Below are 105,741 nucleotides of genomic sequence, written 5' to 3'. Positions count from 1 at the left end.
GCAGGGTCTCTGCCCAGAGAGGAAATAGAAAGCAAGAGGCATTGGCAGAAAGTGGTTAAAACCTCTGGAGGTGGTTCTTGCTTTCCCTGTGTCAAAATATTATCAGGCAACACAAGATGGTAAAGCAACTATCCTCAAATTAAAAATAGATTATCAGTAAATCCAGACTAAAAGAAGAATAAGATTGTCAAGGGCAAAATAAAAATAACCTGATTTTTTAGGACTTGAAACTATAACTAAAGCGCAAGTGCCTGGAAGGAGATGAAAATGGCAGAGAAGGACCCTGAGCTCATCTCCCACTAAGAATACATCAAACACCCATCTATAGGTGGAGCAGTCCTCACTGAAAACAAGCTGGAGACTGGCAAAAAAGATTCTTCTATAACCAAAGCCGTAGAATAGATCCACACAGTGTTGGCTAGAAGGGAACAGAAGCAATGGGGTCAGGACCCATACTCCTGGGAGGAGACACAGAAGAGGGAGGAGAGTTACATGGGCTCAGAGGTTCTCTCTGAGGGATGAGCAGTTCAAACCACATATGGGGGCACCCCAACCCTGGGGTCTGATACCAGGAGTCCCTATTGTTGTTCAGTTGCACAGTCGTGTTTGACTCTTTGTGACTCCATGGACTGCAGCATGCCAGGCTTCCCTATCTTTCACCATCTGCTGGAGTTTGCTCAAATGTATGTCCATTGAATTGGTGATGCCATCCAACCATCTCATCCTCTGTTGCCCCCTTCTCCTCCTGCCCTCAACCTTTCCCAGCATCGGGTCTTTTCCAATGAATTGGCTCTTCACATCAGGTGGCCAAAGTATGGGAACTTCAGCTTCAGCATCAGTCCTTCCAATGAGTATTCAGGGTTGATTTCCTTTAGGATTGACTGGGAATCTCTATAGCAGGTTTGAAAACTACTGAGACTAACAGAAAGACTAAGTAGGGGCTTCCCAGGTGGCTCAGTGGTAAAGAATCTGCCTGCAATGCGGGATACCTGGGCTAAATCCCTGAATTGGGAAGATCCCCTCGAGGAAGGCATGGCAACCCACTCCAATACTCTTGCCTGGAGAATCCCATGGACAGAGAAGCCTGGCGGGCTACAGTCCATGGGGCCACAAAGAGTCACACACGACTGAAGTAACTGAGCATACACACGCACGTGAGAACCTAGACCCCACTGGTGAAGAGCACACGCATGCTCGCTTACTCCCAGGAGCAAGGCAAAGGAAGCAGACTGAAACTGCCCAGAGCTCTAGCTGGGTCCCCACAACCATCCTTGTGTGTGCCCCCACCCACGATGAGCCCCTACTCCTGCCCCTCTTGCTTCAACACTCCTCCCCTCTGGGATGAAGGTGTCAATACTGGGATGGGAGAGACGGTACCCTTAGAGGGCACCTGAACTTCAGGGCTTCTGCTCTAGTACCTTGGGACCCTCTCCGACCCCCGAGTAGGGCAGTGTCAGCCACTGAGCAGAGAAGCACTGGCTTAGAGTGGGCTCTGGCTCTGGCCCCTGCATGTCCAGCCTCATCTTCCACCAGGATGACAGCTGACAGCACACCCTGGGGAAAGACAGGCCCTGTGCTCATTTCAAACCCAGCTCTCCCGTCAAAGCCACTGGGCACACAGAGTTTGCATAGGGATGCTCCTACACAAGGACACTCCTTCAAGATCAGAATGAGTAACTGTTTCACCTAATTTCATAGAGACAGAGAAACTTAAGCAAATGAGAGACAGAGGAATTTGTTTCAAGTGAATAAGGGGAAAAAAACTCTGCTGTAATAGCACAATAGCACAGGAAATTCTACTCAATACTCTGTAATAGCCTATCTATATGGGAAAAGAAGCTTTAAAAAAGTGGGTATATGAATATGTATAACTAATTCACTTTACTGTATACCAGAAACTAACACATTGTCAATCAACTATACTCCCATAAAATTAAAAAAAAAAAAAAAAAAACTAATGACACAAGGATAACTTACCACCTAAAGAGTTCAATGCATTTGTTTTTTCAAAGCATTTGTATTAAGAGTGCTATCTGAATCAGGGAAAAGAATATATGAATGCAGAACTGTTAACAAGCAACTAGAAAATATAAAGAACCAGTTAGAGCTGAAGAGTAAAATAACTGAAATGAAAAACACACTAGAAGGAATTAACAGCATGTAGGTGATACAGAGGGACACATACGTGGTCTGGAAGGTATAAAAATGGAAATAACCAGAATAGCAAAAATAAAATTTTTTAAAAGATGAGAATAAGGGACCTCTGGGATAAGATCAAGCATGCTAATATTCACAGGAGGAGAAGAGAAAAAAGGGTTAAAAAAAAAAAAGATGAAATTATGGCTAAAAACTTTCCAAACCTGAAGAAACAGATATCCAGGTTCAGGAATCACAGAGTTCCAACAAGATGAACCCAAAGAGACCAACACCAAGATATGTCACAATTAAAATGGCAAAAGTTAAAGACAGTTCTAAAGGCAGCAAGAGAAAAATAAAGACTCACACACAAAGAAACCCACTCAAAAGGCTACCAGCTAATTTTTCTATAGAAATATTGCAGCTCAAAAGGGAAGTGGCATGACATATCTAAAGAGCTGAAAAGGAAAAAAACCTACAATTTAGGATTCTCTATTGAGCAAGATATCATTCAGAATTGAAATTAGAGTATCTTCTTGCACCATATACAAAAGTAAACTCAAAGAGGACTTATCTGGTATCCCAGTGGTTAAGAATTTGCCTTGCAATGCAGAGGACATGGGTTTGGTTCCTGGTCGGAGAACTAAGGTCCCACATGCCACAAAGAAACTAAGCCCAGGCACTGCAACCACTCAAACTGTCTGCCTGCCTGCCTGCAAGGAGAGATCCTGAATGATACAATGAGGAGCTGCTTGCCACAGCTAAGACCAGACACAGGCAAATAAATATTTTAAACAATAGATAAACTCAAAATAGATTAAAGCCCTAAATGTAAGACTGGGAACCATAAAACTAGAAGAAAACATGTGCAGAACACTCTGACATAAATCATAGCCGTAATTTTTTTTTTTTTTTTGATCTGTCGCCTAAGGCAAAGGAAACAAAAGCAAAACCAAGTAACTGGAACCTAAAGCTTTTGCACAACAAAGGAAACCATCAACAAAATGAAAAAACAACTTACTGAATGGGAGAAAATATTTGCAAATGATATGATCAATAAGGGGTTAATATTTAAAGATATAGAAACAGCTCATACAACTCACTATCAAAAAAAACAACCTGATTTAAAAATGGGAAAGACTAGAGATCTCTTTAAGAAAACTAGAGATGCCAAGGAATCATTTCATGCAAAGATGAGCACAATAAAGGACAGAAATGCTATGAACCTAACAGAAGCAGAAGAGATTAAGAAGAGGTTGCAAGACTACACAGAAGAACTGTACAAAAAAGATCTTAATGACCCAGATAACCACGATGGTGTGATCACTCATCTAGACTAGACATCCTGAAGTGCAAAATCAAGTGGGTCTTAGGAAGCATCACTACTTTGTTAGCATCACTACTAACAAAGCTAACTGAGGTGATGGAATTCCAGCTGAGCTACTCCAAATCCTAAAAGATGATGCTGCGAAAGTGCTGCACTCAATGTGCCAGTAAATATGGAAAACTCAACAGTGGCTACAGGACTGGAAAAGGTCAGTTTTCATTTCAATCTCAAAGAAAGGCAATGCCAAAGAATGCTCAAACTACTGCACAATTGCACTCATCTCACATGCTAGCAAAGTAATGCTTGAAATTCTCCAAGCCAGGTTTCAACAAACAGTACATGAACAGGGAACTTCCAGATGTTCAAGCTGGACTTAGAAAAGGCAGAGGAACCAGAGATCAAATTGCCAACGTCTGCTGGATCATAGAAAAAGCAAGAGAATTCCAGAAAAACATCTGCTTCATTGACTACACTAAAGCTTTTGACTGTGTGGATCACAACAAACTGGAAAATTCTTCAAGAGATGGGAATATCAGGCCACCTGACCTGCCTCCTGAGAAATCTGTATGCAGGTCAGGAAGCAATAATTAGAACCGGACATGTAACAATGGACTGGTTCCAAATTGGGAAAGGAGCACGTCAAGGCTGTATATTGTCACCCTGCTTATTTAACTTCTATGCAGAGTACTTCATGTGAAATGCCAGGCTGGATGAAGCACAAGCTGGACTCAAGAGTGCCGGGAGAAATATCAATAACTTCAAATATGCAGATACCACCACCCTTATGGCAGAAAGTGAAGAGGAACTAAAGAGCCTCTTGATGAAAGTGAAAGAGAGTGAAAAAGCTGGCTTAAAACTCAACATTCAGAAAACAAATCATGGCGTCTTGTCCCATCACTCCATGGCAAATAGATGGAGAAACAATGTAAACAGTGGCAGACTTTATTTTTGGGTGCTCCAAAATCACTGCAGATGATTACTACAGCCATGAAATTAAAAGACGCTTGCTCCTTGGAAGAAAAGCTAGGACCAACTAGACAACATATTAAAAAGCAGAGACATTACTTTGCCAAGAAAGGTCCATCTAGTCAAAGCTATGGTTTTTCCAGTAGTCATGGATGGATGTGAAAGCTGGACCATAAAAAAAAAAAAAACTGAGTGCTAAAGAACTGATGGTTTTGAACTATGGTGTTGGCGAAGACTCTTGAGAGTCTCTTGGACAGCAAGGAGATCAAACCAGTCAATCCTAAACGAAATCAGTCCTGAATATTCTTTGGAAGGACTGATGCTGAAGCTGAAGTTCCAATACTTTGGCCACCTGATGGAAAGAATTGACTCATTGGAAAAGACCCTGATGCTGGGAAAGATTGAAAGCAGGAGGAGAAGGGGACGAGAGAGGATGAGATGATTGGATGGTACCACCGACTCAATGGACATGAGTTTGAGTAAGCTCTAGGAGTTGGTGATAGACAGGGAAGCCTGGCATGCTGCAGTCAATGGGGTCACAAAGAGTTGGACACAACTGTGTGACTCAACTGAAAAGATCTAAATAGACATTTATGTATACACACTCACTCACAGACACACACACACTCATATATATATATACACAATGGAATATTACTCAGCTATAAAAAGAATGAAATTTTGCTATTTGCAACAACGTAATGGATATCAGGGCTTCCTTGGTGGCTCAGACAGTAAAAAATCTGGCTGTAGTGTGGGAGACCTGTGTTTGATCCCTGGGTTGGGAAGATCCCTGGAGGAGGGCATGGCAATCCACTCCAGTATTCTTGCCTGGAGAATCCCACGGACAGAAGAACCTGGCAGGCTACAGTCCATGGGGTTGCAAAGAGACAGCTATCCTTCAATAAAAAAAATTAAAGAAAAAACAAAAGCGTCAGACAGGACTGAGTGAATAAGCACATAGCACAGTGGATATTGTGCTTAGTAAAATAAGTCAGAGAAAGACAAATACTGCATGTTATCACTTATAAGTGTAATTGAAAAAGTAAACAGGACTTCCCTGGTGGTACAGTGGATAAGAATCCACCTGCCAACTCAGGGGACACAGGTTTGATCCCTAGTCCAGGAAGAGTCCCCATGCCGAGGAGCAACTAAGCATGTGTACCACAACTGCTGAAGCCTGCACATTCCAAGGCCTTCAAGCCACAACTAGCCAGCCCTCGCTAGAGCCAGCAAGCGGCTGCTACTAGGTTCATGCCCCTGGAGCCTGTGCTCCGAAACAGGAAAAGCCACCGCGAGAAGCTCGTGCACCTCAACTAGAGCGTACCTCCCGCTGTCTGCAACTAGGGAAAGCCTGCAGAGCAACGAAGACTGAGCACAGCTGAAAGTACAGCAATTAATTAATTTAAAAAATTAAAAAATAAATTTCAAAATGAATGAGTGTAACAAAACAGACTCCCAATAGAGAAAACAATGGTTACCACTGGGGTATGGGACATGGCAAGGGGCAAGATAGAGGTAGGGGATTTAAGCTTATAAAATAAATAAGCTACAAGGATATATTTTACAACAAAAGGGATACGGCCAATATTTTATAATAATTTTAAATGGAGTATAATCTATAAAAAGTCATTTAATACACACACCTGAAACTAATATAATATTGTAAGTCAACTAGACTTCAATAAAAAAAAGAATAAGGAAAAATATAGTGAAAGAAATGGAAACCACAGTTCCCTCAGGAGGTGGAGAATGGAGATAGATTACGAAGGGGCTGGAAGGAGCTTTTCGGAGCATGAGAAAGCTTTATCTTTTAATTGGAGGAACTGGTTACACAGGTGTATACATTTGTCAAAACATCCAACTATATACTCAAGATCTGTGTGTTTCATCATGGGTAAATTTTATCAAAAAGCATAAGCTAGGGACTTCCCTGGTGGTCCTGAGGCTAAGATTCCACACTCCCAATGCAAGGCGTCTGCGTTTGATCCCTGGTCAGGGAACTAGAGCCCACATGCCACAACCAAGACCCAGCTCAGCTAAATAAGTAAATATTATTTTAAAAGCATAAGATAAATACGAATGTGCTCATAATCCAATGGAAAAGGGTGGACCTTCCTAAACTTCTCTGTGTAGTCACTCCTCTCAACCCCTGGCAGTGACTCTAGGAAGCAAGTTTTTCCACACCCAATCAGAGAAGGCGCAATACACTGGCAGCCACTTGTCATGCTGAAAAGAGGACCCCAAGTCAGGGATGTGGTCACCAGAGATTGCAGGAAGATGCCCCTTCAGAGCAGAACCACACCAGGTGTCTGCCAGGAACAGCCTGGGAGTGCGCACATCACCCGTGGAACTAGTAGCAATGTAGATTCTGGAAAATCCTAACGAGTACATTCAGAATAAAAACGGGGACTTCCCTGGGGGGCCAGTGGCTAAGACTTGGAGCTCCCAATGCAGAGAGCTGGGATTCGATCCCTAGTCAGGGAACTAGATTCCATATTCTGCAACTAAGAGTTCGCATGCTGAAACTAAAGATCTTGCATGCCTCAACTAAGATCCAGCGCTGCCAAATATTAAAAAAAAAGAATAAAGATGGATGCTGTGTCCATAAAACAAAAACTGTAATGGGTATGAAAATCTGTTTTTTCCACCAAATATCTCAGTTGATAGAGTATTAATTTTTTGTACATTTTCCAAAGCATGTTAATGTTTATTGAGTATTTATAAAATACACAGAGAAGGGAATGGGTACCCGCTCCTGTATTCCTGCCTGGAGAATTCCATGGACAGAGGAGCCTGGTGGGCTACAGTCCATGGGAATGAAAAGCAACAGACACAACTGAGTGACTAACACTTCCACTTTTCATGCTGCTGCTGCTGCTGCTGCTAAGTCGCTTCAGTCGTGTCCGACTCTGTGCTTCTTCTACCAGGCTTCTCCGTCCATGGGATTCTCCAGGCAAGAACATTGGAGTGGGTTGCCATTTCCTTCTCCAATGCATGAAAGTAGAAAGTGAAAGTGAAGTCACTCAGTCGTGTCTGACTCTTAGCGACCCCATGGACTGTGACCCACCAGGCTCCTCCATCCATGGGATTTTCCGGGCAACAGTACTGGAGTGGGGTGCCATTGCCTTCTCCCTTCACTTTTCATACTCCCCACAAAAAACTTCAGCAATTCCCCTCCTAAGCATATGTTCAACAGAAAATATTTATTTACCAAAAAGGCATTGACTAGCCTAATAACACAATTCATAATAGCCCCAAACAAGAGACTAGCCAAAACACTAGTAACATTAGAGTGAGTAATCTGTGGTCTAGTCACACGATGATTGCCATAAAGCATCAATAGCTGCAAGCAGTAATGATGAATCTCATGAAATGTTGGACAAAAGTTGCCAGATACAAAAAAGTACATACTGCATAATTCTAGTAACATAAAATTCAATAACTTGATGGAATTCAATTTTTAATAAAAAGAGTGTAAAAAGGGCAACAAGCTAACAGTAGTTTTTCTGGGGGGTGGGAGAAACATTTTTAAATTAAACACAAGGGTTGGATACAATGGAAAATCAGTGCTCTGGAAAAATTAAGTCCAGGAATTTCCCAGAAAGTAAAGCAAAAAAGCCAAAGAGATTATTTTTAAGAGAGACAGGGAGGATAGATTCAAGAGGTTCATCAGTCATCTAAAAGAGATACCAGAAGGTGTGAACAGGAAAAAAAAAAGGTGGGGGAGGAGAAAACAAAGAAACAATAGGAAACATTGTTATAGTAATAAAAAAAGCTAGTCTTCTGATGTAAAGGGGCCACCTGGTGGTGAGCAAGTTTACTGGAGAAGGATCCTCACATCACATTTCTTGGTGAAATATGGGAACTCTAAAGATAAAGATGCTGGCCACCTGATGCAAAGAATTAACTATTGGAAAAAACCCTGATGCTAGGAAAGATTGAAGGCAGGAGGAGAGGGGATGACCGAGGATGAGATGGTTGGATGGCATCATCAATTCAATGGACATGAGTTTGAACAAGCTCTGGGAGTTGGTGCTGGACAGGGAAGCCTGGTGTGCTACAGTCCATGGGGTTGCAAAGAGTTGGACATGACTGAGCGACTGAACTGAACTGACTGAAAGATAAAGAAAATCCTTCTAGTTTTGAGCGAGAGAAACAGTAAGTCTCTTGTTACTGACAAGAGGAAAATAGGAAATATCAAAGGTCACCCTGAATATTAGAAAACAATGAAGCAGTAGCTTCAAAATTGGAGGGAATTAGTACTCATGCCTGGAAAACCCCATGGATGGAGGAGCCTGGTAGGCTGCAGTCCATGGGGTCGCTGGGAGTCGGACACGACTGAGCGACTTCACTTTCACTTTCCACTTTCATGCATTGGAGAAGGAAATGGCAACCCACTCCAGTGTTCTTGCCCGGAGAACCCCAGGGACGGGGGAGCCTGGTGGGCTGCCGTCTATGGGGTCGCACAGTGGGGTCACACACTTCAGTCGGACACGACTGAAGTGACTTAGCAGCAGCAGCAGCAGCAATTGAGAAAGCAAATAAAAATCTCCATCCCCTTCACCCCAGGTAATGACTCTAAGATTACCACTGACAAACATTTGCTAAAAAATTAATTAATTAATTAAAACATAGGACTTGCCTGGTGGTCCAGTGGTTGGGAATCCAACTGATACAGGGGACACAGATTCCATCCCTGGTCCAGAAAGAGTCCACATGCTGTGCACATGCTAAGCCCATGCACCACAACTACCGAGCCCATGAGCCTTGGAGCCCATGAGCCTTGAAGCTCACGCTCTGCAACAAGAGAAGCCACCTAATGAGAGGCCTGCGCAACAACCGAAGTGTGGCCCCCAGTCGCTGCAACTAGAGAAAGCCCATGCACAGCGATGAGCAGCCAAAAATAAATAAATTTTTAAAAAATAAAAAGGATAATGCAACAAAAAAGTTTTCTTTAATTCTAAGAGAAATGTCTTTTGTCTAATCCTTTATTTGCTTATTAAAAAAAGCAAAAGAAGAAAATGAAAAAAGAACTGCACCTCAGCCTTAGACATATCAACTTAAAATCTATGGTAAAATACACATAAAATTTACCATTAGTGACATCTAGTATATTCACAGTGTTCTGCAACCATCAACACAGATCTAGTTGCAGAATGATTTCATCACTCCAAAAAGAAGCCCTATACCCATTAAGGCATCATTCCCCATTCTTTCCTCTTCCCAACCCATGGCAACCAGTAACTTCCTTTCTGTTTTTATGGATTTGACTACTTTGGGTATTTCACGTAAATGGAGTCGTACAATATGTGACCTTTTGTGTCTGGCTTCTCTCACTTAGCATGTTTTCAACTTTTGTCAATGCATAGTATGTATCAGTACTGTTTCCTTTTTAAAAAGGAATATTTTAAAATTTTTATTGAGGTTAAGTTTATATCATATAAAATTAACCATTCTAAAGTGAACAATTCAGTGGCATTTGTTACATTCACACACTTGATGTATGAAGAACCGGACAATGTTGCATGAAGGAAAAGGCAATCAACAGATAATAATTCTAAGAATAACACAAATGTTAGGAGGATTAGACGGAGATTTTAGAGAGAACGTAACCGTGCTATAATAATACATGAAATAAATGGAAAGTCTTAGAGAAGAAATAGAAGATTTTTTTAAAAAAGAATCAAGAGGAAATTCTAAAACTTATAACAATAATCAAACTATGTAACTCACTGAATGGGCTTAATAGAAGATTGGAGGAGATGACAGAAGAGTCAGTGAACTTGAAAAAAGTTAGTAGAAATAATTGTGTCTCACAAAAGGGAGTAAAAAAATAAAAAGAAGAGTGTCTCAGGGATTTTAGAGATAATTCCAAAAGGTCTAACATTTGTATAAATAGGAGAAGAGAAAGTGAAGAGCCTCTTGATGAAAGTGAAAGAGGAGAGTGAAAAGGCTGGCTTAAAACCCAACATTCAAAATACCAAGATCATAGCATTCAGTCCCATCATTTCATGACAAACAGACATGAACAGAATTCATGTGACAGACTTTATTTTCTTGGGCTCCAAAATCACTGCAGATGGTGATTGCAGCCATGAAATTAAAAGACGCTTACTCCTTGGAAAAAAAGCTATGATCAACTCAGTTCAGTTCAGTTCAGTTCAGTCGCTCATTTGTGTCCGACTCTTTGCAACCCCATGAATCACAGCACACCAGGCCTCCCTGTCCATCACCAACTCCCAGAGTTCACTCAAACTCATGTCCATCATGTCGGTGATACCATCCAGCCATCTCATCCTCTGTCATCCCCTTCTCCTCCTGCTCCCAATCCCTCCCAGCATCAGGGTCTTTTCCAATGAGTCAACTCTTCGCATGAGGTGGCCAAAGTATTGGAGTTTCAATTTCAGCATCAGTCCTTCCAACTAGACAGCATATTAAAAAGCAGAGACATTACTTTGCCAACAAAGGCCTATGCAGTCAGCTATGGTTTTTCCAGTAGTCATGTATGGATGTGAAAGTTGCACCATAAAGAAAGCTGAGCACCAAAGAATTGATGGTTTTGAACTATGGTGTTGGAGAAGACTCTTGAGAGTCCCTTGGAAAGCAAGGAGATCAAACCAGTCAATCCTAAAGGAAATCAGTCCTGAATATTCATTGGAAGGACTGATGCAGAAGCTTGAAGCTCTGATATTGTGGCCACCTGATGTGAAGAACTGACTCATTGGAAAAGACCAGCAGGAGAAGGGGATGACAGAGGATGAGCTAGTTGGATGGTGTCACCGACTTGATGGACATGAGTTTGAGCAAGTTCCGGTAATTGGTGATAGATAGGGAGGCCTGGTGTGCTGCAGTCCACGGGGTCACAAAGAGTCAGACATGACTGAGTGACTGAACTTAACTAAACTGAAGAGAAAGTGTGGCGGAAAAAATTGAAAAAGTGATGGCTGACAACTTCCCCAGATTGGCAAAAGACATAAATTTACAATTTCATGTTCAATACATTCCAAATAGAATAAAATTTTAAAATCCATGCCCAGATACATCATAACTTTTTTAAAACTAAAAATAAAGAAAAAAAAATCTTGAAAGCAGCCAGAGGGAAATGATGCATTACTTTTAGGAAAACAAGAATTTGAATGATTGAGGATTTCTCATCAAAGACCATGGAACCCAGAAGGAAGTGGAACATTTTTCAAGTGCTGAAAGAAATTAACTGTCAATCCAGAATACTATATCCAGTGAAATTATCTTTCATCAAGGAAGGCAAAATAAAGACATTCTCAAAAAGAGTAAAACTGGACTTTCCCATTGGTGCAGTGGATAAGAATCTGCCTGCCAATGCAGGGGGCACAGGTTCCATCCTTGGTCTGGGAAGACTCCATCTGCTGCAGAGCAACTAAGCCTGTGCACCACAACCACCGAGCCGTCACTTTCAAGGCGTGTGAGCTTCAACTATGTGTATGTATGTATACATATATCCCCTCCCTCTTGGGCTTCCCTCCCACCTTCACCGCCATCCCATCTTGTCTCACCATCCTAGCTCATCCAGCTCCTCACAGAGCACCGAGCTGAGCTCCTTGTGTTGTATAGCAGCTTCACACTAGCTCTGTTTTACACATAGTAGTGTATACACATCAGTGCTACTCTCTCAAGTCGTCCCACCTTTTCCTCCCTCCCTGCCGCTGGTCGTGTCCACAAGTCCATTCTCTGCATCTGTGTCTGTATTCAATATTCAGTCTTTTTAAATACTCATGGAACATTTACAAAAATTGACTATTAGGACACGAATACTAACAAATTCAAAAAACCAGAACATATAGAACTATTCTCTGAATAAAACAAATAAAATTAGAAACTAACCACAAAGTACAGTCCAAAATTTATCTAATTAAAAATACCTTTTAAAAGTTATTCTTGGATTGAAGAAGAACTTGAAATTGAAACAACCAGCTAGCTGGAAATGGATTGAAAACTATAGCAATATACTGGGGATGTATCTGAAGTTATTCTCAGAGAAAAAAAATTATGGCTTTAAATCTCTTCATCAAGCAAAATGAAGGATAACACAAAAAATAAAATGAAACAAAAATTAGAGGTCAATTCTATTTATGAAAAATAGGCCAAAATCCCAAGTAAAGTACTAATAAAGTGAATCCAGCAGCTTATCAAAAGGGCAAAAACACCATGACTAAGAAAGGCACAGATGTAAAGATGGTGAGCATCAGGGAGCCTGCTACTGTCACTCACTACATTTATAGATTCAGGGAGAAAAACAGGTTCTAAAGGAAAAAAATCTGTGTGGCAAAAAAGCCAAGTAAAAGACAATTGACAAACCATGAAAGATACTCATAACTAATATTCAAGATTAATTTCCTGAATATATACACTCTTAGATATCAATTTTTTAAACCAGTAATTAATAGAAAAATATGCAAAGGATGTGAAAAGTTGGTTCTCAGAAAAGGAAATGCAAGTGGCTCTTACAACATGTAAAAAACTCAAGTTTGGTCCACTCATAACTAGAGAAATGCAAATTAAGACTGTCCCGAGAGATCTCGGTTGCTAAACACCATTCTCCACTAAAAATCACTTTTAGCTTCTTAGAAGAACAGTTGACCCTAGGGTTGGGATGGGGAGACTATAAAATGAAACTGAAGCATCTTATAGTGTCAGGAAATAAGAACATGGATGGGACTTCCGAGACAGTCCAGTGCTTAGGACTTCACACTTTCACTGCAGGGGGCACAGGTTAGATCCCTGGCAGGGCAACTAAGATCCACATGCTTCTCAACATGGCCAAAAAAAAAAAAAAGAGGAAGTAGGGGGGAAAATAGTTAGATATAGAGGCTCCCACCTGAAGGAGGTAGGTCCTGATGACCAAGGATGGAACTATGTAACCAACAAAATTAAGCATGATAGTATTTCATTATAACCCGAAGAATAAGTTAAGATAAATAAGGGAACGAGAAAATGTTCCTTACATAAAGAATATAAATGGAAAAGGGCCACCCCACTTCATTCCACAGCTGACATTTCTTAGTGCATCCTGTGTGACGGGTTCTGGGATGGGGCGGGCCGTGAGGACAGGCCCCCCGGGGAGCTCAGAGCCTGCCGGGCGGTGCACAGCGGTCACAGGTCACCTCACGCAGGGGCACCCAGCTGTCTCTGCTTGCCCTCTCCTGGGCCGTCTCAGCCACGCTACTCAGTCCCTATATTTTCTTTTTCCTCAGAACCCCTTCAGTATAAGAGATATAAATTACATGAAATCCTATGTGCCCATTTTAAGTGTACAGTTTGGTGTGTTTTGACAAATGTAAGTTCCTGTAAAACCATCACCCCCGTCAAAATAAAGAACATTTCCAGCACCCCAGAAAGCTTCCTCATGCCCCCAGGTAACCACAGATCTGACTTTTGTCACCATAGGTTCGTTTCACCTGTACTAAAATTTCACCAAAATGGATTCAAAAGTATCATCCCTTCAAGTCTGATTTTCTTAATTCAACACAATATTTGCAAAAGGCATCCATGTTGCGTGTGTCAATCATTTATTTCTTTTTATTGCTGAGAAGTATGCCACTGCATAAACATCCCATGGTTAGTTTATTCCTTTACCTGCTGATGGACCATGGGCGATTTCCAGTGGGAGCTACTAAAAATAGCCCTACTATAAACATCCGTCTACAAGCCTTTGTAGAGACGTGTGCTTTCATTTCTCTTGGGTAAATACCTAGGAATAAAATGGCTGGGTCATATGGTAGCTCTCTGTTTAACTTTTTTTTTTAAGTTTTTTATTTAATTGAAAAAAGTTAATTTACAATGTTTTTCTGCTGTACAGGAAAGTGATTCAGTTATACACACACATATTTTTTTTCCATATTGGTTTCCATTATACTTTATTATTGAATATAATTCTCTGTGCTATACAGTTGGACCTTCTTGTTTATTTATTCTATATATAATAGTTTGCATCTGCTAATCCCAACCTCCCAATCCATCTCTCCTCCATCCCCTTGGCAACCACCAGCTTGTTCTCTATGTCTGAGTCTTTTGTGTTTCATAAATAAGTTCATTTCTGCCATATTTTAGACTCTACATATAAGTGATTATCATATTTGTCTTTCTTACTTTGTTCAGTATGATAATTTATGGGTCCATTCATGTTGCTACAAATGGTATTATTTCATTCTTTTTATGGCTGAGTAGTATTCCACTCTATATATGTACCACATCTTCTGTATCCATTCCTCTGTTTAACTTTTTAAGAAACTGTCAAGCTGTCTTCCAAAGTGGGGGTAGCAATTTCCACCCTTATCTGTGTCTGAGAGTTCCAGTTGGTCCCCATCCTCACCAGCACTTAAATAGCAGCATCCCCTTTTACAAAGCCATTTTGATAGGAGTATAATAAATGTGATCTCATTGTGGCTTTAATTCACATTCCAAGATGTCTAATGATATTGAACATCTTTTCATGTGCTTCTTGGATGTTCATATATCTTTGTTGAATTGTCTGTTCAAATCTTTGGCCCATTCTTTAAATTGGATTGTCTTCTTCTTACTGAGTTAGTGTTGAATAGTGTTTAATTAACACAGATCAGAACCAGGTCATCCTCTATTCTAATCTTCTCCTGACCACCTCCCAGAGAATTTGGAGTAAAATCTAAACCCCAAGGCCTGGTCTTCTACAGTCTGGCTCCTCCTCTTGTCTGATTAGCTCTTAGCTCAGTCCTTTCTTCCACACAGGCTGCTTGGCTGCTCTTTGAACCAGCCACTCACTTATTACCAGGAATCATCTTACTCAGGGTTCTCTGGACACCTTTAGTGTTCACCCACCCACCCTGCCCCCTCAAACAAACCTGGGGTTTCCCTGCCTCTTGGGTTTCTGGCACTGGTGTGGAATGAAGAAATAAATGACTCAATGACTCTTACCTAGCTGGGAAGGTCTGGAAGTCTCCTTTGAGAGAGTGACAATGTGGTTATGATCACAGAAGAATAAAGAGGAGTTAATCAGATAACATATCTCTTCCTTGTTATATGATTCCAGGCAGAGGGGTCAGCATTTACAAAGATCTCTTTGCAAGAAGCAGCATGAAGGAGATAATCAGCTCTACAGGTAGGAGAGACAGAGGAAAGGGTAGCAAGGGGCTGTTTTTACTCTATACCAAGACCCTAAGCAAGATGGGAAGCATTCAAGGTCTTTGCAGGTGAGGAGAATGGAAGCAACTGTGATGGATGACTTAAGCATCCCTCTGTCTGCCAAGAGAGGAAGCAGAGAGGCCCCCTAAAGGCAACCTCACAGGACTTCCCTGGTGGTCCAGTGGTTGAGACTGCTTTCCAGTGCAAGGGGTGCGGGTTTAATCCCTGGGTGTGGAACTAAGATCCCGCATGCCAAAAAAGTCAAAAAGAAAAAGACACCCTCACAACAGTCCAGGAAGGAGAGAGGAGTTGTCTGAAGTCTAGTGGAGGCTGTGGTGGTTAAGACGTGGACGTAGATAGAAGAAAGCTTAAGGAGGTGAAGACGGGCGGGTCACTGGCTCTTAGGGGTAGGACAATTGGCACTGCCCATTGCAGAGGCTCAGGCGTATTAAAAATGTCTTGGGCGGGATCTTGGTCACACTGAACTCCATGGAGACATGTGTGTGTGCTGTGGCGGGGGGTGGGGGGCGCTGCCGAATCCAGGGCTGGGGCAGCCAAAGAAGAAACTCCAGGAGGCTGGGCAGGCCCAAGAGGGGTGGGGTGGCCAGCGGAGAGAGAGAGGGAGTGGGGCAGGGAGCTGACCGCGGGGGTCAAAGCCACAGGAAGACAAGAGAGTTATCTCGCTCTTTGAAGGCCTAAGTTCCTGGGTCCCCAGCACGCATGGGCAGAAGTTAGACGGAAGACAACGAAAGCCAACAATCTTCTGGGCAAGGAGGGGTGGTTTGAGAACTCCGACGGAGTGTTGGGTGGCGGCAATAAGGTCTCCGGCCGCCAGGACAGGGGTGAGGGGAGAAGGCGGGGGTCTGAGGAAGCCCCGGGCCAGCGCGGGCTGCAGGAATGCGGGCAGCCGAGGTTCGAGGGGTAGGAGGGGCGGAGGAGGAGGAAGGCGGGCGGAAGAGGGGAGAGAGGAGAGGAGGGGGCAGGAGTCAGGGAGGAGGGCTGCAGGCGAGGAGGCGAGAAAAGCACAGCAAGGGAGGAGGGGCGGGGCGGGGCGGGGCGGGGGTGGGGGCGGAGCGGCAGGGTTGCGCCCCCGCGCCCTGCGAGTCTAGCCCGGCTCTCCTTCCGCACAGTCGGGGTTTCCGCTTCCCTCCCGGGCGCAGGGTGAGAGGGAGCGAGGCCGAGCCTCAGCATCGGCCGCCGCCGCCGCCATGTGGCCCCCAGACCCGGAGCCCGACCCGGACCCCGAGCCCGCCGGCCGGACCCAGCCCAGCGCGGCCCTTCCCGGGCTCCGTGCCCTCCTGCCGGCGCGCGCCTTCCTCTGCTCGCTCAAAGGCCGCCTCCTGCTGGCGGAGACGGTGAGTGCGGCGCCCACGGCCCGCTCCAGGCGGAGCCCAGCCCCCAGCGGCCGCCCCCGCCTGCAGCCCCCGGGCGTGGGGCTGGGGCGCCGCTGTCTGCACGCCTGGCGCCTCGCCCGCCGGCCTCGCTCGCAGCCCCGCAGAGTTGGGCTGAGTTGGGCAAACTTCCTCCGTTTGGGATGGGCTCGTTGAAGCTGAACCGCGCACGGGTCGCAGGCGATGCGGGGGCCTCAGGGGAGCCCGGGGAGGGGGCTCACAGACGCAGTGGCCGGACCCCGGGGATCGCAGCCCGGCGCTGTGTGACCTCCGGGCCCTCCGCCCTCTCTGGACCCCTGGGACGGGCTGCGTTCCCGCATCTTCAGGCCTCCCTCACGGGCACCCCGCTCCGCAAAACCTCCCGCCACGCCCCTGCCGGACCCGGGAGGCATCGGCCCTTTGCGACCCGGGGTGGGCCCACGGCTCCTTGGCTCGCTTCCTCGGGCGCAGGGAGGACCGACCCGGCCTCGAGCTGCTGGGCGTAAACCAGAGTGGAGTCCCGCCAGCCGTGGGGAGGGCGCGACCCCCCGGGATTGAGTGAGGCCCGGCCCACAAGGTTGGGGGGCGCGCAGGAGCCTACCCCCACCCAGACTGCGGAGGGGCGGCTGGGGGTGATGACTTCATCCCCCTCTTCCCCGCCCTCGCTGGGATCCAGCCCCAGCCGTCCCACCCCCTCTGAGCTCCTTCCTTCCCGCACCCCCACCCACGCCCATCAGCCCTTTGTCTTCGGGACACTGAAAATCCCTCGCACTGTCGGCCTGTGGGGTTGGGGGTTGGAGCTGGGCCTCCGTGGAGGGGAGGGAAGGGAGGGAAGACGCCTAGTGGGGAGGCGGGATGAGACAGAAGCACTTGTTACTTGAATCTCCAGCAATTTGATAACCCCTGTCATTATTCCCACTTTGCAGACGGGAAAGCTGAGGCCCCAGCGTCTAGGGGATTTGACCCGGATCAGTTGCAGGTCAGGTGACAGCATGGTTGAGAACAGCAGGGATCAGAGGGAGGACTCTGTCCCCACCTCTCTTTTGGGCTCCCAGGGGGCAGATTGCAGGCGTTGGTCCTATCACCTCCTCCTGCCTCTGGGGTCAGCTCAGAGGTCACAAGGCCAGCACCTGTCCAACTCCCCACATGAGGCACCCGGATCCCGGACTCAGCTCACACTGCTCGGAGTCACCTCCTGGTTGGCCACTTTGCAGACTGATAGGAGCCACATTTGTGGAGAGAAGCCTTGAGTCCAAGGCCCACTGAGGGGACCCCAAACACACCCAACTCAAGCCCTCCTCATGGGTGGAGGAGGGGTGGGCAGAGCATAGAGGAGGCCCTTGGCAAAACTGGGCACCAAGATCCTAGGTCCAGGTGGATGAAGAGGGGAGGAAGGGTGGATGAGGGATGGGCACTGAAGAGGCAAGGGGAGCCAGTTGAGATCACTCCTGCGTCCTCAGGTCACCTCTGGCTGCCCCCAGGCCCAAGCAAGTGGGAGGCTGACATGGGCAGGAAGAGGGAGGAAGTTGCCACCAGGGATCCGGGGAATGAGGAACAGAATCAAAAGGGGGATCCCCAGGATCAGGCTCTGCGGGTAGGGGAAAGGAAAATGAGGGCCACAGATAACAGCCTTTGGCACAGGAAGTAGAGGATAGGGTTGGGCCAGAGTCCCATGGCCTTGTCTTCTTGGGAGGCTCCAGCAGCCTCTCAGCACATCTCTGTGCCTTAGTTTCCCATCTGTTCAAGCTGGGCTCAGCTACCTCCGTTGTCATGTTCAGAGCAGACACCTGTGCTCTGCAGCTCATTCGTCTGAAGTCACCATGGTGCGCCCTGTGGGGCATCTGGGTGTCATCCCTCCCGAGCCTGGGTGGGTGCACTGGGAAGGGCAGATGGGGTTGATGGGCTGTTCACAGGCCAGGGTCTGACGAGGTTTGTGAGAGCTCCTCACCACCACCCATGCACCCAGTGATGTTCACAGCCCACTTTGCAGATGAGAAGAGTGAGGTTAAGAGAGATGAAGTGGCTTGCTCAGTGTCATACAGCTAATAAAAGGGCATCAGCATTTGAACTCTGGTCTGGCTGACTCCACATGTGTTCTTAAGCAATCCTGCTCCATGGTTGCTGGCCCTTTTCCGTTCTGGTTTCGGTCACTCTGGCTGGGTTTGAGCACGTCCATAGCTGAGTAGCTCAGAGCGGGGCTGGGGGGCTCGGGAGGGATGACACCCAGATGCCCCACGGGGCGCACCATGGTGACTTCAGACGAATGAGCTGCAGAGCACAGGTGTCTGCTCTGAACATGACAACGGAGGTAGCTGAGCCCAGCTTGAACAGATGGGAAACTAAGGCACAGAGATGTGCTGAGAGGCTGCTGGAGCCTCCCAAGAAGACAAGGCCACGGGACTCTGGCACCTATGCAGAACTAACCGGGCGTTGGCATCCTCCCACATCAGTTGCCAAGTTGCAGAAAACATTTCATTCTCAATCAGTTCCTCATGACACCTTGCGCCTCCTTTCACAAAGGCTGGACCAGTGACGCAGCAGGGCATGCAGCGGCAGTGTCACCACGCCCTCTCCCTCTGGATGTTTTTCCCTTATTATGAAAATTTGAAAATATACAGCAAAAACATATGCCCACCAATTATACAGTTGCCTTACTTGCTACTTACTTTCTCTCAAATCTCTTGGCAACCTGGCTGACTCTTTGTGACCCCGTGACTATATATAGTCCATGGCATTCTCTAGGCCAGAATACTGGAGTGGGTAGCCGTTACCTTCTCCAGGGGATCTTCCCAAAGTAGAGATCAAATCCAGATCTCCCACATTGCAGGCAAATTCTTTACCAGCTGAACCACAAGGGAAGCCCAAGAATACTCTAATGGGTAGCCTATCCATCCCTTCTCCAGCAGATCCTCCTGACCCAGGAATCGAACTGGGGTCTCCTGCATTTCAGGTGGATTCTTTACCAACTGAGCTATCAGGGAAGCCCCTCTCACATATCTCTCTGTCCATCAATTCATTTTCTTAACTTTTTTATAATTTATTTTTGGTTGCACTGGGTGGGCTTTCTCTAGTTGTGGCAAGCAGAGGCTACTCTTCATTGCGGTGCATGGGCTTCTTATTGTAGTTTTGCTTGTTGCTGGAGCACAGGCTCTTGGTGTATGAGCACACACAGGCTCAGTTGCTCCTTGACATGTGGAGTGTTCCTGGACCAGGGATCGAACCAGTGTCCCCTGCATTGGCAGGCAGATTCTTATCCACTGTACCACCAGGGGAGTCCAATCCGTTTTATTTTTGGTGCATCCAAAGTAAATTGCAGACATTGGTACATTTCAACTCTTGAATACTTCAGCAGGCATATTATTTACTAAAGTGCCAGATTTGTGTCCTGTTTTTCATGTAAATTCTTCATTCATTGAAAAGCACAGATCTTGGGTTTGGGGTGTAATTTTCTGAAACTGGCTCTTGCTTAGTTGACTGCCTTTGAGAGGGCGTAGGTTTGATTCTCCCTTGTGGAGCACCATCTGGGTTGGATGGATTCTGCCAGAGAGCCTCAGGGGTGGGTGGTGGGGAGGTAGCCTTCTGGGGGACTGGATGCTGTGAGAGGCTGGGGCTTCCTCATTGGGTCCTGGCAGGGAGCTAGCCTGAGCCTGGGTGCAGGGCCATGCCCAGAGGCACTGGGGGCAGCACCGTGTGAGTTCTAATCCTGCGACTGGAGAACTGGGTAGGTCACTCCATGCTGGAGCCACCTCTCTTCCTGCCTGCAGGGTGGGGCTGTGCACAGGCCCTGACCTCTCCCTCCCTCACCTCCCAGGGTCTCTCGTTCATCATCTTCGTCTGCTATGTGGCGTCCTCAGCATCTGCCTTCCTCACGGCGCCCCTGCTGGAGTTCCTGCTGGCCCTCTGCTTCCTCTTTGCTGATGCCATGCAGCTGAATGACAAGTGGCAGGGCCTGTGCTGGCCCATGATGGTGAGGGCTGGGGCCCCAGGAGGAAGAGGTTGGCTGGCCCTCACCCTCCCTTCAAGTCACTGGAGGCTGTTTGCAGCTAGTTGGAACCTGGTGGGAAGGCCTGGCCTCGGGTGATCCAGGCCTCACTCTGCAGCAGCCAGGGGACCCAGAGCAGGTTGCCCACCTCCTGGGCCTCCAGGGTCCCTCTGTGAGGCTGTGAACCCAGATGGCATTCTCACCCTTGGCCATCAGGTGGCGCTGGTGCTCCCAGCTGGGCCTTTTGGAATGAGCCTCAGCCGCAGGAATTCTAGCCATTTCCATATAGGGCAGGGTGGGTTAACTGAGGACTTGAAGGGCTCTCCCAGATCTCAGCCATCTGGCAACTCATTTTATCACCTGGGAAGGCCCAGAAACCCACCCTGGACTTTGCTGTGTGAAATGAGTCAGAAGGGACAGCAAAGGTACACTTGAAACACTTGAACCCTGGTCTCCAGCTTTCTGCCCTGTCCCCATTTTAGGGATCAGTAGGTGCAAACCGTGGTACATAAATGGATCTGCCACAAGCATGTGGCAAAGCAAGACCAGTGACCAGATCTCGCTGTTGGAGAGCCAGAGGGAGCCGGTGACAAGGTTTCCACCAGATGGGCCTGGCCACAGGGTGGGCTGCAGCCTGGTCCGTACCCTGTTGTCCACCTGTCAGAGAATGGCAGGCAGGAGGCACCTGGACAGGGCAGGAGTAGAGATTGGAGGAGGACCAGGGCGTGCAGGTGGGGGGCCTGGAAGGGGGAGTGCGTGGAGGCTGGTCTGGAGGCCCCGCCTATGTCCCGGATCTGACAGTGGGATTCCGGCCCTGTCCTTGGCACACACTGCCCTTCTGAGCCCCTCTCCCCTGCCTCAGCTCCCTGTGGGCACCTTCCCATGTTGTGTGCCCCACACCAGGGAGCTCACAGCCATGTGACTGCACCCCTGTCTCCCCAGGACTTCCTCCGCTGTGTCACAGCAGCCCTCATCTACTTTGCCATCTCCATCACAGCCGTGGCCAAATACCCAGATGGGGCTTCCAAAGCAGCCGGGGTGAGTTGCTCCCCAACCTCTGGGAAGGAGGGGTGCCCCACTCACGTTCACCTCACTCCTAAGTGGGTACCCCTCCTAGCTCCTTGGGCACAGTCTGCTTCTGCTGAGGTACCTTGGCCTTTCATCGTGGATCTCAGCAACGCCACAGTCCTCTGGTTGAAGACTGACTCTGCCCAGAATTTGGAAAGGCTGTTGGCCAAACCAAATGAACAGCTCGATTGCCTATCTGTCATTAATGGGAGAGGGTCTGTGCCTGCCATTCTGAGCTGCTTATCCAAGCAAATGAAGACAAGCTATGGGGACGGGTCGGCAGCTGCCCTGGGTGGCCTTCCCCTTCTCAGGCTCCCTGTTCCTGCTGACATGTGCCATCCGCCCTGCCCCTGTCTCCACAGGTGTTTGGCTTCTTTGCCACCATTGTGTTTGCCATTGACTTCTACCTGATCTTTAACGATGTAGCCAAATTCCTCAAACAAGAGGAGTCCGCACAGGAGACCACAGCTGACAAGGCAGAAGGTGGGTGGCCACCTGTGGGCTCCACCAGAGAACCGGGCCCGTCACCTGGGATGGTCACTGCGGGGACCCTGCCCTCCCTTGCGGGCTCTTGGCTGGTTTAAGGCTGGAGTAAGAGCATTTCCTCTCTCCCCACGGGCAGGAAGTGTGTTCACAGCCTGGTTCTAGTATCTCTTCGTGTGGCACTGATGATAAAACTGCTCCCCTCCGGGGAATACACTGTTCTCTGGGGCTTCAGCCTTTCCAGGAAGGGCACGCTGAGGGCACGCCTGGCACCTCCTCGCCTCACGAGACCACTCCTGGGCGCTGTCCACTGGGCTGCAGAGCAGCCACTGGTCTCAGAGTAGCCCCCCGTCTCCAGTCGTGCCTGCCCCCCAGCTTAAAGACCAGCAAGCCAAGCTCTTATCCACAGTCCCAGGCAAATACAGGGCAGCTCGGGCTTGTTTTATCCAAGGATGGATATTTTTTATATCCAGGGAAAAGTGCCACAGACTTTCTGGCCTCCTCCAGCCATCCTTCAGCTCAGAATGGCTGTTGTGCCATTACCTGACTGAAAAAGAAAGGAAAAGCCTGCAAGCTGGATGGCTGGTTTTTCCATCCATGACAGCAGCCATATCAACATGTCACATCCTTGGGGTGCATATGTGCAGCACAGGGGGGCCCTTGAGGGACATGCCCAGAGGGACCAAGCCAATTTGGAGCTTGTGATCTCTCAGAGCTTCCTCAGCCAAAGCCTGGGGCTTTCCTGCCCAGGGAGGCCATCAGAGGAGACAGAGGTCCCTGCCCAGAGGGGCGGGACCTGGAGGGGCAGTGGAGGCTCCAACACAGAAATGCAGGGAAGCCCAGGAGCTGACCTGGGTTGGAGGGCCCAAGCTGTTTACCTGCCTGTCCCTCTCCAAACCCCCAAGCAGGCTTTAAATGGACAGACAGATGTCAGCTCCCTGCAAGTGAGTAAATCAGATGTTTGGCTCAGCACAACTCCTCCCCCCAAATCCGGTGTCCCCGATCCCTCCCAGGCCTTCTGTCAGCATCTGTTGACCCAAACACCTGCTGAGGCTGCCGTGTGCTGGGCCCTAGGGGTGTGCAGATGGGCAGGCTAACTACCTGCCCTCAGGGAGTTGAGGGGGCAGGAATCAGGCCCAGAGACAGTGGTGGTGTACACGCACGGCATCAACAGGGAGCGGGAGGAACCCGAGTTGACGTCAACTACAACAGCAAAACGAGGGCTCACAGAGGTGGAGATGAAGCAGCTGAGGGGGTGCCCATCCTACAGGCCAGCTCGGAGGCTGTGGAGGCAACCCTAGAGCTGGGTTTTGATAGATTTGTAGGAGTGTGCAGGCAAAATAAACGGGGCAGGGGGAGTGAGGACAACAGATTGTAAAGAGCAGGCGCCCCCGTCCAGGTGAGGTGTTTCTGGAACAGGTGGCCATGCCCTGTGAGGATCAGCAGTGACCCAGGGCTGGATAGACAAGGGGGGCTTTTGCGGGGCTTCTTTACACTGAGGGCCTGCTGTCCCCAGGCAGGTGACATTGAAACTCCTGGGGCAGGGGAGACTGAAATGGCTAAAAACAAGCTCCCTGCTTTTCCAGTATGTTTTAGTTTCTCAGACTACAGCCAGCCCCACTGCAGGCTGGGGGGCGGGGCAGATAGACAAGCCTGCCACCTGCAGGGAGAACAGCCAGGCAGATTTGGGAGGGCCTGGGGCCCCAGAGGAAGGGGCATCTGGGTTCCCCGCTTCCCTTCTGCTGCAGCCGAGAGGGTATCAGGCACTCGTAGTCCCCGCACCAAGCGGACACCACCATCAGCTGTTGTGGCCTGAGCCCGGGGCTGACAGCGCCTCCCCGGAGTCGGCTCTCAGGTACCACTGGCCCCAGAGCTCTTGCCAAGCGTCCTCTCTGCTTTCCTTTCAGAAGAGGATTCCGACTCTGACTCCGACTGAAGACCTGCCCTGCCTTGGCACCTGAGCCACGCAGGCCTCCGCTCCCGCACTTGACCAGGCCGGCCAGAGTGTGGCCAGGGAAGCCTGTGGGGAGGGAGGCTGTGATTTCTCGAGCAGCAGTGGGAGCTGCTGACAGAGCAGGCCTCCTTACAGCCCCAAGCAACATTCCTGAGCCCCCGCATACACAATGGCAGCCCTTGGCTTAGCACTGTCCAGCCTCTCTGCTGTGACGGCATTGTGAATATTCCGCCCCTTCTCATTTCTGCCCCAGGACCTTAAGCCCTTTAACCTCTCTGCCAAAAATAAGCACGGGGACAGAGCAGATGGAGCCTTGTTACCCCATCACGGGGGGCCCTTCATGCCTTGGCGAGTGTCGGGGAAAGAAGCAAGATAAAGACTGCCACAGGGCCAAGCCCTGGGCCCCGGTGGTTTCCTTCTGTGGCTGGGGCCCCTGCTCATGCCAGGCACTTTGTCAATAATGATCCTTCCAAAAATTCTTTTGTTCAAGGAGCACCAGTTCCCTCTTCATTCTTGAAGCAGGGAGAAAACTAGCCTTTACCCTGTGACCTAGGAGAGAGTAGGTCCCATTGCCCACCTCACACTTTTGGAGAGCAGGACCATGACTTCAGGTGACCTGCCTATTCTGGGTGTACGACTGTTTCAAAGCAAAGCTCGTAGACTAGCTTACCAGGTCCAAAAGATTGAGGGCTCCAAGTAACAAGTGGCAGCGACAGCGTGCGGGGCAGCTGGGCAGGCCCAGCCCAACCCTGTCTTTCCTGGGGCCGTCCGCAGGTGAGCGGCTCCCAGGCCCTCAGGACAATACTTCTGGACACCTGACCCACATGAGGGGTGAGACGTGCCTTCTGTGTTCACCTAAGGACCTTATGCTGTGCATATATCTTCAATAGGATTTTGTTACTTTATGTTTTTGTTTTTTTTTTTTTAACACAAAAGCAGCTTTTTCAATGGCATTTCCTGTGACCCAAGAGACCTTGTGAATGAGCCAGAGTTCTGGACCCATGATTTGGGCATTTGTAGTCTTTTCTTCTTCTCTTGCATGTGAATCTCCTATCCTGAAAAAAGCCATCATGGATTAAACCAGACTGACTTCCTGCTTGGAGTGTGTGTGTTTGATAAAAACCTTACACACCAGAGCAACGCTGTCAGGTGAGAGGCATCAGCACGGAGTGGTCCCACGCCCCACGTGGATCCTGCATCTGCAGGTTACAGCAGCGATGCCCGTGCACTTGCTCCCTGCCAGGCATCTTCGTGTGGGCTCTTTACTCCTCACATGATCCTCTTGTAGTCAGGAATCTGACGGAAGGTTCGGTGACTTGCTCAGGTCTCCACGAGAGGCCTGGGGGTCTCAGCTTCTCACATCAAGCTAACAATCCCGCAGTGAGTCAGTGTCTTGGCCCAGGTGATGGGAAAGATCAAGGCACTCTGCCCCAGCTTTTCGCACAGTATGTAACGTGTTCTAAAAACACGTATGAAAGTAGAACCTGCAAGAGCCGATGGGCTGCTGGGAGTGGCTCCACCTTGCCAACCCTGGCCAAGCCACCGGTCAACAGCAATACCGAAGTGTCCTCACCCCCACTATGGCTGTTTGGCCCCCAGCTCACAAGCCTGTTTTAGGATCCGGGCCACAGCCTTTAAGGGGTGGGAGCAAGGCAGAGTGAAGAAAGAGATGATAACTGTTTTTACACGTCCGTTTATTAAACAAGAACTCCTTCATGACAATTCAATATTTATTAGCGATTAGTGTTGAGAAAATTATTTCCCTCTACATACAAAAATACAGATTTGAACACTATGAAAACAATCAGGACAAGTACCGTGAAAAAATTGGTCCTTCAAAAGAAATAAAGGGGGAAAACTGAGGGCAGTGTGAGGCTTTGTAGGCTGTCAGGAATAAACAGGAGCGAAGGCTCTGGGGCCCCCAAACCACTCTGAATGGATGGTCACATCTGGGCTGGTGGGAGCTGAGTGGTGCCCACACCAGCCTCAGAAGCCAGGACGGGAGCTCAGACTGCCCAATAGCATAACAAGTTCGCTGAACACACATCACCCCAGCTCGCCCCACAGCTGCAACTACACTGTTAAAGGAAGTAGACTTTTAAGAAGCAAGTGTAGTAGTTATTAAATTAACATTGCCCCTCCCCCAAGCGCCACTGGGCCAAGTACCAGAGTAGTCACATGGGAATTATCAGCCATCTTACTCGTCTTCCTTTGTTAGAAAATAACTGCCTGACCCTTCAAAGCGGAAAAAAAAAATTTTTTTTTTAATGTTTCAATAAATCCATGCCTTCATTTTAAATGGACTCAGCTAGTTTCCTCAAGATTTCTCTTGACCAGACATAACTCAGTCCTGCAGGGGCGGGAAAGTGAAAGGTCATCTGTGTCTTCACCAAGCTCATCACAGCACAGAATCTAGTATGTTTGGGCCGGAAACCAGAAAGGGCCGTCCAACCTATCCAGGGCATCCATGAACCAGAGATCCGAGTGGAAGATGAACCTGAGACCAGCAGAGTCCCCACTCCCACTCCTGCCGCAGGACGTCTTACACGGGCAGAGGCAAGCTGGTGGCCACAGAGGAGGATGGCCTGAGCGAATCTGGAAGACAGGCAGCAACCGGGAAAGGGCTTGTCACCGTTTCAGACCCAAAGAAGGGAACTCAGAGCACCGAGAATGTTCTGTTCTTATGGAACCACTTTCCTCTTACCATCTGAGGTGAGCAGTGGCTGTTCAGAAGTAGCAAGTGGGTAAAAAAAATGCCAAATACAGTTATACTGATTAATAACTATTTCACAGAAATATACTCTTACTCTCAGACTGTTTAGGTAAGCGGAAACAAGGTGTTGGGGAGAAAGCAGCAGAGAAGAGACAAGGGAAAGCTGAGGGGTTGGATTTCTTTTTTTCTTTTTAAAAATACATAGTGAAGTTTTAAAGGGAAAACGACCAAACCTCAAAACTAGCATTGCTGAAAGCAATATTAAAAGGACACAATCTAAAATCATGCTACAAAAATAGTGTTATCTTGTTGAACCAAATGTGCATCTTTTTCAATTCCATGATTGACGGGAGTGTTTATGTGACTGACACGGAAGGCACCAAGGTGAAGTGATTATTATTTGTCTTAGAATATCCAAAGACACAACTACCTACTTTGGGAAAAGGAAAAAGTATAGTCATACTTGTAATAAATAGCTAACTGTCTTTGCCATGGGTTCCTAAACCCTTACAAATTTCAACATATACAAATAGTTTCGCCCCCTAGCGTTCTCTTATTGCTTAGGAGAAGCATTGGTTTTATCCCCGTACGTCAGTTTCATCATGAGGCAGGGTTTGAAAACTCATTTTTAAACAGGTTACGGAGTGACAGAGCTGGGAGCAGGTGAGGCCTTGGGCCTGGGCCAGTCCTGGGGGGATGAGGGCGGTGCACAGGCGTCCCACCCTTGAGCTCCCCCAGGAGACCAGTCAGTTTTCCCTCCAAGCCCGGAGTAGCTGCCTTCCTCACATCTGCAGAGAGGAGAGCAAAGTCCTGAAACTTGGGAAATCAATTCTGGAAAAGGCAGGAAAGCAAAATGGGCCGCAGAGGGAAGCAGCCAGACGCAGCCCTGCCTGCCTGGGCATGAGGCCCCCACGCTGTCCTCGCTTCCTGACCATTCCTTCGGGTGGCTGTCTTGATACAAGGGGCGCTTCCAACCGGGTTTCAGCAGCATCCTCCCAAGATGACTCAAATTGGATAGTTTCAGATTATTACTGAATCCCATACAAACCCTCCTCAAATCAGTTGTGTCACGCGTTCTCTCTTCTGAGGCGCAGTGGTGAAAAGAAGCTTCGGGCCTCACCCTAATCCTGCCAGCAAAGCTGATTAAGGTCATTTGAGACAAGGTCCTACTCTAAATCAAAGTTCTGATGTAGCTCACTAGAGTCCAGGTTATTAACCCCTTCTTGAAGGCTCTCGGCCCTGTGTAGAATGCATTCCAAAGGAGACACGACACACCAGGGTGTCCAGATAGCAAGTCACCCAGACTGAAGTCTTGGAATAAAAACTAGACAACAAATTAACCCTGTGAAAAAGACACATGATTCAAGGATCCATAAATGAAACTTTAGGCAAATTGCCACTGATTTAGACTCAGCGGGCTGGCGGGTAATTTTTTTTAATGTTTATAGAATAATAAAAACAAGAAAGGAAAAAATAAATCCCTAAGGCTGAGAAATTACATCCAAATGAAATGAGAATATAATCTAAACCAAAGAAGGGAGTTTCAAGCCTATAAGTATATAAATGCCATTTACTGGTATGAAGAAAAGCTAAACAAACATTAAACTTTGAGAAAAAAAATTCTTCTAGATCTAACAGATATTGAGGGCAGAAATGGTTTCTAAATAAATGAAATGTAAAGAGCCACAAAGATTTCCAATTACCTTCTCAACCAGACAGTTAACGATTTCAGCTATATCTGCTGAGGGGAGAAGAAATGAAGATTTTACAAAGAGCCAGGAAGGTTTACACGGCTGGAGGCAGGCGGTGTCGGGTCTGCGTCCTCTCTGAGGGGCCCCCAGATCAGAATCTGAGTCACCTGTCCACACCTGTGAGTTCCCAAACTCACACAAAGAGCCCAGCAGCGCCCAGGCACACTGGTCCCCACATTCGGCTCCCACTCTCAAGTGGGTTCTGGAATACAAGACTTTGCTTTTCCAAAGAGGACAGGAGGTAGTTAACCAAGCACAGCCGGGGTGGGTAACCATGCCCAGTGCTCTCGACAGGCCCTCAGCAGATGGTCTGGGCCTGCTCCCCACTCCTCTCACCTCCCAGACCCGCCCCCGCTCCCTCATCAGCTGTCACTGAGCTGGTCCTGGGAGTGGGTGCTAATGAAGAGAGCCCCTGGGTTCTGCACACTTCACCAGGAGCTAGAAACGTGTCTGGAGACCTCACTCGCTAATGGCAGTCACTAGAGCAGGAAGCCATTTTTTACGTGGTTGGGACAGTCAATTTAGAAGCAGCCCTCAGCTGAGTTGTTTTCGCCTTTTGCTATCTGCTTAGTGTCATGTTTTCCTGTAAAACACATGTGCAGAAAATGACTATCAGGCCTTGGCACAAAGACTTCATGGCTGCTTTGTCTGGAACATGGGTGGCACACCGGGACCCACTTACATCGCCACTGCCTCCCAGAATCCCTAAAGTGGCCACGTGTTGTCTCCACACTCTGTCAGGGCAGATTCTAAGAACAGCCCACTGAAAATCCTGCAGAGCCCGAGATTAGGGACTTGGTCCACCTCTTAAACACATGGAGAAGTGAGGGGTTCCTTCCCAAACAGCACAGGTGAGTCTATGAGAAAAGGTGAGCTTGGGCCACACACACATGACATATGGAGGGGGTATTAAGGGTCATTTGCTGCAAGCAGGAATTCACATACATGTGCAGACCAGAGTTAGTGCTTTATCTCCTCAGAGACCGCCTGTGGCTCAACCCAAGACTGAGTCACTCAGAAAGCCTCAAAGAAAGGCGAATGAAACTGCAAACTTTAAAAGACTAGGAATGTTTTCAACTGAGTCACAAAGCTCTCTCAAGAAGCCTCTGACATGGGGTGGGGTCAGACGCACTCCATGGCTGCCCACAGGAAGGAGCCTTTAGCCAAGGGACAGTGATGGTGCCCAAAGGGTAGGGGGTAACATCCACCTCCCAGAGCCGAGCCCCAGAACCAGACTGGGTCCCCGCTTCCCTGCGGCCAGCCTGGGCTCCGTCCACGTTGGCACTTTGGTTCAAGCTGCCAAGGAAGACATGGATATTGGGACTGGGCAGGCGTCAACATTCTTGCCTTTCTGTGGGCAAAGGTTGTCTCTCTTGAATGACTTGCTGCAGAGTGAGAATCTGTTTCCTTTACTTCAAATAGAACTTCTGCTGTGAGGTTTTAATCTGTAACTGCCTGTGCCTTCCCCGGCTTTATATAGAGCTGACGAGTATCTTTAGGCTCTCGTGACTGGAATCTCTCTGTATGAAAGGGGTAAGGCACCCCACCCCCCTGCCATGTCTTCGGCAACGTGAAGGGAGGGTAAAGGAGAATCAGAGAAAAGAAAAAATACCACATCAACTGGATTGATGCCAGGATAAACTTTCTCTGAAGACGTCAGTGTTTGCATCCATCTAAAACCACCAGAGGTTCCACCAAATGCTTGAGGGTTTCAACCATCCAGTATCCAGGAACAAATTCAAACGTATACAAGTTGGGCATCAACTGTGAATGCCAATATCATCCCACCAGAAAATTAAAAAACACTAAGGTTGCCTCAGTCTTAAAAATTCCCCAAACCAAACTGACACTGGTCCATATTACAACTATTAAATGCAAAAATAAGCTTATTTCAATTTGCAAAAAAAAAAAAGCCCTTTTAAGCCTCCCCAAATCTAGATTGTCTTGTTCGTACACAGAAACAACATAAAGAAAATGCGAGTGTCTTTCCATTCACACTAGACAACCATATTCCTTCCTTCCTTCCTTCTCACCATGTGACAAGACTTATGACTCTACAGTCCACCAGTCAGCATATCTGGTCACTTTCGGCTATACTGGGAGCTAATTAAATATAAAGAAATATATTTACAAAAACCATGGGAGAGCCTCATGGCACAAAGGACATTAAATAGTTACAGGGACATAAATAATTCCAAGATTCTAACACTAAGATGTAAATTAATTCCTAAGTGGCCTATGGCACAAGGTGTCATCACCTTTTATCATGTCAGCGTGTACAACTTCAGTGGGCTTCAGAACCGTTCCTTGCAGCTGACAGCACATCCTCAGGATACCAACAGACTCCTTTCAGCCAGATGATAACCGGTTTTATTGAAGTGACTTGGAAAAACTTGGGCAACAACCCTCGCCTGAAGAGTCTTCTTTTTTCCAATCTCACTTCAAAGGCAGCTTTTTATTGAGGCCCAGTAACATGAATCCCAGAAGGAGATTTCTGATAAAGTTCAGGGTGGTCCTTCCAAGTGGGCCCCATTTGATGCAAGGCTGAGTCTTTGTAACCCTGTTTTTAAATGGAATTCTCAGAGGGCAATAAGCCCCATTTTGACAAAGCATATACACTCTACAAATGCAAAATAAATATATAAAATGAACAGATAAAATCCAGATGTCATAATCTCCTCAAAAGTCACTACACATAATAGGTACGAGGTTTGTGAAGCCTGGTTTGTACTGCCTCACAACATCCATGGGAAGAGGGCTCAGTCAGACCGCCGTGACCAGGCCTGGCTGCCCTAGGTGGGGACAGTGGGAGGTCAGTTACCCCCAGACAAGCTGGGTCTCTGACCAGACCAGGGGCTTGAACAGGTGGCCTGGGTCATGGCCCCAGAAAGGAACTTCAGCAGAACTTGAGTTGTATAGGATGTTCGGTTCAGGGAGCCCTAACCCCGACCCTTCAGAGATGGCCAGTACCATTTCCTGCGGGGTCCCCAGCCAAGCAGTGCTACCTGACGAAGCCACCCGTGCAGGAAACTGCACACCGCTCTGCTCTGCAGAAGGCAATGCCAGCCTGTGCAGGGCTGGACATTTCTCACACAGGCTCTGCTCCCCGAGACCCCCTCTCTCATGACACTGCCCGCTGCTGAAGCTGTAAGCACTCACTAGCACAAGATCTGGGACTCTCCTCATTAATGCAAAATCTTCCCACCAGCAGTGAGCATTCTTTTCCTTGGTGAGGGTGAAACACAAAATATTGGAGCTAGAGTGAGGTTTGTAAACATTAAGGACAGTTCAAAGAGTGAAAACCCGACATGTAAAAACAAATTTTCCGTAAGAGAAACAATTAGTCTCCAACAGAAAAAAACAAAAAACTACAGCATCGCAGGGGCCTGTGTAACTTAGTTACCACAATAATCTTCACTTTACCGAGAATTCATACAAAACCTTACGGAACTAGAATGTTCCCCAACAGCCTCCAAGATCGACGTTCATAGTTATGACCCTGAGGTACAGGGTCGTCACCCTCCGAAACATCAGTGAAAGGGGGTGTCATGGTGCAGATTCAAGTAGTTTTCAAATCCTAGACGGAGCCACTCAGAATTCACTCTAGAACTCTTCTCAGGCGTTTGAAAATCAGCACATACCCTCGAGACAGAGGCGTGTCCCCACCTGTGGTCCGTGAGGCCAGCAAATGGGCAAGGGTCTGGACTGGTGGGACAGACTGTGTTTCTCCTGTGGCTTTTATCTGGGAAGGTAAGATGACAGAAAATCTGCAGTCCAGCCTCGGCGTATTCAGGGAAGGTAGGAAACTGGAAAACAAGATGGTCCTCGTATTCTTGGAGGAGCCTCTGGGATTCAGGAAGATGATTCCAGGGACGTCTCAGCAGGGTAGGAAACAGATGGTGACCTCCTGATGCGCAGCAGTGCCCTGGAGCCCAGCCAAGAGGGTGCCAGCCTCCCCCAGAGCCAGCAAAGCACCCAGTGGGCACACCTGCCGCCGAGACCCTTGGTGTCACAGCTGGCTGTCCATGCTCGTGCTGGGGTCCCGGTGCCCCCAGGCATGGAAAACAATGGGGAGAGGGGCATCCTGGCAGCGAGACTAAAGCGCATTCAGGGCCTCTATGGGGGTTGCCCAGAAAGCACTGCTGACCCATCACTCCAACCATAAAGTTTCACTCCTTGATACTTGTTTTTTCCCCTCCAACAGCCCCCATTTAATCCAGAGTCCTGACTCATCACGAATACATATGAGGGGGTGGCTCAGAGTCAGCCGCGAAGCCTGTGCTCAGGAACAGTGAAGTGGACACGGCGGCCGGCGAGGACAGTGGCTCCCATGGCCACCAAGCCAGAGGATGGGGGAGGCAGGCCCCTCCCACCGCCTCTGTGTGAAAGGCTGGGCACGGGGTCCCCCACCTCCTGCACCCACCATCAGGGCTGCCATGAAAACCCTTGCCCAGAATGAACTGTTACCAAGGAGGACAAAATTCAACTTAGTCACATGATAATCTGATGTGATGAGGGAAAGAAAAACTTGATTGAAAGTACGGGCAGGAGGACCAGAGGGGAGAAGACTCAGCGCGCCCTCACGTGTCCAGGCGCTGGATCTCAGGCCGACTGTCCACATCTCTGGACTCAGTACGGGCGCGGATGTAGTCATTGGCGCTCTGCTGCCGGAGGCTGACCCTCCACTTCTGCACGGCCAGGAATGTGTTCACCGCATAGGCCGCTGTTGCCAAGAAGCCGAATATCTACAAGACACAAGCCGGGTTAGTCCGCAGGGCCCCTGGGCACTTACAGTGAGCGAGGTGCATTAGCCTCTCCTGGCTATAACCCCAACACCCAGACCCCACTACATGTCCAGCTGTCAGACCCTAGCCAAGTTCATAGTCATGTGACCCACAAAAAGGCAGCCTCAGGACTCTTTCGAAGTATTCTGGATCTAAAAGGAAAAAGAGATCACAGAAGGGCCTCTCTTACAGACCTTCATGACACTGGTCCCTGGGAGAAATACCATGTAGACAAAACACCATATAGATGAAAAATCAGGGTCTCAAGTGTGACCCCAAATCAAGCCACAAGGCCCAGCATTCCATATCTTAGCCCCCAGCCCCACTGCCTCTCATGTGGGCAGCTCTGGTGGGCAGCTTGAGAGTGAGAAGTGGTGGTGTTTTAATGATTAGCTAACGACCGATGAACCTATTGAGTGATACCTTGGAGAGCTCATAGTTTAGTATTCTCAATAAACCTTAAATCCTCTCAGTTATAAAAGTGCTGCATATTCTTTGTAAATACCGAACAATAAAGAAACGCAGAGCACAGAGAGAGACAGTCTTACCTTACCTGGTCCCATCCTCTGCCCCCACCCCCCACTGTGCTGACTGCCATGTGGTGTCCAGACTGCATCTTCTTCATGAACACCCCACACTGGCAGGCAAGGCCCTTAAAAGCAATAGCCCTTTCAGACATCCAGGGCTCCGCTGGGCAGAGACTGAAGCAGAGGTGCTCAAGACAGAGTGTGCATCTGAGAGCTAGTTAAAACACACTGCCAAGTTGGCAGCTCTGGGGAAGGCTGAGAACGCCATCTCCAACAAACTCCGGGATGATGCTGCCGTTCCAGGGACCACACTTTAAGAACCACAGCACTGAAGGGACCGGGGCCTCCGCTGGCCCAGTGACTTCATTAGCAAAGGAGAAGCTGAAGGAGAAGCAATAGGACACAAGCCCAGGGGACAGAGCAGCAAGGCACAGAAAGTGTATGAACCAGCCTTGTTTTGACCTTTTGAGTTCACTTACCACGGCAGCAATTTCTGCTCCGGTTTTGTGATTTAAAGCAGCCAGTACGATTGAAGCAATAAAGAAAAAGAAAGTGCTGAGTCCAGTGTTGACCAAATCCTAAAGAATAAGATAAAGTCACTTGAAAAGGATCATTGCAGGTTTTATCTGAAAAAACCACTGAAGAACTTTTGACATAAAAAGCACAATCCCCAGCCTCTCTGATGGCTCCTTGTTTTTGTTTCGGTGGCCCAGGGGTATTGATCACACAGATGAAGGCAAAGCAGATGCTATTAATCCTATTTAATTAAATAGTTAATGATGTTGCTTGATAAACCACCACAGAAAAATCCACATTTTAACCAAACACATCATGTTACCATTTCTTTCTTTCTTCTTTTTTCACCTTGCCTCAAGGCATGTGGGATCATTTTCCCTGACAAGGTATTGAACCCAGGCCCCCTGCAGAGGAAGCTCAGAGCCTTAACCACTGGACCACCAAGGAAGTCACCATGTTAAATGACCATTTCTTAATGACCTATTATAGAAACAAAACCGCTAACCCACAAGGACACACTAATTACCAGGTAGAGTTCTAGTGTCTTCTTTTCAAAACACGTTCAAATCCTCTTATGGACAAGAATAGACTTAAACTAGTGAAACCCCTTCATGCATTTGTGACATATAAAGAATGAGAACACTCTTTATGGAGAACACACTTAGCCAGGCCGCGCACACTTCTCTTCCTCGTGCATGGTCTTTCAAGTCTCCATGATGCTAAAGCCTAGAGGATTTTCCCCTAAGCTCCTTGCAAAGCAAATCAGGTTACAAATACAACGCTTCAAAGATTTAGCTCCTGTCTTACTTGTCTAGGGGAATACAGCACAGTGATTCATATAAACACCCAGACGAGGGTCCTAACCACTCACAACTGTGGACGGGTCCCTTTGCCTCTCGTGTCATATGTGGGCACAGCCCCCCACCCCTCCGGAGTGGTTTCAAGGACTGGGTGGAACAGCGTACATGAAAAGCCACGCGTGTGCCTAGCCCACACGTAGGGTTCCCTGCACGTTTATTGTTACGCTGGTATTTCCACTTGTGCATTAGGCCCCCACAGCCTGGGTCATACCAAAGCACCTCTATGCTCTCTACAGGGAAAGAGAAACCAGGCAAAACCCTACACTGCTTAGGTGCCAGCTCGACTGTATCATCAACACCAGGTGGGTCCTGCCGGCTGGCCTGGCTCTGGGGGCCATCTCCTCCTTAAACATGGCAACATTCACCTCCTAACAGCTGAGCCCTGCAGCAGCTCCGGCCTCACTCCTGGCCAGCGCCTCCGCCCCTGCTCATGGACAGCAGCAAAGTACAACTACAAACTCTACCCAGAGAGGTCTACCAGCAGGGCAGCTTTCAGTGGTGACCAGCGTGAAGCCAGGACAAATGTTTCACAAAGTTAAACCTGGACGTGTTCAGTTACACCCAACTCTGGGTAAGGAGCTGCAGGAATAAAGACAACTATAGTTTCTAAACCAAAGGCTACTCAGAAATAGGAGGAAATATTTTATGATAAAATGCTGAGATTTTGAAGAGGTTCATGTGTCTACAGCTACACCACCCTGAACATGCCCAGTCTCCTCTGAAGACGTGCATGTTATTTGTCTATGAATTCCACATTTGGAAATCCTCTTAAATAGCATACTTTTAAAATCATCTTAAATAGCATACTAGTTGTAAAAAGGCCTAAGCATAAGGATGTTCATCATGTTATTTAAAATAGCAAAAAACTGAAGATAAAATACTTAAGAATCAAAGACTTGTTAAGTAAAATGGTATTTCCAATTGGAACAGTATGCAGTCATTAAAACTAATGATATAGTTATATTTAACATGGAAGACACTCAAGATAGTTCAAATGGGAAAGCTTGACTTTAATGGTTCCATTTTTTGGCGTTCACATATCACAACATACATCTACCTGTGAAAGACAGTCTAGGGAATTCTAGAGTATTACACCCCTGTATTAAGTGGTTACCCCTGCACGGCTGCTATCACATATGATTTTAATAACAGCTTTATTGAGATATAATTCACCACAATTTAATTTTAGAACATTTTTAGCACTTCCAAAACAAACCTCATACTCATTAGCAGTTAATTCTTCATCCCTTCCCTTAATCCTAGACAACTACCAATTAGTTTTCTGTCTTTAAGGATTTGCCTATCCTGGACATTTCATATAAATAAGAAACTTCTTTAAAAGAAAAAAGTCCAGGGACTTCCCTGGTGGTCCAGTGGTTAACAAGCCATCTCCCAATGCAGGGGATTTGGGTTCAATCCTTGGTGTAGGAACTAACATCCCATATGCTATGGGGCAACTAAGCTCCATGCACCACAACTGCTGAGCCTGTACCACAACTAGAGAAAGTCCTCACACTGCCACGAAGACTCAGTGCAACCAAAAATTTAAAAAAAAAAAAAAAAATCCAACTTTCAGCTGCTCCTGAAAAGTTGTTCTTGAAAGTCCCGTGAAGTAACACAACTGGCTGGGACTCAGTAGGAGAGCAACCTCTGGGTCTCACGGACCGCCGGCCCCTCTCCTCACTTGCCCATTTCCATCACGTACCCAGCCCCACAGGGCCCTGAGTCCCAGAGAGTGGGCCACCCTACAATGCGCCCCACCCCTCCATACTCTGCCCAGCAAGCGCCTATTCATCCCTTGAGGCTCAACTGGAATCTGGCATTTCCTCTGAACTTCCCCAATTGACCTGCTCCAGGCCCCCTCCCCTGAGGAATCCACTGTGTTCTCCCAGACCTCACACAAAACTGCATCCCACACAGCACACAGAAGAGCAGCTAGCATCTACCCTGTGCTTGCTTTCAGTTCCCAAAGCCTGGCCCCAGACAGGTGTTCACCACCACTGCTTAATAACCATAGGGCTCTGTGACTGGCTGAAGTCAGATCTACACAGGAATGAGAGAGGAGGTTTACAGCCATTCAGCCCATACTGTGCCTTGACGGCCCCAGTACCATGAGATTGACCATAGTGCTGATGACAGAGTGATAGAGACAGAGGAAAGGGACAGGGTAGGTCATTAAACAGCTGATCCCACTAAGGGATTGTAAGTAAAAAAAAATATGGGAGACCCCTGTAAGTTATGGAAAGGTGACATTTCAAAGTAAAGACCCTCATTGTACTGAGACCTGAAATAACATTTCCACAGTGCCATGACCATCTTGGCTTAATTAGGTAGGGACAAAAAAACTCCCTCACTCAACCTGGAGGAGGAGCTGATGATGGAGGCATGACATCTACTAAAAAAAAAAAAAAATGAGGAAAAAGAAGTGGTCTTTTTCCCCTCTCCTTTTTCTTTGATGATAAAACTGTAGCCCTCTCACTCAGCTGCTTATAAGCCTCACAAGCATCCTGTTCTAATAAATCACTTCTTATCTATCACTTTGGACATAAAGGACGGGAACTCCTCTGTGGAATGGTTTAGTCACTAAGTTGTGTCCAACTCCTGCGATCCCATGGACTGTAGCCCACCAGGCTCCTCTGTCCATGGGATTCTCCAGCCAATAATACTGGAGTGGGTTGCCATTTCCTTCTCCAGGGGATCTTCTCAACCCAGGGATCGAACCCACGTCTCCTGCACTGCAGGCAGATTCTTTACCTTCTGAGCTACCAGTGAACCCCCTTTGGAGCCCCATGAATTATGGTTTCAGGGGCAGCTACCATCTATAGAGAGCCTACTGTGCCAACCATACAACTCCCAGTGTCTCACTGAGTCCTAACCTAATTAGGATCCAAGACACCTCTAATAAAGGGCCTTGAGGAAGTTGAGTTCTAGAAAAGATGAGTTTGCCATAATGAAAAATATATATTTGGTCTTTGTCCCAGATTCCTCAACATTTCCTGAGTGCCCTCAGTTGCCCTTTAACCTGTGCAGTCTGCATGAACTCCAGGAGTTAGTGTCAGAACTAAACTGAATTGCTGAATACCCAAGAGAACCCCCATGGACAGAGGAGCCTGGTGGGCTACTGTCCATGGAGTCGAAAGAGTCAGACACAACTGAGCGACTAAGCACAGCACAGTTGGTCTTACAGAATCACTCAGTGTGGAAAAACTACACAGATTTGGTGTAGGGGGGAAAAAAAACAACTATATATTTGGTGTCAAAAGTGGTGTCCGAAAACACCACACAATGAGTCACAGCAAAGCCTCAGGACTCGGCAGGTGGCTCCTCTGGGTGACTCCAGACTGCTCTCAACTCACCACAGCACCCAGCCTGGGTTCTCAGGTCAGGAAACACCTGTCCTGACCTGAGGACAGCAGAGGCCACAAAGGCCATCGAAGAAGGAACACAAAGAGGAAGAAGAAAAAGAGACCGTGGTATCATCAGAGGCAAGAGGAGAGAGTAGGCCACGAGAGAGACTGAGGGCGTACTCCAGGGCTGAAACCATTGCTGGGGGCGGCGGGACTGGGAAGTAAGCAGAGGATCCAGGAGCACAGTGATCCCCCAGTGATCCCGACCAGAGGATTTTCAAGGATGGAGCGTCGGGGGAGTGGATGGTGGAGGGAAAAAGTAGTCCCCATGTTTGGAAGAGACACGTGGGAGGCTTGTAGGGTGTTGACACTGTCCGAACTCTTGACCCAGGTGGTCTGGCTACGTAGTCTTTATCATTCTTCACTAAACTGTACTTTGACTTCTACAGATTTCTCTGAATATGCTGTATTTGACAATAAAAGCTGAGAAAAGAGAGATCAGGAAGTAGGAAAGTAGAGCAGACATGTGCAGACCTCCCTCCTCTACAAAGTTTGACTGAGCTTCCAGGGCTGGAGGGCTCTGACTGCCAGCTACGGGGAGTGGGAGACCCTGGTGGTCAGTGGTAGGGAGACCCTGGTGGTCAGTGGTAGGAAAAGGATGAAAGGATGGAGGGACAGGGTGGGAGAGGAGGCCAGGGGCACCACCTAGTCATCTGCCCCAGCCAACACCATCCTAAAGAAAAGAGGGATGTTAACTTTCCAGCAAAAAAGATACATTTTGATTCAACCCCAAACACGTGGTCACCAACCAGTGGAAAGACTCACCATTAAAATAGAAAAACTAAGTATTTAAGAAAGCTTGCCAAATAGGTATTTCTGGAGATAAAGGCCTGAACGAATTAATTAGAACCTGAAGTCTTTTTTGTTGTTATGGTGATCTGGGGTCAGGGGTCCTTTTAAAATTAACTGTTTATTTTTTTATTTATTATTTTGGCCACACCACACAGCTTGTGGGATCTTAGTTCCTCAACCAGGGATTGAATCCGGGCCCACAGCAGTGAAAGTGCAGAGTCCTACCCAGTGGACTGCCAGGGAATTCCTGGCGATTCTTTCTTAAAAAAAAAAAAATGGAAGTATGATTGATTTACAATATTAGTTTCAGGTGTACAGCAGAGTGATTCAGTATTTTTGCAGATTCTACTCCCTTAGAAGTTACTGTCGGAGAAGGCAATGGCACCCCACTCCACTACTCTTGCCTGGAAAATCCCATGGACAGAGGAGCCTGGTAGGCTGCAGTCCATGGGGTCGCTAAGAGTCGGACACGACTGAGTGACTTCACTTGCACTTTTCACTTTCATGCATTGGAGAAGGAAATGGCAACCCACTCCAGTGTTCTTGCCTGGAGAATCCCAGGGACGGGGGAGCCTGGTGGGCTGCCGTCTATGGGGTCGCACAGAGTTAGACACAACTGAAGCGACTTAGCAGTAGCAGCAGCAGAAGTTATTGTAAGAAAATGGCTATAACTGCCTATATTATACAATACAGTGAGGTATGAAGTCTTCTAACAAATTTATGGCTGTCAAATAAGTAGGTAAGACAGAATTCAGGGTGTGAAGTCAAAGCTGGTGAAGTCTACAGGGGAATGACGTGGCTGACAGACACCAATGGCCTCTGACTCACAGTAAAGTTACTATTTCTCATACTGGCAGCAGCGCCCACGGGTTTGGAGCCTTTGTACACACTTGTCTCATTTCATTCTTAAAACAACCCTGCAAGAAAAACGCTATCATCTCCACTTGGGGGCTCTAAGTGACTTGCCCAGAGTCATATACAGCTCTTAAGAGCCACCTTGGACTTGAATACAGACAGGGTGGCCTGACTCAAAGCCCCTGGGTCTTAACCATCTTAGTAGCTGCTTCTTTGTCAAACAGGATCTCTGGCGTGGTTTTATTCACAGCCCAGCCCAGCGCCTCCCTCAAAGGTATTTATTTTGGCCTTAGACACTCTAGCGGAGTGTCTAAGAAGGCAATGGCAACCTACTCCAGTACTCTTGCCTGGAAAATGCCATGGGCAGAGGAACCTGGTAGGCTGCAGTCCATGGGGTCGCTAAGAGTCGGACACGACTGAGTGACTTCACTTTCACTTTTCACTTGCACGCATTGGAGAAGGAAATGGCAACCCACTCCAGTGTTCCTTGCCTGGAGAATCCCAGGGACGGGGGAGCCTGGTGGGCTGCTGTCTATGGGGTAGCACAGAGTCAGACATGACTGAAGCGACTTAGCAGCAGCAGCAGCAGTAGACACTCTAGGGGTCTGGGTTTCCAATGTACCTTGCCCCATGACGATGACCTTGCCCCCACGGAGCCTGCATGCTGTTTGGGGGAGGTTTGCGAGGTACTCTTGCACTGCCTGTTCATTACAGTCAATTTAGATCACAACACTGGAAGCATTTTCTTTAACATAGACTTTATCTTAAAAAGAGCTGAGACACTAAAACCTGTCACCACAAACTGTGATGAAATGCCTCCAGTAAATCTTGAGGTTTTAGAGCTTATTTCTTCCTTTTCAATGTCAGGATGAAACCAACTTTTCAATGGACAACTTTTCTAGCCCAGTTCTCCTTTTATTTTTCTTCCTAAAAGGGTCTGAACGACGCAGACGGCACTCTGTCAGGAAGAAGGTCACCTCTTGGCTCCCCACTGGAACACCATGGGAGTGGCCCGACCAGGCAAGGTGGCCAGCCAGGCTGCCGCCTCCTGGTTCCAGCGCTCCAGGCCACGCTCTCCAGTGCTGCGCGCACCAGCGCTGGCCAGCAGCAGAGGAGCCCATGTGAGCGCAAGCGGGCTCAGAGCCCCTCCCCCGAAACCCAAGGCCCTGATAGGGCCTGCCCATGTCTCCCGAACTGGCTCTCTTTGAGTTCCTGCATGTGCTTATTTGCAAAGAAATATCAAGAAAACAAAGTGTTGTTAAGTTCACTCTTTCGCTTGGCAAAGCAGGGACAAGTAACACAAGTCCAGGAAAGGGGGCCTGGGAGTGACCACCCTTGAGCTTCCCGTGCGGATCAGAGAGTAAGGCTGTCAGAGTTAAGAGCCCCAAACCATGGAAAGCAAAGGACACATTTCCTTAAGACTCGCTGATCAACCCAGCAAACCCTCTGGGACCGCCCAGCTGCTTTGAATTTAATAGTAATAATATTCCTAGGTTTCACAAGTTAATGGCAATTTCATTCATATTTTCAGCTCTTCCTGAATCAGTACTTTTGCAAATGGCTTTCAGGTCCAGTGTGAAAATATGCAAATGTATTCATTCCATGCTCTCTTTCCCATTTTCTATAAGTATTAACATTACCAATCGTCTCAAAGGATCCCCAAATTGAAATGACATCTTTAAAGAAGTCAGAATAATCGTTATGTTTCTGTCATTAGTGAAGGTCCCATTAATTCTGCAGTCATGTTATTCAACCCAGGATGGAAATTTAAAATTTCACAGTTGCGTTATAAGGGAATACTTATGTATCAAAATGAACCAGAACCAAACATGCCATGGAATGATTCTGATTTTCCTGGGTGCCGTGGAGCACTCGATCCTTTCCTAGTCAGAGAACATGACTTTTACTCACCGTCAGGTTCCAGTTGATCTGGGGAATTCTCATGTGAAGGTTGAGACTGAACAGAATCAGCAAGACTCCGGTCACCACAAACGCACTGCAGCTCACAAACTCAAAAAAGTAGAGGCCTTCACACGGGGAGCATTCCATGATGGTCTCTATGCAGATGAATGCGATCAGGGCCAAGATCTGGGAAGAAAATTGCAAACACACATGTACGTGTATGGTTAGCACACATCTGTGGACACACGTGCCTGCCGCCTTTTAATAAAACTCACCCGCCACCACCACACAACAACCACGGGGTTTTCCCCTGGGGATGGCAGTATCACGGAGAGGAATGTGACCCGATCCAGTTCTTAAGTAAGAATAGGTACAGGGGCCTTGATGAAAGGATCAAATTCCACATGTGAACAACCACGGCCCCACAGGAGGCCAACACCAGGCTGGTGCGTGCAGCCCCCCGTGAGGAAGCAGAAAGGGGCAGGCTCACAGTGTTTTTAGTCCTGCCTCTGCCACCAGTAAGTGGACACCACCTATGCGCATTTCTCACTTACAGTCTCTATCAGGGTGATGTCAAACATTAACAGGGCAGGATGCTGGTGGTGTCCGTGTTAAGATATTTGCAACTACCCTTCTGGTTCAGCTGATGTCACACAGGCTGACTGAGACTTGTGTGAGGTCTGACTATGAGGCTGACTGAGACAGCTTTAGAAGGACTTGTATAACCCCTCCATGTAGAAGTCCTACCCCAAAATAAGGCCCACCTAATTAAATCATTAGGTATGAAAGGAGAATTCGGCGGCAGAGGATGAGATGGTTGTATAGCATCACCAACTCAATGGACATGAGTTTGAGCAAACTCTGGGAGATAGTGAGGGACAGGGAGGACTGGAATGCTGTAGTCCACGGGGTCACAAAAAGTTGGACATGACCTGGCGCCCGAACAACAACTACAATTAATTTATGGGCCATGCTTTATAAAATGTTTATCATTGGAGGGACTTCCCTGGTGGTCCATCGGTTAAGAATCCACCTTGCAATGCTGGGGACGAGGGTTCAATCCTTGGTTGGGGAACTAAGATGCCATTTGCTGCAGAGCAATTAAGCCTGAGCAGCACAACTAGAGAGTTGAGGTGCCTGAATGAGAATCCACATGATGCAACTAAGACCGTCTGTGCCACAACTAAGACTCACACCACTAAATGAATGAATGATTCTACCTTGCAATGTGGGGGATGCAAGCTCATCCCCTGGTCGGGGAACTAAGATCCCACGTACCTTGCAGCAACTAAGCCCGAGCGCCACAACTTGAGAGCCCAAATGCTGCAACGAAAGATCTTGTATGTTGCCACAAAGATCCTGCATGCCCCAGCTAAGACCTGATGCAGCCAAACAAATAATTTTTTTTTTAAGTTTATCACTGGATTTGATCATGAAGAGACAGCCTGGGAAGCTTATAAAAACATTTAAAATCTACCAACGTTAGAAACACTTTCTTTCTGAAGGACCAAAGTAACACTAGCAATATGTCCTAAGAGATCAGAGATCGTGAAGGCAAATAGGTGTCAATGAAAATCACAGGTCAACTTTTAAAGCAAGATTTTGGGAACAGGAGGGGGCCCAGAGACTGAGTTTAATGGCCCTGTGATCAAGGAAAAGTCAGGTGGTCTTACACCTAAAACCAGACCAGTCTTGGGCTCCTGGCCTGTACCCTACTTCTGTAACCCAGCTCCTCACCACCTAGCACCTGTCAAACCTATGCCAGAGCTTCCAGGCTGACATCCACCTCCGAGGTAGAGGAAGAATGGGCCAGCAGCTCTGTGGTCCCAGGTCTGTCCTCAAGACGAGCAACATCAGCATCACCAGGGAGCTTGTTATAGATGAAAACGCAGAATCTCTGCCTCCCCTCCTTGACCCCCCGAGTCAGAATCTGCTTTTTGACAAGATCCCCAGATGACTGAAGTGTGGGGAGAACACAAGGCCCAGGCTACTCTGGGGGCCTTCTTTTCCTCCAGGGGTCCCACTCATGCTTTGATCAGCTTACCTCCTCCCCCTGCCCTCCCTGATGTCACTTCTTCTCCCCGCCAGACATGACTGATCCCACCCTCCCCAGGAAAGCTTGGTCTGCGGTTGCATCCCATCTTTTATACCTGCCACTACGCATCTCTCTGCCTCCTGAGCTCTCGGATGGCAGGGGCCAGTCCACCTCCCTTCACTCCCAAGGCACCAAGCACATGAATCTGCACAAAGCAGGTAAATGGGGGCTCAGGGAGCCTCTACAAACCCACCCCAACAATTCCTGACAGACTCATCAGTCTCCACAAGAAAGGAAGGGAGACTCTCTTTTTTCCATGCCTTTTTAAAAATACGTAGCCTTTCCATATTTCCACGTCAGTTCAGTTCATTTCAGTTCAAGTCACTCAGTCGTGTCCGACTCCTTGCGACCCCATGAATTGCAGCACACCAGGCCTCCGTACTCCCAGTGTTCACCCAAACTCATGTCCATCAAGTTGGTGATGCCATCCAGCCATCTTATCCTCTGTCGTCCCCTTCTCCTCCTGCCCCTAATCCCTCCCAGCATCAGAGTCTTTTCCAATGAGTCAAATCTTCGCATGAGGTGGCCAAAGTATTGGAGTTTCAGCTTTAGATTCAGTCCTTCCAAAGAACACCCAGGACTGATCTCCTTTAGGATGGACTGGTTGGATCTCCTTGCAGTCCAAGGGACTCTCAAGAGTCTTCTCCAACACCACAGTTCAAAAGCATCAATTCTTTGGCACTCAGCTTTCTTCATAGTCAACACGTTACAATTATGGGCCTTTTAAGCACACACTTTCTGCTTCTCCTAATGGCTCTCCTAACTCTCTACAGAACCAGACACTTTAATTCTCCATCTGAATTACATGGCTGACTTGCAATCAATTCACAAAGAAATAGTTTATATAAGGGAAACTCCAGAAAAAAAAAATTTTTTTAACCCCTGTAATTGGATCTAGTAATCTTAGGCAAGAAATAATACACTCTACTGATGAGTTACAAATGTTTCTGGTATGCTAACTTCAACCATATTTGTGTGGGAAGGTAACACCTACATTCTTACATATTAAAATAAAAATGGTTTCAAGAATATGCAAATCAGATAGGCCATTCAACACAGGAGTGCACAGAACAGACAAAATTCCCTGTTCTTTAGCTCATATGCTAATGAAGTTTTAATTAAATTTTAAAATGTAGCATATTAGACAGTGATAAGTACAAAGGAGAAAAATCAAAGCAGGGAAGGAAGATGAAATGTAACTAGGACAAGGATGTTGGAAATTTTAGGCAGAGTGACCATGGAAGGCCTCTATGAGAAGGTTCTAGATTTACTACAAAGTTCACTTTAGTTTATTATAAAGTTATTAAAGGATACCATTGAAGAGTCAGATAAAGAGATACACAAGGCAAAGTCCAGAAGGGTCTCAATTACAGGAACCTCTGTCTCCCTGGAATTTGAAGTGCACCCACCCCCAGCACTTGGATGTGCTTTGGCTCACCAACGTGGAAGATCAATCCTGTTCAAGAGTTTTTATAGAGTTTAATCTGGAGTTCCCTTCCCTTTCCAGAAGTCGGCAGGTAAGGTTAAAAGTTCCAACTCTCTTATCCCTTGGCAATCAGCCCCCATCCTTAGGAGCTTTCCAAAAATCATCTCATTTAACACAAACCCAGGTGTGGCTGAGATTTGTTGTAAATATAAAAAATATAGATACCAAACACCTCTTATCACTTAGGAAATACCATGAGTTTTAAGCTCTGTGCCAGAAATAGAATGAAGACCAAATACATATTTCATTATTCCAAATCACAGTATCACAAGAGTTAGACATAAATACACACATATACACAACTATAGACATACATTAATACCCACTGATAGGTGTTTAGGTGGTTTGTAATACTCTAACATAAACTGTACACTGTTTTAAAAAATTTGGCTGTGTTGGGTCTCAGTTGCGACTTGTCAATCTTTTCTTGCGGTGCTGGGGCTTAGTTGCTCCTTGGCATGTTGGGGCTTCTCTGGTGGCTCAGATGGTAAAGACTCCGCCTGCAATGCAGAAGACTGGGGTTTGATCCCTGAGTTGGGAAGATGCCCTGGAAGAGGGCATGGCAACCCATTCGAGTACTCTTGCCTGGAGAATCCCCACGGACAAAGGAGCAGGGCGGGCTACAGTCCACAGGGTCGACAGAGCCGGACTGAAGGGACTAAGCAGCGGCAGCAGCAGGCATGTGGGACCTTATCGTTTATCCATTCTATATATAATAGTTTGTATCTGCTAATCCCACACTCCCAATCCATACCTCTCCCATCCCCTCTCCCCCTTGGCAGCCACAAGCCTATTCTCTATGTCTATGAGTCTGTTCCTGTCTTATACATTGATAAGTTCATTTGTGTTATATTTTTAGATCCCACATGTGTCAAAGAGTGTTCTGCCTATGTTTTCTTCTAGGAGTTTTATTGTCTTACACTCAGGTCTTCAATCCAATTTTAAAATTTTTGTATATGGTGTTAGAGAATGTTCTATTTTCATTCTTTTACACAAAGCTGTCCAGTTTTCCCAGCACCACTTATTGAAGAGACTGTCTTTTCTCTATTGTATATTCTTGCCCCCTTTCTCATAAATGAACTGACCATAAATTTTAGTAAGGAGAATACTTTTTTTTTTGCCTGCCTTTTGGTACAACAAATGTCAAATTTCCTCCAGCACAGTCAAATCTAACAACCATTGTTGAAGTAAAACCTATCTAATAGCCAATAAGAAAACAGAGACTCAGGTAGTCCAGTGATTAGGACTCCACACTTCCACTGCAAGAGGCATGGGTTCGATTCCTGGTTGGGGAACTAAGATCCCATATGCTGTGTGGCATGGCTAAAAAGAAAGAAAACAGGGGCTCAAAGTTATACTGGAAGCCAACAACTTCGAAGCACCTACAGAATCAAAAGTAATTCAACTTATAACAATTCTGCAGTAGACAAAGATACATGTAAAACTGTACAGAGATGTTCAGAAAGATGTAAATAAGGAAGAGCCATTGCAGTTGCTCACCGGGAGACCACAGGTGCACCCTTGAAGAGAGTCCGTTCTGTGTAGCACCTACCAACTGCTCAGGAGTAAATATTTGCATGCTTGAAAGGTACTGATATTAAAAGCTTGTCAGTGCTCTGTAACAACCTGAAGGGATGGGATGGGGACGGGGTTCAGGTTCAGGAGGGAGGGGCACATATATGGCAATGGCCAATTCATGTTGATGTATGGCAAAAAACCATCAATATATTGTAAAGTAATTGGCCTCCAATTAAAATAAATTAAAAAACAAAAAAGGCTGTCAAATTTCCTCAACTATGGCTAATTATGACTGGCAACATCAAAAACCATGGATGGGGGGCAAACAGCTGGCTGATCAAGATGACACAAAACTTTTTAAAAATTCATAACCCCCTGTTACTACTGGTGGGAGTGAAAACCATCAGGACCCTTCTGGAGCACTGCGCTAACAACAGTATGGTTCAAGTACAGCCCGTTCTCTGACTTCCGGGCTCACGGAAGGGTTGGAGATTGGGGCTGAGTCTCCCAGGGCGAATTTATCTTCAGGATGATGAACCTTGCGCCTCAACTTCCTATCCATTACAATGCCTTTTGCCAGTGGTGATGGAGTAACAGTGGGCATTCTGGGGAGTCGGTTAATTGGAAGCTGAGTGAAAGAGAGTGAATTTGCGTCTAGCGGTTGCTTCCACGTACAGTCACTGTAGTCTTCCCTCTGTAGGAATGGCCTCCAGATATGCGCTGATCTGACATCATGATGAAGAAACAGGCCTTAAAATTCACAAGATCAACTTCTAGTTTGGCCCTTCCATGCCAAACTAGAAGTGTCTGAGTGGTGAAGGAAGAAAGGGTTTGAATCATAAGGGGCCAGAAGCTAGAATTTTTTAGCAGGAGAATTCTTCAGATCATCAAATGTGTGAAACAGTTGTCAGTGGACAATTCTCTTTTCATTGGTGCCTAAATGGAAGTTATTTCCCAACAGGGATATACCCCATAATACACAGCATCCAATTATAAACACACTGTACCTTTCCTCCCATTTTGGTGGGAATCACATGAAATAGAACTTATGAGAATTCCAGGATTCATAGGGCAGAAACCTGCAGCAGTACTATAAAGGGAAAATAGCTATGTGTGAGAGATTAATATAATTTATGTAGCCAGTGTATCAGATCACATCATAAAGTATCTGACAAATCTTGAATTGACAAAGTCTGACTGCTGCTGCTGCTAAGTCATTTCAGTGGTGTCCGACTGTGTGACCCCATAGACGGCAGCCCACCAGGCTCCTCCGTCCCTGAGATTCTCCAGGCAAGAACACTGGAGTGGGTTGCCATTTCCTTCTCCAATGCATGAAAGTGAAAAGTGAAAGGGAAGTCGCTCAGTCGCATCTGACTCTTCCAGACCCCATGGACTGCAGCCCACCAGGCTCCTCCGTCAATGGGATTTTCCAGGCAAGAGTACTGGAGTGGGGTGCCATCGCCTTCTCCAACAAAGTCTGACAGTCCCAAATAAAATGGCACACAAAGTTGCCTCCAACGCACAGCAACAGCCTGAAGAGACAAATGTTCCGATGACAGCCTCCTACACACACCCATCAATAAGTTGATGTATGCAGGATAAGAGCATATTGATTGTGTAATGACATCACCCGACACAAGGGAGTGGGCAAACTAAAACCTGAACTGGCCGGTATGTGCTATGTCCCTCAGTCGTATCCAACTCTTTGCCACCCCATGGGCTATAACATGCCAGGCTCTCTGTCCACGGGATCCTCCAGGCAAGAATACTGAAGTGGGTTCTCCAGGGGATCTTCCCAACCCAGGGATCGAACCCGTGTCTCTTGCATCTCCTGCATTGGCAGGTGAATTCTTTACCACTAGTGCCACCTGGGAAGCCCCAGGTTGCTCTGATGTCCTCCTAAACTTCAGGTCAGTTTTTGTGTACTTTTTCAAAATTAACTGATCATACTAACATTTAAATACCATCTATCTTAGTGGCTGCTAAGTCGCTTCAGTCGTGTCCGACTCTGTGTGACCCCATAGACGGCAGCCCACCAGGCTCCCCCGTCCCTGGGATTCTCCAGGCAAGAACACTGGAGTGGGTTGCCATTTCCTTCTCCAATGCATGAAAGTGAAAAGTGCAAGTGAAGTCGCTCAGTTGTGCCCGAATCTTAGCGACCCCATGGACTGCAGCCTACCAGGCTCCTCCATCCATGGGATTTCCCAGGCAAGAGTACTGGAGTGGGGTGCCATTGCCTTCTCCATATCTTAGTGGAGGCCAAAATAAAAACAGAAGGAAAATACTTCTAAAATTTGTAAATTTGTGTGCTTCTCATTCTTAAATACAGTTGTACCTAGTTTTATATTGTTAATTCTAAATCTTTTTCCTTAAGAGTGGGTCTCCAAAATCATGAGTCTCAAGCCTCTCAAAACCTGGCTCTGCTTCTGAGTTTGGGCAAAGAAAGGTGGGTGGACGAGATACTTGTCTCTGGCTTCCTTCAGGAACTGAGAGCAACTTCATGGTGCTCCTCCTCCAGCTGGCCCGTAGTGTTTCTGGTGGGGGTGGCCTCTGAGTGAGGCTGATGGGCAGCCAGCTTCCCACTGACCTGAGATGAGCGCATGACTCGGGGGAGAAGGAAACCTCCCTTGTCCTAAGCCATGGAGATTTTAGGTTTGTTTGTTACTATGGCATATTCGAGCTCATACTGACTAAAAAGGGCACCTTGGCATAGAGTTAAATCTGCACAACAGGTCTTGGGTATTTACTACAATGAAAATTTTTGCAGGATAGATATATTACTACACCACTCACTCTTGAAGATACCAGATTCAAATGGTTTTACAGATTTTTTTTTTTTTTTGGCTGTACAGCTTGTAGGATCTTAGTTCCCTGACCAGGGATAGAACCCAGGCCCCTGCACTGGAAGCTCAGAGTCCTAATCCCTGAACCTCCAAGGAATTCCCTACAAATTAATTCATAACAGACTGTTAAGGTAAAGATATTGACTATATTACTTAAATTTTTTCAAAACAAAGAAAAGTATAAAACATTTGGAATTTCAGAGATCCATCTATGTGGCAGGATTGTGGATTTTTTTTTAAATTTAGGCTTCTGTTACTTTCCAAAATTTCTACAATGAGTATGTGTGGTTTTATTTTAAAAATCAAATAATTTTATGTGTAAACACATTGGGGAAACATCCATATTTATTATGAGTTACGTTTTAGTGACTCCTAAGAATGATTTATTTGTTTTGAAACTAGTCATGAATATTTTAAAATGATATTATACACTTGAATGGAAAATGAAAGTCATCCTCCAAAATCCACATCAGTCCCATTTCTTTATCAGAAAAGTTTATCATTTCCAAGGCCTAACATATGCTTATGTATATATATGTGTACATATATGTATATATATGTGTATATATATATACATCTGAATCTTATACTTTGTTGTACACCTGAAACCAACATAATATTGCTCGTTTCATTAAAAAAAAAAAGGAAAAAGGCAGCCTGGGCTACCCAGGTGGCGCTAGTGGTAGAGAACCCGCCTGCCAATGCCGGAGACAAAAGAGATGCAGGTATGATCCCTGGGTCAGGAAGATCCACTGGAGGAGGGCATAGCAACCCACTCCAGTGTTCTTGCCTGGAGAATCTTCATGACAGAGGAGCCTGACGGGCTACCGTCTACAGGGTTGCAAAGAGTCAGACACGACTGAACCAACTTAGCATGCACACACATACGCTCTCACCAATGGGATGGCAAGGACCCTCCCCCCAGCACCTAAGCGAACAGTACCTGTGCATCTATGAAAGCATCTTGGAAGATTAGACAAAATCCTAACCTTCCATGATCACCAGTTTATCAAAGGATTTCATGGAGCTCATTTAAAAATACACCTACAAGCGAAAGTCACAGCTTTTAAAAACAATTTTCAGGAGTCTTAAAAACCACCAGGTGTAAAAATGACTTTCCATTCGAAGATGTCTGGAACAACATTAATCTGCGTGGCTCCTATGCAGTCACACGGCTTCTTCACTGACCCTGATAGCTCAGTGGCACCTGGGGACTTGCTGTGCTCAGAGTCTCTGTTCCAACCCAGCCACCACACCCCAAAATACACAGACAGGTAACTAACCAGGTACCAGGGGCTTGGAGAAGGGTTGGGGGTGTGGGTTGAGATTTGGAAGGCAGAGGATCACTGAGAGTTTGGGGACCAGCAGAAGGCTCTAGAAGGTTTCCTGGAGAGCAGCAGAGTCAGTGAATGCTTGTGTCTGGTGGTGCCTCGCTTCCACACTGGATTCCTTAGCTGGGGGTGAGGTAGAGTGTAGGCACAGAACCTAGCCCCTCACCCAAGTACCTTTGTTTTAGTGGTTCCTAAACTCTTCTGTTCAAAGAACAGAACACCTGTTTTTATTTTTATTTTTTGGCCACGCTGTGTAGTTTGTGGGATCTTAGTTCCAGGGTATCTTAGTTCTTCGACCAGGAATGGAACCCGTGCCCTCAACAGTGGAAATGTGGAGTCCTAACCAGACTGCCAGGGAATTCCCCAGAACACCTGTTAATAGTCTCCTGGCCCAACGCTCCAGGAAGCATAGTTTGCAAATCATCAGTCTGATTTATGCATTGGGAACATATTTCTGTTGTGCTTTAAAAAAAAAAAAAAAAAAAAATTTTAAGTTTGAAAACAATTCCTGCAGGCTGACTCTTCCAGTTACAGAGCAGCAGTCCTGAATTCACACAGGGTGCTTGGCTGTGGCCCCCACAGCCACCCAGCCTTGGGTTTTCTCAGCTAAGCTCCATGCTGTTTCCATCATAATGACATCCCTCCTGGTCTTGGGGTCCTCAGAACACATGGGCATGTTAACCTTTCAAAAAAGCCTCACAGTCAAAAACCTGTTTAACTTCATCTGACACATGGACTGCATGACCTGAACAAAAAATGTTTTTATTTCTCAGGATGCCTATTAACACTACAGAGCAGTGTTTAGAGGGAAATGAATTGGGGAAACACAAAAAGGGAGTGCTGGTCAGTATCCAGCTTTGTCAGGTCACACACAATTTAAATGCACAGAGTAATCTACCTAGAGGGACAGGGTGGTGAGGGTGGTGCGAGGGGGGTTCAGAATGAAGGGGGCACATGCATGCCTGTCACTGATTCACATTGATGTATGGCAAAAATTATCACAATATTGTAAAGTAATTATCCTCCAATTAAATTAATTAAATGCAAAGAGTAAAACACAGAAGCTCATTTACTCATCAGGGTAGCAACAACCAAGGACCTGTTAACTGATACACACACACACACACACACACACACACACACACACACGAGCAGGGTTCAAAGTACCTTCAGAATCAGACCAAGCTCTAATCAACTCTGGCACGTTCGAAATTAAAATATCTCTCTTCCCACCCATGGGGCTACCCAGGTGGCTCAGTGGTAAAGAATCAGCCTGCAGTGCAGATGTGGGTTCAATCCCTGGATTGGGAAGATCCCCTGGAGAAGGGAATGGCAACCCACTCCAGTATTCTTGCCTGGAAAATCCCATGGACAGAGAAGCCTGATGGGTTACAGTCCATGGGGTAGCAAAAGTGTCAGACATAACTTAATGACTAAATAACAACAACAACTTCCCACCAGTACTGAAAAAAATATCTGAAAGATGAGCATGTTTGGCATTTAGTCACAGAGATCCAACAGGTAAGTTGTTAAAATGCCACCGCACTTCAAGAAGCAGTTCCATTCTAACCACTCTCAGCGGATGCTCAGATGGGGTCCCTGAGACCAGAACTGCAGAAAAGGCACAGCAGGTCTTTCCCTTCCATCTTTCTGAGTCTGGAGACCAGGGAATTTAAGCTGCTCCATAGCAAGCCAAACGACAGATCACCCTAAAGCATAAGCAAGCTCTCGGCACGGTATGCAAAGGGTCTCAACAAGCTAGCTGTGCAGTAGCAGTGCTTCAGAAAGCAATGGCTTGCATTTAGGCAGCATCAATAACGTAATGAGGATGTTCTCAGGCCTCATGCTGGGCACGGTCCATTTGTCATCTCTCTCTCTTTTTTAAATATTTATTTGGCTGTGCCAGGCACTGAACCTGCACCCCCTGCGTGGGAGTTCAGAGTCTTAGCCACTGGATCACCAGGGAAGCCCCGTTTGTCATCTCTGATACTCATGCCTCCCCATGAAGCCAGCGATACCCAGAAGCTCTGTCCCAGGGCCCAGAGCTGGTTTCTCCACATACCTCATTCTTCTCCCCTAGATGCCTAATGGTGGACTTATCCAGGGTCCAGAACCTCCCTACACCCTAGGCCACGGGAAAAGGCATTTGTGCATAACTTCTCTTCAAGGAACACAGTAGGAGACACCAAGAGCCAGAGTCATGAGAGTCTCTGACAAAACACACAGCTCGATTACTCAAAGGGATCTAATGACAGCAACATCTCAATTTTTCTAAGAAAAATAATCCCTGAGTTGCTCCACTCAAGGGAGGTCATCCATCCCATGAGTTAAAAGATAACCCTCCTTCCCCTGAGACAATAGAGCCACAAGCAAACACATTTTGGTTCCGAAAGAAAGGAGCTCATTACAGGTGTAGATTATTTAACCTGCAATCAATGCTTTTTCCCCATGATCTCTGGTTCCATTATTTTTCTCCAGCTAAACAATGTCCAAGCTACAGACCTGAGAGATGCAGAAATTAAAAGGAAACTACCTGCTTGGGAAAGGCAGGGACGCCCCCAGGAGCTAAAGGCACCCAGCCTGGCAGGGAACACAAATTGGGCAGTAGTTAAGCAAGGGAGCCAAGGGGGCCAAGGCAAATAAGTTTCTGACTGTTGAGAAGAAAGGGAGAGACAAAGACAAAAGCGGGGAGGCTGCTGAGGGCTCAAGGCAGTCAGAAGAAAAGCAGGGACTGGGAGGCCAGCTCTACCAGGGGCGCTCCAGGCTGTGCTTGCTTCGAACCTCCGAGGGCTTTGTTTTCAGAGGACAGAAGGGTTCAGGCTGCTGCTGCTCCAGAAAGCTGTCTGTTGGTTGGCCTGAGGCTGGCCCATATCACAAGGCCGACTCCAGCCAGTACTCTGACCTGTTGTTCAAGCTGGGTTCTACTGTGTAAATAAGTTTGCTATTTTGGAATCCTAAACCCATATGTAAGTTAAGAGCCAAACTCAGCAGACTGCATTTCCATTTCTTTTTCTGGCAAGGCTCTTACCTTTACCATAAATTATTATACTTAAAACAGTGTGAGCTCTAGGGCACACATACTAAACCCACACGTTATTTGTTGGCAATGGCTGGCCACAGTTTATCAGTTTCAGACCAATTAAAACAGGCTTCTGGGGCTTCCCTGGTGGTCCAGTGGCTAAGACTCCGTGCTCCCAATGCAGGGGGCCCAGGTTCAATCCCTGGTCAGGGAACTAGATCCTACATGCCACAACTAAGACTCCACATGCCAAAACTAAAGATCTCACATGTTGCAACTAAGACCCAGTACAGCCAAATAAACAGATACATTAAAAAAATAAAAATAAAACAGGCTTCTATGGGGACATTCAGTGACTGAGAGCATGCAAACAATATTATCCGATGAAGTGCAAAAACATTTCCTTGATTTAAAAAAAAAAAAAAAGTCTAGAAAACCTTATGTGGTTGATGATATAATTGCACATGATTTCAGAAAACCACAGGACGGTCAGCATCTTTCCTGCCAAAAGAATGCCCACAACATTTTACTGCAAAAGCCACCCTGCCCCCAAAGCTGCGTTTTCAGACCATGTAAGTCAGTAATGGAGCGAAAACGATGTGCATGTAGAGAACACAGGAAACAAGCCCTTCAAACCATACACATCTGAAGATGTTTAGATGCTGCTGGCGTCTGGGCTTTCTCTGCCCCCTTCCTTTCTGGTGTCCTAGCTTCATGGGTGAAGCTGAAATCCCGGGAAGCAGTGTCACATCACCAACGTGATTCAAAAAAGCAAAACCTTCCCCCCCACTTTTCCTTCCTCTCCTTGCTTTAATTCCTGGGCACCTCCTACCCCAACATCTCTGACAAACCACCTCAACAGATGTGAAGAACAGGACAACTTTTCTCAGTGAATGAGAAAGCAGGAGGCTATGAGCAATTTTTTGCTAAAGATTAATTGAGGCCAAACAGAGATGTAAATGGTGTGCCTGAAGAACTATGGACAGAGGTCCGTAATATTGTACATGAGATTTTGAACAAAACCATCCCCCCAAAACAGAAAAGCAAGAAGGCAAAGTGGTTATCTGAGGAGGCTTTACAAATAGCTGAAGAAAGAAGGGAAGCAAAAGGCGAGGGAGAAAGGGAAAGGTCCACCCAACTAAGCGCAGTTCCAAAGAACAGCAAGGAGAGACAAGAAGGCCTTCAACGAACAATGCATAAAAACAGAGGAAAACAACAAAAGGGAAAGACCAGAGATGGCTTCAGGAAAACTGGAAATGTCAAGGAAACACTTCACCCAAAGCTGAGCACAATAAAAGACAGAAACGAAAGAGACCCAGTAGATGTTGAAGAGATCAAGAAAAGATGGAAAGAATACATGCAAGAACTGTACAAAAAAGATCTTAATGAACCAGATAACCATGATGGTGTGGTCAGTCACCCAGAACCAGACCTTCTGGAGTATGAAGTCAAGTGGGCCTTAGGAAGCACTGCTGCCAATAAAGCCAGTGGATGCAGTGAAATTCCAGTAGAGCTGTTCAAAACCCTAAAAGATGATGCTATCAAAGTGTTGCACTCAATATGTCAGCAAATCTGGAAGACCCAGCAGTGGCCACAGGACTGGAAAAGGTCAACCCGCATCCCAGTTCCCAAGAAGGGTAGTATTGAAGAATGTGCTAACCATTGGACATTCACTCATTTCCCATGCTAGTAAGGTCATGCTTAAAATCTTGCATGCTAGGCTTCAGCATGGGCTTCCCTGGTGGCTCAGACAATAAAGAATCTGCCTTCAATGTGGGAGACCTGGGTTCGATTCCTGGGTTGGGAAGATCCCCTGGAGGAAGACATGGCAACCCATTCCAGTATTCTTGTATGGTGAATCCCCATAGACCGCGAAGCCTGCAGACCGAGAACTGCAGGCTGCAGTTCATGGGGATCACAAAGAGTCGGACATAACTGAGCAACTGAACAACAGAGAATTGCATATTCTAAGAGGCCAGGAAGAAGTCCACCTGGAAAAGCCCAGCAGAGTCCTAACAGCCCCCAGCACTGCAGCAGCATCATCCAGCTGAGGAAGGGTCCCAAAGGAGAGAAGCCTCCTTAAGTGGCCACACCCCATGGCCTTGTGCATATATTCAGGGACTTACATTCGGGTACCCCGCCCTGCACCTTAGCACACAAATCCAGGCACTGGATTACAAATTCAGCACTGGTGTCCCCAACACCGGCAGTACCCTCCAGAATGTGTGACCCTGTGGCCCTCCTAAAAATCCAACATTTGCTGGGTCTTCCCTGATGGTCCAGTGGTTAAGAATCTGCCTGCCAGAAACCCACACAAAATTGAAAAGCAATTTTCCACCAATTAAAAAATAAATAAATTTTAAAAAATAAATAAAAAGGTTTAAAAATGAAGAAGAAGAATCTGCCTGCCAATGCAGGAGACACCACCAATTCGATCATTGTCCAGGAAGATCCCACATGCCGCAGGGCGACTAAGTCTGTGTGCCACAACTGCTGAAGCCCACGAACTCTAGAGTCCTCAGTCTGCAACTGCTGAGCCCATGTGCCTATAGCCTGCGCTCTGCAACAAGAGAAACCACTGCAAAAAAAGAAAAAGAGAGAAAGGAGTCACCGCAGTGAGAAGACCAAGCACCGCAACTAAGAGAGTAGCCCCTGCTCGCTGCAACTAGACCAGGAATTCGTGCAGCAACAGGGACTAGCGCAGACAAAAATAAATAAATAATAAACACATAAAATTTTTAAAAGATTCAAGATTTGCTGAGTCTTTCTACCACAGGTCAAATGCTATGCTGGGCGGTGTCACAAGATTCTCTCCCTTTACTTAACCTGCACCTGATCATGGGAGGAACATGGTTGGTTTGTTTGTTTTTAATTGGGATGTAATTCACTCGCATCATAAAAATCATCCACTTCAAGTGTACCTAGAATTCAGTGGTTTTTAGCACATTCAGTGTCATGCACCCATCACCATTATGTAATTGCAGGATGTCTTCATCACGCCAAGAGGAACATCATTTCTAAGCCCCACCCTATTGATAAGGAAACTGCTGCTAAGCTGCTGCTGCTAAGTCGCTTCAGTCGTGTCCGACTCTGTGCGACCCCATAGACGGCAGCCCACCAGGCTCCCCCGCCCCTGGGATTCTCCAGGCAAGAACACTGGAGTGGGTTGCTATTTCCTTCTCCAATGCATGAAAGTGAAAAGTGAAGTAAAGTCGCTCAGTTGTGTCCGACTCCTACCGACCCCATGGACTGCAGCCTTCCAGGCCCCTCCATCCATGGGATTTTCCAGGCAAGAGTACTGGAGTGGGTTGCCATTGCCTTCTCCAAAGGAAAATGAGGGAGCAATATTAAACAACCCAACCAGGATCAGCAAGTCTCTGGCAGAGCTGTGGTAAAACCCAGTCCCTGAACCCTTCACAGCACTTGCCGCCGCTGATCACCCTCCCATCCGCCCTTGGCTTCTGCTCCTTCCTTCCCATCGCTCCCCGGGGCAGTTCCCTCTGCTGCTTTCTCACCAGACGTGTGAACCCAACAGATTTTCCTGACCCTGACTCCCTCTCCCACATCTGCTTCTCTAGTCTGAGCTCCCATCTAAGCCCCGGATGCAGGCTGCACCTAAATGTCCCCAGTCACCCACAAATGTGAACATGAAACTCCCTCCCTGATGCAACTAATGGCATCGCCAGCCGTAGGCAACAGTCACTCAGCATAGTAATTACAGAGTTGGGGCTCTGGGGTCTCATGATCCTGAGTTCTAACTTCAGCTCTGCCACTTACTAAAAATAGCTCTGTGCCCTGGGCATCCTGCTTCTCTTCTCTGGGCCTCTGTGAGGATTAAACACTGTAAGACACTAGCCACACACCCAGCACATAGTGAGCGTAAAGTACAATAAACAGTAGCCCTTGTCACGACTATGCGGAAGGTCCAGCAGAACTCACACGTGATCCAGTCTTCATCAAGCTGACTCCGGTGGGGAAATGTGTCCAGGTTGCAACATTTGTCAGAATTTCCTTGTGAAGGACAAACAATATTCCATCATATGTGTATACCACACTCTGTTTATCCATTCCTCTGTTGATGGACACTTGAGTTGCTTTTATCTTTTGGCTATTGTGAATAACACTGCTATGAATGCGGCTGTAGAAACATCCTGTTTGAGTCCCTGCTTTCAATTCTTTTGAGTTCTACTCAGGAGTAGAACTGCCGGCTGTTGTTCAGTTGCTCAGTCGTGTCCGACTCTTTGCAACCCCATGGACTGCAGCACATCAGGCTTCCCTGTCCTTCGCTACCTCCAGGAGTTTGCTCAAACTCATGTCTATTGAGTTAGCGATGCCATCTGACCATCTCATCTTCGGTTGCCTCCTTCTCCTCCTGCCCTCAAGGCAAGAATACTGAAGTGGTTTGCCATTCCCTTCTCCAGGGGAACTGCTGGATCATATGGTAATTCTACTTGTAATTTTTAGGAGTTAAAAACTTAAGCATAAGAGAAAAAGAAATGAAAGTATAAAAATCAAAGTAGTTAAGTAAACCCCTTAAATCGCAATAGAAAATATTAATATGAAATTATTTCTTTTAAAAAATAGCTGTATCCATTGAAAAGGGCTAGAAACAATAACTCAATAATGATAAGCACCTCAAGTGTCCAGAACGAGGTTCTGAATATTATTTCCCACTAACAGGAATGGAAACTTCTTGGAGAAATGACTGATTCCAGGCCTGCAACAGGACTTACACAAGATGAGCATGTCAGAAAGCAAGGACTAAAGACTACTGGGACTAAGGATACAAGTCAACTTGAAGGGGCTCCCAACGGCCAAGAGGACGATATAAGCATCAAAATATTTATTCATTAATTTATTTATTTCATTAAAATAACACCTAAATCTTGGTTTCTAAATACCATTCTTTTTCACTGAAAGGAACCAGGGTTCCTTGGAGCTGAGGTAGAAGAGTTTGAGATGAGTCTTTAAACCTTGTATAAGAGAGTGAAGTGAACATGTCTAAAGGGCACTAGAGCCAGTTCAGAGGGGCTTTCATTGGCCAAACCCAGGACAATCTGATCAAAATAAATAATGATAGCTAAGTATTAAAACCCACCGATAACATATGAACTCATGAGTCTACACTGATGTAAACAAACAGGGAAGACGGGAAAACTCTTCCTTAAGATTGAAAATCCCGCTAAAAAATACAGAAGGAATGATGGATTCATAAAATTTCCATCACTGGCAATTGTCATAAATAATACTTGGTTCAAGCAAGAATCATCAGTGGACATTAAAAATACTGAGTGAAAGCTGGAGAAGTTATAGGATATTTACAGTCTAAAAGTATCTCCCCTACAAAAATAGTTACTAATGACATAGAAGAAAAACAACTTCACAGCAGAGAAGTGTGGCACACACCACTTTAACAAAGTTAAGATCATTGGGAATGGAACAAATCGGTATCATTTGCCTCTGAGGTGATGCGCTGAAAAGAATGCATCATCATTTCTGTGGTATTTCTGACAATACCACAAAACAACCCAAATCGAAACAGCAGACAACATCAGACAAACCCAAACTGAGGGACCTTCTACAAAACAACTAGCCTGTATTCTGGCAAAATGTCAATGTCATGAAACGCAAAGGCTGATACCCCACACTCAAGGAGATGGAAGAGACGTGATGAGTGAACACAACATCAATCCAGGACATTCTTGTACCATAAAGATCAGTTTTGAGACAATCAGGGAACACAACTCAGGTGTACAGGTTAGCAATTGTATCAGGGTTAACTCCCTGACTTCCATTGTTGTACTGAGGTTACATAAAAAGTGATCTTGTCTTTGAGGATTCTGAAGTATTTAAGGACAAAGAGGCATCAAGTCTGCAACATATCCTCAAAAGATTTAAAATATTATAAAAATACACAGATACACACGTGTATATATATACATATAAACAGAGGGAAATAGAAAGAATAAAGCAAAAATGTGGTAAAAATTTAACATTTGGAGAATCTAGGTGAGAGTATGTATGATTTTATACTCTTGCAATCCTTATGTAATACTGAAATTATTTCAAAATTTATTTCAAAATAAAGTCTTTTTAGATGACCACAAAATATTGAAATATATTAAATACATAAAAATTCACAAGTTCCCTGGTGGCTCAGACAGTAGAGAATCTGCCTGCAATGCAGGAGACCCAGGTTAGATCCCTGGGTGAGGAAGATCCCCTGGAAGAGGGAACAGCAAACCCACTCCAGTATTCTTGCCTGGAGAATACCAAGGACAGAGGAGCCTGGCAGGCTACAGCCCATGGGGCTGCAAAGAGTCAGACATGACTGAAAAACTAACACCATATCACAAGTTTGTATGGACATTACAAGGAGAAAGAACCCACTGTTCAACTGTGGAAGTTGCTAAAGCATCAGCTTGTTATTAGGAATACCGGTAAGTAAAGGGAAAAAAATCAAGCATGTACCCTGCCTTTCCTATATAAACTGTATTTCAGGGTAATCAAATGGATGACGAGGGCAAGTTCCTTACAGAATCCCAGCTAACAAAGGCAGAAGGACTGATGGACTTAGAGAATCACCACTGTGTAATGGACCAAGGCCAGAGTTTCTCACTCCACCTAAAAACGAGATGGTTTTAACTTTGCTGGACTCAACCAAAAACATTCTTTTTCTGTACTTTCACTTATCAAAGTCATTCTTCTAACTCTAATTTGAGTCAGTCTCCACTAAAGCTTTCTCTGGCTCTTTCTTCTGCCAAACCAGTCTTATCTCTCCCTCTGACTTCCTGTAGCTTTTGGTCTCTGCTAGTGGTTCACATCCTTGGTTCATCGTTTCAAAATTCTGACGCCCACACTATGCCTACCCTGCACTCAAGGTTTTCATGAACTCAGCAGTACTGACACTGTGGGCTAGATCGCTTGCTGCAGGGATGGTCCTGTGCACTGCAGACGTCTAGCAGCATTGCAGGCCTCTACCCTCTAGATACCAACACTTACTCCAACTGTCGCAGGAAGGGAGACCCCAGGGGTGACAACCAAAAACTGTCTCCAGATACTGTCAAATGTTCAAATGGTTCTCATGGAACAATGGACTGGTTCAAAATTGGGAAAGGAGTATGAAAAGGCTGTATACTGTCACCCTGCTTATTTAACCTATATGCAGAATGCTGCTAAGTCGCTTCAGTTGTGTCCAACTCTGTGCGACCCCATAGACGGCAGCCTACCAGGCTCCTCCGTCCCTGGGATTCTCCAGGCAAGAATACTGGAGTGGGTTGCCATTTCCTTCTCCAATGCATGAAAGTGAAAAGTGAAAGTGAAGTCGCTCAGTCATGCCCAACTCTTAGCGACCCCATGGACTGCAGCCTACCAGGCTCCTCCATCCATGGGATTTTCCAGGCAAGAGTACTGGAGTGGGTTGCCATTGCCTTCTCCGATATACAGAATACATCATGTGAAATGCCGGGCTGGATGAACCACAAACTGGAATCCAGATTGCAGGGAGAAATAGCATTAACCTCAGATATGCAGGTGACACCACCCTAATGGCAGAAAAGGAAGAGGAACTAAATAGCCTCTTGATGATGGTGAAAGAGGAGAGTGAAAAAGCTGGCTTAAAATTCAACATTCAAAAAACTAAGATCATGGCATCTGGTCCCATCACTTCATGGCAAATAGATGTGGAAACAATGGAAACAGTGACAGACTTTATTTTCTTGGGCTCTAAAATCACTGTGGGCAGTGACTGCAGCCATGAATTAAAAGATACTTGCTCCTTGAAAGAAAAGCTATGACCAACCTAGATAGCATATTAAAAAGCAGAGACATCACTTTGCCGACACAGGTCCGTGTACTCAAAGCTATGGTTTCTCCAGTACTCATGTATGGCTATGAGAGTTGGGCCATAAAGAAAGCTGAGAGCCAAAGAATTGATGCTTTGAAATGTGGTGCTGGAGAAAACTCTTGAAAGTCCCTTAGACAGCAAGGAGATCAAACCAGTCAATCTTAAGGGGAATCAACCCTGAATATTCATTTCATTGGACGGACAGATGCTGAAGCTGAAGCTCCAATACTTCAGCCACCTGATGGGAAGAGCCGACTCACTGGAAAAGACCCTGATGCTGGGAAAGATTGAAGGCAGGAGGAGAAGAGAACGACAGAGGATGAGATGGTTGGATGGCACAACGATTCAATGGGCATGAGTCTGAGCAAACTCCGGGTAACAGTGAAGGACAGGGAATCCTGGCTGCAGCCCATGGGATTGCAAAGAGTTGGACACAAATGAGCAAACTACAACAACAAATTGTCAAATGTCCGCTGGGGGATGGGGGCAAAACCTCTTCCCACCTCCAGTGGGAACCAGTGATGTAGTTCATGATCATTAAAGGCTGTTAAGCCACTAGGTAAGAGGTTGATGAGGAATTTTAAACAGATGGATCAAATTCAGAACACTTATATCTGAAACTGAGTCCTAAAACTGAGTTTCCCTGCAGTTTATGATTAACTTCTGTATCCAAAACTGTATTCCCTTTCTTGTCTCCCTCCTGTTCCCCCTAAGCACTGAGGAGTATCAAAAAAAGAAGGGGACTGAAACCGAGAAGGATCACGAAGGACCTTGCTGGGTACAAAAACCCCTCTCTGCCCCTGGTCCTCGTTTGTAAAAAAGCTTTAGCCTCCCAAGGCTCCTAAACAGCAGACTCAGTAGTTACTAATTAGAGAAGGAACACAGAAACAAAGGAAAAGCAGTTCAGCAAGAAAAGTAATGATGGCTTAAACAATAGTTCAGTGATAAGGCAGAGCCCTGATCCTCCACAAAGCACATACAAAATTATCTGACCCACATTTCTGAGTCAAACTGCAGAAACTGTGACCCATACCCAGGTGGAGGATGGTGACTATCTGCTGCCCACAAGTATGGAGCCCCTAGGCTGGTTAAAGCCAGAAGGCTAATGAATAAGATTACAAAATCATCATCCTGTTACCTCACCATCAACCAATCAGAAGGAAGTCCACGAGCTGATCCCCAACCCTGCTACTCTCACCAGGATGTAAGCAGGAGAAAGAGCATCTTTCTTTACAAAAGAGAAGTCATTTTTTTACCTAAGCTATTCTATTTTTTATCTAAGCCTGGGCACAATGCTTGTCCTTGAATGGAGCTTGGTAATTAGTGATCTTAAGGGAATAAAAGAATTTAGGAATACATAACTGTTATCAAGCAGGAAAAGTAATAGTAGCAAGATAATCTATCAGTTGTAAACACTCCTAGTTAGGTTTCAACAGTAAAGACTAGCCTGAAGTGCTCAAGCACCATATTAACAGGAACCTAAGGGAAGATGAAAAGATCTCTAGTCTTTCCCATTCTGTTGTTTTCCTCTATTTCTTTGCATTGATCCCTGAGGAAGGCTTTCTTATCTCTCCTTGCTATTCTTTGGAACTCTGCATTCAGATGCTTATATCTTTTCTTTTCTCCTTTGCTTTTCGCTTCTCTTCTTTTTACAGCTATTTGTAAGGCCTTCCAGACAGCCATTTTGCTTTTTTGCCTTTCTTTTCCATGGGGATGGGCTTGATCCCTATCTCCTGCACAGTGTCGAGAACCTCCGTCCACAGTTCATCAGGCACTCTATCTATCAGATCTAGGCCCTTAAATCTATTTCTCACTTCCACTGTATAATCATAAGGAATTTGATTTAGGTCATACCTGAATGTGACTGGTGATAGAAGCAAGGTCCGATGCTGTAAAGAGCAATATTGCATAGGAACCTGGAATGTCAGGTCCATGAATCAAGGCAAATTGGAAGTGGTCAAACAGGAGATGGCAAGAGTGAATGTAGACATTCTAGGAATCAGTGAACTAAAATGGACTGGAATGGGTGAATTTAACTCAGATGACCATTATATCTACTACTGCAGGCAGGAATCCCTCAGAAGAAATGGAGTAGCCATCATGGTCAACACAAGAGTCCGAAATGCAGTACTTGGATGCAATTTCAAAAATGACAGAATGATCTCTGTTTGTTTCCAAGGCAAACCATTCAATATCACAGTAATCCAAGTCTATGCCCCAACCAGTAACGCTGAAGAAGCTTAAGTTGAATGGTTCTATGAAGACCTACAAGACCTTTTAGAACGAACACCCAAAAAAGATGCCCTTTTCATTATAGGGGACTGGAATGCAAAAGTAGGAAGTCAAAAAACACCTGGAGTAACAGGCAAATTTGGCCTTGGAATACGGAATGAAGCAGGGCAAAGACTAATAGAGTTTTGCCAAGAAAATGCACTGGTCAGAGCAAACACCCTCTTCCAACAACACAAGAGAAGACTCTACACATGGACATCACCAGATGGTCAACACCGAAATCAGACTGATTATGTTCTTTGAAGCCAAAGATGGAGAAGCTCTATACAGTCAACCAAAACAAGACCAGGAGCTGACTGTGGCTCAGATCATGAACTCCTTATTGCCAAATTCAGACTGAAATTGAAGAAAGTAGGGAAAACCACTAGACCATTCAGGTATGACCTAAATCAAATCCCTTATGATTATACAGTGGAAGTGAGAAATAGATTTAAGGGCCTAGATCTGATAGAGTGCCTGATGAACTATGGATGGAGGTTTGTGACACTGTACAGGAGACAGGGATCAAGACCATCCCCATGGAAAAGAAATGCAAAAAAGCAAAATGGCTGTCTGGGGACGCCTTACAAATAGCTGTGAAAAGAAGAGAAGCGAAAAACAAAGGAGAAAAGAAAAGATATAAGCATCTGAATGCAGAGTTCCAAAGAATAGCAAGGAGAGATAAGAAAGCCTTCCTCAGGGATCAATGCAAAGAAATAGAGGAAAACAACAGAATGGGAAAGACTAGAGATCTCCTCAAGAAAATTAGAGATACCAAGGGGACATTTCATGCAAAGATGGGCTCGATAAAGGACAGAAATGGTATGGACCTAACAGAAGCAGAAGATATTAAGAAGAGGTGGCAAGAATACACAGAACAACTCTACAAAAAAGATCTTCATGACCAAGATAATCACGATGGTGTGATCACTCACCTAGAGCTAGACATCCTGGAATGTGAAGTCAAGTGGGCCTTAGAAAGCATCACTATGAACAAAGCTAGTGGAGGTGATGGAATTCCAGTTGAGCTATTCCAAATCCTGAAAGATGATGCTGTGAAAGTGCTTCACTCAATATGCCAGCAAATCTGGAAAACTCAGCAGTGGCCACAGGACTGGAAAAGCTCAGTTTTCATTCCAACCCCAAAGAAAGGCAATGCCAAAGAATGCTCAAACTACCACACAATTGTACTCATCTCACATGCTAGTAAAGTAATGCTCAAAATTCTCCAAGCCAGGCTTCAGCGATACGTGAACCATGAACTTCCTGATGTTCATGCTGGTTTTCGAAAAGGCAGAAAAACCAGAGATCAAATTGCCAACATCCGCTGGATCATGGAAAAAGCAAGAGAGTTCCAGAAAAACATCTATTTCTGCTATATTGACTATGCCAAAGCCTTTGACTGTGTGGATCACAATAAACTGTGGAAAATTCTGAAAGACATGGGAATACCAGACCACCTGACCTGCCTCTTGAGAAATCTGTATGCAGGTCAGGAAGCAACAGTTAGAACTGGACATGGAACAACAGACTGGTTCCAAATAGGAAAAGGAGTACGTCAAGGCTGTATATTGTCACCCTGCTTATTTAACTTATATGCAGAGTACATCATGAGAAACGCTGGACTGGAAGAAACACAAGCTGGAATCAAGATTGCTGGGAGAAATACCAATAACCTCAGATATGCAGATGACACCACCTTTATGGCAGAAAGTAAAGTGGAACTAAAATGCCTCTTGATGAAAGTGAAAGAGGAGAGAGAAAAAGTTGGCTTAAAGCTCAACATTCAGAAAACGAAGATCATGGCATCTGGTCCCATCACTTCATGGGAAATAGATGGGGAAACAGTGGAAACAGTGTCAGACTTTATTGTTTGGGGCTCCAAAATCACTGCAGATGGTGACTGCAGCCATGAAATTAAAAGACGTTTACTCCTTGGAAGGAAAGTTATGACCAACCTAGATAGCATATTGAAAAGCAGAGACATTACTTTGCCAATAAAGGTCTAGTCAAGGCCGTGGCTTTTCCAGTGGTCATGTATGGATGTGAGAGTTGGACTGTGAAGAAAGCTGAGCGCCGAAGAATTGATGCTTTTGAACTGTGGTGTTGGCGAAGACTCTTGAGAGTCCCTTGGACTGCAAGGAGATTCAACCAGTCCATTCCAAAGGAGATCAGTCCTGGGTGTTCTTTGGAAGGACTATGCTAAAGCTGAAACTCCAGTACTTTGGCCACCTGATGCGAAGAGTTGACTCTTTGGAAAAGACCCTGATGCTGGGAGGGATTGAGGACAGGAGGAGAAGGGGACAACAGAGGATGAGATGGCTGGATGGCATCACCGACTTGATGAACAAGAGTTTGGGTGAACTCCGGGAGTTGGTGATGGACAGGGAGGCCTGGTGTGCTGCAATTCATGGGGTCGCAAAGAGTCGGACATGACTGAGCGACTGAACTGTCCTGAAGGGAAGATGAGGAAATCAAACCAGTCAATTATTAAGGAAATCAGTCCTGAATATTCATTGGAAGGACTGATGCCGAAGCTGAATCTCCAGTTGACCACCTGAAGCAAAGAACTGACTCACTGGAAAAGACCCTAATGCTAGGAAAGACTGAAGGCAGGAGAAGAAGGGGATGACAGAGGATGAGACAGTTGGATGGCATCACTGACTCGATGGACATGAGTATGAGGAAGCTCCAGGAGTTGGTGATAGACAGGGAAGCTTGGCGTGCTGCAGTCCATGGGGTCGCAAAGAATAGGACATGACTGAGTGACTGGACCAAACTGAAGGGGAAGATGGTGTTGATCTTTTCTGACACATGAGATTTCAATCAACTAATGCTTGGACTCTGCCCACCATCCAAGCCCCTTCATGAATTTGCATGAACTCTTAGCTTAAAACTTCCCCAATTATGCTATTGAAGAGAAACACTGCTTTGGAAAGGATCCTTTGCTGCATGTAACAATAAACCCTTCCTTCCTCCAATCTTTGGCTTGGTTGTGTCTTTTGGCTTGACACCCAGCAAGAGGTGAACCCAATTTTCCAGGTAACACTAATGTTGCCTTTTAAAACTCTTCCCTGAAAGCCACTGGGGAGTTCGGATATTTTGAGCACAAACTGCCCATTCTCCTAGCTTGGCATCCTGCAACAAACTCTGTGTGTTCCTTCACCTCAACCTAATGTCAGTAGACTGGCTTTGCTTGGTGTTGGTTCTGGCTGTGAAGCATGTGGGATATTAGCTCCCTGACCAGGGATTGAACCCCCTAAATTGGAAGGGTGGAGTCTTAGCCACTGGACCACCAGGGAAGTCCTTTGGTGTTGGTTCAGATGCCAAGCAGGACCCTGTGAGGCTCCTGGGCATGGAGGCCTTACTGTCCCCCATTTCTACTCCAGCCTCCATGACCTTTCCCCAAAGGGCAGCTGCTAATCAAGGGAGGAACAGCCAAGAAACCACCTGAAGCAAGATTAAAGAGACCAGAGAAGCTCATCAAGATTAGGGGACTTGACCACCTGAGACCCTGCACACACCCTAATCTTGTCAGCACCCCCAACCTTTTGAAGCTCTGCAGAAGAAAGAAGAATGCAAGACTATTTACTGCCTTGATCCTTATCCCATATCTGCCTGCCTGACTATATAACCTCTCCCTATTCTCCAGGGAGGGGAACATAGTTCCTGAGGCACTAGCCTACTCTGTTCCCTCTTTGCCTGGCAAAGAAATAAAGCCACTCCTTCCTTCTCCATAGCTCTGTCTCCATATTTCTGTTCGGCAGAGAGCCAAGATTTTGGCAGCAGTTCTGCAACACACTCACCAATCCATGTCTTATGTCTACAAAGTATGGCAATGAGACTACTACTGCCTTCTGATGTGGATGCAATAAGATTCAACAGCAGCATCTATAAAGCTTCTTTCAGGACCCCTCTCCCAAAAATCAAATCTGTAAATTTAACCAGCTTCCAGGAAATAGAAGAGTTAGAGGAACCTGTTAAAATTACACTACAAGGCGGCCATCAGCCAAATCTAAAATGTGGGAAATTCTACACAACAAATTAGCATATCACATCAACAAATACATGGCATAAAAGGAGAGGGGAGCTGTTACAGAAGAACAGAGACTTAAAAACCACAGCAAACCGAAGCAATGTGTGGATCTTGTTTAGATTCTAATTCATTCAAACCAAAAAGGCATTTTTGAGATCACTGGAGAAAAATGAACACATACTGGATATTAAATGATAGTTGAGGAATTATTAATTATTTAGATGTGATCACTGTGAACGTATCATTTGGGGGAAAATGTCTTTAATTGCTGTTGTTCAGTCGCTAAGCCATGTCTGACTTTGTGTGACCCCATGGACTGCATGCAGCACACCAGGCTTCCCTGTCCTTCACTATCTCCTGGAGTTTGCTCAAACTTCTGTCCACTGAATTGGTGATGCCATCCAACCATCTCATCCTCTACTGCCCTCTTCTTTTGCCTTCGATTTTTTCCAGCGTCAGGGTGTTTTCCAGTGAGTTGGCTCTTCATATCAGGTGGCCAAAGTATTAAAGGTTCAGCATCAGTCCTTCCAGTGAATATTCAGGGTTGACTTCCTTTAGGATTGACTGGTTTGGTCTCCTTTAACTGTTAGGGTTGCATACTAATAAGCATTTATAGTAGAAATGCTATGGTACCTGAGACTTGTTTTAAAATAATGCTAACGTGCTGTGTTCAGTCGTGTCTGACTCTCTGTGACCCCACAGACTGTAGCCCACCAGCTCCTCTGTCCATGAGATTTTTTCCCTGCAAGAATACTGGAATGTGTTGCTATTTCCTCCTCTAGGGAATCTTCACAACCCAGGGATAAAACCCGTCTCCTGCATTGGCAGGCGAATTCTTTACCACTGAGCCACCAGGGAAGCCCTGAAAGGTATACTAGCTAATGGTTAATTTTATGTGTCAACTTGAGTGAGTCACAGGTGCCCAGATTAAACACTGTTTCTAGGCATGTCTGTGAGGATGATTCCAGGTGAGATTAGCATTTGAATTGTAAACTCAGTAAAGCAGACTGCTTCCCCTCAAGTGGCTGAGCTTTGTCCAATCTCTTGAGGGTCTATATAGAATAAAAGGCAAAGGGGGGATCTGTCTCTTTTTCCAGCCTCTCTGTTGAGCTGGCATGTCTCATAACATCTTTTCCTGTCTTTGAATTCGTTATCAGCTCCCCTGGTTCTCAGGCCTTCAGCTTCAGAGTAAATTACACCACTGACTTTCTTGGGCCTTACGCTTGCAGATGATCAAGGGACTTTCTCAGCCTCCATAATCTCATGAACCAACTCCTCAATAATAAATCTTTCATACCCTATTGTTCTGTTTCTCTGGAGAACCCTGATTAACACAATTAGTAAACATTTGAAAGCTTCCATAATAAAAAGCTAAATTTAAAAAGAATATTGAAGGACTATATCCAGAATATACAGATGACTCTCAAATCCTTATAAGAAAACAATCCATGGGAGTTCCCTGGTGGTCTAGTGGTTAGCATTTGGTGCTTTCGTTTCATGGCCCGGGTTCAATCCCTGGTTGGGGAACTGAGATCTCACAAGTCACACAGCATGGCCAAAAAATAAATAAAATTAAAATGGGAGGAAGAAGGGAAGAAAAAAAAACAAACCCAATTAAAAAGTAGGAAGAAGATATGAACAGACACTTCATGAAAGAAGATAACATTATGGCAAAAAAGCACAAGAAAAGATCCTTAACATCATCAGCCATTAAGGAAATACAAATTAAAATCACAATGATATGCCACTTCACACTCACTACCATGGCTATAATTTTTAAGTTTTCAGACACTAAAAAGAGTAATGGCAAGTATGCAAAGCAACTGGAACTCTCATACATTACTGGTGAGAATGCAAAATGGTATGGCCATTCTGAAAACAGCTTGGCAGTTTTTTATAAAGTTAAACATACACTTGTCATATGGCCCAGTAATCCCACTCCTAGGTATTTGCCCTAGAGAAATGGAAATTATAATCCTATACCTCAGTGTAAATGCTTATGTGCTTAGTTGCTCAGTTGGGCCCAACTCTTTGTCACCCCATGGACTGTAGCCTGCCAGGCTCCTCCGTCCATGGGGATTCTCCAGGTAAGAATACTGGAGTAGGTTGCCATGCCACCCTCTATGGGATCTTCCCAACCTAGGGCTCAAACCCAGGTCTCCCGCATTGAAGGCAGATTCTTTAGTGTCTGAGCCACCAGGGATGGCACCTCCATTTATAATTACCCACAAATTGGATACAATCCAAAATGTCCTCCAATGGGCAAATGGATATGCAAACAGTGGTATGTCCATAAAATGGAATACTACTCAGCAGTAAAAAGCATCAAACCACAGATACACATAGCAACATGGAAGAATATCTCAAATACATGGTGCTAAGGGAAAAAAGCCAGGCTCAAAAAGCCACGCACTGGAAAAGGCAAAACTTACATGGATGGAAGCACCATCACTGGTTGCCAAGGGCTAGATGGAAGAAGAGAGGGACTGACAACAAAACTGCAGCATGAGGCAATTCCGAAGGGTGATAAAAGCATTCTGAACTATGCGGTGATGGACACATGACCATATGTTTGTCAGACTCACAGAACTGTACACTATGTGAGTTTATTGTATGTAAACTAAAGATAAAGAAAAACAGAAAAAAGAAAATGCTGTTAAGGCTGTTGGTAAACAGAGGCATGTATAAAATAGTCGTGTTATAAAGCCATTTATAGTTAGTGTGGGTGTGTTTATGCATGCGTGTGTACACACCCATATTTACCCGTTAGTAAATACACAGGCAAAAGTATCACATGTGCAACATAAATAATGCTCATCTCTGATTAGCAAAATTCCAAGAAACTTGCTTTTTTCTTTTAACTTACTGCTGTTTCCTGATTTTTTTCCCCTAAAATAAATTAGTACTATTTGTATGCTTTCTTTTAAAAGTAATTTTAAAATCAACAGATAAAAAGAAAAATGCAAGCTCCTTTGGGAAGCTTTCCCCGGATCCCTCCACAAATTAACCTTTCACCTCTCAGACTTCCCCTCCACCTCCTCCAAGCACTTGACCACAGGCTGCCCTGCAGCCTCAGTTTCTCTGAGAATGAGGAGCCTTAGTCTCCTCTGCTGAACTAAGTGAGGAAGTGCCTCCTCACCCACCTTACTCCTGTCTTCACTCCACTTTACCCCACGAGGCGCCTGCCTCAGGACTCATGTGTATCTGGTTCCCTGCTTTATTCCACAAGTGGCCCTCAACAGGCACTCACTAAAGTGACTCACCAAGCAACTGGGAGTGCATAGGCATCTAATAAACGACCAGTAAAGCACATCTACAGGTAACTGGATACTATCCACAGGATGATGGTAATTAATGTTTCACATCAACTCACAATATGGGCTCAGGTGAAGGGCCTTTGAAATGACCCATGCCCACTTCAGTTTCTAGAAATTATTTGGGAGAGAACGTACAAAGCTGGCTTATCACTTACCATATTTGTGGATAAGACTTGGGCTTGTTAATACTTAAAATTACGTTTCAAAATCATTGCAACAGGTGATAAAGTGGATGCTACCTGGAATACACTGAAAGTTCAAAGAGCCAACTGAGAGAGACTTGATAAAACAACAGCAGAGAGCAGACTTGGTAAAAACAGACCTGGTGATCTGAGGTGACATCAGTCATGCTGAAGCTAAATGTCTGTCAGTAAAGGAGGAAGTTACAAGACAAAATTTTGGTGGTAGGGTTGAGCTGAGTGATCATAATTCTTTCTCATCTAGGACCCTCAATTTTCACATCCACAGGCTGAAGTCTGTGTATTAGTTTGAAAAGACATTAAGTCTGAATCTTATTAAAATGGTCGTTTTAATGATTCCATTCAGGTCAGGAATATTCAGAGTGACGTTTTAAATATTTCCTTACTTCAAAAACAAAAAAACAATACAAACAAACCAAAATATGACAGCATTCTAACTTCTCTCTAGCCTAAGCAGACCAAGGTCCCAGCAGCCTGCAAGCCAATAATCTCTCTGCTGAATAAAAACATAACAGAAAGCTTCCAAATGTCACAACTTCAGAATTTCAGTTCCAGTTAATGGAGTAAGTACACTCTCCCCTGAATGCTGCTACCATGTCTGCACACATTGCATGGAGCAGCTATTTCAGGACTCTGAAAAATAAACAGTAGCAGATAAATGGGAGGAAGAAGACCAGAACGCAAAAGTTCCACTGGGCAAGCCGGCAGTTTCCTATTTTTCCTCCAAGATTCCCCAGCTTAGACTCAAAGTAGCCTCAAATTCAGGAAAGGGAACCAGGTGTGGACGAAGAGCGCTCCAGGACAATCCCTCCTACTCTGCTTGGGGACATGGGCAAGGGGATTCTTAATACTATAAACACTGGGAGAAATCCTGGTTTTCTTTTGTTTTTTATTGAAGGATAATTGCTTAACAATATTGCGTTGGTTTCTGCTGTACGTCAACATGAATCAGCCACAGGTACACATATGTTCTCTCCTTCCTGACCCCCCTCATCATCTCCCTCCCCATCGCACCCCTCTCGGGTGTCAGAGAACACTGGGCTGAGCTCCCTGTGTCACACAGCAAATCCCCGCTTGGTATCTATTTTCATATGATAATGTACACGTCTCCATGCCACTCTCTCAATGCGTCCCAGCCTCTCCTTCCCCCACTGTGTCCACAGTCTGTTCTCTACGTCTGCGTCTCCATGCCGCCCTGCAAATAGATTCATCAGTACCATCTTTCTAGATTCCATACACATGTGCTAATATACAATATTTTGGGTTTACTTCAATTTTTTCCCCTTCATTCTCTCCTATTCCAGATTCGAGGCAGTCCTGAAGTGGCAGAAGCAGCTGCAGCAGCAGGAGCCTGCAGATGCCCGAACCTCTGAGGGAGGGCACTCTTCCTGCATGATCAGAGGAATGAGAATTCCAAGAAAGTAGGTGAACCCCACTGCTTTTTCCTATCCCTGTCCTCCCAGACAAACAGTTTGGCCCCAGACAAACAGTTGTGACGGCAGTTACACTAGTAACTAAAGGGCCAGCTTTCTGGACACAGACCTGAAATGGGAGTTACAGAGAAATGGACAGAGACCACAGAAAGGGACACAAATCCATAAAACTGCTGCTGCTCATACATGCAGGGCTCACTCCAAGCTGTACATGCATATCCTACTTGAAACAGCACAGTAAAGACTAAAACCTATGGGACAGGTCACCACACAGGTAAAAGACTGGCCACTGGGTGGTACACACAAAGGAGAGATCCAAAGAGCACTGCAAAGGCCTTGAAACAATGGACACTGAATCCTTAATCCACAGAAGACTGGCCACAACTTGCCACCTAAACCCAATCAGATTGACTGCCTAATAAAATAAAACAAAACTCAGCATTCTTCCTAGGATTTAAATAAGACCAGAATTTCAAAACACAATAATCAAATGTTTATGATATAATCTAAAATTACTTGAAATACAGAAACTAGGAAAATCCCACCTCACAGAAAAAAACAACTGACAGATGCCAATGGTCAGATGACAGAGTTGTTGGAATTATCAGATTATAAAGCAGCTATAATAAGAATAATCCAAGAAAAAAGGATGGACATTCTTCAAAAGAATGGAAAGATAGAAAGTCTCAGCAAAGAAACTGAGATAAGAACAAAGTGAAAATTTCAAAACTATAAAATCACAATATCCAAAATAAACTCAATGTATGGGCAAAAAAAACGGAGGTGATGAAGGAAAATAATCAGTGAACCTGAAGATAAATCAATATAAATCACCAGATCTAAACAACAAAGAGAGAAAAAAAATGAACAAAGCTCAACATGCTGCTGCTGCTGCTGCTGCTAAGTCACTTCAGTCGTGTCCAACTCTGTGCGACCCCATAGACGGCAGCCCACAGGCTCCCCCGTCCCTGGGATTCTCCAGGCAAGAACACTGGAGTGGGTTGCCGTTTCCTTCTCCAATGCATGAAAGTGAAAAGTGAAAGTAAAGTCACTCAGTCGTGTCTGACTCTTCGTGATCCCATAGACTGCAGCCTACCAGGCTCCTCCATCCATGGGATTTTCCAGGCAAGAGTATTGGAGTTGGGTGCCATTGCCTTCTCCAAAAGCTCAACAGAGCCTTGAGATAATACCAAAATGTCTACCATTGGTGTCACTGAAGTCCCAAAAGTAGAAGAGAATGCGGAATGGAAAAAAAGTGTTTGAGGAAATAATGGCAGACAACCTCCCATATTTGGCAAAAAAACACACATAAATTTAAAGATTCAAGAAGCTCAGCAAACTCTAAATAGGAAAAAAAAAAAAAAAAAAGCAAAACCTCAAAGAAATTTATGACCAGATGCATCACAATCAAACTGTCTAAAACTGAGAAAGACAAAGTCCTAAAAATAGCCAGAGAAAAATGGTGTACTGTACACAGCAAAACAATGATTCAAATGATGCAGATTTATCATCAGAAACCACAGAGGCCAGAAATAAGTGGAATAACATTTTTAAAGTGCTAAGAAACAAACTGACAACCCAGAATTCTACAGCCAGCAAAACCGTCCTACAGGAATAATGGTGAAGAGACTTCCTTGATGGTCCAGTGGTTAAGACTATGCACTTCCAATGCAGGGGGCATGGGTTCGACCCTTGGTTGGGGAGCTAAGATCCCACATGCCTGGTGGCCAAAAAAATTTTTTTTAATAATAAAGGTGAAATAAAGACAGTCTTAAACAAAAGAAAATTGAAAGAATTCATAGCCAGCAGAGAGGCTCTTTTTAAATGAAATGACAAAATTTCATATATTCAGATAGAATGAAAATGATACCAGAAAGAAACCTGGAACATCTGAAAGGAATAACAAAAATGGTAAAAATCTGGGTAAATAAATAGACACTATTTCTCCTTTTGAGTTTTTTAAAATATATATGATGGTTGAGGGCATCAAATAGATAAACAACAAGGATTTACTGCATAGCATGGGGAACTATATTCATTACAAGATATTCAATATCTTGTAATAAACTATAATGGAAAATACTATCTGAAAAAGAATATATGTATTAATATAAGTGAATCACTTTGTTGTACACCCAAAACAAATACAATATTGTAAATCAACTTCAAATGGATAAAAATAAATAAAATATGTAGAGAGAAAATACGTTTTTCAGGTTTTGCATAGTTTATCACAATTTCAAAAATATAAACATATTGAACAATATCATCTACCACCTGAATCTCATGTTTATAAAACACTTCACCTATCTAGAGGAGAGAACACATTCTTCATAAATACATATGGAACATCACCGAAATAGTTTCTTTTATCAGAAAACATACTTGAATAAATTTTAAAGACTCAAAATCACATAAAGTATCTGACCATAATGAAACTAAACTAGAATAATAGAAATAAAATTGGAAAAATCTCCAATCACTTGGCAATTAAACAACATATTCTTAAATAATTGATGTATTAAACAGGAAGTTTCAAGAGAAATTAGAAAATATTTTGAACTGAATGAAAATGAAAACATTATACAACTTATGAAAAGCTTATGATATAGTTAAACTAGTGCTGAGGGAAATGATCACACTGAATGCTCACATTAGAAAAGAGCAAAGATCTCAAATCAACAATCTAACTTTCTATCTTAAGAAACTAGAAAGTAATCTTAATAAGTAGGAGAAAGGAAATAATAAAGAGCTAAAATCAATAAAGTGGAACAAAATTGACAAATGTCAGTGCAACAAAAAATTTACCAGTTATCAGAAATTAAAAAAACACATACCAACAAATCCCCACAAACATTAAAAGGATAATACAGAAATACTACAAACAACTCTACACACATAAATTAATAATGATTGGGACCAATTTCTTGAAAGCCATGAACTACCAAAACCCACCCAAGAAGTAAAAGATGACTATACTCCTCATGAACACAGACACAAAAATCTTCAGCAAAATACGAGGAAATCAAATCCAACAATATTAGGTAAAAAGAATAGTTCCCCCAATCATTGTGATTTATTCCAGGAACTTAAAAAAATTGGTTCAGTTTTCCAAATCAACAGAAGTAATCCAGCATAGAACACTTGATTATTTCAATGGATGGAGACCAAAACAAAAAACAAAAAAAACCATATTTGACAAAGTTCAACATTCATTCACAATAAATGTTGCCAGCAAACTAGGAAGATAAGCGAACTTCCTCAACCCAAGAAGCATCTACCAAAAATCTACAGCTAACATCATACTTTGTCAAGAAAATGAATGTTTTCCCCTTAAGATGGGGAGCAAGGCAATGCAGTCTGTTCTCACCACTGCAATTCGACATCCTACTGAAGTGCTAGCCAGTGCAAGGAAAACAGAAGGCACAGGTTGGAAAGAAAGAACAACTGCCCCTATTCACTGACGGCATGATTGTCTACACAGACAATTCCATGGGAATCTATTTAAAAAAACTCCAAGGACTAATGTGTGAGTTAGCAAGGTTACAAGATATCAGGTTTACACACGTAAATCTATTGTATTTCTATATCCTGAAGGCAATGGCACCCCACTCCAGTACTCTTGCCTGGAAAATCCCATGGACGGAGGAGCCTGGTAGGCTGCAGTCCACGGGGTTGCTAAGAGTCAGACACGACTGAGCGACTTCACTTTCACTTTTCACTTTCATGCACTGGAGAAGGAAATGGCAACCCACTCCAGTGTTCTTGCCTGGAGAATCCCAGGGACGGAGGAGCCTGGTGGGCTGCCGTCTATGGAGTCGCACAGAGTTGGACACGACTGAAGTGACTTAGCAGCAGCAGCAGTAAATCATCAAAAACTGAAATTTTAAAAATATATATTAATTACAGTAGATCTGAAAAGAATAAAACACTTTCATATAAATCTAACAAAACATGTACAGGATCTGCACAATGAAAACTATGAAATATTGAAAGAAGAAATTAAAACAACCTAAATAGGTAGATAGACATACAGTGTTCCTGAATTGGAAAGCTCAATACCATTGTAATATCAGTTCTCTACAAACTGATCTGTAGGTTTAACACAATCCCAAAATCCTAGCAAGATTTTTTTGTAGATAGAAACAAGGTGATTATAAAATTTATATGGAAAATCAAAGGAATGGTCAAAATAATTTTGAAGAAGAACTAAGGTGAAGGATTCACACTACCTGATTTAAGAATTACTATAAAGCTACAGTAATCAAGACAGTATAATAGTAATAAAGGGATGGACACATAGATCAATGGAACAGAGTCCAGAAACACACACACACAGTGTGGCCAGTCGATTCTTGACAAAGGTGGAAAGGCAACAATAAAGAAAGGATGACCTTTTCGACAGTGTTGGAACTAGACATCAGCAAGTATATGAACCTCAAGCTAAATTTTTCACCTGTATAAAAACTTACCAAATCTAGATCTACATAAACGTAAAACATGAAACTATAATTCTTAGAAGAAAACATGGGAAACATTTTTTGTGACCTGAGATTAGTTCTTAGATATGACATAAACAGCAGAATCCATGAGGAAAAAAAAAAATCTGATAAACTGATTTTCGTCAAAACAAAACTCATTCTGCAAGACAGGGTTAAGAGAATGCAAAGAACAGACACAGGATGAGTTTAAAATATTTTCAAGTCATGTATCTGACAAAGTTCTTATATCCAAAGTATATAAAGAATTCTTTTTTTCACATTTAATTTAATTAATTAATCTGCTGGGTCTTCATGCTGTGTGTGGGTTTTCTCTACTTGGGGCAAGCAGGGGCTACTCTTCATTGCAGAGTGCGCAAGCTCCGTAGTTGCGGTCCACAAGCTTAGCTGTCCCGCAGCATGTGGAATCTTCCCAGGCCAGGGCTCGAATCCACGTCTCCTGCACTGGCAGGTGGATTTTCCAACCACTGGACCACCAGGGAAGCCCTACAAAGAATTCTTAAAAGTGTCGGGATTTTCCTGGTGGTCCAATGGTTAAAAATCCGCCTGCAACGCAGGGGACACAGATTCAATCCCTGATCGGAGAACGAAGATCCTACATGCCACGGGGCAACTAAGCCCGAGCACTGTAACTAGAGAAAACCCAAGTACTGCAGTGACAAGCCCATGTGCCACAGTGAAGACCCAGCGCAGCCAAAATAAAAAATTTTTTAAAGCAAACTAATAAGAAAAACAGTCAAAAGACTCAAATTCTTCTCCAAAGAGAATATACAGATAGCAAATAATTGTAAGATGCTTAAATCATTAGCTATTTAGGGAAATGCAAATTAAAACTGCTGTGAGATACCACCTATTACACTGATTTAAGAAAAAAGATGGTAAGACCAAGCGTTAGCCAGGACGCAGGGCAACTGGAACTCTCATACACTGATCATAAAAAGCAACATGGTACAGACTCTCTGGGAAACCACTGAGCAGTTTCTTATACATGTAAGGCTTCCCTGTGGCTCAGATGGTAAAGATTCTGTCTGCAGTGTAGGAGACCTGGGTTCAATCCTTGGGTTAGGAAGACTCCCCTGGAGAAAGGAATGGCTACTCACTCCAGTATTTCTTGCCTGAAGAATTCCAGGGACAAGAGGAGCCTGGTGGGCTACAGTCTAGGGTCACAGAGTCAGACACAACTGAACGACTAACACTTTTACTACATGTGTAAACATACACATACCGTATGATCCAGCAATTTCACTTCTAGATATTAACCCCAGTGAAATAAAACCTATGTTCACACAAAAACTGTATATGAATATTTATAGCAGCTCTATTAATAATCACCAAAACCTGGAACTCAAATGTCCTCCAACAATAAATGATTATAAACAAACTGTAGTACATACCTACAGTGTGAAACTACTTAGCAATAAAAAGGAATGAACTACAGATAAAACACAACATAAATGAATCTCAAATGCATCACACTGAAACACAAAATCAAAAGGTTGTATACTCTATGATGCTCTAGAAAAGATATAGCTATAATGATGGGGAAGAGATGAGTGGTTGTCAAGTGGGAGGGTGTGACCACAAAGGGAAAGAATGAGGAAGTTTTGTGGGTTGATGTAATTGTTCTGTATCTTGATTGTGGTAGTGGTTACATGAATGTATATATATATCTTTGTTGTAACTCACAGACCTGAACATCAAAAAAAAAGTCTATTTTATTGTATTTGAATTTTAAAAAATGAACATGTGGAGATCACCAACATCCTTAGCATGTTTCCAAACCTCTAGAGCTCAAACTTCCATCAGTTTTCTTACAGTCTCAGAAAGAAAATAGTGTGAATTCCCTCACTAAACTTTTTTTCTTGTTTGTTGGTTTATTTCTCAAAACCACAATGTGACAAATTTCAAATTAGCTTTTAAATGCTGTTTTTCCAGAATTCAAGATACAGAATAAAAGCCTTCAATTTTGCCACTCAGTCATGAAACAAAAATAATCTAAAGAAACAGATCCATTTCCAAAATGGTAACCAAAACAAAGCAAGACTGAGTCGACTGGATGGGGCTGACCAGCTAAAGTCTAAAGTATAATGAAGCATAACGTTCAGACATTAGCTATGTACTTAAGATCTGTGCACTTTGGGGGCTTCCCTTGTGGTTCAGTGGTAAAGAATGCGCCTGTCAGTGTAAGAGACACAGGTTTGATTCCTGGTCTGGGAAGACCCCACGTGCCATGGAGCAACTAAGCCTGTGTGCCACAATTATTGAGCCTGTGCTCTAGAGTCTGGGAACTACAACTTTGGAGCCCGTGTGCCGCAACTACGAAAGCCCACATGCCCCAGAAGCTCTGCTCCACAACAAGAAGCCACTGCCACGAGAAGCCCAAGCACTGCAGCAAAGAGGAGCCCCTGCTCGCGCAACTAGAGAAAAGCCTGCACAGCAAGGAAGACCCAGCACAGTCAAAAATAATCTAAAAACAAAATTTGCGGGGTTTTCTGAATATATACAATTCCATAAAAAGTCCTTAAAAGCAGTAACATAAATCTATAGTTGTAACTCAAAAAAAAAAAAAAAGAAAGAAGGAAAGAAAACACTGCTCTCTGCTATACCTGAAAGCAAGTTACTGAATGATATTCCATTTTTACAAATATGCACACAAAGGAATAATAATAGGTACCCGATCATGGAAGTGGGCTTCCCAGGTGGCTCAGTGGTAAAGAATCTGCCTTCCAATGCAGGAGAAATGGGTTCCATCCCTGGGTTGGAAAGATCCCCTGGAGAAGTAAATGACAACCCACTCCAGTACTTTTCCCTGAAGAATCTCATGGACAGAGGAGCCTGGAGGGCCACAGTCGATACTGTTGCAGAGTTGGACACAACTGAGCAACTAAGCAACAATGGAAGTTCTCTCTAGCTAATGAGAATACTACTGATGTTTACTCTTTTCTTCATTGTTCCATAGTGGTTTGGTTTTTTTTTAATAACCACAGACACATATACTTTTATAATCAGAAAAGATGTGGGCTTTTTTTCCCCCCCATTTTGGAAAACAGCATTCAAGTTGAAAATGTGATATTTATACTATGGTTCCATCTATGTATGACTTAGGCTGTGGACTCCTTGACATAATGGAGCCTTGTAAGCCTCACACAATACCAGATTCCCAAAAGACACTTAACCAGATGCATGACTGGAGAAGGGAGAACAGAAATATGGAAAGTTTGTCATGAGAAGTGGTAACTTCTGTAGCGCCTCTGAATAAACAGAGGGGAAGAAATCAGGCAAGCGGCAAAAGTCCCCAGATGGGGGAAGGCCCGAAAGTGATAGCAAAGAGGCAGATTAGGTCCTGACGTGGAACACAGGCAGGGGAGTAGACCAAGGAGGGGCCAGGAAATCGAGAATAGGTGAGAAGGAAGAGACCACTGTGCCCACTAAAGATCAGAGCTAACTAGTCCATCCCTCTTCCCTCCCCTGCCTCCCCACCCTTACGAGAAGGGACCTCAGGCTGTTCCTTGCACAGGGCTGTCATGCTCAGGACCCCAGTGCACAAGAGGCATGCGCCCTTGACCCTAGGACAGCCAACCCGCAGGCCGGCGAGGCTGTCTCATCTGGCCTGGCTGGGAGGGCTCCACGCACACAGAGGCAGTGGTAAGCAGGCCAATCCGATGCTTTCTGGAATTCAACTGCAGTGAGCAAGTGAGCAATGGAAAGGGCAGATAGATAGACCTGGGAGGGGCATTTTAAATAATCTATCAGAATCTGTTTATAATATGTACATCAGAAACCATAACACCTGCAACTTTACCTAACTGTTCTTTTATGATTCTTCTGAATTGCTTTTGGTGTTATGCCATCATTTACAGAAAATACCCAAGGGCACACACTGCAGAGCCTGAAGGCTGTCCTGCACTTTGGTGCCGCTACTCAACAGTGAGATGTGTTTGTTCCATAGGCGATTCCTAACAGCAGGAGATTGTGTTCCCCACAGCTAACAAGTCAGGCAGCAATGTTTTTAACATGCTCCTCCTTGCAGTCTTTCGCTCAGCCAGTTTTCTCTTCTTGGAAGCAAGCAAGCGGACGGTTCACGTTTTATTAAGAAAACTGTCTCCCTGTGCATAGTTTTCAGCCTCCACTCGGATCCCTGAGCAGACTCACTGCTAGGATTCTTTCGGGTTGACAGCATCCAGCCCTTGGTGACCTGAGACAGACCCCCGACCACAGGCTGCACTCCACAGTGGGGCAGGACCCTGTCCGTGCCCCAACCAGCCAGTTCATGCCCCCAACTTCTCAGACCGAGGCAGTCAATGCTCAGAATCCCCTGCTGCCAGACCAGCCCAACAGACAGATGCCCACCCCTAAGCAAGCCCAGCTGTCAGAGCAGGAGGCGCTTGGCTGGCCTCGGGCTAGAATGGGGCCAGCTCGGAGCTGGGCAGAGCCCAGTCCATTTCAGATGTGATGAGGTCACGGGCCAGAACACGGGCCCGGATACAGGCCCTGTGGACATGGGAAGAGAAGGCACGGGCCCTTTGTGGCCCAGGAGCTATGGGCTGCCCTCAACCCAGCAGCTAGAAAGAGAAACGGTCCTGCTAAATGAGGCACTGATTCAAGTAAAACCCCCGAGATTCATGAGGGCCCACTGCTTGGCCCTGCCAGGGCTCCCTCCAAGGTTTATCTGGTCTTGCAGTCCACCCAAAGGAACCCGTGTGTCCCTCTGTTCCAGGCAACTCGGAGCGGACCCACACCGCACGGATGGGCTCAGCCATGCGGGCAGCCCACCCAGTCAGTCCTGGAGGCCCCTCAGTGCCCATATCCAGAGCTCCTGGGGTAGAGGCGTGTCAGGGGATTGGTACAGCCTTGATGACCCAGCACACACCATCAGTTGCTGGACAGATGTTCCAACAATAATTTAGGTTCAGAGTGGGATTGCAAGTTTAATTTCAACAACATGGGAGCTCCCGTTGAAATGAGTCAGAAGGTTACCTTTTGATCTGTATTCACCTATTCAGCACTGAATACATCATCATCTACACACCTCACAGAGGACCACACAAAAGGCTAGAAGGCCCTGCATACGCTTACTAATCTAAATAAATTTATTTACTGAATCTGGAAAATTAAACTCAAGTTCACAGTTTGGTTTTATCTAGTCTTATTTAAAAATGTACTCGCACGACTTCCCTGGTGGTCCAGTTAAGAATCCACCTGCCAGTGCAGGGGACAAGGGTCTGATCCCTGGTCCGGGAAGACTCCACATGCCGCGGGGCACCTAGGCCCATGCACCACAACTACTGAAAGCCATGCACCTTAAACCTGTGCTCCACAACAAGAGAAACCAGTGAGGAGCCCACGCACTGCAAGTAGAGAGTAGCCCCTGCACAGCAATACAGACCAGCGTAGCCAAAAATAAATTTTAAAAGTTTTTAAATAAAAATGCACTCATATCCTTAATATCACCGCTAAGCCATATCTCTAAAATAAGTTTCCCAGTTAAATAATCAAGACATAAGCTGCTTCACATAGCACCTTTGTGCCAGTCAGCGATATTCCAGTCTGGGTGGCAACTTGGCTTGGCAAGAGGATAGCAAATTAAAAATGGCACCTGCTCTGGGCTGATGAATTGGGACGCTGCCCAGTACCAGGGCATGTGCCTTGGCAACAGAGCATGCAGGCTGGATCTCAGCCTCCTTCACCCTCTTGGCTAGACTCACTGCACAGTACACAACTTGCCCAACTGTACAAAGTAGCCACGGACAATATGGATTCAGAGCAGGATCTCGGGGACTTTCTTTGTTCCTCTATGACAATAATAATACTGAACCAATCTTGCTAAATCCTGTATCTGGCAGGTCTTGATGATCTGTTTGTTAAGTATTAAGAAGCTTACTAATAGGTAGAATTTTAAAATATTGTTTTGTTTTCATTTATATGGATCTGGCCTGAGATTCAACGATAGAGGTCACTGTCCATTAAAACAAAAAGACAAAACAAAGGGGCTTTCCTGGTGGCTCAGTAGTAAAGAAACTGCCTGTCAATGCAGGAGACACAGGTTCGAGTCCTGATCTGGGAAGATCCCCCATGCTTCAGAGCCCGTGCATGCAACTGACCCCGTGTGCCACAACTACTGAGGCTGTGCTCTTGAGCCTGGAAGCTGAAACTGCTGAAGCCCACGTGCCCTAGAGCCAGGGCTCTGCAACAAGGGAAGCCACTGCGATGACGAGCTTGTGCTCCAGGACGCCCCCATTCATTGCTAGAAAAATGCCAGAGCAGCAACAAAAACTCAGCGTAGCCAAAAACAAATAAATAAATTAAATGATTAAATAAAAATAAGAACGGCAGGTCTCCTACAGAACTCCACGGAGCTAAACACAGAGGAGAGACCTCATATACTATTGCCCCCGATGAGTTCCCCCAGGTTTCCCTCAACCTAGTAATTTATCATTCTCTGTGGGCTTCCCTTATCTAATAAGCTTGGCAGTCCCAGGTCCAAAAAATCCCAAACTAAGAGCTGAAATTCTTCCAAAGCATCTAGTGAAGGTGAGACACATGCAGCATCTCCCCAGCTACCTCACCAAAACTAACTCTGAACACCCACACCACCAGTAACACCCTCATCACCAGCTCCACACCATCACACATTTTGGGACCATGCACAGAGCCATGTGGATGAGCCCACCTGTGACAAGTGGGGGTCTGTCTCCCTAGTTTCGGCTCTAAAACCAAACTCTAAAGGAACATACATCAATTTTTCAGCAGAAAAACTATCTGGATCTCAACTTTTTAAATAACTGTATTTATTATTTTTGGCTGTGGAATAACTATTTATTATTTTTGGCTGTGGTGGGTCTTTGTTGCTGCATGGGCTTTTCTCTAGTCTTGGAGAGCGGGGTCTACTCTATGCCTTGGTGAGCAGGTTTCTCACTGTGATGGCTTCTCTTGTTACAGAGCACAGACTCTAGGGCACTTGGGCTCAGTAGCTGTGGCTCACGGGCTTAGTTCCTCCATGGCATATGGGATCCTCTTGGACCAGGGGTTGAATCCATGTCTTCTGCACTGGCAGGAGAATTCTTTACCACTGAGCCACCAGAGAAGCCCCCCTGATCTCAATTTTTTAAAAATTATTTTTTGACCTCTGTGCAGCTTGCAGGATCTTAATTCCCTGACCAGGGATCAAACCCAGGTTCCTGGAATGAAAGCACCAAGTCTTAACCACTGGACGGCCAGCAAATTCCCCTTGATGTCAATTTATTAACAAATTAAGGAACTAAAAGGCAAATTCTATCTACCAACATCAGGCTTTACTACAATCCAAGCTTGGGCGTTCCCAAGTCCACTGCCCACCCCAGTGCATTCACTTGAGCCATGTGCCTGGGCTGGGCAAATGCCTGCACTTTAAACTGATATCACAGGCAAAGACTTGATTTGTCATATACAGCTGTTCCTAAAACTACTATCCTAGAATGTGCCTGAGGCTATTAACCATTCATCTGTCTTCCCCATAATCCCATAAGGGATAAGAAAGATGATTAGAATGCAGAGCTATCCCACATCTGGCTTCACAGAAAGGAATCAAACTGTCGCCAAGAGCAGCAGCTAGTTACAGGGGCGAGCACACCAGTCTGAGACCCAGGTTCCAGCACCATCAACAAACTGGGTAGCCGCAGGTTAAGTTACAGCTTCTCTAGGGTCAGATTCCTCACCTAGGAAACAAAGGAGAGGCACACATGGATGGCTTCCAATTCCTTCTGGTCTAAAATTGTAAGTTGCAGTAGGAAACAGCAACCCACTCCAGTATTCTCACCTGGAGAATCCCATGAACAGAGGAACCTGGCAGGCTACAGTCCATAGGGTCGCAAAGAGTCAGACACACCTGAGCACGCATGCAAAATTATATTGTAAGTTGGAGTTGCCAGATGTTTTGAGCCATCTTAAACCTCTATTACTGATGTATACCATGCTCTCACCTTGCTATGGACTGAACTGTATCCCCCTAGCTCCCAAAATCACTCTTCTCACGGCCAGGCTCTATGCTTGGCACTTTCAGTTCAACTTCACATCAACTCTATGGTGGCAGGTAACCTTAGCTGTGCGTGTATGCTAAGTCACTTCAGTAGTGTCTGATTCTTTGCGATCCCATGGACTGTAGCTTGCCAGGCTCCTCTGTCCATGGGATTCTCTAGGCAATAATACTGGAGTGAGTTCCCATGCCCTCCTCCAGGGGATCTTCCTGACCCAGGGATCGAACCTGTGTCTCTTGCGTCTCCTGCCTTGACGGGCAGGTCCTTTATCATTAGCGTCATCTGGGAAGTCCTGGAAGGGCCAGGATGAGGCCTAAAATGTATAGTTCTACAGATGGGTGATCAAGATCTATTTTTGTGAAGAACAGTAACCAGGGAGAAATAAGAAAAACAAAAGAGAAATCTACAGTAAGGTGCAGGAGGCCATAAAGAATGTTCCTCCAGCCACCTGACAATGTGGAAATCAACCATCAGGATGGAGGAACACAGGAAAGAGAGTAAGGAATAAATAAAATCAGGAGGTTCTAACATATACAAGTGAAGTCGCTTAGTCGTGTCCAACTCTTTGCGACCCCATGGACTGTAGCCCACCAAGCTCCTCCCTCCATGGGACGTGTCCAACTCTTTGCGACCCCGTGGACTGTAGCCCACCAGGCTCCTCCATCCATGGGATTCTCCAGGCAAGAATACTGGAGTGGGTTGCCATTTCCTTCTCCAGGGGATCTTCCAGACCCAGGGATCGAACCCAGGACTCCTGCATTGCAGGCAGATGCTTTTAACTCTGAGCTGGATTAAAAACCCTACCCACCTAGACCCCTCCCATTTATTTCCCTTCTCAGGATAAACTGTGGATGATTTTGAAAATAGACCAAAAAGACATACTCAATGGATGAATAGGCCTTGTTAGGACATAACTTTGCAAGTTACTTTATCCTATGGTTTTTATACTTTTCAGTCTTCTGAGATATTTTGCAACTCTGTTAATTGTACATAAGTGATAGCAGTGCAAATAATTCTTGCCTAAAGACAGGTACATGGATTGTTTGGCAGAGAGACAACAGACTCCCCCCTTCAAAGATGCATCTACTGAAATTCATTTCCTGGTATGTGCATGTGTGCCTACTCTGAATTTTCCTTTGAACAGGCTATGACATCTTACTGGCTCCTTCATTATTTACTCCTTCATATTTGTATGTGAGTCATGATTTTATCTTTTAAAAATTATCCTCTAATACCCATAAACATGGTTTCCCAAGTGGCGCTAGTGGTAAAGAACTGGCCTGCCAATTCAGAAAATATAAAGAGACGTGGGTTCAATCCCTGGGTCAGGAAGATCCCCTGGAGGAGGGGATGGCAACCCATTCCAGTTTTCTTGCCTGAAGAATCCCATGGAGAGAGGAGCCTGGCAGGCTACAGTCCAGTGGGTGGCAGAATTGGACATGACTGAAGCGACTTAGCATGCATGCACCCATAAACAAGCTAAGTCCAAAAAGGTGCCCAAGGGTGTATTAGCTGCTCTAGGAGGGGGAAAAAAAGGTTCCAGAAATCAATAATCCTTCCAACCCCACATACTTTGAAGGCCACTGGCTCAAGCAAACAGGACAATAAAGCTTCAATCTTTATCCCTCTACCCTTCCTCTACCAGCAATTCTTAAATTTCACTGATAATCCAAGGAGTTAGAAGAGAAGGACTAAGGGGCCTCACTCTGTAATACCACCCACCCCTCCCAACTATGACAGACGTGATTCATGTATTGTGCAAGAACTGAGAGCCAGGTCTCTTAAAGCTGCCTGGCCCACCAGGAGCAATACCGGCAGACGAGGGAAAACAGAAATGGGCTAAGTCCCTGTACAACAGGACAGACAAGTGATGGTGGAACAAATCTCATAACCCGTCTAATGGTTGTATTATAGACTCACACACATGTAGGGGGTCCAGCTGTGGTCTCCAAAGGCAGACTAGTGAGCTCCCCACTCACTAGCTGTGGGGACTCTGAGGGAGTGAGTGAACTCAGTAAGCCTCTGTTTCCTCAGCAGTAAAGAATCTGCCTCGTAGGACTGCTAAGAGCATTACATGAGATAACACATGTAGAACACTAGCAGTCTGGACGTAGTAGAAGTGCAAGAAATGTTAGCTTCAATATCTCTTTGTTTGAGAAACAATGAAAAGTAAAAACAAGGGTTATAATAAAACATGATTACCACCTCTTCTCTCCCACTTGTCACATCTTTTCCGCCTCTGATCCTCACCTGAGTTGCTCAAAGTCTCTTAGCAGGTCTTGGATCATCTCATCCTTCTCAAAGCCATTCCTCATACTCTCTAACCCAGCGAGGGCCAATAGAAACACACGAGCCACATGAGTAATTTCAAATTTTCCAACAGTCATACTTTAAAAAGTAAAAAGAAATAGGTGGAGTGGACTTCCACAGTGGTACAGTGGATAGGAATCCATCTGCCAATACAGGGGACATGGGTTCGATCCCTTGTCTGGGAAGATTTCACACGCTGCAGAGCAACCAAGCCTGAGTGCCACAACCACTGAGCCTGCGCTCTACAGCCCACAAGCTGCAGCTGCTAAGCCCTGCGCCTAGAGCCTGTGCTCTGCAATGAGACAAGCCACAGCAATGAGAAGCCAGCTCACTGCAACAAGGAGTAGCCCCCTTATCCACAGCTAGAGAAAGCCTTCGCACAGCGACGAAGACCCACCACAACAAAAACATAAACAAATAATTTTAAAAATAAGACTCCAAAATGGAGACCTTTCCTTGATCCATGGTTTCACGTTTTAAAAAAAGAAACAGGTGGAGAAAATTTTAATAGTAAATTTAATTTATCCCAATGTAGCCAAAGTATCACCATTTCGACACATAATTTTACATTCTGGTTCTCTCCTATTACATCTTTCAACTCTAGCATGTATTTTATACTTATGCACACCTCAAGTTCAATATGTCAGCAAATCTGGAAGACTCAGCAGGGGCCACGGGACTGGAAAAGGCCAATCCTCATCCCAATTCCCAAGAAGGGTAGTACTAAAGAATGTGCTAGCCACCAGACAATTGCACTCATCTCCTATGCTAGTAACGTCATGCTTAAAATCTTGCATGCCAGGCTTCAGCATTATGCAAACCAAGAACTTCCAGATGTCCAAGCTGGGTTTAGAAAAGGAAGAGGAACAAGAGATCAAATTGCCAACATTTACTGGATCATAGAGAAACCAAGGGAATTTCAGAAAAATATCTACCTCTGTTTCATCAATTACACCAAAGCCTTTGACTGTGTTCAGTTCAGTTGCTCAGTCATGTCCGACTCTTTGCGACCCCATGCACTGCAGCATGCTAGACTTCCCTGTCCACCACCAACACCCGGAGCTTGCTCAAACTCATGTCCATAGAGTCGGTGATGCCATCCAACCATCTCATCCTCTGTCATCCCCTTCTCCTCCTGCCTTCAATCTTTCCCAGCACCAGGGTCTTTTCCAATGAGCCAGTTCTTCACATCAGGTGGCCAAAGTATTGGAGCTTCAGCATCAGTCCTTTCAATGAATATTTGACTGTGTGGATCATAATGAACTGTGGAAAGCTCTTAAAGAGATGAGAATACCAGACCATCTTACCTGTCTCCCAAGAAACGTGTATGCAGGTCAAGAAGCAACAATTAGAACCCTGTACGGAACAACTGATTGGTTCAGGATTGAAAAAGGAATATGACAGGACTGTCTGCTGTAACCCTGCTTGTTTAACCTATATGCTGAGCACATCATGAGAAATGCCAGGCTGGATGAGTTACAAGCTGGAATTAAGACAGGCAGGAGGAACATTAACAATCTCAGCTATGTGGATGATACCACTCTAACGGCAGAAATCGAAGAGGAACTAAAGAGCTTCATGATGAGGGTGAAGGAGTAGAGTGAAAGAATTGGCTTAAAACGAAACATTAAAAAAACTAAGATCATGGCATCTGGCCCCATTACTGCATGGCAAATAGAAGGGGAAAATGCAGAAGTAGTGACAGAATTCCTCTTCTTGGATTCCAAACTCACTGCAAACAGTGACTGCAGCCATGAAATCAGAAGACTATTGCTTCTTGGCAGGAAAGCTATGACAAACCTAGACAGTGTGTTGAAAAGCAGAGCCATTACTCTGCTGACAAAGATCCATATAGTCAAGGCTATGGTTCCCCCAGGGGTCACATATGGTTGTGAGAGTTGAACCGTAATTACAGAAGGCCAAGTGCTGAAGAACTGACGCCTTCAAACTGCAGTGCTGGAGAAGACTCCTGAGAGTCCCTCAAACAACAAGGAGATCAAAACAGTCAAATCTTGAGGGAAATCAACCCTGAGTACTTGTTGGAAGGCCTGATGCTGAAGCTGAAACTCCAGTACTTTGGTCATCTGATGCGAACAGCCAACTCATTGGAAAAGTCCCTGATGCTGGGAAAGACTGAGGGCAGAAGGAGAAAAGGGCATCAGAGGATGAGTTAGCTGGAGGGCATCACCGATTCAACGGACATGAGCTTGGGCAAACTTTGGGAAACTATGAGGGACAGAGAGGCTGCCTGCTGCAGTCCATGGGGTCGCAAAGAGTCAGACACCACTGGGAGACTGAACTACAACAGCACCTCAAATTCATCCTAGCCACACTGCAAGTGCTCAACAGCCACTGCTCTGCTGCTCATCTCTTTCAGAAGATTCAAATTCATTAGCCTAACAAGTTGGGCCCCATTTCGGTGCCCCCTCCTCCCCTCCCCCATCCCTACCCATCCATACCTTTGCCTGGTGAACCATACCTGTACCTCCTTCTCACCCCTTTCCTGGGCTCACACATGACTCCCAGGAGCTGGTATACTACTTCTCCACAGGACACACCATACCTGGTTCCAGGCTCTAGCCATTCAACGTCCAAATATGTCCATTTCCCACAAGGGCTTCCTAGCAAGCCCACTGTCCTGGGCCACTAGTAGAGCACTTGGCTCCAGTGGTCAGGACGGATGGTGCACCTTTTCTGCCTCACATCAAACCCTCCAAGCCCCTCAGAGGCAGGGCTTTGTGTCCTACTGATGGATGTACATTAGTACCTGGCCCAGCCTAGGTGTTCAACACATATATAAAGCACAGATTTTTTTTTTTTCAAATGGAAAGAATATGTTAGAATTTTTACCAAAATCTAGTCACTGACCTTGATCTAACTCTAAAGTTATTTAGCCAACTCTTAATATGAAATTATACACAATGTGTAGGGCTTGGACCAAAAATGGTTGAAAGTAGACCAGCTATAAAGAAGCAACTACTGCTGGAAGAGCCATTGTTCCTGAGGTTTGTTTTTTTTCCACTGGCACAAAAAACTTTTAGCCTTAAACTGTTTTTCATCGCTGTGCTGGAATAAACGGGAAACCACAAAAATGAAGGCTTCCCCTGCACCAGTCATCAAATCGTAGTGGCAAGAAAGAAAGCATCCAAAATGATCCACGTTTGATTAAACCCAACATTTTAAGTGTTTATTAACCCACTGAATTCCCAAACTGAACCAATCGTTTGAAATGTTCAGAGACATCGTTCTGGACGCCAGCATTTCCTACGGGCCTCTGCAGTCTTCAGTCAAAATCAAGGCCTCCTTTTCTCAGGCCTCACAGAACTGCTATTCTTCTGTTTTCATCAGAGAATGCCATAAAAACAAGCACAAGGACCCTCAGTTGCGACTTCTTTGCACGTGTTAAGTGTCTGCTCTAAGGATTTTCAAAACACTGACTTGGCAGATCCTGAGTGACCCTCTCGCCCAGCAAGTCAATCAGAAAGCAGACAACTTTAATAATAATTACAGAACCCCTGGTTTTCATTTTATACTTTCCTAAGCAGAAAGTTTGGCAAAGCCTCTTATGGTTTCCTCTTCTTTTACAAAAATCTGTCTCCTAAGCAAAAGCTTCTGTTTCCTAGTAGCACTCTACACACTTTTAAAACTCACAGTTTAAAAAAGAAAAAAGAATTACAAAGGCATTTTGTTTCTATACTTTCTCCCCAATATTTTCCGTTTACAACAGAGTCCAGTTTATCTGCTTAGAAATAGATGTTATTGTTCTCTGATAGATTCCATGTTTTCAAACAATTGGACCTTTTAGGAACTATGTTAAATACTACATAAACTGCGACTTTTTTCTTTCTTCTATGAAACAAATATGTATATTCACCTGTTTATTCAGGGCCTCCCTATGGGCAGGTACTGTTTTAGACACTGGGGATATAGCAGGGAACTCAAAACACAAAGCTTCAGCTCTGGTGGAGTTGAAATTCTAGTTGGGTAGTAAATGCTGCAAAGCAAAGTAAAGCAGGGTGAAGGGGATAAAAAGCGGGACTGGGGGAATGTCCTACTTTTGACAGGGTGATCAGGGAAGGTCTCCTGGACAGAGCAGAAGAACAGCAGTTCTGAAGAACAGAGCCAAGTGGGCATTTTGGGGAAGGGATGGATGGCGGAGAGGGGTCGGCGGCAGGGGTTGGTGGGGGTCTATGGAAGACTGAACTTCAAATGCAAAGACTCTGAGACAGGAATATGTTAATCAACGAGTTAATCAAAGTTTCTGGTCAAGTGAAATAATCAGTACCTTAAAACCCTAGTCAAAAAAGAAACTGGGGAGGAGTGGGAGGGAGGCTCATGAGGGAGAAGATATATATATATACACACACACACACACACACACACACACATACTTATGGCTGATTCACACTGTTGAATAGCAGAATTATCCTCTAATTTAAAAGAAGTATCCTCCAATTTAAAATAAGAAGAAAGAAAAAAAAAAAAAGAAATTGATGCTGGGCTCTCTTATGAGATTTTCTGAAATACAGTTGGTACACAGTCCCTCAGTCTGACTCTCCATCTCCCATTTCTATGTTGATAACCTTAGGGCTCCCAGGGGACACCCCACTCTGAAAACGAGTAACAGACCCGACCATCTCATGTGAGCACACAAGGCCACGCACGGGAGGAGCTGAGATGAGGTCTGGGCCTCCTTTTAAGTGAGAATTTTTCACACAAAAGTCCTCCCCCTCAAGAAGTTAAACTGGGCCGTTCTTACATTTTGAGATAGACTACACTCTATCTGTGAAGTGTTCTCTCTCTAAATAATCCACTTCTTACCTATCACTTTCTCTCTCACTGAATTCTTTCTGCAATGAGCTTCATTAAGTTCTGAAATCAGGTGTGTGGTCTCAACTGGAAGACTGTGGGGTCTGGCCAGGTTCCAGTCCCCATGCATGGGTTCAAGTTCTAGTTCTGAGGTGAACAGTTTCAAAGGTTACCCGGTGTGTGATTGGCAGAGCCTGAAGTTGAATCTTGGCTATCCCACTTTAGTGTGATCGCTTGTAACCTCCACGCTGTAATGTTCCTAGTCTAACGTGCCCACAGCAATCTGTACATATATCACCCCTGCGGTATACTGCAACTATCTGTTTACATCTTTCTCCCAGCCTCGAGGTGCCCTTAAGAAAGAGCAATTCATGGAGAAGGAAAGGGCAACCCACTTCAGTATTCTTGCCTGGGAAATCCCATGGACAGAGGAGCCTGGTGGGCTACCGTCCTTGGGGTTGCAAAAGAGTTGGACATGAGTTAGCAACTAAACATGACTATGCTAAAAATATTTTCAATAGTAAGGGATATTTTCTTACCTCCATTATAGCTTTAAAAATAGCATTAAAAAAAAAAGAAGTTAAACTGTTTCACAATAAGATGGTTTCCAAATGCTAAAAAGGCAAGCTCTTCTCCCAAAAGAGGTGTCACTTTCTGACTTCTGTACTACTCATCTGTCCCCTCTTCAGTCAGCTACAGGCCTGGTCCCAGCTCTGGACCACTTTAAACTGAGCCTCTGAAAGTTTAAATTGGCTCCTGGCCACCACATGAGATGCTGAGGCCATGCCCTCAGCCAGAGGTGTCTTGTTCTCTCATTCTTTGCCTTTCCCGGTCTATTCTCCTCATTCTAGACTCACTGAAGGCTCACTCCGCTAACGAATCCAAATCCCAGCTTGTCTCACCCACTTTTATCTCTTCTGCACGTACAGCCTGTCCCCCAGGAATATTCTTACATTCCAAGGAAAAACCTCAGAACACACTGTCAATACATGAGCCCTTGCTGCTCTGATTTCAATGATTGGACTATTTCATAATTTAAAGTAAAATAATTTTTTTTTAATTTAGGATGTACTTACATAGAGTCTGAGACAGCACAGGAAATCAGGACTGTCTGGGAAAATGTAGGATCTATGATCAGGCCTTTGACTGTTGCTCTATACTCTAATAAACAACTTTATTTTCTAAAGACACATGACATCGTTCTACAAAAGGATCTGGAGCTACTTCTGGGAGTAAGGATAAAGAGTCAGCGAGTGATAGCTGTGGGTTGAAGGCCGGAATGCTGGTATTTTCAGTCATTTCAACAGCTCAGGAAGCTAAATGGACCATAATGGAAAATAAACAGCTCTGGCCACCACACAGACCTCAGCCCTTAATGGGGTGAATCACAGACCCCATTACCTGTGCTGGAGCTCAGGTAAATGCAGCACTAATTCCAGAGGCTGGAATATGCCTCTCTCCAGCATGCAGGAAAGCACCCATTCATTCTACCAGGAGAAGCCTCATGGATCTGACAGGGCATGTACACCTGACCCCTTGACCCCTCTAAGCATCCTCTGAGGTTCCATGACCTGGGAAAGGCTCTTGCTGCTGCTACTGCTGCTAAGTCGCTTCAGTCGTGTCCAACTCTGTGCGACCCCATAGACGGCAGTCCACCAGGCTCCCCCGTCCCTGGGATTCTCCAGGCAAGAACACTGGAGTGGGTTGCCATTTCCTTCTCCAACGCGTGAAAGTGAAAAATGAAAGTGAAGTCGCTCAGTTGTGTCCGACTCTTTGCGACCCCGTGGACTGCAGCCTACCAGGCTCCTCCGTCCATGGGATTTTCCAGGCAAGAGTACTGGAGTGGGGTGCCATCGCCTTTTCTGAGGGAAAGGCTCTTAGAACTTTCTAATTAAGAAAAAAAGTCATCATAGTGATAATTTTGAAATGTATAGAAATATCAAACTCTATCTTGTAGATAACAAGAACTAACAGTGTGTACGTGCTAAGTCGCTTCAGTCATGTCCAGCTCTTTTCGATCCCATGGACTGTAGCCCCCCAGACTCCTCTGTCCATGGGATTCTTCAGACAAGAATACTAGAGTGGGTTGCCATGCCCTCCTCCAGGGGGTCTTCCTGACCCAGGGATTAAACCCTCGTCTCTTATGTCTCCTACACTGGCAGGCAGATTTTTTACCAAGTACTGCCACCTGGGAAGCCCCAGCACAGTGTTGTAGGTCACTTATACTTAAACTCATAGAAAAAGAGATCAGAATTGTGGCTACCAGAGATGGAAGGGGAGGAATGAAGGCAATCAAAAGATACAAACTTCTAGTTACAAGATAAATAAGTACTAGGAATGTTATGTATAATATGGTAAATATAATTAACATTGCTATTGTTATATATGAAAGTTATCAAGAATTTATTCAAGTTATCAAGAAATCTTCTGGTCACAAGGCAAAAAAGTTTTTTTCTATTTCTTTTTGTTTTTGGCTGTGCCACATGCCGTGTGGGGTCTTAGTTCCCAGATCAGGGATTGAACCTGCACTCACTGCAGTGGAAGCACCGAGTCTTAACTACTGGATCACCAGGCAAGTCCTCTGTTTCTTTAATTTTTATCTATGTGAGATGGCTGTTCATTAAAGTTAACTGTGGTAATCATTTCATGATGTATGTAAATTAAATCATTATGCTGTATACCTTAAACTTACAATGTTTATGTTAAGTATATCTCAGTAAACAAACCCACTCCGGTATTTTCTTGCCTGAAAAATCATATGGACAGAGGAGACTGGCAGACTACAGTCCATAGGGTCACAAAGAGTCAGGACACGACTGAGTGACAGAGCACTCACACACATATGTCAATAAAAGTGAAAGGAAATTGTTTTTTAAAGAAAGAAAGAACAAAGGTCTTCCAGAGCTGTCAACTGAGAATTAATTTGGTCCTGGGACCCAGGAGGAGTCCTAAAGGTCTTACCAAGCTCACCATTTCCCACTGGAGGTTCTTGTGGGTATGCACATTGGTAACTTGGAATAAACTGAGACCTTTAGGTATGTTGTAGGACAAAGTTCATAATTTTTTTAAAAAATGTTCAGAAATGTAATGATATTGCCCTTTGATCTAGTAGAAGTACTCCTTGAAATTTAACAACAACAACAACAAAATAGTAACAATTCAAAAGAAGAATGCAGGACATTTACTGAAGGATCCTTCCTTTTAGCAAAAATTGGAAATCATGATCAGGGGAAACCATGATCAGGGGAAACCATGATCAGGGGATCTAATGCAGTCTTTGGAAGGGAAAAATTCCAAAACTCTTTTCATTGCCTAAGATTTTTTTCCCTAATTTCCTTCTAAGTTACAATGTTTTTTTTTTTTTTAATTGAGATTTACCTGGCATATAACATTATAATAGGCTGTGCAACAAAATGATTCAATATCTCTATATACAAATATGTGTATCAATAATGATGTAGACATTACCACCACATGATCAGCACAGTAGGTCTTATTTAACACGCATCATTATACATAGTTAAAAAATTTTTTTCCTGTGATGAGTGCCTATCAGATCTATTCTCTTAGCAACTTTCAATTGCAATACAATTGCAATACAGTATTATTAACTATAGTCACCATGCTATAGGGTAAATTCCTTTCAAATGGAAGAAGTTTTCCCATTAGCATCAACAAATTTATTAAGCACCTGCTATTATGCAGAAGGCTTTTTTTTTTTACAGGAAGATAGACTGAAAAACTTCTTAAACGTCAAGTTTCTTCAAGATGTCTGTATTATTGAAATCATTCTCCCCAAGGGCCTCCAAATTACAAAGTAAGGAAAGTAATAAGAGGTTAACTAAAGATTATGGTTGGTATAACAGCTTTAAGGCTAATCTATCCTGAGGTAGAGCTAGTGACAGCTGACGCCCTGGGAATATTTGAAAAGAAGATATTTGCATGTGATATACAAAAGGATGAAGAGTCATACAGTGAAAAATAAGTCTCCCTTCCACCCTGACCCTTGGTCACCCAGTTCCCCAACTGGGACATTTCAGAGGTATGTGGCAGGGCCACAGGTTCACGTGACTTCTGTGTGAGCCACACTCTGCTAAGGACTTTGTACAGAAGGCTCACGGGTGCCCTGCCAGTAGCACTCTGATCAGCTTCGATTTACAAACAAGGAGACCTGCTTGTGGCCTGAAGTGAACAAGCAACGGCCCAAAGTCTCACGGTGATAAGAGACAGAAGTCCGCACTCTCAGAACCCCTCCTCGTCCCCCTTCCCCTTCACACACCCCTGACCTCCACATTCTCTCTTCACGTTGCTGTTTCCTCTGCCCTGGAAATCAATCCTCCACCACTCCTCGGTCTGGTTAACTTGACTTTCCATATCAATTTTAGAATCATCTTGTCTCTTAAAAAAACAAAAAAAAAAACACCTTGCTGGGATTCTGGGATTATGTTAAACCTACAGATCAATTTGTGGAGAAAAGATATTTTAATAACTATATTGAGTCTTCCAATTCATGAACATGTCTGCCCACTTATATCGGTACTCTTTGATTTCCTCCTTCAGTGTTTCATAGTTTTCAGATCCCGTACATGTTTTATTAGATTTAGACCTATTTCATTCGTTTCAGGGCTATCGTAACTGACATGGGCTGCTCCCCACCGCCCCCCACCCCATTTCAGCTTCCAGTGGTTTATTGCTAGGATATAAAAATATGATTGATTTTTGTGTGTTGACCTTGCTAACTCACACATTAGTCCTTGGAGCTTTTCTTTTTATAAATTCCCATGGGATTGTCTACACAGACAATCATGCCATCTGCAAATAGGACAGTTGTTCTTTCTTTCCAATCTGAATGCCTTCTATTTACTTTTCCTGCACTGGCTATTCCAGTAGGATGTGGAATAGCAGTGGTGAGAACAGACTTCATTGCCTTGCTCCCCATCTTAAGGGGAAAGTATTCTCTCACCACCAAGTATGTTAGCTGTAGATTTCTGGCAGATGCCCTTTTCCAGGTTTGCTTGGCAACGTTGATCATGAATGAATGCTGAATTTTGTCAAAAGTTTTTTTTTCTGCATGCACTAACATAATCAAGTGTTTTTTGCCCTTTAAACTGTTAGCATGGTGGATTCTATCTCCTGATTTTGGAAAACTGAACAAGCCTTTTGTTCCTGGGACAAACCACAATGATTGTGAGGTACTATTCCTTCTACATAACATTGCTGGATTTGATTTCCTCGCATTTTATTGAGGATTTTTGTGCCTGTGTTCATGAGGATGACTGGTCTGGAGTGTTCTTTTTTTTTTTTTTTTTTTAAAGGCTTAAAATGTATTTTAATAAGTTCATGTTCCATTATTCATTTCTCAGAAAAACTTCAAAGGTATTAGGGACAAATCAAACATGGTACACCAATAAAAAATGCACAGCATAACTACCTAAGATAGGCAAAGCTAAGAGCTACTGTCTGACATTCAGCATACAGCAACCCTGTTCTCAAGATTGTACTAGGCCTATCAAGAAAGCTGTGAATGGCAACATCACAGACACAAAAGGGCCATTTCTGGGTTGTCCTTACCCAAGAAAAAGATGGAGGCAAGTTTAACACAAGATTTTTTTAAAGATACACTAAATGAAAATCTCTAAGAGAAAATGTCTTCCTTGGGACATGAAAGGGTAATATATGGGACATAACAGAACCGTATGTATGTTGTCTGTGACCTCTGTGGACATGTGCCTGAATTCCCACCTGGGAGTGATTGGAACAGTGGGGCCAAGGTCACTGGGGGATGTTTGGTTTTTGTGGTATATGTGGCAGGATCTCTGGGGTGAGACAGTGCACTAAGTCGTGTCCGACTCTTGCGACCCCATGGACTGTAGCCTGCCAGGCTCCTCTGTCTATGGGATTCTCCAGGCAAGAATACTGGAGTGGGTTGCCATTTCCTTCTCCAAGGAGTGTATTTTTCTTGAACTGTCTTTGTCTGGTTTTATAAAACAGATGTGTACTAGACATTTTTCTGAGGCCTTGAATGATAATTTTACTATTTTAAGCATCATAAAAACTTATGAATGGTTTTAATCTTCGATTTTCTGCTAGAATTTCTTTGACTCCAAGTTTTTGAGCAGGAACACAACTTTCAAAGATAACAAAATTCCCAAGGGAAAATAAAACTATTCTAACTAGTCTCACCTTAAGGTACATGTGAGAATCTCATGCAGTGAAACTATTTCACCTGTCATTCTCTGCACACCCCCGCCCTGCTTCAGTATAGTCAAGGAAGCAGGAACTGTGCTCCCCAGCCTGGGATGAAAAACTGACACAGTTTCCATCAAATAAAAGATACATTATTACCCAACCCTGAAATGCAAATACTCACAGTGGTCACTGAGTTACCTAAGAAAGCACCTGCCAAACATTAACCCCTTTAGTTCTTATAATTCCCCAAACGTTCAGTCATTACCACTCACATTTTACTACGGGAGAAGCCAAAACACAATGGGATTAAGAGATTTCAAGGCGATCAGCAGAGCTAAAGTCTGAATTTAAACATCACCTACTACCCAACTTTGTTTTAAAAAATAGTCCTAAACAAATGCAATGCAAGGTCAGAAGGTCAATCAGGCATGGGAGGGACTTCAGAAAGGGATTCAGGGACTTCCCAGATGGTCCAGTGGTTAAGACTCCGCACTTCCACTGCAGATGGCACGGGTTCCAACTCTGGTTGGGGAAGTAATATCCCTCAAGCTGGGCAGCACAGCCCAAAAACATTAATACAAGTGATGCAAGGAAGGAAGGAAGAGAGAGAAAAGAGAGAAAGAAGGAAAGGAAAGAAGAAAGAAAGAAAGGAATCTGATGCAAAAGAGCTCACTGAGGGGTGTTTTAGGAACTTAAATGCTGATTCTGGTCTTGGCTTTTTTGATAAGGCCCGTTCCCTCACTGCAGAAACTGAGCAAGACTAATGGCTGAGGAACAGGATGCTACACAGGAACTGCTCACCTAGGGACAATGGCCACAGAGAATCAAAACCCTTGTACAGTGTATCATTTCAGCATGTAAAAGTCAGCCAAAAGGTCACCCAAAAGTCACCCAAAAGGGTGGACCAAAGACCACAGAAATGTCCCTAGACTCAAGGTCTGTCCTGTTCAGTGGAACAACTCAAAGTGATATGTTCAGGAGGCAGTAAAGGGTCCACGTGCGTGCATGCTAAGTCACTTCAGTCGTGTTTGACTCTGTGCAACACTATGGACTGTAACCTGCCAGACTCCTCTGTCCACGGGATTCTCCAGGCAAGAATACTGGACTGGGTTGCCATGCCCTCCTCCAGGGGATCTTCCTGACCCAGGGATTGAACCCGCATCTCTTATATCTCCTGCATTGGCAGGCAGGTTCTTTACCACTAGCGCCACCTGGGAAGCCTAAAGAGCATGCTGCCTGGGTTCAAATCCCAGTTCAAACCACGAGACCTTAAAGGAGTCACAACCTCTGTGCCTCTAATGTTCTCATCCATAAGAGTAAGCACTCATTACCGATGTCCACTGTTGTTATTTCTCAGAAAGTTGTCCCACCGAGGGCCTGTGCTTTTCTGACACTGTCCTAACATCAAGGTATAATTGATAGTGTGCCCCTCCCCATCACAAGAGCACAATTCTGCTTTCAACCAAGTGTGCCTGAGAAAACAACAAAATCAAAATACAACAACAAACAATAAACAAACATTAACTGTTTCATTAAATGATGTCTGGGAGCTAAAAACAGCTAAAAACCAATAAGCACTCACAGAATACACATTCAAAAGGAAGAAGAAGGTATTTAAATCTATACCTTAAACCAACTGTTTTCCTACAAAAAGTACATTCACATTGTTTGAGATATTCTCCCCAGCGAAGAAACAGGTATGAGTTTCATTTTTAAAAGATATAAACTATGAAAATGCACTGATTAATTTCCATGCTATTTCAGATTAGTTTTATGATCAAATAAGGTTCCACTTAAAAGATCAATTTAACTTTTAAATCACTAGGAAGTAAGCTATCTTTAGTTCAAATATGTAATTTTAGGACTTCCCCGGCGGCGCAGTGGATGTGAATCTGCCTGCCAATTTGGGGAACACAAGCTGGATCTCTGGTCAGGGAAGTTTCATGTGCTACGGAGCAACTAAGCCCATGTGCTCTAGAGACCATGTTCCCCAACAAATGAAGAGTAGCCCCCTCTCTGGCAACCAGAGAAAGACCTTGCATAGCAACGAAGACGCAGCGCAACCAAAAACAATTAAATAAAACTTTTTTAAAAACAGGGACCAGAGAGCTGGTGAAAGTTTATTTTTTTTTTAATTTAATTATAATTTTGTGGTGGCATTTTCATCAAGTTTCTTTAATTTAATTAATTAGCAACAGTGACAGCTAACATTTTATTACACACTAACTAAGCACCTAATAAGCTAGGTGCTAATTTATACCTATTACCTCATCCTCTTAATCCTCTGAGGGAGGAATAGGCTCATTTTACAGAAGAACCCCAGCCTTGATGCTGACTATTTACGGTTCTGACAGAGAACTGATTGCCAATACCTGTATATAAAGTTTTAACGCTAAAATGATAGAGTTTCCCTGGTGGCTCAGCTGATAAAGAACCCGCCTGCCAATGTAGGAGATACAAGAAACATCTGATCCCTGGGTCAGGAAGATCCCCTGGAGAAGGAAATGGCAACTCGCTCCAGTACTCTTGCCTGGAAAATTCCACGGACAGAGGAGCCTGGCGGGCTACAGTCCATGGGATCATGAAGAGTCAGACACAACTGAGCACGCATACACAGGTATAAAGTTTTAACACTAAAAATGATTACAGAACGGTAAGTGTCAAACTCTATCGTGCAGGAGAACTCCTGGCGAATCTTGCTAAACTGTAGATTATGATTCATAAGGTCTGAGGTGAAGCCTATGATTCTGCAATTCTAACAAGCTCTTAGGTGCTAGAAGTACTGCCAACCACACTTGGAGCAAGGACTTACAGGTGGCAATAGGCCACAGACCACAAAAAAATGTCTCTAAAGCCTAAAACAAAATTTTAAAAAATCAAACTTTTCACAAAAGCCACAGAATTAGAACTTATATTAAACATATTTCTTGATGGGATGTTGCAACATCTTAGAAATATCTTCAGGGACTTCTCTGGTGGTCCAGTGAATAGGACTCCAAGCTTCCAGTGCTTCCAAGGCAGGAGAGATGGGTTTGATTCCTGGTCAGGGATCTAAGATCCCACATGCTATATGGGGCAGCCAAAAAAAAAAAAAAATCTTCATAACGACTCTTATTTTCTTTTCCAGTTTAAGTCAAGAGTCCAATTTCTTGGAGTTTTGTGGAAGGGTTTTTCCCCTAAAAACCCTGAGTTTTTAATCAAGGCTGAAAAGCTAAATGCATGGGAGACTATTTCATGTTCCCATACCCTTCAAGCAGATCCCTGTCCTTCACTCATCCACATATAACACAACCTCTCACTGTTTAAATTCTAGAGGCAAGAGTTAGGGGAGATTTTAGGAGCTGGACACCAAAGTTCTTCCAAATGAAAAGTAAAGTTCTACCAAAAATAGCACCTTACAAAAAGGCAATGATAAATACGATTTATCACTGGCTTCCATTTATGGCCTTAGGTGACAAAATTCCAGCAATGAGGTAATAGCTAACATGTTATACAAACTACTGGATTTCATTCTTTTACCAGATCCCTTAAGTGGCAGGTCTATTTACTTTCAAAAGTCCAGAGTGAACAAAGCAAGGTACTTAACAAGATCCCTAAATTCCACCTGGGTCCAAGTTCCCCTTTCTGCCAGCTCTCTTATTCACTTGTGATTATCTGTGCTGTACTCAAACATCAGCTAGCTGCCTCTTTTAAATGGCACCTCCCCCACCTTCTCCATTCTCTTTACTAACAGCAATGCCTAACCTAAGTCCAGAACCAATATATCTCTGAGAACATTCCAGTTTAACAGATAAGGTCAGTTTAAAATTCTAGAGAGGAATAACCTGCTCTGTTTGTCTTTCCTGAGAGCCCTTCAAAAACTACCATCCCACCATCAGCAGAACAAGCCTTTCACCCAAAAGAAAGATAAAACAGGCTATGATTCTGCAATTTACAAACACTGAGATCTTTATTGAAAGGATATTCACGTTAAATAAAAAAGATTCCCAAGGAACCTTTACCGAGGTACTCAAGTAAGCACAAGGAGACCAATGCTTGGAAGAAACAAAATGCATATACCGTGCAGGTCCGTGCAAATGGCTTCTCTGGCTGAGAAGTCAATGAAGTTCTGTAAGGGGCCTCAGAGGAAGGCCTACCTGTGTCAGGGAATACCGGGACACAGTTTTGTCCCAACAAGAGCATGCTCTATCCACAACAGAGCTAAGCAACTAACCAAACAGGCTCGTTAGAAACCCACAAAAGAGGGGCAGAGGGGACACTGTCCTGAACGCCCTGGAAGCTAAAAATAAGTATTCTGAGGAACGAGCTCTACCATAGACAAGCCCAACAGAAAGTTCTCTGTTTCTATTACCTCCAAAACTGGCTGCCCTCCCGCAGTGATTTAACTCTGGGTACCAATTGGGCAATGCCAGCCACCGTGCTGGGGCGGAGGATTCAGAGATGCCGGTTCTATCTTCTGGGCTAATTAGAAGGAATCAAAGCCTCTGCAATATAAACTGGAGACTCTGCGGGCAGAGTTGGGCTCCCTCAATGCATCTAGACTACATGCCTCCATTCAACCAACATTTATTTGAGCGTCTACCATATGCTCAGCACTCTGCTGGGCACCGGGGGAAGAAACCTTCCCCAGTAGCGGAAGCAGAGACAAACGAGGACGATCCGGAGGAGTGGAGGACGCGCGGCCCCCGAAAACCTAACACAAGTTGTTGCTATGACCAGCAGCACCCAGGGGAAGGCGTGACCCCCGCCGGGTTCCGCGCACCACCAAGTCCAACAGTGAAAGAGGCTCGCGATAGCGAAGACTGGCGTGGACAGGTAGGCCCGGGGGCAGGTGTTCAGGTAGAAGGCGCACACCTGAGGCAGCAGGGCTGGGGAAGACGGGATCCCCAGGGGAGGCGGGACGGAGGCCCAGGGATCCGGCTAGAAGAGGGGGCGCAAGGAGCTGGACGATGGGAAGCCCGGGGCGCGGTGGAGGCCGGCCGGGCCTGCGCCCCCTGAAGCGGGAGCAGCGAGGGAAAGCGCGCGGCTAGGCCGCCCGCCCGCACCTGGGGCCCCGCCCGGCACCTACCACTTGGGCGACCTTGAGGCAGCCGAGCGCGCCGCGCAGGTAGTCGGGGTCGCAGCGCAGGCCGGCCAGCCCGCGGCGCTGGCTCACCGGCTCGGTGGTGGGCTGGTACGGGCTGCTGGCGCCCGAGATCATGGAGGTGCTCGAGGCCTCGCCCTCGAAGCCGTCCAGCTCCTCGCCGCTCCGCATGCTGCCGCCCGGCCCGAGCCGCCTCGCGCGGCTGGCTCCCGGCGCCCGGAGCTGGCGGGCTCAGCAGGGCCGCCGCATTGCCGCCGCCGCCGCTGCCGACGGAGACGACGACAGACTTCCCGCACCAGCGCCGCCGCCGCCTCTGCACCCGCCGCCCCGCTGCGGCCACGGTTCGGTCCGCTCGGGCTCGGCTCCCGCCGCCTCAGCAGCGGAAAGGGAGGGAGGCGGGAGCCAGTGGAGAGAGAAGGAGGCGGGAGCCGGCGAGGCGGGCCGGGAGGGGGCGGAGCGAGCGCCCGCCCGCTGGCCGCTCGGCGGCGCTCTGCACGGCGGCTCCCGCTTGGGGAGGCGGCGGCCCGCGCCGCGGGGCCTCGGAGAGGCGAGGCCTCTAGCCAGGCGGGGCTGGGGGCGGGGCGCCGGCAACTCCGGCCCCGCCCTCACCTGCCCGTGCTGGGGCCCCGGCGGCGGCTGCGCGTCAGGCCATCACGGCGTGGGAGGGCAGGGGTCCAGGAGACGGGGGATTGTGGGGACCCGAGAGAGTGGAGGCTGACGGAGGGTTGAGCTGGACCTAGGGGGGCACGGTGCTGCTTTCTCAGGGCGCTGCCTCAGTTTCTCCCCTGAAGGAAGTAGGCCGGAGGACTTTCTGGTGAAGGCCAAGATGTGCGACCTCAGTGCTGAGAACAGTAAGAAGTCCGGGGTGGACCTGACTTGGACTGTTTGACTGACAAGAAGGGGCTAAGTGTCTGG

At 45.4% G+C, this 105,741-nt stretch overlaps 2 protein-coding genes across 4 annotated transcripts; one reads left to right on the top strand and one right to left on the bottom strand.

Annotated features, from left to right (window-relative positions):
* The first annotated feature begins 16,653 nt into the window (after positions 1-16,653).
* Positions 16,654-25,522, top strand: CMTM3 (CKLF like MARVEL transmembrane domain containing 3). Its single transcript, XM_027516376.1, has 5 exons — positions 16,654-16,920; positions 20,747-20,902; positions 21,860-21,955; positions 22,348-22,468; positions 24,376-25,522. Exons 1-5 carry the CDS (start codon positions 16,774-16,776, stop codon positions 24,402-24,404), a joined length of 549 nt encoding a protein of 182 aa, XP_027372177.1. The 5' UTR covers positions 16,654-16,773; the 3' UTR covers positions 24,405-25,522.
* CMTM4 (CKLF like MARVEL transmembrane domain containing 4) lies at positions 25,336-105,270 on the bottom strand. Of its 3 annotated transcripts, XM_027516372.1 has the most exons (5): positions 104,812-105,251; positions 42,539-42,715; positions 34,677-34,775; positions 33,471-33,631; positions 25,336-27,017 (listed from the first exon to the last, which is right to left on the bottom strand). In XM_027516372.1, the coding sequence occupies exons 1-5, from the start codon at positions 104,995-104,997 to the stop codon at positions 26,717-26,719; spliced, it is 924 nt and encodes a 307-aa protein (XP_027372173.1). In that variant the 5' UTR covers positions 104,998-105,251; the 3' UTR covers positions 25,336-26,716. The 3 variants fall into 3 exon arrangements, with proteins under 3 accessions (XP_027372173.1, XP_027372175.1, XP_027372176.1); XM_027516374.1 differs by having other exon boundaries at positions 25,336-33,631; positions 104,812-105,269; XM_027516375.1 differs by lacking the exons at positions 33,471-33,631; positions 34,677-34,775 and having other exon boundaries at positions 104,812-105,270.
* Between the last annotated feature and the right edge of the window lie 471 nt (positions 105,271-105,741).

The sequence above is a fragment of the Bos indicus x Bos taurus genome, chromosome 18 (assembly GCF_003369695.1).
Source record: "Bos indicus x Bos taurus breed Angus x Brahman F1 hybrid chromosome 18, Bos_hybrid_MaternalHap_v2.0, whole genome shotgun sequence".
In the NCBI taxonomy this organism is placed as follows: domain Eukaryota; kingdom Metazoa; phylum Chordata; class Mammalia; order Artiodactyla; family Bovidae; genus Bos; species Bos indicus x Bos taurus.
Note: the sequence above shows the minus strand (reverse complement) of the source record. Positions and strands in the feature narration are given on the sequence as shown.

Excerpts from the sequence above, each read along its gene's own strand:
- CMTM4 (XM_027516372.1), bottom strand. The coding sequence starts at position 104,997 with ATGCGGAGCGGCGAGGAGCTGGACGGCTTCGAGGGCGAGGCCTCGAGC. Across the intron at positions 33,632-34,676 it reads GAGCAGAAATTGCTGCCGTG|ATATTCGGCTTCTTGGCAAC; the intron begins GTAAGTGAACTC and ends TGTGTCTTGTAG. Across the intron at positions 27,018-33,470 it reads GAGATCCAGCGCCTGGACAC|ATTCGCTCAGGCCATCCTCC; the intron begins GTGAGGGCGCGC and ends CCTGTCTTCCAG.
- CMTM3 (XM_027516376.1), top strand. The coding sequence starts at position 16,774 with ATGTGGCCCCCAGACCCGGAGCCCGACCCGGACCCCGAGCCCGCCGGC. Across the intron at positions 16,921-20,746 it reads GCCTCCTGCTGGCGGAGACG|GGTCTCTCGTTCATCATCTT; the intron begins GTGAGTGCGGCG and ends CTCACCTCCCAG. Across the intron at positions 22,469-24,375 it reads CACAGCTGACAAGGCAGAAG|AAGAGGATTCCGACTCTGAC; the intron begins GTGGGTGGCCAC and ends CTTTCCTTTCAG.